This window comes from Neolamprologus multifasciatus, chromosome 13 (genome assembly GCF_963576455.1).
Source record: "Neolamprologus multifasciatus chromosome 13, fNeoMul1.2, whole genome shotgun sequence".
Lineage (NCBI taxonomy): Eukaryota > Metazoa > Chordata > Actinopteri > Cichliformes > Cichlidae > Neolamprologus > Neolamprologus multifasciatus.
The window spans coordinates 23,064,784-23,168,600 of record NC_140451.1 but is presented as its reverse complement, the minus strand read 5'-3'; the positions used below and the strand labels follow the sequence as shown (position 1 = coordinate 23,168,600).

The 103,817-nt window shown below is 39.3% G+C and overlaps 1 protein-coding gene across 4 annotated transcripts; it reads left to right on the top strand.

The window, feature by feature from the left end:
* The first annotated feature begins 11,227 nt into the window (after positions 1–11,227).
* On the top strand, positions 11,228–85,506 carry ryr2b (ryanodine receptor 2b (cardiac)). Of its 4 annotated transcripts, XM_085182604.1 has the most exons (89): positions 11,228–11,346; positions 11,709–11,844; positions 19,801–20,042; positions 20,843–21,035; positions 21,180–21,399; positions 21,536–21,640; positions 24,943–25,046; positions 25,680–25,763; positions 26,589–26,748; positions 26,937–27,084; positions 28,182–28,390; positions 29,027–29,201; positions 29,326–29,534; positions 29,647–29,839; positions 30,127–30,259; positions 30,377–30,491; positions 30,660–30,820; positions 31,018–31,177; positions 32,031–32,117; positions 32,317–32,543; positions 32,679–32,892; positions 32,996–33,610; positions 33,760–33,960; positions 34,109–34,220; positions 34,334–34,474; positions 36,069–36,345; positions 36,447–36,561; positions 36,763–36,895; positions 37,106–37,209; positions 37,474–37,609; positions 38,354–38,540; positions 38,768–38,876; positions 39,698–39,818; positions 39,991–40,160; positions 40,278–40,498; positions 41,160–41,250; positions 41,357–41,497; positions 42,484–42,647; positions 42,842–42,920; positions 43,070–43,159; positions 44,362–44,499; positions 44,596–44,673; positions 44,771–44,846; positions 44,979–45,102; positions 45,458–45,573; positions 49,482–49,558; positions 50,448–50,563; positions 50,766–50,815; positions 50,918–50,978; positions 51,380–51,627; positions 52,059–52,140; positions 52,451–52,581; positions 52,665–52,979; positions 53,086–53,323; positions 53,690–53,777; positions 53,891–53,977; positions 54,128–54,289; positions 54,410–54,472; positions 57,137–57,262; positions 58,337–58,449; positions 59,324–59,420; positions 60,494–60,624; positions 61,402–61,453; positions 61,824–61,874; positions 62,050–62,149; positions 62,510–62,589; positions 63,365–63,441; positions 63,608–63,681; positions 63,912–63,992; positions 64,201–64,289; positions 64,545–64,673; positions 65,022–65,126; positions 65,371–65,452; positions 65,539–66,815; positions 66,985–67,046; positions 67,540–67,681; positions 67,839–67,925; positions 68,169–68,381; positions 68,536–68,666; positions 70,001–70,043; positions 72,825–72,961; positions 73,788–73,848; positions 74,179–74,325; positions 74,520–74,654; positions 75,591–75,747; positions 75,873–75,937; positions 79,997–80,097; positions 82,655–82,706; positions 84,973–85,506. In XM_085182604.1, exons 1-89 carry the CDS (start codon positions 11,334–11,336, stop codon positions 85,066–85,068), a joined length of 13,038 nt encoding a protein of 4,345 aa, XP_085038730.1. In that variant the 5' UTR covers positions 11,228–11,333; the 3' UTR covers positions 85,069–85,506. The 4 variants fall into 4 exon arrangements, with proteins under 4 accessions (XP_085038730.1, XP_085038727.1, XP_085038729.1 ...); XM_085182601.1 differs by lacking the exons at positions 11,228–11,346; positions 11,709–11,844 and having other exon boundaries at positions 66,988–67,046; XM_085182603.1 differs by lacking the exons at positions 11,228–11,346; positions 11,709–11,844; positions 25,680–25,763.
* Positions 85,507–103,817: the final 18,311 nt, after the last annotated feature.

Sequence of the window (103,817 nt, the reverse complement as noted above, 5' to 3'; positions counted from 1 at the left end):
AAAGAAGGGTAAATCAGGGGTCAGACTGTGCAGTATTTTCCCAATATGGATGTTTGCAGCCTGGGTACAGAGAGGTGTTGGTTTTATTGGCTGGACTTGGAAGCCTGTCGCCTGCTGTCGTTCCTTACAGTTCCTCAAATAAACAGAGAAACCTACTTTGGCCGACGTGGTATTTAAATGCAGATAAGGTAATGTTGACAGCGACTGAGATTTCCTTATGTGTTTACAATGGGACTGCACAATGGGGCAGTTTTGATGATATACCTAAAAATTCACACATTTCATAGATTAAAGTTGTTTTAACATTTAAAAAACAAAATAGGACTGAATTTCTATGTTTGGTCATTGTGGCCAAACACGTTTCCTCCTCTGAGAGAATTGAATTACATGATATGAGAGGATGAAGATTTTTTTCTCTGAAGCCAAAACTGCTTCACTGACTTTCTTTTTAATTAATCCACAAGATAAAATTTCAGAGGCGTTTTGGTGTGATGGAGGTCTTTAGCTGATCCTATCCAACAGAAGCTTTCATGGTGAAATCCGGTGAATCTCAATATGTGCTCTGTGGGCTTCTCTAACTTGAAACCTGTCATCTGTGTGTGTGTGTTCGGCACAGGGAGATGAGGTGGTTTTGCAGAGTACCTTCACCTCCCAGGAGGAACATGTGAAGCTATGTCTTGCTGCCGAAGGATTTGGCAGCAGACTTTGCCGGCTTGAGCCCACCTCTAACTGTAAGGTAAGGAGCTCTACTTGTATGACTGCACAGTCCTCCCTTACTGTCAGACAACTCAGTTTGCCAGTCATACAAAGAGAGAGATGACTGAAATTTCCAAATATTTCACTGCACATGGACAGTACATTGTGTTTATTTTTAAGTATCTAAAATTTTAGTTCCTTATTGGTTTTTGTAACTCGAGCATTTTTACATGCCTTCCTTCCCAGTTTGGACTGCCCATTTGCCAATTTGCCATGGTCTTTGGCACTAATTGCACTGTTGGCCTGTGAAGGGAACAGCCAGGCATGAAATTACCTCAAAAACTCAAATGTCTTTTCTTTCTTTACCAGAATGTTCCACCAGACTTGTCTGTGTGTGGCTTTGTCCTGGCCCAGTGTCTTTCTGTGCGAGCCCTGCAGGAGATGTTGGCCCACAGTGAACACCTGGCTGCAGAGGTCTTCTCTATTATTTCTCCCATAACCTTTATATAAAGTCAATGTTCTCACTCAGCGCTCCTTATTGTTCCGTAAACATATGATTTTCTGTCATTGTCATTTTGCAATACATATGTCTATTTTTGAGGTATAAATGGAAATATTATGATAAAGTCAGTATATGTTTTTATATATTTTTGTGATATTATTAACCACAGTGTGAGTGTGTAAGGATTTTGTCTGTGACATTATTTCAGGGACATTTGTTTTGTATTTATTTATTTATTTATTTATATGGATAGCACAGTCTTGAAACACTGATCTAAGAAACACAGTTAAGCTAGAACAGCTGGTGTTTACATTAGAGTTATCGTGAATTAAATAACTTGTAAACAAACTGTTTACACATCGGAAGGATGCTTTGTTTATCTCTTTTCCTGTTTAACTGTTTTCTGCAGTTTAAATTGATGTTTGTGTATTTTAATCACATACAGGTGGGTGCTGGAGGTAGCCATCGCACCCTTCTATATGGGCAGGCGGTATTGTTTCTACACTCATACAGTGGCATGGTGAGTCAGCTTATATATATATATATATATATATATATATATATATATATATATATATATATATATATATATATATATATATATAGTTACGTTCTTTGTCTAGGCGTGTATTGAACGCAACAAGAAATTGGCCCACTCCCGCTCCACCAAAGCAAGAACACAAACAGTAGTATCTTTTAAAGTGCTAAGCAGCCATTTATTTGCTTCAGCAGTTAGCAGTGCCAAAAATAACAAACTAAACTTCCTAATGGTCCCTATGCTTTCCTACACAAATGAAAACCAAACAAAAGACAATTCTATGGGCTCAAATTGTGGTCATAAATATTTTGTACTTGTAAATCAGTTTTGTACTTGTAAATCAGGATTTGTATGTGTAAAAAGAATTTGTGTGTGCGTAAAAAAGATTTGTGTGTGGACTTAGCCAAAAAACTACGTGAGAAAGTCTGCACTCAAGTTTCAAGTTACAAGTACGAATTTTGACCCTATTTTTCTTCCTTTCATCTGATTGGCCAATGTCATGTCAATCACAAATTTAACTATCCAATCAGAGAACAGATGGGTTTGGCTGTCGGAGGGGTGCTTTTTTGAACTGCAGGTCCTTGAAGGGTAATACAGTTTGAAGCTGGAGGATCTCTATATAAATATCTGGTAGAAGCTAGGTCCCCTAACTTTCAGCAGATGTTGAAAGGATAAAGTTGTGGTATATCAGTGGTTAGAAATACCATTATTACTTTAGGATTAGTTTAACACAACGTCAGGGCTGACCCGGGACCATTGCTGTGAGTCACAGTGCGCAGCATAAAGGTCCTTTCACATCAGACGCAGCATGTGCTGCTAATGCTAACTACTAACTAAAAGCCAAGGATCCAGAATTTGTTGCGCTGGCTGCTGAGCTCTGTGGGTTTTTGCAGCAGCTCTACCTGTACTAGATGCACCTGCTCCTTGTCGTTTCTATCTCTGACTTTATGTCCTCTACAAGAGTTTCTGTTTTTTTTGCTGGTTCTTCAAATGTTCAATAAAAACATGTATGCTAATTCATAACGAAGGAAAGCTTTGTAAGTATCCCCACTAGTGAAGATTGTCATTTCCACAACACATATGTATATACACACATACATATGTATATGTATATGTGTATATATATGTGTGTGTGTGTGTGTGTGTGTGTGTGTATTTTTTTTTTTCTTTCAACAAACTGAATAAATTACACAATAATACATCCGACACAAAATGCTAGATATAGCAAAAATTATAAAACGTATTTTTTTGTTTTAATTTCAAGGTTCATTAAACCCTGTAGTTTAAAAAAAAATATCTTCTGACAATTATTTCACGGTTCAAGCTTTACAGGGTTAATTCTTCATGGCATGGATAGATGGCATGTTTACATGATAGCATCACACAGCTGCTGCACAGCCATGATGGGAATTTCCTGTTCCACCACATCCTAAGGTGTTCTTTTGGATTGCGTTCTTGTGGCGTTGGAGGCCTTTTGAGTACACTGGACTCATTCTCATGTTCAAGAAAGCAGAGATGATCTGAGCTTTGTGACATGGAGCATTATCCTGCTGGAAGCAGCCGTCAGAAGATGGGTACACTGTCGTCCTAATGGGATGGACATGGTCAGTAAGAACAGTCAGGCAGGCTGTGGTTTGTAAATGATGCTCAGATGTCACTAAGGGGCCCAAAATGTTCCAAGAAAGTACATGTCACACCATTACACCCCCACAGCAGCCTCAACTATTGATACAGGCGGGACTGATTCATGCTTTCATGTTTTTTATGCCAAATTCTTATGCTACTATTTGAATGTTGCACTTATGAGACCAGGCAAAAATCTCCAATTTCCAGTCTTCTCTTGTCTGACTTTGGTGAGCCTGTGCAAACTGTGTCTTCAGTTTCCTGTTTTAAGCTGACAGAAGTAGCACTTGGATTTGTTCTTCTGCTGCTGTTCATCTGCTTCAAGGTTAAAAATATTGTGCGTTCTGAGACGCTCTTCTGCATTCATTGGTCGTAAGGAGTGGTTATTTGAGGCGCTGTTGCCTTCCTATCAGCTCGAAGCAGTCTGGCTTCTGATCTCCTCTGATCTTTGGTATTTTTGTCCAGAGAAATGCTGCTCACTCGTTTTCAGACCATTCTCCATAAACCCTAAAGATAACTGTTCAGGAAAATCTCAGAATAATAACAATTTCTGAAATACTGAGATTTCTGTATGGCATCATGAGCCATGTCACTTTTAAAGTCACTTGAATCAGCTTTTCTCCCCATTCTGATGCTCAGTTTGAACTTCAGCAGGTCATCCTGACCATGTCTCCATTCCTAAATGCTTTGAGTTGATAAGTTGTGATTGATTAATTAGATCTTTTTATTTGTAAGCAGTTGAATAGGGGTACTTAGTGAAGCATATTTGTGGATCTGGATGGTTAAATAGAATTTGTGTATATAAATGGTATGTTTTTTGTTTTTGTTTTACTTTTAATAAAAAGAAAAGAAAATCTTCATGTTCCCACACTGATGTTATTTTTGTGAAGAATATTTTGGCATGTTCACTGAATTATTTACCTGTTGTTTATTTCACGTCCAGTACCTCAGCTGCTTGTCTTCCTCTCAGTCTTCAACTGACAAGCTGGCTTTTGATGTTGGCCTGCAAGAGGACAAAGCAGGTATTTATTTGAACGATCAGTTAAAATAAACTGATCATAATAGTTTCTTTGTTAAGGTATTTGCGATGCTCCCACCCTATATTGTGATTTACAATTATAATATTTTTTTAAATCAGCTGTCTGTGAACTGCTTGTTTCCCTTTGTGTTTATGTTCTGTGTGTGGTTCAGGGGAGGCGTGTTGGTGGACTGTCCACCCAGCATCCAGACAGAGGTCAGAGGGTGAGAAGGTGCGCGTAGGTGATGACCTCATACTTGTGAATGTGTCTTCAGAGAGATACTTGGTGAGTCAGAACAAAACTGAAGTTTTTCTTAATGGCAAAAAATATACTCTGAGTGAGCCTCCACTACGTTAAATATCAAGCACACTAACCTGGTTAAAAGTTCATTTTGTAGACAGTGAGGTAGCAGAAAAGGGTTGCACTTTAATATATTTTATGGTTAACAGCCATTTTATGGCTATGCACAGATATTTTTGGAATGACACCATGCTGTGGTCTCATCTGCTGGGATCAGGTTTGGTCTATCGGTGGTGGGCCAGAGGACATTGTAAGTAGTGTATGGGAAAGCATAATTGTGACAAGAGCGGTGACAAGGGAGCAGCGATCCATGCTAAAAACAATTCTAGTTGGCCGGCTAGTCTCCATTGGTCTCTTGCCAAGAGCTCCAGCCATAACTGCATTTAGTGTTTGTTAACTACTTGCCCCTCAACAAGACTGACAAGAGGTTGGAATCATAATCAGAAGGGTAGGCTGGTTAGCATGTGAACCTCAGAGTTATTTCACACAGTACCTGGCAAAAGTTGCATTTTCTCCTGTCTCTAATATTTTGCGTAGCTTAATGGCTTCAGATATAAAATAAAGACAAGTTGTATTTATTGTTGATGAGAATATATTTAATGCCATTTTGTTTTTTCCCAGCACCTTTCCTTTGGCACTGCATCTGACAACAAAAGCTTGAGTGACAGTCTGATTGTTAATGCAGCCTTCCAGCAGACCCTCTGGAGTGTTGCTCCCATCTGCTCTGGACGTGCCGTTGCTCAAGGCAAGTTTTGTTTCCTTTTGCTTTCTAAACATGTTGCAAAGTAGCTCCTTTCTCAATTTAGATAATCCACCTGATTCTTTTGCTCCCAAGAAATACAGCTCTTTCAGTTTCTGCACTGCAGATAATGTTAATATGTTGGTAATAAATAATACATCAAAGCTGTGTTTTAATAAATTGAGGGGACCAAATGCTAGTTCATAAAGATGCTATGGGCTTTTGAACTATTATTAATTGTGTGCAAAATATAAAGTTAGCTCAATGCTGATGCAGTTTAGATGGATTCCAGAGGTTTTCCACAAGTATTCAATTTAAAGCAGTTACACTGAAATAACATAAAATGAATATGTACAGACTTTCAGCTTTAATTTTAACAAAAATATTGCCTTAGATAAGTGTGTAAAATATTACCATTTTCATACACAGGCTCAGAATTTCAGAGAGCAGATGTAATTCATCAAATTAAAACCATAATAAATCAAGTGTGTAATTTTAATACTTTCTCAAGTCTGAAACCATGGGGATGACAGAAGAATCGGATTTCTGTGTTGTTGTTGTTTTCAGGTTTTTTGCTAATTAAAAAAGAAAAAAAAAAGAAAAAACAGTCTATATTTTAGACACTTTTTGTTTGTTAGTTGGTCTTGGTGCCTTTTTTTTGCCCATGCATCACACTGGTTTCACAGAATTTTAATGAGGATATTGTATGTTTCTAATTATGAGCTTCTCCAGCTTTTTCATTCCCATTCTGTTTTTGCCCTTTTGAAGTCTTCTCTTTTGTGGCAATCTTGGGTTATAAGATTCCTCTTTCCTGGAGAGAATTCTTCACATGTCTGGAGGGGGTTTTATCTATAGCATGGAAATGACTCTATCACCACTGATGTCTTCCCTGGATGTAGGGTCACTTATGTGGTGTGTGCGTGTATCTGTGTGTGTGTGTTTTTGCTCTGTGCTAATGTTCCTGCTGTCTCCCTAATGGTTATATATTGTTTTGCAGCCCAAGGCCTGTTTTACTCACCACTTCACCTCTTTGACCACATGTTAGTGTGAAGGGGTTTAAATAACATGTGATGTCTCGGTTTCTTTATAAAGTTCTGTTTAAGATCAGTCAAAAAAAAGCTGCAAATATTCAAACTTAAGGTTAGCAGTCGCTAGAGCTTTTACTACAGTTATATAGATTACCTTTTGTGCTACTTCTGTGAAATGTTGCATGTTTTACTAACCACTTCAAAGCAATAAATGTTTTTTGTCTTGCTGACTCTAGGATACCTGAAGGGGGGTGAAACACTTCGGCTACTCCACAGCCATAGTGACGCATGTCTGACTGTTCCCTCTACAGAGCATGGAGAGGAGCTTCAAAGGTTAGTCGAAAAGACCAGTCTCCTCCCAAGTCAGCTCGCGGAAACGTCCTTTACTCCTCTGACTATGTCTGTTTTCTTAATCTAGGATAATGCATTATGAGATTGGATCAGTCTCCGGACATGCCCGGTCTCTCTGGAGGCTGGAGATTCTGCGAGTTGTGTAAGTGTACAGGGAATGTGGCGTCCGCTCACTTTGAGTATCAATAAATATGTTGCTTTTAAGCGCTATTCTATTCGAGCTCTGTAGTTCTAATGTTGTTACTAGAAAATACCAGTATATAGAGAGGTAATGTTGTACGTGTTGCACCAGGTCACCACCAGCCACAGAATTTCTGTTTTTGCCTGAAAGAGTGTGCACAATTGCCAGAGTCATACTTGATGTCATTGGCCCAGAATTTAGTTCCCCATGTCCCCTGCATGCTAATAGGGATTTTGACAGTTATGAGGAATAACTAAATGTTGTGGAGTGCTTGGTTTCCTCTCTTGATGTTTTCCAGTTGGAGTGGTAGGCATACATGCTGGGGCCAGCCATTTAGACTGTGCCACGTTACTACTGGAAGATACCTGGGTCTCACAGAGGAGAAAGGTCTGCAGCTGGTTGATCGGGACAAAGCTGACATCAATACAACCTCCTTCTGCTTTCGATCATCAAAGGTTAGGGGTGATATGAGAAATACACTGGACATTTCAGTGGTGTTCTGAGTCTTTAGAGATATAGACTGTAATGTCATTTGTTTGAGTTTTTTGTGTTTATTAAAAGAGAAAAGTTAGAAAAATAAGAATATTTAATGCATTTTTTGTGTTTAGGAGAAGCTTGACACCAACACAAAGACTGATGTTGATGGGATGGGAATCCCAGAGATCAAATATGGAGATTCCATTTGTTTTCTTCAACATGTAGCCTCTGGGCTCTGGCTAACATACCAAGCTGCTGATGCCAAGTCCCATATGGGTGGAACTCAGCGAAAGGTGAACTTGTATGCTCAGTATTACTATAATAAGACAATCACTGGCAGTTAACCAACAGTGTTGGACTAAAGAATCTGGCAAAAGAATCTGTTGGATATAATTGCAAATGATGTGTTTTCAGGCAATTTTGCACAGTGAAGGGCATATGGACGACGGGCTGACACTGTCTCGTTCTCAGAGGGAAGAATCTCATAGTGCCAGACTAATACGGAGTGCTGTTCTCCTCTTCACTCGCTTTGTAAGGTACAGGATGCTGGATTAAGACCTTCAGTCATTTGTGAATAACTTAGCGACAGTTTTTTACAGCTGCAGTGCTGGCTTAATGCTAAATGTCACACTACATGTCCGACTGAGCGTTGGTTTACAGCATTAGCTTTGTAGATATGTTTATGATATATACATGCAATCAGAAGACTAGTGATGTTATCGTCTTGGCAGCGTGGCTCTGATAGGACCTCTCCGCCCTCGTGTATGCGCACATGAAAAGCTGGAGGTGGGAAGAGCAGCAGCAAGACCCTCCAGAACTAAACAAAGCAGTCAACTTAGATACAGTGTCAAGGAAGGAGTTGGGCAGATTCAAGAAGCTTAAATAGCATGCCCTCTATGACACAACAAGTTAGCTGTGTAGATTGGTATCAGCTGATGTGGGCTGACACTGAGATCAGATGATCTGCAATGATTGCAGCTGAGCTTGACTTTGTGGGCTGCTGGAACTAATGCTTTGCTCAGTTTTTTACCTTATCTGATAATTTTGAATTGCCATGTCATAATTACAAGAAATCTGGAGGATGAGGATACTTGGGGCTCAGATATTGTCTGTCTGTCTGTCTGTCTGTCTCACAATGGCTTTCAAATTTTGAGTCTTTTATTTGTAAAAAAAATAAATAAATTCATAGGCCAGTATAACACCTTCTGTCTTTACTCCATTGATCGAGAATAAAACAAGTTTGGCTGGTGATAGTAGCAGTAATTATAATACAAGACAATTTTGAAGACTTGTAGGTAGAGCCTAAAAACAACCTTTTTTTTCCTTTAGGAAACTTGATGGTTTTAACCAAGAGGTAAATATCCCATCTGTCAGCCTGCCAGTAGAGACAGTGACACGCAGTCTGCAGGATCTGATCATCTATTTCCAGCCTCCACTGGAGGGGTTAGGCCATGAAGCTAAACAGAACAGCATGGTGGCGCTAAAGAATCGACAGAACATGTTTCAAAAAGAGGTAAATCGATAAGTGTGAATGAGTCCTACATGTGCTATGCCTCACGCTTCGCTAACTGTGCCTCCCTTTCTTCTCAGGGTGTGATAGATTTGGTCTTAGATTGTATTGACCGTCTACACCAGTATAGTAGTGCTTCTCATTTTGCTGAGGCTGTTCAGAGTGACACAGGAGAGGAGTGGGAGACCATCGTCAACCATTTCTATGAGCTGTTGGGTGAGAGTAGTATAGATGGCACCATACTTATTTTTTGAAGATACCACAAATATCTCCTAATCTGTTATGGTTCCTCTTATTATCTTATTGTCTGTTAATATTTTTTGTTAATATACAGTGGGGCAAAAAAAGTATTTAGTCAGCCACCGATTGTGCAAGTTCCCCCACTTAAAAATGATGACAGAGGTCAGTAATTTGCACCAGAGGTACACTTCAACTGTGAGAGACAGAATGTGAAAAAAAAAATCCATGAATTCACATGGTAGGATTTGTAAAGAATTTATTCGTAAATCAGGGTGGAAAATAAGTATTTGGTCAATAACAACAATACAACTCAATACTTTGTAACATAACCTTTGTTGGCAATAACAGAGGTCAAACGTTTACTATAGGTCTTTACCAGGTTGCACACACAGTAGCTGGTATTTTGGCCCCATTCCTCATGCAGATCTTCTCAAGAGCAGTGATGTTTTGGGGGCTGTCGCCGAGCAACACGGACTTTCAACTCCCGCCACAGATTTTCTATGGGGTTGAGGTCTGGAGACTGGCTAGGCCACTCCAGGACTTTTCAAATGCTTCTTACGGAGCCACTCCTTTGTTGCCCGGGCGGTGTTGTTTTTGGATCATTGTCATGTTGGAAGACCCAGCCTCGGTTTCATCTTCAAAGTTCTCACTGATGGAAGGAGGTTTTTGGCTCAAAATCTCACGATACTTGGCCCCATTCATTCTGTCCTTAACACGGATCAGTCGTCCTGTCCCCTTGGCAGAAAAACAGCCCCATAGCATGATGTTTCCACCCCCATGCTTCACAGTAGGTATGGTGTTCTTGGGATGCAACTCAGTATTCTTCTTCCTCCAAACACGCCGAGTTGAGTTTATACCAAAAAGTTCTACTTTGGTTCATCGACCACATGACATTCTCCCAATCCTCTGCTGTATCATCCATGTGCTCTCTGGCAAACTTCAGACGGGCCTGGACAATGCACTGGCTTCAGCAGCGGAACACGTCTCCGGCACTGCGGGATTTGATTCCCTGCCGTTGTAGTGTGTTACTGATGGTGACCTTTGTTACTTTGGTCCCAGCTCTCTGCAGGTCATTCACCAGGTCCCCCCGTGTGGTTCTGGGATCTTTGCTCACCGTTCTCATGATCATTTTGACCCCACGGGATGAGGTCTTGCGTGGAGCCCCAGATCGAGGGAGATTATCAGTGGTCTTGTATGTCTTCCATTTTCTGATGATTGCTCCCACAGTTTGATTTTTTCACACCAAGCTGCTTGCCTATTGTAGATTCACTCTTCCCAGTCTGGTGCAGGTCTACAATTCTTTTCCTGGTGTCCTTCGAAAGCTCTTTGGTCTTGGCCATAGGCGGAGTTTTGGAGTCTGACTGGTTGAGGCTGTGGACAGGTGTCTTTTATAGCAGATGATGAGGTCAAACAGGTGCCATTCATACAGGTAACGAGTGGGGACAGATAAACGCTTCTTACAGAAGACGTTACAGGTCTGTTGAGAGCCAGGGATTTTCCTTGTTTGAGGTGACTCAAATACTTATTTTCCACCCTGATTTACGAATAAATTCTTACAAATCCTACCATGTGAATTCATGGATTTTTTTTTCACATTCTGTCTCTCACAGTTGAAGTGTACCTCTGGTGCAAATTACTGACCTCTGTCATCATTTTAAGTGGGGGAACTTGCACAATCGCGTGGCTGACTAAATACTTTTTGCCCCACTGTATATATATATTATATTTTGTTTTTCCTCTTAAGCTGCTCTGCTCCGGGGAAACCGTGCAAATTGTGCTAATTTCTCGGGTTCGCTGGACTGGCTAATTAGCAGGCTAGAACGGCAGGAGGCCTCTTCTGGTTGGTTGGATTTGCTTTATGTTTTCTTCATCAGCCATTGTGGATTGAAATTTTACAGTATATATTTATATTATATTTGACATTGGTTATCGTGTGTTGTCTGGGATTTATACCTAATAATATAGAAGTATAGAGGTAAATGCAGGTTATCATCCACACAATAACGGGCAGTTATATTTACAGGAGTCCTGGAGGTTCTTCACTGCGTCCTTGTGGAAAGCCCTGAAGCTCTCAATGCCATCAAGGACCAACACATTCAGTCTGTCATCTCATTTCTGGACAAGCTTGGATGCAACGACAGGGTAGTGTTTAGAAGGCTTTTGTGTGTATTCAATATAAAAATAAGATTGAAGTAAAGTGCATGGATAATAAGTGATGCCGAATGGCCAGTAATTTCATTATTAAGCTTTTTGGCTACAGTGGCATGTCTGCATTAATTAAAATAAATACAAAAAGTCCTTTGTTATTATCCTAGTTTTCCCTCAGAATTTGTCCTTATGAGGCTTAAGCAAATTCCACATTTCTCACCAGTCTAGTAACATAGACATAGTGTTTCACTTTTAACAGCTATAATAACAGTTTCCAATCTGTTTCCTGATGTCGGATCATTTCCATTTGCTTATTGAGCTATTGCCACATGAAGAGCTGACAGGTTGTGTTCCAGGTGCTGGAGGTGCTTTGTTCTCTGTGTGTGTGCCATGGTGTGGCGGTGCGGTCCAATCAGAACCTCATCTGTGGACAGTCTGCTGCCAGTACAGAGATTTGCTACTCCAAACACGTCTCGTTAATCAGGTCACCAGGTAATTTATAATCTGGTTTTCCAAACAGGACCGCTTTTTGTTTTTGTGTTTTTGCCGTTCTACTCATGCTTTGAAGTTTTTCTGAATTTCTCTACATTCAGACAGAACTCTGATTTTGGATTATTGTTTTTCACTACCATAAAAATCAGATGCAAAGAACAAAGAACAATATATTAAGTAGGTAAATTTTACAGTTCTGTGGCAAAAGTCTAAAGCCACCCCTCATTTCTTTATATTTTGCCTCCAGGAAACAGCAATTTCTCCCCGGGGTTTCTGGAGGTCTTTCCAAGTATATCTTTGGAAATTGGCTGCTTTTTTCATTCATTTCATTTTCAGTCCAGTTGTTTAACCAGACTCTGCAAAAGCACCTGGATAGAAAAACCCACTGTGAAACACTTTCAATCATAGATTGGGGTCCCCAGAACCCAGACCTTAACATTATTGAAGCAGTGAGGGATCACCTCAACAGAGAACAGAACAAAAAGCATCCAGCATCCAAAGAAGGGCTTTCAATGTCCTTTAAGAAGCCTGGAGAGCTGTTCCTGAAGACTGCCTAAAGAAATTATAAGAAAGTTGCATTAAAATGTTTAGGCTACAATGAAGAATGCTGACATTCAAGCTCGTTAGAAGTATACAAACGTTTTGCCTTTATACCCATGTATGTTTGCAGATGTTTTAATAAATCAGTGCACTTATTTTTCCATTATTTTAAAGTGAAATAAATATGAAATAATGGGAGGGTGGCCTAGAACCTTTGCACAATGCTGTATTTATGTTTGGCAAATAACTCAATAGGGGTTTCTTTCCCTGACTCTTCTCATGCTCGCACATGCATTTGTTTAGCTGAGTGTTATTTGTCAACTGTGGCGCTCTGACTCCCACGGGCCTTGATATTCTTGTTTTTCATCTGTAAAGATGTCAGATCCTTGATACTAGAAATATTTCAGATTTTTCTACAGCGTGACATTCGTTTTTGTTTTTTTCCACTTTTGGATTTAATTAAATACTTTCTTTTTTCCTCCAGTGTCATCTCTTCGATTGCTACATCATATTTTTTTTTTTTTACATCTGAATAGATCGGAACAATAATGTTGATGTCAGAGCTTAGATGTCTTTGTCTCACCCTCGTCTCGTGAGAGTTTGGAAAGATTACCTTAAGCCTGAGGTGGTACGACTCAACGGAGGCATTTTTTTAGCCCGTTTCATCATAGTCCATGCTCTTCTGTCTCTCAATATTTTGACCTGCTGTGCCAATCTGATCTTGTAGGCAGTTTCCATTTCCCTTTTCCTTTGAGCAAGTTTTTTCTGCCCAATCTGCCCTTTCTCTGTAAGCAGCTGCCTTCTTTTATCATGCTTTTTTTCCATCAGCAGCCCATTTTATTCCTCAGGCTTTATAGCTTATTTTGTTTCATATTCTTCACACCTGCTCAGTCCATGCCCCAGCTCTCCTTTCCTCCTAAAGCAATTTCTCATTCTATCACTTCTTGTTCCAATAAATGCTTCATTAGTACATCTGCTTTCATTCTGATTTCCTTTATCTCATCAATTTTCTTTCATCTTCTCTCCTAGCACAGTGTGACAGTTCTCCCAGATGCTCTCTTCTTTTTACATTTTTGCCTTTAATCTATTCTTTCCATGCATTTTATCTAGCCTCAATCCAGCCTTTTATGAGTAAAACTAAAAACATGTATACTAGCTGGTATTTCAAATGCTGATGAAGTTTTTATTTACACAATAAAAGTGGCTTACTGACTTCAGTGCACTGCTTTTTTTAATGGCTGGGTGCTTGAGAGTCCCATTCATAATTAAAGTTCATTTGCTGGATTTACTGATTTGACATGAATCTAAAGTTTAATCAGCTGAACTTTGGAGTTGTTGGAACTGCAAACCTAATTTTAAAAAAAACTTGGGACACTGTGTAAATTGTTAATGAAAACATAATGCAGTGATTTGAATCTCAGATCAATAGAGCATGTTTTCTAGGTTCTATTTACAGTAAAACACAGAAAACATTTCAGCTGTTTAAACTGGAAACGTTTACCAGTTTTAGAAAAGTTCATTTTGAATTTGATGGCAACACATCAACTTATCAAAAAAGGATATGTTTACTACTAAGTACCGCCTTCTCTTCTTTTAACAATAGTCAATAAACATCTGAGGGGGGCCTGAGGAGACCAGATGCTGGATATTTTGGATGAGGAATGTTGTCCCTTGCTTGTTTCATATACAATTCCAGCTGGTCAGCAGTCCTGGATAGACTTATTTTTGTTTCAACAATGACCAAATCTCTCCAGTGATGGTGCCGTGTTGCTGCAGCATATGTAGTATGTGGCTTAGCATTGTCTTGCTGAAATATCCACGTCACAATTATGCCTGTTATGATGCAATGCAGCTGAAGAGCACAGCCATCCAATATTGAGTTTTCGCTTTGTTATTTGTGCTTAGACAGTCTTTTGATAATACTATGTACTGTAGATGATGGGCTATTCTAAATCTTCACAATTTTATTTTGAAGAACATTATTCTGAAATTGTTCCAGAATTTGTAGATACAAGTTTTGGCAGATTGGTGAACATCTGTTCAATTCAATTCAATTCAATTCAATTCAATTCAATTCAATTCAATTTTATTTATATAGCGCCAAATCACAACAAATGTCGCCTCAAGGCGCTTCATAGATACAGAGAAAAGCCCAACAATCATATGACCCCCTATGAGCAAGCACTTGGCGACAGTGGGAAGGAAAAACTCCCTTTTAACAGGAAGAAACCTCCGGCAGAACCAGGCTCAGGGAGGGGCGGCCATCTGCTGCGACCGGTTGGGGTGAGAGAAGGAAGACAGGATAAAAGACATGCTGTGGAAGAGAGACAGAGATTAATAACAGATATGATTCAATACAGAGAGGTCTATTAACACATAGTGAGTGAGAAAGGTGACTGGAAAGGAAAAACTCAATGCATCATGGGAATCCCCCGGCAGCCTACATCTATTGCAGCATAACTAAGGGAGGATTCAGGGTCACCTGGTCCAGCCCCTAACTATATGCTTTAGCAAAAAGGAAAGTTTTAAGCCTAATCTTAAAAGTAGAGATAGTGTCTGTCTCCCGAATCCAAACTGGAAGCTGGTTCCACAGAAGAGGGGCCTGAAAACTGAAGGCTCTCCCTCCCATTCTACTTTTAAATACTCTAGGAACAACAAGTAGGCCTGCAGAGTGGGAGCGAAGTGCTCTAATAGGGTAATATGGTACTACAAGGTCATTAAGATAAGATGGGGCCTGATTATTTAAGACCTTGTATGTGAGGAGCAGGATTTTGAATTCAATTCTGGATTTAACAGGAAGCCAATGAAGGGAAGCCAAAACAGGAGAAATATGCTCTCTCTTTCTAGTCCCTGTCAGTACTCTTGCTGCAGCATTTTGGATTAACTGAAGGCTTTTCAGTGAGTTTTTTGGACATCCTGATAATAATGAATTGCAGTAGTCCAGCCTGGAAGTAATAAATGCATGAACTAGTTTTTCAGCGTCACTCTGAGACAGGATATTTCTAATTTTAGAGATGTTGCGCAAATGGAAGAACGCACAGTCTTACATATTTGTTTAATATGTGCGTTGAAGGACATATCCTGGTCAAAAATGACTCCAAGGTTCCTCACAGTGTTACTGGAGGCCAAGGTAATGCCATCCATGAGTAAGAATCTGGTTAGATACCATATTTCTAAGCTTTTCAGCGCCGAGTACAATGACCTCAGTTTTATCTGAGTTAAGAAGCAGAAAGTTAGTGGCCATCCAAGTCTTTATGTCTTTAAGACATTCCTGCAGTTTAACTAGTTGGTGTGTGTTATCTGGCTTTATGGACAGATAGAGCTGGGTGTCATCTGCATAGCAGTGAAAATGTATGCTATGTCTTCTAATGATGCTGCCTAGGGGAAGCATGTATAATGTAAACAGAATTGGTCCTAGCACTGAACCCTGTGGAACTCCATAATTAACCTCAGTGTGTGAAGAGGACTCTCCATTTACATGCACAAATTGGAGTCTATTAGATAGATATGATACAAACCACTGCAGTGCAATACCTGTAATACCTACAGCATGTTCTAATCGCTCTAACAGGATATTATGGTCAACAGTATCGAATGCTGCACTAAGGTCAGAAGGACAAGCACAGAGATGAGTCCACTGTCAGAGGCCATAAGAAGATCATTTGTAACCTTCACTAAAGCTGTTTCTGTGCTGTGATGAACTCTGAAACCTGACTGAAACTCTTCAAATAAACAATTCCTCTGCAGATGATCTGTTAGCTGTTTGACAACTACTCTTTCAAGGATTTTTGATATGAAAGGAAGGTTGGAGATTGGCCTATAATTAGCTAAGACTGCTGGGTCTAGAGATGGCTTTTTGAGTAAAGGTTTAACTGCAGCCACCTTGAAGGCCTGTGGTACATAGCCGATTATTAGAGATAGGTTGATCATATATAAGATCGAAGAATTAATCAATGGCAGGACTTCTTTGAGCAGTTTTGTAGGAATGGGGTCTAAAAGACACGTTGATGGTTTGGAGGAAGTAATTATTGAAGTTAACTCAGAAAGATCGATTGGAGAAAAAGAGTCTAACTTAACATCAATGGAACTAAGAGTAGCTGTAGATAATATTAGATCTGTGGGATGATTATTGGTAATTTTTTCTCTAATGATAAAAATTTTATTTGTGAAGAAGTTCATGAAGTCATCACTAGTTAACGTTAAAGGGATGGTTGGCTCAAAAGAGCTCTGACTTTTTGTCAGCCTGGCTACAGTGCTGAAGAGAAACCTGGGGTTGTTCTTATTTTCTTCAATCAGTGATGAGTAGTAAGCTGTTCTGGCTTTGCGGAGGGCTTTCTTATAAAGCAACAAACTATTTCTCCAGGCTAAATGATGATCCTCTAAGTTTGTGACACGCCATTTCCTCTCCAGATTACGAGTCATCTGCTTTAGGGTACGTGTTTGAGAATTATACCACGGGGTCAGGTACTTCTGATTAGAGACCTTAGTTTTCACTGGAGCTACAGTATCCAGAGTCGTACGTAGTGAGGAGGTGAAATTATTAACAAGATAATCGACCTCTGTTGGGGTAGCGTTCAGATAGCTGCTCTGCTCTATGTTGGTACAGGGCATTGACGATGATAACAGTGGCTGGATTATATTCTTAAAATTAGTTACAGCGCTTTCAGAAAGACATCTACTTTGATAAAGTCCACTCTCCACTGCTGCGTAATCAATTATTGTAAATGTAAATGTTATCAAGAAATGATCAGACAGGAGAGGGTTTTCAGGAAACACTGTTAAATGTTCAGTTTCTATGCCATATGTTAAAACAAGATCTAGAGTGTGATTAAAGTGGTGGGTGGGTTCTTTTACATTTTGAGAGAAACCAATTGAGTCTAACAACGATTAAATGCCATGTCGAGGCTGTCATTTTTAGCATCAACATGGATGTTAAAATCACCCACAATAATTATTTTATCTGAGCTCAGAACTAAATTAGATATAAAGTCTGAGAAATCAGACAGAAACTCTGTGTAAGGCCCAGGTGGACGATAGATGATAACAAGTAAGACTGGTTTCTGAGTTTCACAGCTGGGGTGGACAATGTTAAGCATCAGGCTTTCAAATGAATTAAAAGTCTGTCTTGGTTTTTCATTAATTAATAGACTGGTGTGAAAAATTGCTGCCACACCGCCCCCTCGACCTGTGCTTCGAGATTTCTGGTAGTTAGAATGACTCGGGGGTGTTGATTCATTTAAACTAACATAATCATCCTGCTGCAACCAGGTTTCTGTAAGGCAGAGTAAATCAATTTGTTGATCAATTATTAAGTCATGTACTAACAGAGACTTGGAGGAGAGAGACCTAATATTTAATAATCCACATTTCACTGTTTTACTCTTTGGTTCAGATGTGGATACTGTATTGTTCTTTCTTTGTAAATGTTTAAGTTGTTTGTTGCTGGTTTTTAGTTTGTTTTTTGTCTTTTTTGGAAGCAGACACAGTCTCTATGGAGATGGGTTTTTGGGGGGGTAGCAGGAGGAGAGAAGCTGCAGAGAGGCGTGTAAGACTGCAACTCTGCTTCCTGGTCCCAACTCTGGATAGTCATGTTTTGAGGGGTTTAATAAATTTGTCGATATTTCTAGAAATGAGAGCTGCTCCATCCAAAGTGGGATGGATGCCATCTCTCCTAACAAGACCAGGTTTCCTCCAGAAGGTTTGCCAATTATCTATGAAGCCCACATCATTTCTGGGACACCACTCAGACAGCCAGCAATTTAAAGAGAACATGCGGCTAAACATGTCACTCCTGGTCTGATTGGGGAGGGGACCAGAGAAAACTACAGAGTCCGACATTGTTTTGGCAAAGTTACACACCGATTCAATATTGATTTTAGTGACCTCCGATTGGCGTAACCGGGTGTCATTACTGCCGACGTGAATTATGATTTTACTGAATTTACGTTTACCCTTAGCCAGCAGTTTTAAATTTCCTTCAATGTCGCCTGCTCTGGCCCCTGGAAGACAATTGACTATGGTTGCCGGTGTCTCTAGCTTCACATGTCTGAGAACAGAATCACCAATTACCAGAGTTTGACCCCCAGCGGGTGTGTCACCGAGTGGGGAAAAACGGTTAGACACATGAACGGGTTGGTGGTGTACCTGGGGCTTCTGTTTAGGACTATGCTTCCTCCTCACCGTTACCCAGCCGCCTTCTTTCCGCAGCTGCTTGGGATTTGCCGGGGAACAGCTAGCGGGGCCTACGCTATCTTCGGCTGCACCAGCTACGGGGGCCTGGCTAGCTAAGGGTGAGAGAAGGGTGCAGAGCCGAGTCTCCAGATCAGTAATCCTGGCCTCCAGAGCTGCAAATATGCTACATTTGTTACAGATATCATTACTGCTAAAGGAGGCCGAGGAGTAACTAAACATCTGACACAATGAGCAAGAAAGTGCAGAAGGGACAGGTGAAGTAGCCATGGTGCTAACGGGTCGGCTACGAGCTAAGCTAGCGAAACAGTACAGAGACAGTGAGTGAATACTTTGGCTATAAATTAGGTAGTGAGTACACAGAAAGTGTGCTTCGGATGAAGCACGTGAAGATTATACACAGAGCGGGCGAACACCAAGTGACAGCGCCACCGACAGGACAGGATGTTCATCTTTACTACTTAGAAACTGATGCTCTGATGCTCTTTTTATGCCCACTCGTTTTACTTACCTGTTTCCAACTAACTTAATTAGTTGCAAAATATTTCTTCAGCTGTTTCTTTTTAGTCTTGTTTACTTTTCCAGCCTTTTGTTGTCCCGTACCAACCATTCTGACCTGTTTTGCTGCCATCAAATTCAAAATGAGTTAATATTTTTCATGAAATAGTAAAATGTCTCAGTTTAAACATTTGTTTCTCATGCTCTATAGTGAATAAAATCTGGGTTTATGACACATGCATATCGTTGCATCCTATTTTTACTTACATTTCACACAGTGTTTTATGTCATAAACAATTTCTGGCTGAGAGCACACAGCAATGTTATGCTGAAGTCTGTTTTCCTAGTGGCTTAGAGTGTGGACACAAACTTAACGTTCACAAAGTTTGACTGTCTCCAAGTTAACTTGTAATTACAGACTATCAGCAGCACTTAAAAGTAAAAGCCCACTACCTGAATGTTTCAAACACTGAGCTTTGCTAATTAAGAGTGTCACAGCTTAAAGATTAGTTGTATGGGTGCACCATGTATCTAATTAAGTTGTCATATCGACACAGAATGAATTTCACTTTTATTTGTGAGCAGACTACTCATATGCTTTGTAAATTATTTCAAAATTAATTTATGATCACACCAAATACACTAAAATCTTAAAAGATGAGTTGACTGAAATTTCTCTGTCCTTTTTGCCTTTTTTGCCACATTTCTCTGCATATTATGTGACAACAGCATGAGGCCAAACATCTTCCTAGCTATGGGAGAAGATTCATCCCAGTATCGCAGGTGGTACTACGAGCTGGTTGTGGATCACGTCAAACCCTTTGTCACATCTGAGCCCACACACCTGCGTGTCGGCTGGGCTTGCATGAAAGGCTACCAGCCCAGGCCGACAGGCGGCGAGGGCTGGGGGGGGAATGGAGTGGGAGATGACCTCTGCTCGTATGGCTTTGATGGACTTCACCTCTGGTCAGGTGAGGATGAGCTCAAACGGCTGATAAACAGCTTGGTCTGTTTAACATTATTGTATAACACTGATCACAAGAGTTTACAGGACGAGTAAACTCCACATACTCCAAAGACAAATATCAGAGTCTGTAGCTGTTATAAACATGATAACAAGTCAGTTTGAAAGTCTTAGCACATTACTTTAGTGCCACAAAAGCTACACATGGGAAGATTGCCATGGCAATTAAAGCACAAAATACATTATAATAGATAATTTTTAATTTCCTTGTTCAGAATAATTAAAATGTCTGTAGTTAGTGCAATAAAAGTTGTGACTGCAATTGCTTAATTATCCACAGAGAACAATTAACATATTACTTTTTTCTTTCATGTTTAACATGGACAGAAAAGAGAGAGCAGTGGAGGCAATTACAATCTCAATTCGCAGTAGTGATGATTGCATTTCATCAAAAAAATAAAAACAAAAAACAAACCTTTGTATTTTGATAAAGATTTGTAAAACAGGAAACATGTCAACATTTTCTGGCTCGTTGCACTTTATTCTTATTTAGTGTGGACAGCAGTAGATTATCATTGATGTTTCTAATTATCAGGAATGGCTCTGCTGTGAGGCGTGTTCCTAAAGTGCCTTAATCTTTACAATATGTTTTACATTTATGAATGCTATAAAACATTCATTTGATTTGACTTTAGGTGTAGTGTTTCCATTTAATAAAGCACAAAGCACTTGAATTCCCATTTAAGTTGTACAGAAACATTAAAAATGTAAATATGAAGACTAATGAGTGTGTCTCCTGAATCTTAGGCTGTGTGAGCCGGAAAGTCAGCTCCCCGTTCCCTCACCTACTAAAAGATGATGATGTCGTTAGCTGCTGCCTCGACCTCAGCATTCCCTGCATCTCATTCCGGGTCAATGGTCTACCTGTGCAGGGCATGTTTGAGAACTTCAACGCTAATGGACTTCTTTATCCTGTGGTCAGCTTCTCTGCTGGAGTAAAGTTAGTATCAACACTATTATTGTTTTGTTTTTGGTTTTTTTTTGGGGGGGGGGGGGGGGGGGATGTTGCTTTTTTTTTTTTTTTCTCAAGAAATCCACAAAACAATAAATTTTCTCTTCCTCTTTTCTTGGAAAACAAAACAAGAGTTCGTTTTCTGTTTGGGGGAAGGCATGGAGAGTTTCGCTTCCTGCCACCTCCAGGTTATGCTTCTTGCTCTGACGCCCTTCTCCCAAAAGTCAGACTGAAGGTACAGCTGTGTCAGGAATACATTTTGGATCATGGTGAAGGGAAACAAGAGCTTATTGGCCCCTTAGTGCCTGTCACTCCAGTTACCTTCACTCCGACAACAATAGACATCAGTAAGGTAAATCTTGTTTTACAAAGATGAACTGTTTGTATACTTAAAGTCTTTATAACTAATTTGTAGAGAATCATTTGCTCAGAGAAATGACACCATCTCAGAGTAGTTTAGCTACTTATGCAGTACTTTTACCCTACAGGTGGTATTGCCTCCACAACTTGAGGACATTCGAGAAAAAATGGCTGAGAATATCCATGAGCTCTGGGTAATGGACAAGATTGATCTCGGATGGACACATGGACCAGTAAGAAAAGTCACAAAATGTATAATTTTATAAAATTGCATAACTGATATGCAGTATTGTATAAAAGTCTTGAGCCACCCCTCATTTCTTCATATATTTAAAGAGGAAACGGAAAAATAAATGCACTGATTTATTGAAACATACAGATATCCCTGGAGTGAAGTATGTAAGGCAAACAGAGTATATAAAGTTTTAATAAGCTTGAAAATCAGTATTTGGTGTGACGACCTTTATTCTTCCACACAGCCTAAATTCTGTTTGGCAAGCTTTCTTGTAATTACTTTAAGTAGTCTTTAGGAAAAGTTATCCTAGCTTCTTGAAGGACATTCAACTCTACTTTGGATGTTAGCTGCCTTTTGTTCTTTTCTCTGGTATGATTATTGATGCCTGATGCCCAGGCTCTTGGGAGGCCAGTCCATGACTGCACTGGGAGTGTGTTTGGCATCACTGTCATGCTGAAAGATGGTATTGTATGGTGGATCAAAACCTGATGGCACTCTTCTGCATTCATAATTCCATCAGTTTTCACAAGATCCCTAACACCACTAGCTGAAATGCAGACCCAAAATGTAACAGTTTCACACTTACTGTTGTGCCTTCTCCATATATACACTGATGATTATTTGAACCAAATAGCTTAAATTTGTTATGACAGGGCTGTGTGCAGGCAGGAGTGGTGGACCCAAAGTGCAGACACTCGGAGATAAAAGGTGAACTTAAATACAGCTGAACTCCAAAAAGTAGCAAAACTGAGACTCCAAGGTAAACTTATGCAGACAGAACACACAGCTAGATAAGAGTAGATCGCAACATGGACACAAAGAAACACAGGGCTTAAATACACAGAGGGAGCAATCAGGGAATGGGTAGCAGGAGGGAATCACAGCTGAAACAAACGAAACACAAGGAGCCAGAAACCAAAACACAGGGAACAAAAGTCTAAAACAGAACAAAACAACAGCACTGAGGCCCAGGAACAGTCCAGAAGAAAACAAACAAAAAAATCCATGAAAGGTGCAGAGGCCCAGGTAACAGTCTTGAAAAGGTGCAGGGGGCCGGCCCGGGGGACAACAACACAAAAGTCCCAAAAAAAAAAAAGTTCTGGGGGCCGACCGCAAAGCCAGCGACCGTGACGGAGCAGGTCTGGAGGCCGGCCGTGCGGAAGGCAGCACAGAACGACACCGTTCAGGAGGGCGTCCACGATGGCGATGCCATCGGCCTGGAAAGTGACCGGACAGGACGAGGACGAGCAGGCCGGGCAGGACGAGGACGAGCAGGCCGGGCAGGACGAGGACGAGCAGGCCGGGCAGGACGAGGACGAGCAGGCCGGGCAGGACGAGGACGTGCATGCCGGACAAGACGAGGACGTGCATGCCGGACAGGACGAGGTGAGGAACAGGTGGCGGCACTGCAGGCAGCAGTGTGGAAACTGCAGGAAGTGGCGCTGTAGGCGACGGTGTGGGAGCCGCAGAGGGTGGCGCTGCGGTCACCCTCTGAGGTCAGAAACAGGTGCAGGTACCTGCCGGACAACAGCCACTCCCACCCGAGGAGAAGGTATGGGTGCCGGAGCTAACTGGTTCACGGTCATCCTCACCCTGGGAGCCGGGACAGGCACCGTCAACGGCTGGGCAGCTGCTGTGCCCACCTGAGGAGCCGGTACGGGTGCAGCGACAGGCAGAGCCTCAGCCGGCCTGGACACCGGAGCAGGGACCAGCTAGACCTCAGCCTCCCTCACCTGAACCACTGAAACAGGTGCAGGGGAATGCTGGGCCTGAGCTGCCCTGGGAGCAGGAACACTACGGGGCGAAGGAGCAGGCTCAGCAAACACAGACTCCTCTACAATGTTTTTTAGCTTCCTACCACCACGTCTAGCAGGCTTAACAGTCTCAGAATTTACGGTGTTCACATGATTGTCTCTATCCAGCTCAGAGGGAGCAGAATGAAAACAGTTATTATAACTCACCACGGGAAGTGGCTGCGCAGAGACAGAGTGGCGACCGCGTGAGCGTTGCTTTCTCTGGGAAGTGGGAGTTGGCAAACTGGGCTGCGAATCCTCCAAAAGACCGGGCTGCAATGAGGAAGCAGAGAGTTTGTGAAGCTCCGAACGTGGCAGACCCAAAAACAGAGCGAAGGACTGCAGCGGAGTGAGTCTAACGTCCAGCGTCACGTACTCCTTCTTCCTCCGCCACTTAACCCTCTTGTCGGACTGGAAAAGCGGGGGTGGAGACGAAGGTGTAGTGATTGGAGATAAAGACCATGTTCTCAATCTGATAGACCGAGGCATAGGTGCCGGCTCAGCCGTAGCCATGGCAGTTTGGAGGCTGCGGGGCCCTCCCCAAGCCAAACGTGACCCATAGAAGGGTGACTCGAGCTCCCAGGCATGCTTAGTCTCCTGCCTCAACCTCTCCTTGAGGAAGGCAGAAACTACGGGTCGCCGATACCACATGGAGTCTGCTGGGTCCATGTTCTGGTCGCGATCTTCTGTTATGACAGGGCTGTGTGCATGCAGGAGTGGTGGCATCCTAACAGAATTTGGATTCATTACTCCATAAAACCTGCTATCAGTGATTTTCTGTCCATTTCTTGTGCAATTTGGCATACCTCGGGCTTTTCCCCACATTTTCCTTCCTTAACAATAGCTTCTTGACAGCTGCTGAGAGCATTTCCGATGAGGCTTCAGCAAACAGCAGATGGATCACCTGAAGGACATGACATCCTCTGTAGATTTTTTTTAAGCTTGCCAATCTTTCTTTACCCTTCACTTGTCCAGTTTCCTCAATTTATGGGCACATTGCACATCATGCCTAGATATGCCAAATTTTCAACTAATAGCTCTTTAGGAATTATCTTGTTGGTGCAGAAAATACTATTTTATGCCTGTCAGCCTGTGTTATCTTTGGCATTTGTCAGCTAAAGAAATCTGAGCAAATGATGTGTTTTTGTGACCAGCTGCTAGTAAAAAAGTATCTAAAATTACAATTTAAAATTGCTCAGTTTTCTGTTATGTGTTGCCACAACACTGGTTTATCTTTTGAGTTGGGTGCTTTCTTATGGTTGAATAAATCATCGGTTAGTTTGAAGTGTCTTAAACAGGCAAGCAAAAAAAGAACATTTCTGTTAAGATGGTCATGTACAAAGACATTAATGCTGTTAGCTAATTTGTTTCCAAGGAAAGACTCTTTTGAAGCAAAACGTAAGGACATGAGTCTCAATGACACTCTAATGAATCATCATTACGATTACTTTTTAAGAAATCCACATGGTTTTTGCTTGCCTTGCAAAATAACGTCTCTCTCAAACAGGTGAGGGATGAAGGTAAGAGACATGATCCTTGTCTGGTGGAGTTCTCCAAGTTGCCAGAGCATGAGAGAAACCAGAACCTTCAGATGGCACAGGACACACTCAGGTGAGCTCTGTTCTGTTTCATACACTAATAATAATAATGATGCAGCACGGTGGTTAGCACTGTTGCCGCACAGCAAGAAGTCCTGAGTTCAATTCCACCGTCAGGCCGGGGTCTTTCTGTGTGGAGTTTGCATGTTCTTCCTGTGTTTGCGTGGGTTCCCTCCGGGTACTCTGGCTTCCTCCCACCGTCCAAAGACGTCCAGTGTGCGGGGATAGGTTAATCGATTAATCCAAATTGCCACTAGGTGTAAATGCAGGAGTGAATGTGAGCGCGAATGGTTGTCTGTCTCTGTGTGTTGGCCCTGTGACAGACTGGCGACCTGTCCAGGGTATACCCCGCCTCTCGCCCTATAACAGCTGGGATAGGCTCCAGCGCCCCCCGCGACCCTGAAACGGATAAGTGGAAGCGAATGGATGGATAATAATAATAATAATAATAATGATAATAATAATAATAATAAAAACCCAGTGTGCTTGATTATTATTTTCATTTATTTTTTATTTATTTATTGAACAATTTTTATAAAAAAAAAAGATTGTGACAGACCTTGTGCTTTTCAAATCTAATATTTAGTAATTAGTAAGTAGTGTCTGCTGCAGTAGTGAATTTTCAAAGTTTTATTCTTCATTGGAGGACCCTGCTGGTACTTGGTTTCCACATCGGATTGATGGATGATCATGCTGAGAAACACATGAAATACATGAGACTTCCTGTCAAGTAAGTGAAAATCCACAAAAAAACCCCCAAAAAACAAAAATCCACTATGCAAGATTTATGCATATATCCTTTTTCTTATCTGCTTATCCAGTTTAGGGTCATGGGGTTGCTGGAGCCCATCCAAGCCTAATGTAATATCATGTTTTATTTAATTTAGTCTTGTTCAGCTGTGAGTTGCATCATGTCTAAATTAAAGTAGCAGAAAAAGATAAGGACCATCTTATGGTGGTAATGGTAACTCATTTTATGAGGCTACAATAAAGAGAGGATACACAACTGCAGTTCATATTCATTTTATCTTGTATGCTTTCACTAGGAGAACATCTCACTTCAATTTCAACACTCTTCTTTGAGCCATCCTTGCAAACAAATTCTTTTTAAAACTTACAGCTTATGTCAAAGAGTAGTTTAACTGCGATAAAACAGCACAACAGCACAATGAACATCATAAACCACCGCCAACTGAACACACTCTTTTCAAACGCTCAAGATGTTTGAAGTGTGTATTTTTCCTTTGCAGCCTTTAGTGATATGTTGGCTCTTTTAAATTCTCTGAGAATTTTTCTTCCCCCACTTTTTAAATGCAATTTTGTTTATTTATTTATTATTTATATTTCTTTAAAGTTTATTGATGTTCTGCTTTATTTGTTTCGTGCGGTTCAAGCAGGGTGTAGGCTAGGAGGGAAAAAGTGAGTGAGTATTTTGTTTACTCAAGGCAGTTAAAAGTATTTTATGCAGGAATGGTACAAAAATACTGTTTAGCGTTCAGGAACTGTAACTGTGATCCTGTCACATCTGTCTTTTTTGCTTTGTTTTCTGTCTTAGGTATGAGCAGATTACTGGCTACAGGCCTGCTCCAGTAGACCTGAGCCAGGTGTCTTTGAGCTCAGACCACAAGGAAGCAGTTAACTTGCTGGCGGAGAATGAACACAACGTATGGGCCAGAGAGCGAATCAAACAGGGATGGACTTATGGAGCGCAACAGGTTTATGTTCTGTGCTGGATTACTTCAGTTTGTTTCAGCCTTACACAAAAGTACTTTTTCCAGAGTGTTAAAATAGTTATAATATACTTTATATAGATATTCACATAGTAGCAAAAGATTATACCATGAGATAAGTTTATAGCGTCAAACATAGTTGCCCTTCTTGCTCCTTGCGTCTGTACTTTTAGGATATAAAAGCAAAGCAGAGCCCTTACCTTCTGCCCTACAGCCTTCTTGATGAAAGAACTCGGAGAGTGGGAAGAGAGAGTGTCAGAGAGGCTGTCTGTACTCTGCTGGCATACGGCTACAGCCTGGAGCCCCTAAACCAGGATCACAGTATGTTTCAAAGATCTGTTATAAAACTGTAGCTTAGTGCACATCATATGTAAGGTAATCAGTGTAAGTTCAACTGCGATATATTAACAGATTAGTAAACAAAGGTTTATTTGTATATTAATCACACTGCAGTATTTGTCACCATTGTTTTCCCAGAGGGATTTTGTTCTACAACGCTTTTCCCAAAAACGAAACTTGGGGCGTTGTAGAAAATCTAAATAAACCTAGATTGCTAGGATTTGCAAATAATCTTTAGCATACATTTATGTAGAAAATAACCTAATGAATGTTAAACATGACAAACATATTTTTATTACATGTTTATTAGAGGTGGGAATCACCATACATCCCACGATACGATATTATCACAATACTTAAAACACGATACGATATTATTGCAATTTTTTAAAATATTTTGCGATATTCAGATTCTGTACATAAAGGTAAACTTTATCAATATTCATTTTATCTAATATCAAAGTCTCACACTCAGTCTTTCTCTCATTTCAGTTTTATTGTTGACAAACTGAACGGTTTGTATTACAGTCTAGTCCAACTTAACTGAACGCAACCATCTGGTACAATTATAGCTATTCTGAACTATGCAGTTTATGAAAACTATGCAGCCCCTTCAGCAACTGAAGAATTTGAAAGTAAATTAAAACAAAATATAATTTTACATTAAATAAAAGTTTTAAACTTAATTAAAATAAAACATGTCTTAAATTAAAATAAGTAAACTGTCATGTTTATTGCTGCCAAAAACAAGTTAAACACATTTGGACAGTGAAGGAATGTCAGGATTCTCTGAAGTCAGAGCATGTTCCAGTCCACAAAAACTTTTTTTGTAACAAAATATCGATTTCTGCTGTCCCTGTATCGATACATTATTAGCCAACAAAATATCACGATACTATACAGTATCGATTTTTTCCCCCACCCCTAATGTTTATTCATTTAGACATATGTGTAGATGTAGGGTTTTGATGATTAGTGGGGATTTTCTGCTGTCTCTTACATTGTATCCAGCATTCCAACTTTTTTTGAAATAGGTTTATGGCAAATAACAATATGTTTCCTGTTTCTTGGCTTTACAGCTACATTATCAAAGCCATGTTTCTTCTCTGCTGAGAAATGCAGAGTGTTCAGACCAGATAAATCATATGCTGTGACCCAGGGGAAGTGGTATTTTGAATATGAAATACTGACAGCAGGGAATATGAGAGTGGGCTGGGCCCGACCAGGCTGTACCCCAGATAAAGAGCTTGGCTCAGATGACCAAGCATATGTCTTTGATGGATTTGAGGTGAGATATAATTAAATTTGACATTTCTTACTTTGGCTACTGACCATTACAGTAGCTGAATGGGAATCGGCCCAAATTATAATGGCTTTGTTAATGCATATTTATTTATTTTCATCTTTTTTTAAATTTACTTAACTAATGAACTTTAATTAACTGTTTTTTCTTGCTATATAACTATAACTGAGACTAGGTGACGTTTTAGAGAGCAGACAGAAGGAGATATGTAGGCACAGACAAGTATCTGTTGTAGAAACTGAAACATTAGTTACTTTTTTTGGACCTTCTAATGTCTGCATATTGTGTCACGTTAGTTGCATATCCTTGCAGTGACTCCTGACCTCATATTGTTGGTTGGTCTCAGTTACTCCAAAGCTGTGTTGATATGATTAATTGAGATCAAACAGTTCCAGTTTTTAGTGATTTGTTTTCCATAAGTATCATATTTTGGTACTAACATGTGGTATATGGATTATTAAAAAAATGTAGAGTTTTTAGATAACTCTTCAAATAGATAGCAGTAACCTCATGCAAAATATACTTTATGACTTTTCTTGTATTGGCTCTTCTGGGTTGTTTTTTTTTTGCCTTTGGCTTTTTGCACTTGTCTCTTTCCTTCTAACTCAATGTTGCTTTCAGGCTCAGTGGTACCATCAGGGCGGCGAGCCCCTGGGACGTCCATGGCTGAGAGGTGAGGTGGTGGGTTGCTTGGTGGACATGGATGAATGCACCATGATGGTTACGCTCAATGGAGAGCTGCTGTTTAATGACAGAGGATCGGAGCTGACTGCCAAGGACTTTGATATTAGAGATGGTCTGTAAAAGTTTTTGGCTTTATACTTTCTGCTGCATTTTGATGTTTCTAATATAGCTTTACTATACCTTTATTTAAAAGTCTAATATCGGAAAACTATATTGCCACTTCCTGTGTCTTCCAGGCCTATTACCTGTGGTTAGTGTTGGGGTGAACCAGGTGGGGAGGCTGAATCTGGGACGCCAAGTAGGCTCTTTGCAATACTTTACTGTGTGTGGCCTGCAGGAGGGGTATAGACCTTTTGCCATCAACATGGCCAGAAACCCAGCTCTGTGGATGAGTTGGAAACAGCCTCAGTTTACCTCCATACTACCTGATGATCACTATTTACAGGTAAACTTACAAGGTTCCCTTCACCCATCTACAGACCTTGATGACCTAAGGTTGCTAATAACGGTGATCAGTTAACACAGATCCTGAAAACCTTGTTCAAATCTTTTTCAAGGTTACAAGAGTCAGTGGCTCAGCGGATTCCTTATCCAGCCTGAGGGTCTCCCAGTGTATGCAACCGCACCATGGTGGAGAAAGTGAGATGGGCTATTATCGCCTCAGCATGTCTGTCGGATGTGCTGCTGTCCTCAGAAGCCCACCAGGGGGGGTGCTTCCTGTGGCCTCCAGTGCTCTCTCTCCAAGCTCAGGTTTATTGATGTTATATACAGTATGTTCAAGTTTGAAATCTTTTGAGAAAATGTTACATCGGACCACATTAAAGCTCTGTTCAACAAGCAAATATCTCTAGACCTGATGCAAGATCTGTTATTATTATTAGGCTACTGGGAGAAACTATTAGTGTGGGTGACTTGCATAGCTGCAGCTATCCAGATTATCCACTGTCTATGCTATTGATATTCTGCCATTATGACCTTGATGAGCCTGCTTAAGCTCCCAGGGGCCCTGCTGTAATTAATGCCTGTTGTCCTTTTAGAAAGGAAAGAGCAGGAGGAGGTGGACTCTGACTTTGAGGTGCTGATGAAGTCAGCCCACAGCTATGCTGGTTCAAGAGATGAGCTCAACCATAAAGATCATAGTCACGACAAAACATCAAGACTGAAACAGCGGTAGGTGGCAGAGAAAGGAAAATGAAGAAAGTATGGCCCATGTCCTTTAAAATTGAATGGAAAATAACACAATAACTGTGCTTTGCTGAAATTAATGTGCGTTTCTTTGTCTGTAAGGTTTATGCTGAAGAAGACCAAACCAGGCTTAGTCAGCAGTAACTCATCTGCACGGCTCCTCGAAGACGTTGTAGTCGACAAGGATAACTATGATCACCTTATCCAGAGCTCCAGAGTAAGGCTTCATCTTCTCATCATCATGTGAAAATGCACAATACAAAACTAATTGTAATGCAGTGTGCTTCACTTCTTTGCCAGCACATATAATTACCTGCCGCAATAAAACTGTTGAATGCAAGATGCAAATACCAAACAGTGACACCGACTAACCTTTCCGTTTCAGTATTACTACTCAGTGCGGGTTCTTCCAGGCCAGGAGCCATTCAATGTGTGGGTAGGCTGGGTGACCTCTGACTTTCATCAGCATGACATGACATTTAACACTGACAATGTCCACACTGTGACTGTCACCCTTGGAGATGACAGTGGCAAAGTCCAGGAAAGGTTGGTGAACAACAAAACAGTTTTATTTAGTATTTTAGGTGACTGTATCAAGAATTTTGAATTTTTACTGAATAGAGTTGTTTTTTTTTCCATAATTATCCTTCATCTGCTGTAATTACTATATTTACTGCAGAGGTGTTATATTCCAGTGTGCTGTAAATTTCCATTAAACAGACAGTACTCCTCTGTCTACACAGCGTAAAGCGGTCTAACTGCTATATGGTTTGTGCTGGAGAGGCAACAGGCCTGTCTCAGAGTCGGAGAAGCACAGGATTGGAAATTGGCTGTTTGATTGACACAACCACTGGTCTGCTTACATTTACCTCCAGTGGAGTGGAGATGGCCACTTTCTATCAAGTAGGTCACACAACAAACTGTGTTTTTTTTTTTTTTTTTTAATGTATTTTTTACTTTAATAAATGTAAGTTTTATACATTATGTCGCATACTGTTCGATATAACGATATACATCGGATGACGATATCAAAACGTCTATCATTTCATATTACGCTATAGTTTGTTTCGTGATTTCGCAAAATAACCTGTTTACGGCAATATTTTTTTCATCATTTTGATGGTCACTGTAATTTCTTAAAGTTCTCTCTTTCTCTTATGATTAAAATAAGCACACTACGGACGGACAAGCGACTGTTTTTATGCGTTGTCGTTAGCAACAATGACGGTAAAACCATTGCATGGCTCCGCCGTCTGCTTGTTTATTTTCCACATAAACCTTTCACAATAAAGCTGAAGATCCTGTTGAGATTTTACAAAATAAACTGAATCACGTGAAAGAGTACGCAGAATGTTTACAGATGAGAAGCAAAAAAGAGCTGTCAGGTGCTAAAAAATAAACCTTAGACTCAAACGTTAGAACAGGCTTTCCCCCGCAGCACGCCGTGTAAATACTCACAAAGAAAATGTCTAAAAATGTATAGTTTCATGCATTGGTCAAAACACTTGACTCCAGGTACACGACTAGCTAAAAAAAGACTTCACGCATATCGAGTTGCCCGAGATTTACAGAATTTACAGAAAATGTAAAATTTTTGTGATATATATATCGTTGTCGGGACATGAGATTTTGGTCATATCGCACAGCCCTACTATGTATGTAACACTTGGGACTGAACTTGGGACTGCTAATGTTATAATGTCAGTAACAGGCAAGCATTATTAAACTGACCATAAACTGTTTCCCTGCAAATCAGGTGGAGGCAAATACAAAGCTCTTTCCTGCTGTTTTTGTCAAACCCACCACCAAAAACATGTTTCAGTTTGAACTGGGACGCATCAAGGTAATTCAACTTTCATTATTAAACCTGGCTAAGATACTTTTTATTTTTTTAAGCAGGTTTTGCTTATTTTGTGGACAGATTTGAAGAGTAATAAATTATAATGCAAGATGTTAGCCTGAATTTTAGTTTGTTTTTCATACCATCCTAAAAGTGTCATGTATGACATAATTTCCTGTATTTGTCTTCTTCTCGAATCCAGAATGTGATGCCACTGTCCTCAGGTTTGCTTCGGAGCCAGTCAAGGAATGTCACTCCTCAGTGTCCTCCTAGGGTTCAGGTCCAGTGGCTGAGGCCTGCTTCATGGACCAGAGTACCAGACAGAGCACTGAAAGTGTTGGTTGATCGACCAGATGAATGTCACGGTTGGAGAATTCAATGCCGTGAGCCCTTACAAGCCATGATCCTTCACATTCCTGATGAAAACAGGTTAAGGAGACAGGATTTGATCTTTTAAAGAAAATAAAGAAATTTTGTTCCAAATGTTGTTGGTGCAAAAGCTTTAATTAGATTTAGGGTTAATAACAGTGAAGTTGCATTTGCTTTTTGATGCTATTCATGTAGGTGTGTTGACATTTTGGAACTGTCGGAGCTTGATGACCTCTTGACCTTTCACAACAATACCCTCCTGCTCTACTGCTCTTTATGTGCTCTTGGCAACACCAGAGTTTGCCATTCCCTCTGCAGTCACGTGGACCAGTCGCAGATTCTTTATGCTATTCAGGATCCCTACCTCCCTGGCCTGCTCCGGTCTGCATTTTATCAGCTGCTTTTTCAGGTGACTGCTTGCTGGAGGTTAGATAACATTAACTGACAAAAGAATAAGTACGTCCTGGTCTTTGGAGAATATCTGAATACATTTTATTGTTTTTGTCCTCAAGGTTTTCCTCAGCAGCTACACCACAGCCTGTCTTATGATGAACCATGAATACATAGTTCCTATGACTGACCAAACCAGAGAAATCACCCTTTATCCCAGTCCTATTAATGGTGGGGATAGACAACCTCCAGAGAGAATACCAAGTGCTAATTGTAGCACATCCCTTAAACCTCAGATGCATTTTTCAACTCCTTGCTTTATCAGAAGCGATTGCATAGAAGGAGCTAGTGCACTGGAAATAGCCTGCAAAGACAGCCCAGAAATCTCTCTGGACGTTTTAAAGAATCTTACCGTGGAGATGCTGACTGCTGCAGTTTGGGCTGTGGGTCAGGATGTAAGGGATCCTGCAGGAGGCAATATCGAACTTTTGCTTGTTCCTTTATTAAGACTTTTCTACAGCCTCTTGGTTATGGGGGTGTGTAGGGATGAAGACTTAGGGAAGATTCTTAGACTCATGGAGCAATGTGCATTTGCAAGGCCTGGAACACCCATAGAGAAGTTGGAAGAAGAAACTAGTGATGATGAAGAAGAGCAGAAAGGAGTGATCACTGAAGAAAGTTACACTGTTAAACAAGGACTTCTTCAAATGAAGCTTCCAGAAGCTGTCAAACTTGAGGTGAACCAATCTGCAAAAAAAATGTTTTTTTTGATAATGCTCTTTCTTCTCTGTGGGTCACTGGGGATTAGCTTCATGTGCTGTGTTGTTTGAATCCTTTAAGTATGTAAAAAATTAGCCATGAAGGACTGCTTTATTTCTTTTTCTAGCTCTGCCACTTGCTATCCTACCTGTGTGACTGCCAGGTTCGCCACAGGGTAGAAGCTGTGATTACATTCTCCGACAGCTTTGTTGGCCAGCTGCAGGAGAACCAGCGGTTTCGCTACAACCAGGTTATGCAGGCACTCAACATGTCTGCTGCCCTCACTGCTCGCAAGACAAAGGAGTTCCGGTTACCGCCACAGGAGCAGGTTGCATGATATGAATACTAACTAAAAGGATAAAGTTATAGCATTTGTTTTGCAGTGGTTTATGTAATGTAGCTGTAACTCTGAAGAAAGCATGTAACACACACTTGCTGATTGTCTATACATATTGTAATCTCTCACCTGACTACAGATCAATATGCTGCTGACCTTCAGAGAAGATGGGCAGCAGGAGAACTCTCCGTGTCCAGTGGAAATCCAGGAGCTTCTTCAAGACTTCCATCACCTCCTCGAGACACACTGTGGTTGGAGCACAGCTTATCTTTGACTGATTGAATTTTTATTGAGCTAGGGAATTATAAAAAAGCTTCAAGAAAGCACTGAGGAAATCCCATTTTATGCTGTTGTCATTCTACAGGCATTGATTTGGTCAGCACCTCAGAGGATGAAGAGGATGCAGAGATGTCTATAAAAGAACGACTTCTCTGTCTTGTGGCGAGAGTCTTTGGCCGTAATAAGTCATCAATGGATATAGACGGGTGTTCTTCACATAGCCCTAGTGAATACAAGTTTTCTGTTTTTTCTTACTTTGCACATTTTGCTCTCCTGTTGCATTTTATCACCTTTATAAGTCATTTTATTTAGCTGCACCTGTGATCACGCAGCATGTTTTTGGTTACTAACAAATCATGCAAACATAATGTTGGTGAAGGAGATGTTATATTAGGCCATGCCTAGTGTTGATGTCATTACGCATAGAATTAATGTGTTGCATATAACCTAAGTGATAAGTAACTTATTACTCAGTTGCTCCCTGGAGAAAGTAATTTGACACATAACTTAAATTACACCTGTTTTACCCTGTAATGTGGTGTGTTTGTGGCCTTGTCACATAATTACCATTTAACTATATAAACCTCAAGTGTTTATGATGTTTAAGTATGAATACATAGCTGATAGCAAAGTTGAAAACCAGCTTCATAAGACCTCTTCATAATCATCATCACAGCAATCTGGATATATCTATCGTGTTTTCTACCACAATGTTGTCAGTTCTAGTTGAATTAAATAGAAAGGGTAGCTTGCCATCAAGAAAGGCACTTTCTAGGTCTATAGCCCACCCAGTTTAAACACAATAGAGAAAAAAAAACTAACCTGAAGAAAGTCACGAAAAACAATTATAAGCTGTTGATTGAGTCATTGATTGATGTTAGACTACGTTAAGTCTCAAAGCAAAGTTTACGTCAAATAGGGTTTGTCTCTACAAAAATGTCAAACATCAAAGAAAAGGAAGGTTCATAAGTTTGACCATTTGGCTTGTAATTTAACATAAGCTGCATCAGCAAGGCCTTTAACCATTACCACAACCACACAATCTTAGAGATTAAACTGCTTCATTCATAATGCTGCCCAGTAACAGAATAGCCATTGGTAGCAGGAGGTAAACAGGCTCAAAGGAATTAAGTCAGGGAGACAGGAAGAGACCCTACGATGTGAAAACTTGAACCCTGGGATCAGTCTGGTTTTAGCAGATTTTAAATTGGTTACAAACATTCCCAGGTAGAAATAAAGCCTACAGTTCTACAACGCTGACCGTTCATCGCTGCTTTTGTTTAGATCAAGCTCTGGATGTTTGGCTGAGGCTGGTTTACACTCTGCCTAAACATGAGTCTGGGTTCTGCTCTAGCTTTGTGTTATCTTTGCAGATGCTTGCAAAGAATTGTGTTATCAGCAGGTGTTTATAACCGAGATACAGTTTGCACTGTACCCACAGGTTTTTGTCCTTTAGTGCACAACAAATGAAAAAAGTTGTAGACTGCGCCACTGCTTTTCTCTCCTGCACGTGAACTGAAGTCCCCTGATTGCAGTGCAAGCGTGTCTGTCCACTATGCATATAACTGATGAATCTTTAGAACTCAAGTAAAAACATGACAAAACATGACAAAGTAAAAATATCACAGTACCCCAACACTGGCAATGCAATATTTACTGTAAGTGACATAATAACAAAATTGTTATTACCTAATAAATTAAATTTCCAATGTTTTGCTCTCTCACACACATCCATTAATCAATTTGTCATTTAAACACAGATAATAGGATTTTGAGCCTGTCCTTTTATCTCTGCTTCTCACCTGGTGTTACTCTTTCAGAGTCCCTCAAAAAGATGATCTCTGAAACAATGGTGCGCTGGGCTCAAGAAAGTGAGATTGAGGACCCTGAACTAGTCAGTGCTATCTTCTCATTGCTGCACCGCCAGTATCAGGGCCTCAGGGGCCTAATGGAAAGACCCTTATTCAAAGCTTATACCATCAAGCAGTCGTCACTGGTGGACACCATGGCACTCTTGTCCTCCTTGGGCCAAATCCGCTCCCTCCTCAGTGTTCGCATGGGGAAAGAGGAAGAGAGGTTGATGATCACACGACTAGGGTAGGAATAATTAGTTGCTCTTGTATAATTTTGATTAGTGTCCAAGTTTCCATTACCATGTGGTGCCACAAGTTTTCTTACATTTTTGGTAACATCTACAGAGATATCATGAATAATAAAGTTTTCTACCAACATCCAAACCTAATGAGGGCATTGTCGATGCATGAGACTGTGATGGAGGTGATGGTCAATGTTCTTGGAGAAGGGCAAATAAAGGTGAGAAAATAGCTCAAATGTATAGAAATAATGTGGAGGAAATGCATGAAATCAAAGTTTAGAAGTTTATTTTTAGTTTAAAGGTTAGAGTTCAAATTAATTTCTCTTGTGGCTAATTTGCATGATTCAGTCTAATCACTCAGCGTCTGCCCCTTTACAGTTTGCTTTCTCTGTGTGCTTGTTTTAATTTACTATTGCTAGGAGATTACCTTCCCTAAGATGGTTGCCAGCTGCTGTCGATTCCTGTGCTATTTTTGCCGTATCAGCCGACACAATCAGGGAGCCTTGTTTGACCACCTCAGCTACTTATTGGAAAACAGCAGTGTCGGGCTAGGTAAATGTCAGTTTTCTCTGCTATATAATCTCACTGGTCTTTTGTAAAGACCAAACTTGAAACATTTTTGATGGTAGTTTACTGAAAATATATAGAAGTAAACTACACCGATATACATTATAGTGTTTTGCCCTTATACTAATAGCCTGGCATAATGGAGAATTTGAGCCCATGTTTCAGTTGTTTTATGTTTTTTTTGTATTTGCAAAGCTTCAGCGTCCATGCGTGGATCCACTCCTCTGGATGTGGCTGCAGCTTCAGTTATGGATAATAATGAATTGGCCTTAGCACTGAGGGAATCAGACCTGGAGAAGGTAACTCTGTATTGACCAGAAATCTTACAGTCCATTAGTCATTCTGTAGACAGTATACTGGCTTCCTTCATGTCAATAATAATGTATAATTAATAAATATGATTCAAGGTGCAGGGGAAATGCAGCAGTATATATAGACAGTGGAGCTTAAATATAATATATATATTTATAATATTAAAGTTTAGTTTCTAAGAAAGCTATAATGTTAAGAAAGATTCAGCTTGAGCAAATAAGTACTTTTTGCTGATGAATCTTTTTTTCCAGGTGGTTCAGTGCCTTGCTGGCTGTGGTCTCCAGAGCTGTCCAATGCTAGTGGCAAAAGGTTATTGCGATATAGGGTGGAACCCTGTGGAGGGCGAGCGTTATCTGGATTTTCTACGTTTTGTTGTCTTCTGCAATGGTAAATTAAAGATTTAAGTTTTAATTTTTAGTATATTTGTTCATACAAATAAATATGAAAAAATAGAATCAAGAACATGGACTAAAATGTCACCCTGATATTTGCAACAAAGTTACACGTGAGTCGTTACATACATTTGGTTGGCTCGATTATGGTATTTGATCTGTCACACGATAAGTTTTAGCTTGCCAATTTCATTAAAAAAGTGCAAGCTTAATTAATACTAATAGAGTATACTGTATAATATACATTTAATTCTTAATATATACATTTCATTTGCAGAGCATGCAGGTCATTTATTGCTTCTGAAACTTAAAACACAGTGTTGATAGGAGCAAAATGCAAATTTAAAAAGGAACAAGAGGCTGAATCATGTCACGCTCCTAATTAAGCTGCAGTATTTGCACTAGAGGTAATTCACTCTGCTATTGATTTTCCTTAGTCTGAAGCGGTGCCCAAAAGTCATCTGTTCAAATTGCCCTTGAGGCTGTTGACAGTTCAGCCAAATGGCAATGGCCCTCTGTACCACGTGCTCCTCAGTATTTACAGCTTCACCTCGTCTCTGTGCAGCACTTGAGTTGTGCAGTATATTGTTTTATATCACTCTACAGAAGATATATAACATTTTTATCCTCTAGCTGTTTAAATTGATCAGTTTTCTTTGTGAGAGTCTTTGTTAATATATTTATTGTTGTGGCAGATATTGAAGAATAAAAATCAAAGCTGTGTGTTGATTGGTCACAGGCGAGAGTGTCGAGGAGAATGCTTATGTGGTGTTGAGGCTGTTGATTCGTCGACCTGAGTGTTTTGGCCCTGCGCTGCGAGGTGATGGGGGAAATGGTCTCTTAGCAGCCATGGAAGAAGCCATCAAGATCTCTGAAGACCCTTCTATGGATGGTCCTTGTACCAATTATCATTCCAACAGAGCACTGTCAGTATCAGATATATGCAGTCACTTAATCGAAAAAAAATATTTATACTGGATTTAGAAATATTGTAAATCCAGAATCAGTGGAAGTAAATGTGATAAGCAACAAAAGAATCTGTACACATTAGCTTCTATCTGTAGAGGCCACCAGTAATATATGTTGATAATCCGTGATAGATAATATCAGGTCATTGCAGGCTTTTGATTGTTATGATTGTGTCCTGTAATAGAGATGTTGTCCAAGACGGCGATGATGATGTCATTCACATGGGGCACGCCATTATGACCTTCTACTCAGCTCTTATTGACTTGCTCGGTCGCTGTGCTCCGGAGATGCATGTAAGTGTTCCCTTAGCTATCATCAGCTTTTCCACATCAATATCTACTCGTGTCTCAACCAATAAAGCCTAATGAAGAGAGTCTGCAAACTTCTGTTAAAAGAATAAGCCTCAGACAAAAGTATGCATTTTAGATGCTGCATTGCATTTTGCCTAATATTTATTATGTAACCCACACTTGGTTACAGGTTTTTTTAATGTTTTAAAGATATTCTCAGACCTAGTTTGGACTTACTCTAATAGAGATTGTTGTCCCTTGTTGGCCAACATTCAGTATACTGCAATAAGCCATTAAAGGCAGATTTACTGGTCAGGTCCTATTATTCATATTGATGATAGAGTAGGTGAGTAACAGGGTGAATAAATGAAATGGTGAACATTGCATCAGATCCTCGAGCCATCGGGTTTTTGAGCATGTCTACCTGACTGAAAGTGTCTGAAAACATTTATCATTTAAAATGATGCTTTTCTTCCCTCTTTGATGCTATAGCGCTAAAGAGCACAGGTGAATTAAAAGAAGGGGACTTTTTGTGCATCAAAGGCACATTGATGTTCTTTAGATAAAGTACATTAAGATATTTAAATGCAATAATGTCAGTTTAACTGTATTTTTATATATTGACAGTGAATAACACCAGTAATTATTTTTTTTATATTAAATACATGTTAATTTTGACTGAAAGTTGAATTTAAAAATAAAATCCAAAGTAACTCACTGAATGACACTGAAATTTGTAACACTTATGACCAGTTATTTTATTAATTTGTATTATGAAAGTCGTTGATATTATGCCTTGAATGACTATTTTATTTTTTGTCCAGTTAATTCAAGGAGGCAAAGGAGAGGCAATCCGTATCAGGGCCATTCTGAGGTCTCTCATCCCTATTCAGGATCTTCAGGGAGTCATCAGCATCTCCTTTCAAATCCCTTCAGTCTCTAAAGGTTGAATATCAATCAATCAATCAATCTTTATTTATAAAGCACTTTTCATACAAAAAAAAATGTAGCACAAAGTGCTTTACATGGTTAAAAGCAGTTTTCACAGTAGATGTAAAGTACATAATATGTTAATATGACCTTGGTCATCAGATCTAATCTTGTCTTGCTTTTCCAGATGGTGCATTGGTTGAGCCTGACCTATCTACAGTGTTCTGCCCAGACCACAAAGCAGCCATGGTGCTGTTCCTGGATCGGGTTTATGGCGTTGAGAGTCAGAGTTTTCTTCTCCACCTTCTAGAAGTTGGCTTTCTGCCTGACCTTCAGGCAGCTGTCTCTCTTGACACTGTAAGCTGAGAAATATTCATTTTTGTTTTCCATTAAACTGTATAACATCCACCACTCCTTATGTAATCTGGGGAAACTTCACACCCATAAGTTAAACCTCTTTTTTTCCCTTTGCAGGCTGACCTAGGATCCACTGATATGGCTCTGGCCCTCAATAGATACTTGTGTACTGCTGTTCTTCCCCTTCTCACCAAATATTCAGTTCTTTTCCACGATTTAGAGGACCACATCTTGCTGGTTGATTCTCTCATTCAGGCAGTCTACCGTCTCTCGAGGGCTCTTAGCTTGACCAAGGCTCAGAGAGACACTACAGAAGACTGTCTGTTGGCTTTGTGCAGGTAGGGTGTCCAGCTGGTATGAATGAAAAACAGAGGACAAGGTGAAAGAAAGTGGCAGTCTATATAATATGGCATTAAATGGATTGGGTTCTCTGAATGAAAGAGATATATTTAGAGGAAGTGTTGTTCCTTCCTTGAGTGACATAATTCAATATTGCATTTTTCAGTTTTTGGATCATTGAGGTTTATTTGCAACAGATCCAAACTAGATTCACCTACATATCCGAAATAAATGGTTTGACAGCTGGTTTCACTATGTTTGGCTCGTAATTTCTGAATTATTCCAACATTTCCTTCCTATATCCGCTGACATCAGTGTCAGGCTGCTGTTTGAAAAAACATAGCAACAGCAAAATATTAACCAATCCAGATACAGCTTATTCCCACTCATTATATATAGTGAATCACTGAGAATTCTCATTTTCCAAATACAGATAATTGCCATATTAAATGAACAAGAGTGTGATGTTAATTATTGGATTTATTAACATTTTGCCAATGGCATTTTCTGAGTTATGTCATCCTTCTGAGATGTACTAATCAGTCAAAATATCGTTGTGCGTGAGTGTGTGGATGTGTGTGTGTAGGGGAAGGGTTGTTGTGTTGGCTGATGTGGAATTAATCTGTTTATGTGACTAATTCTGCAACCCTTGGTCCTCAGTAAACTCCAGCCACCTATGATGCAGCCTCTCCTTCGTCGGCTTGTCTTTGATGTACTTCATCTGACAGACCACAGCAAAATGCCTCTAAAGGTGGATAATTAAATTTGGGCTTGCCACACACTGAATATGAAAATATATTAGTACACTGAGCTAAAATGATTAATTTTGTTAACTAATCACGACTTTCATCTATCAGCTCTTGACCAGTCACTATGAGCAAAGGTGGAAGTACTACTCCCAGTCTGGCAGGCAGGGTGAGCAGGGTTGTGCATCTGAAGAAGAACTCTACCTGTCTACAAAGTTGTTCTGGGGGGTGTTCAAGGCCTTAGCCAAGAAGGTAAACTAAACTGATTATGTGTGTTAGTCTTGACTTGAGCTTATAATTACTTTAAATTTGTACTTAAGCACATAAATAATTGCATAAAATGGGGAAAAAAGGTTTTCTTCAAACTAATTCATCTCATGATGCATCCTTCATCTTTTCTTGTCCTCCTTACGAAGAAAAATGGCAAAATACATTTCTCATGTGCTTCTATAGTGTACTATGAGAGCCTGCATCGGGGAAGATGTAACACACTTGAGATAAGGTGTTAATTTTTCATTTCCTGGTATGAAACCTCCCACCCTTAAAGTGACTGTTTGGAAATGTGAACAGCATAATGTACGTAAAATATGTCTGCTAGATACTTACCTGAACGATGCAGAACGGGAAAACATCAAAAGAAATAAGTTGATGAGGTCAAACCACCCACACATGGAGCAGACATCAAACAGACTCAGAAGCAGAGCACAGTATTAGCACTGCACAGAACTATGAAGATGTTTTTCGCTGAAATTATTACACAACAAAAGGCTTTTATATGTACAAATGTACATGCTTGGGTGTACAATATGTCCCTTGCCCTGCTTATTGCACTTCTTGGTTGGGATTTTGATTGCTTGCGTTATGTGACACTGACAAATCTTTGCATATGAAAATGCTTTTTCAGGAGGAGTATGCAGTCATATGTTTACTTCCCAAGTAACTAAATCCATAACTTATTAAATTTTAATTGAATGAACTAAATACAGGCTCTGAAATATATAGGTGGGTTTTTGGTTGATACGATTATTGCAGTTCATATAAAATTAGTTCTTCGCTGTCCTCCCATAACCTGATCTCCTGATGTAGTGTTCCCCTAAATGGCAATGAAAATAATAAGGAAGACGCTAGTATAAGATGACATGCTGAGTGAGGAGCATGTCACGCAGCATCATTGTTTTTACTCTTTTTGATAGCTTGTCTTCTTGTCTAATTTGTTTTGTTTTTTATCTACTTTAAAGCCCCAGATACTTCAGTTATCGAGTCTGTGTGTGCAGTGCCTCTCTGCAGTGGCCATGGCCCTGCCTCCTGATCATATGGAACAAAACTGCTCGTCGCACATTGAGAAAATAACCTCCATCGATACAGACGGACACTTTGACCCCCAGCCTGTAGATACATCCAAGTAAGATACCCCAAGGATATTTTTGGATGATTGAAAAGAGAATCGTGTGAAAATGACCTGCTTAATCAGAGGTGTAACCTGTAATTTAACATACCAAGTGTTGTATTCTGTGAATATTAATATTATGATTCGCAGAGATTAATGTGCAGTTTTAATCAAGGCTTAATAATGTATTATTTCTGTCTCTGCATTAGTGTGTCAGTGCCAGAGAGGCTGGAGTTTGTTGTGAACAAGTATGCCGAGCATACTCATGAAAAGTGGTCACTGGAAAAGGTATCATATCCTGGTCTGGAGTGACTGTCATCATAAGAATGCCTTTGTACATATTTTTCTCTGTGGCCTTGTCAAAACATCTCTCTGTACTGAGTCCCTGATTTATTCTTTGTTTTTTGTTTAGTAAATCTGTGTGTTTTCTCTGCCAGTTTGTCAGTGGCTGGGTTCATGGAGAGCACCTATGTGAGAACACCAAAGTTCACCCTCGCCTCAAGCCATACAGGGCTCTTGCTGAAAAGGTACAGATGAAGTAGTCAGTTTTTATGGCATGTGTGGATGTTCTTCATGTGCTCTTCAGTAATGAAAGTGGTGATATCCTAGATGTACAGAGACAATTGCATATATACCAAATGTCAAGTAGTGATGGGTGATTTGCTTCACAGTCCAAACATACTGTGACCCCCTCCCCCCTTACCTGATGTAGAGGAGACTACAATTTATTCCTCACTTCCAGCATGAAAACATGTTTGAACATTGACTGATTTAGCCAGCTGTAATTATTGAACATAAGTGGCAGGATATCAGCTGAACACCTTTAGAATTATTAAGGCGTAACATTTACTGTCTCTTTAATTTTTTTAACTTTACATACCTCACCTCGTGCTCCTATGCTCTTCACCTCTGCCCCTCCGTGCACAGTGGGGCTGAGGTGAAATATCCTCTGATCAAATATGGTAGCTCGGCTGCACTCCTGCGTGGAGCGCAGCACACAGAAGTCCAGCCATGTGTGAAAACGCCCATGCATGCCCAGACATGTTTGTGCTGCACATGTCAATCATATGTGGAGGTGCAAAATTAAGTCTTTAAATAATGCAATTTATTAAAAATCTCATATTAATGAAAATATTATTTTAATAAATCAGTGTGGACAATAAATAAAACTCTGCTTGACTGATGTGCTGTTGCCGTTACATTTAAACCATCCTCAATCCATGACATCATCGTCTGCTGGCACAACCTAGTACATACTGTAAAATGCTAAAATTGTGCAACACACAGTGAGTCATAATCTTGTGAGAAATCTCATTTACATATACAGTACTGTATATAAATCACATTAAAAGTGTTAATATTTTTGCAGAACAGTGTGATCTTCAAGTCTACTAAACATTTACTTTTCAAACATATTTGATCTGATTTTTAACCTTGACAGCTATGTGCAGTACAATTTGGACATCTTTTAGGACCACTGCTCAATAGAAAATTGAGTGGAAATGCAGAATAGATCCACATTGTTTACTTTATGGGACACATTTCTAAAGGCAGACAAGATTTAGCCCAGAAAATAACATCCATGTGATGCCTGGTACTTGGAGGCTGGCTATATGCACTCATTGACAGGCTGTTACAAGTTCTTGAGCTATTTAAATAGTCTGCTGTCCCTTGATACCTGCTTATTTTAGTTTTGCATTAAACCTTTTGTATATTTCTGATTTTCCAGGAGAAGGAGGCGTACCGCTGGGCCATCAAAGAGACAATAAAGACTATGCTTGCATTTGGCTGGAACATAGAAAGGACCAAAGAAGGAGATGTGTTTAGCATGCATCCATGTACACAAAGGGTCTCTCAGTCTGGACAGGTATATGTGCTCATGTTCTGCTTGGTCTTGTTAAAGCAGCGTTGCTTACAAATAACTTTTTATTCCATTAATAAGACGGGTTTTTTTTTGTCCTAGCTGTCATTTGAAGGCGCATCAACCTTCAGCCCCAAACCTGTGGACATGAGCTGCATCACCTTATCATGGGACCAATGTGTAAGTTAAAGATTAGATATTAGAACTGGCAGTTGACATATTATTCAGTTATGTTAATTTTCTTCTTTCTTATCTCTTCTTTTTGTATCATCCTCAGGCCATGGCTGAACAGCTGGCTGAAAACTATCACAATGCCTGTGCTAAGATGAAGAAATTAGAACTTGAGAGTAAAGGTGGCATTAAGTGTTGATAATATCTAGTTAATCTCCTCTCTTTTCTCTTACTCTTATCTCATCCCCCTTCATTTTAGGAAGAGCTGAACAGCTAATAAAAGTGCTATGCATTTCACTCATATCTATTCTCAGGAGGAGGTAGCCATTCGCTGCTTGTACCTTATGATACCTTGAGTGCCAAAGAGAAGGCTAAATTCAGAGAAAGAGCTCAGGATGTCCTCAGGTTCCTTCAACTCAATGGCTACACTGTGTGGAGGTGAGTACAGAATACGCTTATGATTACACTAGGGCGATGCAATTCAGTGTGAATGAGGTGCTCCATTTTCATGTCACAGTGGCATTTCTCCCTCACCGTTGATTAGAGGCACTGTAGCAGTCAGTCCACAGCCTTTTTTCTTTGTAATAATTTCCAGTACAGGTCACAACCAGAAATAATTCAATGTGTAAGATAAATGTATTACCTCTTTGTCATCCTGCTGCAACACTTGCATCTTTGCAATCAAAATCTTGAAATAAAAAAAATACTGTATTATTAAGTGTTTATGATTAAAGTTCAGTCTTGCTTTTAGTAGTGGTGTTTCATAAATCATATCTGATTTCTTGTTCTAAAGAGATCGGAAGTCAGTGGAAATGGACTTTCCAGCCATAGCCAACTGCTTTGCATACACGCTGCTTCAGCGGCTCCTGTCTCACACTGAGGAGGCCCAAGAGAACCTTTTAAAGCTTGGTAAGATAATGTTGTATATTAAAAAGAAGATAAAAAAGAATATAAAAGATTTTTGCAATACAGCGACACGTTAAAGAGACGTTTTCACAGCACTATATGCTGTCCTGTGAAAAATAACTACACCTCATAACTTAATAGCTTGTCAAACCACTTTTGGCAACAATAACGGGAAGCCATCATTTCTGGTATGACTTTATCAGTCTCTCGTGTCATTGTGGAGCAATTTTGGTCCACTCTTTTTAATTCAATTCAATTCAATTCAATTTTATTTATATAGCGCCAAATCACAACAAATGTCGCCTCAAGGCGCTTCATAGATACAGAGAAAAGCCCAACAATCATATGACCCCCTATGAGCAAGCACTTTGGCGACAGTGGGAAGGAAAAACTCCCTTTTAACAGGAAGAAACCTCCGGCAGAACCAGGCTCAGGGAGGGGCGGCCATCTGCTGCGACCGGTTGGGGTGAGAGAAGGAAGACAGGATAAAGACATGCTGTGGAAGAGAGACAGAGATTAATAACAGATACGATTCAATACAGAGAGGTCTGTTAATACATAGTGAGTGAGAAAGGTGACTGGAAAGGAAAAACTCAATGCATCATGGGAATCCCCCGGCAGCCTACATCTATTGCAGCATAACTAAGGGAGGATTCAGGGTCACCTGGTCCAGCCCTAACTATATGCTTTAGCAAAAAGGAAGGTTTTAAGCCTAATCTTAAAAGTAGAGATAGTGTCTGTCTCCTGAATCCAAACTGGAAGCTGGTTCCACAGAAGAGGGGCCTGAAAACTGAAGGCTCTCCCTCCCATTCTACTTTTAAATACTCTAGGAACAACAAGTAGGCCTGCAGAGCAGGAGCGAAGTGCTCTAATAGGGTGATATGGTACTACAAGGTCATTAAGATAAGATGGGGCCTGATTATTTAAGACCTTGTATGTGAGGAGCAGGATTTTGAATTCAATTCTGGATTTAACAGGAAGCCAATGAAGGGAAGCCAAAACAGGAGAAATATGCTCTCTCCTTCTAGTCCCTGTCAGTACTCTTGCTGCAGCATTTTGGATTAACTGAAGGCTTTTCAGTGAGTTTTTTGGACATCCTGATAATAATGAATTGCAGTAGTCCAGCCTGGAAGTAATAAATGCATGAACTAGTTTTTCAGCGTCACTCTGAGACAGGATATTTCTAATTTTAGAGATGTTGCGCAAATGGAAGAACGCAGTCTTACATATTTGTTTAATATGTGCGTTGAAGGACATATCCTGGTCAAAAATGACTCCAAGGTTCCTCACAGTGTTACTGGAGGCCAAGGTAATGCCATCCAGAGTAAGAATCTGGTTAGATACCATATTTCTAAGCTTTTCAGCGCCGAGTACAATGACCTCAGTTTTATCTGAGTTAAGAAGCAGAAAGTTAGTGGCCATCCAAGTCTTTATGTCTTTAAGACATTCCTGCAGTTTAACTAATTGGTGTGTGTTATCTGGCTTCATGGACAGATAGAGCTGGGTGTCATCTGCATAGCAGTGAAAATGTATGCTATGTCTTCTAATGATGCTGCCTAGGGGAAGCATGTATAATGTAAACAGAATTGGTCCTAGCACCGAACCCTGTGGAACTCCATAATTAACCTCAGTGTGTGAAGAGGACTCTCCATTTACATGCACAAATTGGAGTCTATTAGATAGATATGATACAAACCACTGCAGTGCAATACCTGTAATACCTACAGCATGTTCTAATCGCTCTAATAGAATATTATGGTCAACAGTATCGAATGCTGCACTAAGGTCAAGAAGGACAAGCACAGAGATGAGTCCACTGTCAGAGGCCATAAGAAGATCATTTGTAACCTTCAATAAAGCTGTTTCTGTGCTGTGATGAACTCTGAAACCTGACTGAAACTCTTCAAATAAACCATTCCTCTGCAGATGATCTGTTAGCTGTTTGACAACTACTCTTTCAAGGATTTTTGATATGAAAGGAAGGTTGGAGATTGGCCTATAATTAGCTAAGACTGCTGGGTCTAGAGATGGCTTTTTGAGTAAAGGTTTAACTGCAGCCACCTTGAAGGCCTGTGGTACATAGCCGATTATTAGAGATAGGTTGATCATATATAAGATCGAAGAATTAATCAATGGCAGGACTTCTTTGAGCAGTTTTGTAGGAATGGGGTCTAAAAGACACGTTGATGGTTTGGAGGAAGTAATTATTGAAGTTAACTCAGAAAGATCGATTGGAAAAAAAGAGTCTAACTTAACATCAATGGAACTAAGAGTAGCTGTAGATAATATTACATCTGTGGGATGATTATTGGTAATTTTTTCTCTAATGATAAAAATTTTATTTGTGAAGAAGTTCATGAAGTCATCACTAGTTAACGTTAAAGGGATGGTTGGCTCAACAGAGCTCTGACTTTTTGTCAGCCTGGCTACAGTGCTGAAGAGAAACCTGGGGTTGTTCTTATTTTCTTCAATCAGTGATGAGTAGTAAGCTGTTCTGGCTTCGCGGAGGGCTTTCTTATAAAGCAACAAACTATTTCTCCAGGCTAAATGATGATCCTCTAAATTTGTGACACGCCATTTCCTCTCCAGATTACGAGTCATCTGCTTTAGGGTACGTGTTTGAGAATTATACCACGGGGTCAGGTACTTCTGATTAGAGACCTTAGTTTTCACTGGAGCTACAGTATCCAGAGTCGTACGTAGTGAGGAGGTGAAATTATTAACAAGATAATCGACCTCTGTTGGGGTAGCGTTCAGATAGCTGCTCTGCTCTGTGTTGGTACAGGGCATTGACGATGATAACAGTGGCTGGATTATATTCTTAAACTTAGTTACAGCGCTTTCAGAAAGACATCTACTTTGATAAAGTCCACTCTCCACTGCTGCGTAATCAATTATTGTAAATGTAAATGTTATCAAGAAATGATCAGACAGGAGAGGGTTTTCAGGAAACACTGTTAAATGTTCAGTTTCTATGCCATATGTTAAAACAAGATCTAGAGTGTGATTAAAGTGGTGGGTGGGTTCTTTTACATTTTGAGAGAAACCAATTGAGTCTAACAACAGATTAAATGCCATGTTGAGGCTGTCATTTTTAGCATCTACATGGATGTTAAAGTCACCCACAATAATTATTTTATCTGAGCTCAGAACTAAATTAGATATAAAGTCTGAGAAATCAGACAGAAACTCTGTGTAAGGCCCAGGTGGACGATAGATGATAACAAGTAAGACTGGTTTCTGAGTTTCACAGCTGGGGTGGACAATGCTAAGCATCAGGCTTTCAAATGAATTAAAAGTCTGTCTTGGTCTATCATTAATTAATAGACTGGTGTGAAAAATTGCTGCCACACCGCCCCCTCGACCTGTGCTTCGAGATTTCTGGTAGTTAGAATGACTCGGGGGTGTTGATTCATTTAAACTAACATAATCATCCTGCTGCAACCAGGTTTCTGTAAGGCAGAGTAAATCAATTTGTTGATCAATTATTAAGTCATGTACTAACAGAGACTTGGAGGAGAGAGACCTAATATTTAATAATCCACATTTCACTGTTTTTTATGCCCTCACATACAGAGTTGCCTCCGGGATTTTTTCATAGGGGTGGCACACCAAAAACAGGATTTCCGGTTTAATTATGCTGTTTTCAAATATAGGTTACTTGAAAAATCTGGCAAAAAAATTGAGAAAGAAAAGAATTATATGCCTAGTTAATTTCCTACTATTAAAGTTGAAAAAAGGTACTTATGAAAACCAAGCCACCACAGAATAGTTCAGCCTAGTTTGGGTATGTGAACCTGTCTTTCTTACATGAAGGTGACATAGAAACACTTCTGTTTTTTTTTTTTAACTTATCTGTATTATCTTGACAGTTTTACCTTTCATTTTTCACTTTGTCTTTTTTTCATCAGAGGTGATGCAAGCCAGAGGACAGATGTCTAAGGGAGAGAGAGCTCCACACGAGCAACCAGTCATTTTTCTTCACAAGGTTTGCATCAACCAATCTGCATATTTAAACACAGTCAAAGTCTAGCATCTGATAAAATCTCTGACATTGATTTAACCCCCTTCCAATCTAATTCTGCCAGTGCTATTTTATTTCGTCTCATTAACTTTTTTTTCCTTATTTCATTTATGCCATCTAATTAGTTTTATTTGATGGTTGCCATAGGCAAACCCTTTAAGTAAAACCCTTTGGGCTGTGTAATTTATTTAACCATTTTGGAAATCTACGTGGGCGTGTCAATTGCCATCAGGACATTGATTAAGGCTTCCTACACTGCTCTGGCTCTAAGGAGGCAGCAAATGAAAAGAGTTTGTCTTTCATCGATGGGACCTCCAGAGTCAGACCTTGTCAGCCAAGACTGTGAGCAGCCATGCCTCACATCTCTGCTTCTTTCACCTCCCACTCAGCCCACTCTCACACAGCCATGCAAGTCTGTGTCTGTTTGGCTGTTCATCTGTCAGTGAATTGCCAGTTCATCATACTTTCTCTGCCTGTCGTTAAAGTCATGTTAAAAAGGCACAAGGCTTTGCTCAGTCCCTGGAAGCTTTCTTTCCTTCTTTTTAAAGAAACTTCTAGTAATGATTACAGGGTGTTCAGACTTTTAGGCCGATCACATGGATGTTTACTTATCTAGTGTTGAACAAGAGTAGAGACACATATTTGATGTAACTGTGCAGCCACATAAAGTTTCTATTTCAATTTTCTATTAAGTTTTGTCACTGTGTGGTTTCATGAGGAGAGGAGAGGTCCAAACAGGCAAACCGTGCATGTGATCTCATCAAGCACAAACTGCTTAGAGGATATTTAAGGGGTTTGTTGGTTATAGATGTTGGTTTATGAAATGATTATTGACCTTTTCTCTGTTTAACAGGTTATCCTTCCTCTTTTGGAACAGTATGTTAAAAGCCACCATCTATATTTTCTGTCTGCTTCCTTGAGTGATAATAGAAGCCATGCCTCGAGAAAGGAAAAGGAGATGATTGCATGGTACAAAGCAAAGTTTGCGTTCTTGTTTTTTATACTCTTATCTGATCATTTCTCAGCTATTTTGTGCATTTTTATTTATTTAAAAAATATTTGCATGTTTTCAGAAAAAAGCTTTATAATATTCTCTCTTTTTATTTTGTGTCCTGCAATTTTCAATTCATCTTCTCTCATTACTTTCCTTGTGTTTTCTGTTTACACGTAGCCTCTTTTGTAAGCTTGCAGCTCTTGTAAGACACAGGATCTCAGTTTTTGGTAAGGATAGTGTGGACATTATAACATTTATTTATTTATTAAGTGTTAATCTGTGCTTTAATCCTCATAATTCACATGTAATGTGTGCATGTGTTTTTTCAGGAAGAGAAGCCTCATCAGTTGCAAGCTCCCTCCACGTTTTGGCTCAGGCTCTTGATGCCAGGTAACTGGATGGCACTTTCACACTCTGCCAAAATCGATCTTCTCGCTCTGCCTGCAGTGGCATCAGCGTTGCACCACCATGTCTAAGGATGAGATGACTGATGTAATTGAGCCACTGGTGCATTGATGCTATCTAATTGTGGTTGATATCACTTTTGCTCCCTGAGGACAATGCCTGTGAAGCAAGCACAGTAGTACTGTGGCTCAGCAGAGGTTGATGCCATTCAGACTTGTCTGAGGGATAGATTGGCTGATAGATAACTGATTTAGTGATTTAACTCCCAGCCAGAAGTGTCACAGTAGGAAACCTTCAGTGGATATTTCTCCTTTGCAATACTATAACAAAATAATGTAGAATATTTTTCAACTCAAATAATTGATTTTCCCACTTTTTCATTATAGGACTTTAATGAAGTCAGCACCAGAGTCTATTCAGACATCTCTGCATTCCTTTTTTAAGGCGGCGGCATCTGATTTAGAGATCACTGTGGAAACTCTTTCTGAGAGCTTAGTTTCGCTGCCTCAGAGTAGGAGTCAGCTGGCAAGAGGAGTAGCCAAGGTTCTCAACTACACAACCTCCATCCTTCTCCCTACACTCACTTCTCTCTTTCTTCATCTTGGAAACCAGAACCATGGAGTAGATCTCCTGGGTAAGAACTACCATTATAGTGGTTAAGTAGGAATGCCATGTTATTGTATTATTTCATTTACATCCTAAAATGCATGCAGAAACATGCAGATGTCACTTGTTAAGATACATTTAGTTATCATCTCAGCATGACGAGAAACACACATACGTTTTCAGGTGTTGGATGCACAACTGGTTTCCACACCCCTGAAATCACTTGGGTACACCCTCCCTTCAGCTTGAAACCAGCTCTCATCCAGTGCCTCGGTCATGGCCACAAAGCAGCAGGAGCATACTGTTTCTCCCAATAATATCCCGACCTTCCACGAATCATTCATCACCTGAATCAGCAAGCATGCAGCTAATCCACCTCTCAGTGACTGAATGCTTTCGAAACTGTGGGTTCAGTGGTTGTTTGTGAAAGAAAACTTATGCATCACCTTGTTTTTTCAGCTGGTGGTATACAGGTATCCTGCTACAGGATCTTAAACAGCCTCTACGCTCTTGGAATCAGTAGCAGCATCTACATGGAGGGGTAATGCTTGATTTTAGATGTCTCCAAGATGATATCTTAAATAATTTTTGTGTAATGTACCTATAATTCATGATCGAAGTTATTTATTATATTAACCACACAGTGTTTTTACAACATCAGGGTATTCAGGGTGTTATAAATGTTAAAGGCTACCAGATAGAAGATGATGTTTAAACCTGAGATGCATAGAAAGTAGCTTTCAAGCAAACTTGTGTTAGCAATCCCGATTTGTAATATTATATCGTACTTTAAAATTAGTCGATTATTCACCCATGCCTATATCCTGATATGCACAACTCTTTCTATCCAGTCATAGGTCAGCAGCAGGTGCTTGTCTGGCAGCCTTGACAGGAGCTTTACCCGTGTGTTTCCTGGAGCCAGATCTAAACCAAAACAACCCTTACTCCATCTACAATATGATGACTGCTACTCAGATAAAAGGTATTATGCAGGCACATTTCATACCCTGTTATATTGATATTCGCTGTCTCTTGGGAACCTTAAAAACCTTCCATCTTTGTTAGAACAGGGATTGCCAGATCAGGTGGAGGACATGTGTCCCCTCCTACCTTCTCTGGGACAGGCGCTGAGGGAAGTGGAGGAGCTGGCAGGTGCTGGAGCTCACCAGGCCCACTACATCCATGTTGCAGAGGTTACTTTGCCCATGCTGTGCAGTTACATTTCCCACTGGTGGAACTTGGGTCCTGAGGGCCAGCCAGAAAGGGCAGTGTGTACCTCTGTCGTTCCTAAGCATGCTAGTGACCTACTTGGCAACATCCTGCGTATCATCCACAATCATGTGGGTGCTAGCCAGGGTGACTGGATGAAACAGCTGGCAGGTACTTGTGTGGTGGACAACAGTGGCTTGTTGTTTAGATATACTTATTTCATATTAGTCAATAATGCATATTTTCCAACATCTGTCATTTATACTGTATCTCTTAGTTTTTTCTCAGCCAGTCATATGTAAAGCCCATCCTGAGCTGTTAAAGAGCCACTTCCTGCCACTGATGGAGAAACTGAGAAAGAGGACAGAATGTGTGTTGGTAGAGGAGGAGCAGATGAAAGCAGAAGGCGGGGATACCTCTGATGCGGAGTTGCAGATACAAGAAAAGTTTGCTATGCTGGTCCGAGACCTCTACGCCTTCTTTCCCCTCCTCATCCCATTTGTGGATTCTCATCGGTAAGACACTCAAAGGTGCTTGTATGTGGAGGAGCAGATACTTCTTTTTCTAAAGTTAGAAGTAACAGAAGTAATGTAAAGTATTCATAGACTCAATGAAACGTGAAACTTATTTTGATATTTTTTGTATTGACTTGAGCTCCACTTTAATTATTTCATGGCCCCTGAAGTTCCCTTTTGAACCACATTGTTATTTTGTAAAGACGGTAAAGAACAAATGTTGTTAAGAATTCAGTCGTTCAGTCAATTTTTAACTGCAAAAAACTGAGAGATGATACTGGAAGGTTATGTTAGTTATTATTTCAGGCATATGCTTTTGCTTTACAAATTCTGTGTTGTGAATGTGTTTTTTCAAATTTATCTCAGAGCCAGGTGGCTGAAAGACCTGAACCCTGAGGCTGAGCAGCTGTTCAGCATGGTGGCAGAGGTCTTTATATTCTGGGCCAAATCCCATGTGAGAATGATACACAGTGTTTTTATTTATTTGTTTTTCTCATGCCAATGCCGTCTCAGTGAATATTTTGTCCATTAACTGTCACGTGTCTTCGCTTATGTTCTCTGCAACAGAATTTCAAATGGGAGGAACAGAATTATGTTGTTCAAAATGAAATCAACAACTTGTCTTTCTTGACCAATAATGACAAAACATTCAAGGTTGGTCATATTTACAATTTGACCTCATCCATTACATGTGTGCTGATGTACATCTCTTTACAAAATATATGTAGAAATCACAGAAGAATTGCAGCTGCCACTAAGTGTAAAGAAAAAAAAATCCTGTTTTCATATGATCCCGATACTCAGCTTGACAATGAGAAGAGGAAGATGAGGAGGAAGAGGGGTTGTTATTCCATCAACACCTCTCTCATTGTGGCTTTAATGAAGAGGCTGACCCCTGTGGGACTCAGGGTTTGTTTTCCAAGCGATCACAGTCTCATCATCGTGGCTAAGAATGCCTTCTCTCAGGTAAGTTGGAAATGTGGACCATACTAAAATCCTCCACATTTCACATCCTTCATTACATGCTTGTGCACATTACAGGACTGTTTAGTATACTTAATGTGGGCAATTACATGCTTTCCACAGAAGACCACTGAGAATGAGATCCGAGATCATATTTTCAATTGTGTTGTGCATCTTCAGAATCAGGTGGGTGGTTGCTTTAATTTATCTGATTAGCACCATAATCTTAGATAACTATCTTTGGGTACAAAATTTGAAAAGGCTCAAATGTATGCAGCGTTGGAGAGTAACAGAATACATGTACTCCCGTTACGTATTTAAAATACAAAATATGAGTAACTGCTCCGTTAAAGTTACGGTTTAAATAGGTGATAATCAGAATACAGTTACTTTGTTGAAATAAATAGAATACAAGGCGTTCATTTCATTTCATATGTTAGGCTATCCCCTCTCTATGCGCAGGTTTAGTTCAGTTGGATGAGCATGTAGTCCGGATGAGCCGGCCCAGGTTCGAGTATGACCCGTACTTTAATTAATTTTTTTTTTTTTAACTCAATTTCCATCTGGGATTAAAACAGTTTTTCTGATTCTGATTGCTGGAAACCCAAAAAAACACGTGATAAGAGGCTGTAATGTAACTGTCGTGTTAATGTTGGTAGCGTCACTTACACAATGGACCCAGAGCCAGCAGTGCCAGCAGCAGCCTTCAGGATCTCCACGCATTAACATGCTGTTTTTAGACTTGATGGCGTTAACAACCTGATAGCTGCAAATAATCGTGTGCAGTTCCACATGATTATTAACAGACAAAAAGAAAACATATTACTGATACACTGTCCCCAGTGGGGATAGGTTAATTGGAAACACTACATTGCCCATAGGTGTGAATGCGGGAGTGAATGTGAGCGCGAATGGTTGTCTCTGTCTATGTGTTAGCCCTGCAACAGACTGGCGACCTGTTAAGGGTGTACCCTGCCTCTCACAGCTGGGATAGGCTCCAGCGCCCCCCGCGCCCCTGAAAAGGATTAACGGAAGTGAATGGATAGATGGACGGATGGACTACTGATACAGAAATAGTTTTCTATAAGAGATCGCTGTAAAAAGTGCAGTCTTACCTAATGTCTGCCCTACTGTTACTCATTTTATATTTAGATTTAAAAATCTAGTTGGTATTGGTATGGCAAGTAGCCTTCAGTAATAGTAATAAAGTACACAGCAATAGTACATTCATGTAGTTATAAAAACCATGACAATATATTAAGTATTCCAAAGTATTCAGAATACATTACTCTCATTGAGTAACTTAACAGAATATGTTACAAAATACATTTTGGTCCATGTATTCTGTAATCTATAGTGGAATACATTTTAAAAGTAACCTTCCCAACACTGAATGAGCAGGCCAACAGAAGTAAGCTTTAGACAGATGCCAAGACAAAACAATAAGCAGATATACACCAATCAGGCATAACACTGTCACCACTGACAGGTGAAGTGAATAACACTGATTATCTCTTCATCATGGCATCTGTTTGTGGGTGGGCTATATTATTTTGTTTTCAAATTTGTGTTAAAAGCAGGAAAAATGGGAAGGTGTAAGGCTTTGAGCAGGTTTGACAAGGAGTGAATTGTGATGGTTAGATCACTAGGTATGAGCATCTCCAAAACTGCAGCTTTTGTGGGGTGTTTCCGGTCTGCAGTGGTCAGTATCTATCAAGAATGGTCCAAGGAAGGTAAAGTGGTGAACCAGCCATGGGCGGACGAGGCTTATTGATGCACATGTGGAATCAAGACACTCCAATCGAACAGACAAGCGCAAGTGCTGTAAAATTAATAATACTGGTTCTGGTGGAAAGATGTCAGAATACACAGTGAATTGTAACTTGTATATGGGGCTGCATAGCAGCTGACCAGTCAGCGTGTCCAAGGTCACCCCTGTCCACCGCTGAAAGGTAATGGCAGGGTGCATCTGCGTCACTTACCTGGGGAACACCTGGCACCAGGATCCACTGTTGTAGAAAGAGCAAGTTGGCTGAGGCGTTGCTTGGGCAAGGTTCTGCTGAGGAACTTTGGGTTCTGCAATCCATGTGGCTGTTACTTTGACGTGTTGCAGACTATACACACTCGTTCACAGAAACAGTATTAGCTGATGGCTGTGGCCTCCTTCAGCATGATAATGCACCCTCCCAAAAAACAAAAACTGGTTCAGAAATGCGTTTAAGGTGTTGACTTGGCCTCCAAGTTCCCCAGATCTCAGTCCAATCGACCGTCTGTGTGATGTGTTGGACCAACAGTTAGTTGTATGAATTTGTGTTTTGGACTGCCCTTAGACTGAACATTACAAGCGTATCTTTTCTACTTTCTGAAGAAATTAATCATATTCACCGATATGCTTGAGAACAGAGTAACTTTTAATTTGTGCAACAAGTGTCTGGGAAATTAAATCAGAGAATGCTTTCATAGCCTGTAAAATCCAAAGCTGTCTTTTTATTAATCTCAGGCAGTGGCTCATTGTTCACCAGAGACATGAATGTGACATACTCGCCACACTGTACTAAATATGCATGCAGCATTTCTGTATTCATAAATCACTGATAAATGTGTTTACTCATAAGTTAGTGATGGGAAAATTCTGCTTTGTCATTATAAACAACTTTTAGAGCAGAAATTCGAGTAAATGTTTTTCCCAGTGGTCTTTGAAATCCTCTTTCTTCTTTTATAATGATTTGTGAATACAGAGTCTTTATTATTAGTCAGTATATACAAATTCAACAACTGATATAACTACCAGCACCTAGGAACAAAACAAATGAATGAGCTAATCTTTTCTTCTTTTTTTTTTTTTTATAGGGATCAGACAGTTTAAGACAGAAGATTCTTACAGAGCTCCCACACCAACCCGGGACCATCAGTGGTGCAGAAAAGACTGTTGACAGGATTATGGAAATAGCTCGAGTCCTTTATTATCTTGACCAGGTGAGCTTTTCCATGCTATAGAAAAAGTTGCTGATTAAGACACTGAGTAAAGGCTCCGTCCTTTCCTTGAGGTAAATTTGACAAGCTGAACGCAATCTGTACTGTACAGGAGACACGGCACAAGATTGATTGACAATGGTCTACAGCCAATCAGGACGCAGAACACAATGCACTGTCAAAACAAAATATAACAGCATGCAAAATTGCACAAAAAGAAATCCGCGAAAACTGAACCGCGTTATAGCGAGGGACCACTGTACACAGACTAATATTACCTTATCCTGTTTTTTTAAAAAACAAACAAACGCACAAAAACCAACACTTTTAAGCTGTCTGTGGTGTTGTATATCTAACGTCTATTTCATTTGTGGAAGGGGGAACTTACCATAATTACGTTCTCCCTGTACACCATATTAAGATGACAGACTCAGGAATCCTCATCTTTATATGTGAATAGTTAATTCAGTAAAAGTGGAGAACTTAAAAGCTTTTTTTGTTTTATAGAAAGGGAATAGAAAAAACTAATTCATGAACAAAACCTCTCTTTTAGTAGAAAATCTCACAGTGATGTCTGGGCAGTGTTGAAGATGCAACTCTACCCGACATTGTGTTAATGTCCATGATGAGGTTATTGAAACATTTGCTGAGATGTTTTCATTCTTAACTGCGTGATTGCTGCGTGACAGAGATTCAATTATGTTTGGTGTCTTGGAACTATTTTATTTTATTTATACCTCTCTGTATGTATTTGTGTATCATGACAATAAGTGGTCTTGGAGACATCTGTTTATATATCCTGCTCAGCAGTTTTTGTTTCAATCCCATGATGTCACAACTCTGAGATGCAGTCACAAAATTATACAGGTGTGGTCTCTCTGCAAGACAAACTTTAATTTTAGTATTTTGTGACCTGTTGATTGTTTTGTTGATTTCATTTATTTATGTCTTTTAATGTTTGAATTAAACCATTTAAGCCTATACAATAGTTGCTATTGCATAGTCCTTTGTACCTAGTACTGGTCACCAGGTTCATGTGCACCAAGCTGCTTTAAATATCTTTGGTTTTGTGTTCAGGTGGAACACCCACTGAGAAACAAAAAACCTGCCAGACACACAGTTTTATCAAAACAGAGGAAACGTGCAGTGGTGGCCTGCCTGAGAATGACTCCACTCTATAACCTACCCAGGTAAAAAATAATAATAATAATAAAAAAAGATTATCTAAATACTTGGCTTTGCTTTAGTAAGTATATCAGTTGCAATATTGGTTAGGCGAATGACAAAAGGCTAAGCACCCGTCCTAGTAATATTTTCATAGGTTTATAGTCCTCTTTTAGGTTTTCAGTCTCTCTCTACAGGGTATCCTCCTTTGTATAGAAGCTCATATTCCATTACACAAGCCACAATTGACTGAAAGCTGTCCAAATCTTCTCAAATACCTGTAGGACAGACACTGTCATTTTAAACCTATTCTCACTTTTCCCCAAGAGCCTCCTCACTGCAGAAAATGCTTACTTGTTGTTGCTTAGCTTAACAGTCCACAGATGATACTGACAACTTGACCACTGAGCACTATCACCTGCTCATGTTCTGGTTTTATATAATTTATAAAGTGTGAGACTGCAATGTAGTAGCACACCCACTCATTTGATAGTTGGCTACCAGGTTATCACAATCCACTTCTAGCCCTTTGACAATAAGAGTGCCACAACAGTAACAAAGTTACCAGCTTCCTGGATTGTTGCTCTGGATTTCTGTGGTTTGAGTCTCGCTATCTGACAACTGTGGGAACAGCTTGTGCTCCATTGGGAGATGAAAAAATATATTGAAATATGTTTATGGTTATGGAACTTCTCTCTTTTCCTCTCTACTGACAGTCCCATTTTGAAAAACATTACTAAAGCAGTGTATGATTTAAGGCAGGCCGATCTTGTGATTGTGAGTTTGTCACTTATGTTACCAGAGAAGAAATATCTTTATATTTTTTTCCTGTGTTTGCTTCCTTCTACTTCAGAAAGATAAGTCTTCTCTTTTTGTCATCCTTTTAATTTTCGTCTCTAGGCATCGAGCTGTTAACCTGTTTCTTCAAGCCTACAATAAATCCTGGATATCTGCTGAGGAGTACAGCTTTGAAGAGACACTTGTGGAGAATTTAGCTGTGAGTGGAGAAGGTGGCCCTGCTGGCATTAGTAAAAGTTTAAAATAATGTAGAGGAGGATTGTGTAACAGGCCTATGTTCTTAAAGGGTACCAGATGAGAGACATGAATTGATTTATTGTTTTTAATTAAGTGAAATGTGGCTCTAAATTGATTTTGATGAGCTATTCTTACATGAAGTTTTACTGCAGATTGCCTAAGGCACCAGTCAGATAGGCCAACAGACTGGTCGATGACACCTTGTCAGCCAGCATTTGCTAAGGAAAAATATGGGTTCTCCGGCTGGTTGACATGTGATTTCTTCAGGTTGCAAGCAGTGGCTAGTTTGAACTGTTATTAAACAGGTATATGGTGCTGCACAGCTGCTAGCAGGTTTTGGTTGCAGTGGCAGCATTTTGTACTTTGAAGTTTCACTACCACTTTGTTATTAGTTGGCGAGCGTTTGCAGACGGGTCGGAATCTTACATGCAAACTGTGAGTAGCTCTGACAATCTGCTAGCAATGGGTCTGGGGGATGCTCAAACAGAGATTGTCATGGGGTTCAGTGCCTCTAAAAACTGAAGCCATAATCAAATCAGCTTTTTTTCCCGTGTGCATATAATTAGATATATTCTTCTTGGCATATGATGTTAGTACAGTACATTCTGTTTTGCCAACAAAATACTTATCGTGTAAAACAAACCCTTTTTGCTCAAAATCAGCCTAAGACTGTGAGGAATTTCAGGCTGCACAAAAATCCCACCTACACTGTTGTACTGAATCGAAATTAAACACTAATACTATTGTACAATATTTTTGCACTCACTAAACTGCCCACTTTCTGGCATAAAAAGTAGGTGGGATGTGACATTGTGCACTCATTATTGTGTTGCCATCTTATTATCACTTTAAACATTTGTTTTATTAAAAAAAACATTAATCCATTAAGACATTTTGCTTGCATATGTCTTTTTAGTAGAATTTCCAAATAAATAACAAAGCAGCCAGGTGTAAACCTCAGTCTGCTGTGCACAGCCAGGCTGTGAAATTAAGACTCCATGTTAGTTCCTTTATTCTTTTATTTCTGGCTTGCAGAAGAGGGGAGTAATGGAACTGTATGTAGGTGGAAGAGGGGAAGAAAAGGATGTGAAGGAAGGTGCCAAACCAATCGATCCTCTCCTACAACTCATTACACTCTTCAGTCGAAGCGCCCTGACAGAAAGCAGGTGTGTGTGCTTATCATAAAATAATCACTTGCAATAGCATTTCCAGTCAGCACAACTATTATAAGTCAAACTCATCAGCCAGAAAGCCAACATTGAATTGACCAGAAGCATGATATTTTTGTCCAACATCTGTGGCCACTGACCTCTGAAAGCTTGGAATGTGGAATATGTTCCTGCTTTTTCCAGGGCTTTAATTTTTGCATAAATGCATTCTGCTTGATGTTGCAAATAATGTGTATCTTTCACATCAATACATTTTAAGCTGCAGTTTCAGTGGAATATTCAAAGCATATATTTTTCGCCACAGATGTTGTGAATGGGGAAAAAAAAACCTTTCTTGTAAGCAGTGGTTAAAATTCTTGTTGAAAAGTAACTGAAATAAGTATTCCTATAATGTCATAAATGCTCTTTTTCTTAATGTGTGATCTTATCCACCATTACAATTAAGATATATTTCTGATATTCCTGCAGAAACTCATAACATGAACATAAATGAACACTTTGGCATCATGTCTTTGCAAAAACCTTGGTGGAGGAGCATTCCCATTTGTAAAGTCACTGCAGAGATTTAATCAGATTAGTTAGTATCCAGGTGTTGTCTGTTAAGGTCAATAAACATGTTCAATGCCACTGGGTAGAGTTGGGCATTAACTGTGTCCACATAAGGTGTTTAAAGGTAGTAATGCCTTCAACAGTGTAAGGGGTTTTGAATGAACTTGAACTTGTGCATACTTTGATACACACTAATCACATCTCGTTTCCTTTCTTTGTTCACAGTAAGGATGGAATTGACAGTCTCTATAAGTCATACGCTGCTATTATGGCCAAGGTAATAGAACACTCATTAGTAGTGTCTAAATCTCTGTTCATGTCTTGAAGTCCTTTACAAAAGCATGCAGGGTGACTGCCTGTAATGTTACATATATGACATTGTACTATCATAGTATTTTGAATTTTCTTCTTGAACAACATTCGCCAGCTCCTAAAATTATAGCAATAAACTAGAGAGAAACAAAATGCACAATGTGGCTTTTAATATTACTTTCATTCTTGTTTGTTTTTTGGTGAATAGCGCATGCAACACATATCAAAGCAAGGTGCTGTGAATTTATGAACTAGGTGTTTCTTTTGTATGCACTTACTTGTATTTTCTACATCTTTTCATATAACCACCCTGCTTCATGTGTTTGCTTTTCAAGAGTTGTAGCAGAGAGGGTGAAGAGAAAGAGCAGGAGGTGGAAAGCTTTGAAGTAAGAGACTTGTGTTTAATATTCCTTGCTTAGAGTTTTTGTTAGAGGCTTAACTTGTTAGTTTTTACTATTTCTATTGTGAACAGTGTTATAGATTATTAATATTCAACATTATGTTAAATTCAATTTGATAAAATGGTGTATAAAAACATGAATTATCTTTTCATCGCCTCAGGAGAAGGAGATGGAGAAACAGAAGTTGCTGTACCAGCAAGCCAGGTTACATTGTCGTGGCGCTTCTGAGATGGTCCTGCAAACTATCAGCGCCAGCAAAGGTAGGAAAGACATTCAAATATTAGAAAATATTTTAATGTAATAGAAAAATACATTAAAATCATAGAAATTTAAATATTAAGATTAATCTTTTGCTTTCTAATTTATTATGTTGTTGCTTTAGATGTGCCAGCAGTAAGCCAGAGTATTTATGTTAGCTGAATACTCGACAAAGATTCCCACATGCAGGGAACTGAGAAAGTAATCTTTTCTTTCTGATTGATTTAGTGCTCATTTTCTTGAGACTGACGTGAAGAGAGTAGATGCTTAGTGTGTTTCACTCCTTTCTTCAAATGTGCATCATGCAGTGTTATTCTTTGGAGTCAGTACCATGCTTTTTCTTTTCTTTTGATTAATTTCAGGTGCCATAGGCTCCATGATTGCCCCTACGCTGAAGTTAGGCATTGCTATTCTCAATGGAGGAAATGCCACTGTTCAGCAGGTACAATAATTTCATTGCTTTCCCCCTGAAACTATTTACGTGGGTTTTTTTCTTGGCATTCACAAAATAGATCTGATATATACCTTCTGTGACATTCGCTATTTCTTCATTTTAAATAGGAGTTTAGGTTTTTATATCATAAAACAAATGATTACCATGGATCGAATAACTTGGGGAAGAAACTGTTTTATCAAAGATCTCAGTTTAAAGTAAACGAGTATCTAATGATACACCAGTCAGCTAAAACACTGTGGCCTGTTGGTCCTCTGTGTCTGCACTGCTGGATGTGTGATCTCTGAAGGTGCCTTTTAATATGTGACCAGAAGGCAGCAGATCCTGCAAGTTGTATGCATTCCCAGTGCTGACCATGGGCACCTTGAAAGCCTTTCCATTTCAGAGATCTAATTATGGTGATTTGGCCCCTGACAAGCTGGGACAGGCCTTTACATCTACATACTTCTCCTGCATCCACCAATATGAACTATGAGTGTTTACCCGAGCTTACATTATACATATATATCTGTGAGTGGTCCTAATTTTTTTGCCTGTTTGTGCAAATTAAAATGATTTTTTCTTTGGTCTCACTGCAGGACATTAAATAGGTCTACAATAATGTTTAAACTAAGTGCCCTCGTGTCATTATTTGTCCTTATTAGAACATAGCCCTTTCAAATGTTGTCATCTTACTGCAGCAATGCTAATAAATCTAATTACCTCTGTTTCAAATCAGATCATCCATTTATCAGACCTTGTCTTTGATGCTTTTGTCTGATAGAAAATGCTGGATTATCTAAAAGAGAAGCGAGATGTGGGCTTCTTTCAGAGCATGGCTGGGCTTATGCAGTCATGCAGGTGAGTGAATGTAGAAAAATTAGATATCATGTCAAATGTTATAAAGGCTGGCAGGTTTCAAATACTGATTGATTTAATTTACAATAAAAAAAAAAAAAAGCCAACAGTACAAGTGCTTTACTTGTGCTTTTTTCTGTGTGGTTGTGCCTGCTTTTCTTCTGTTCAGTGTTTTGGATCTGAATGCCTTTGAGAGGCAGAACAAAGCAGAGGGATTAGGCATGGCCACGGATGAGAGCTCAGGTACTATATTCAAATAGGCAAAAAAAATCTATTACTATTAATCCATGTCACAGCAGAAGAGCCAGCTGTGAGATCGATGGCCTTGAACATACTCTGAATTTACAATCAAAAGTGGCCTAATTTTCTGTTTTATTCATTCTTTGAACATTCTCTTACTCTGTTTATGAACCTTACACCTCTACTCTTTTTTTTCTTCTCCCCTCACCTTTTTCTGTCCGTCTTTTTCCCAGGAGAAAAGGTGATGCCTGACAAAGACCTAACCTGTGACCTGTTCCGTTTCCTTCAGCTGCTGTGTGAAGGACACAACTCAGGTTAATTGCTTTCTGCTGTATCCAGTTACATTCTGTCAAAGAGTTCACAAAAATATATTGATATATTGAAGAAATATAGATGGAAATTACTGTAGTTTAACAGCGACTTATAACAGCTGTGTACTACATATATATTGTCCAATCCTAATGTATGCAAAGCTCACTTTAACAATTTGTCCACTTTAATGATATTTTGCTTATGTGTTAGATTTCCAGAATTACTTGAGAACACAAACAGGCAACAACACCACTGTCAACATCATTATATCCACTGTAGACTATTTACTAAGGATACAGGTAGGCACGCTGTGATGAGTTTTCATTTGTAATGCTGTGTTTTGGTGTTTCATTTAAGGCACATTTGTGGAGCATAATGTTTTAGTGATTGATTGATTTAATTTCAAGTAGATGTGTCCAAAATAAGGTAAAATTAAATTAGCTGGAGTGCAATAATAGAATTGGATTTGTTCTTTGTCTTTTTCAATAGTTTTGTCTCTAAAACATTTTAGTTGTGCTCATGAAATACAAACATTTTCCTCTGCTACACTATAGGAGTCCATCAGTGACTTCTACTGGTACTACTCAGGTAAGGATGCGATTGATGCACAAGGTCAACACAACTTCTCCAAGGCCATCGAAGTGGCCAAACAGGTCTTCAACACTCTCACTGAGTACATACAGGTAAGTCTGTTTCCATCACATTCCATAGTGATTTTATTGCCCAGCTCTGTAGTCTTCATTAAACTTGAACTTTTTCACAATGTAGTCTTTAAAATGTTTAATTAAGGATCCCAGCAGTCTGTTAATTTGGGGTTGTATATTTCAAATTCTTGCCATGCTGCAGAATTAATTTAGGACCAGTCAAACTGCTTCATAATAGCACTCTGTGATGGGTAAGATGTAAAGTGTCTAAATCTAGACACTCTACATAAATCCACAAGCCGTGGGGCTTCTGCAAAGAGCTGTCTATTTCTCTATAAGTTCACTTTGCTTTTACTAGCAGCTCACATTATAAGAGTGTGCATACAGGGTCCGTGTACTGGGAACCAGCAGAGTCTAGCTCATAGTCGTCTTTGGGACGCTGTTGTGGGATTCCTCCATGTCTTTGCGCACCTGCAGATGAAGCTCTCTCAGGTACAGCGTATTAATCCACTCACAGTGACCATGCATGTTTCCATTTAAAATTCAGAAGACATAAAATTGACAATACTCTAGGTGATCATGTACTGCAGGGTTTCTACCCCCGCAGTCATCATTTTTAGTTCAGATTTATTTTTAACATAAAACTGTCCTCTGATAATGTGCACAGTGTAATATGTGAAATCAGTGGTACAACTTTATGAAAATTTAACTATGAATATATTTTCTGCACATACAGGATTCAAGGCAAATAGAGCTTCTAAAAGAGCTCATGGATTTACAGAAAGATATGGTTGTGTTTTTGCTTTCCATGTTAGAAGGTAAATATCTGCTGTTGTTTTGCAGTTTGTGATAGTAATAAGTTACCATTTATCATTAAGTAAGGACATTCCTGTGCCTCCTGCAGGTAATGTTGTCAATGGAACTACTGGAAAGCAAATGGTGGATATGTTGGTGGAATCGTCAGGCAATGTGGAAATGATTCTCAAGTTTTTTGACATGTTCCTCAAACTTAAAGACCTCACCTCCTCAGAAGCCTTCAGAGAACATGATCCTGATCGTCAGGGAAGCATATCCAGGAAGGACTTCCAGAAAGCCATGGAAAACTGCAAGCATCTCTCGCAGGCTGAGATCCAGTTCTTGCTTTCGTGCATGGAGACTAATGATGGTGAAATTGTGAACTATGAGGCCTTTGTGGATCGCTTCCATGAGCCAGCGAAAGACATTGGCTTCAGCATCACCGTTCTCCTCACCAATTTGTCAGAACACATGCCCAACGATTCAAGACTAAAGACATTCTTGGAACTGGCAGAAAGTGTCTTGACTTACTTTCAGCCCTGTCTAGGACGCATAGAGATCCTTGGCAGTGGGAAGCGCTTCGAACGCGTCTACTTTGAGATCAGTGAATATAGCCGCACACAGTGGGAGAAGCCACAGGTTAAAGAGTCGAAGAGGCAGTTCATTTTTGATGTTGTCAACGAGGGTGCAGAGAGAGAGAAAATGGAAATGTTTGTCAATTTCTGTGAGGACACCATTTTTGAGATGCAGCTTGCAGCTCAGATATCTGGCTCTAACACCGGAGAAAGAAATACTGGGAAACAAGTCGAGGATAAACGACGCCTGGGCGATCAGGGAATGTTTTTCATAATTCATTGGTGGCTATTTCTCTCAACTCTACTTTCTCTGACAAACCTAAAGACACTGATGAAGATGACCCTGAAGGATATCCTCATGTCGGCTGCTCTATTCGTCCGATTTATTTGTATGGCTCAGGTACGGTGCATTTATGTTTTATTCCGCAGCATCTTATACGTGCTGTACATTGCTTTTGTGAGTGGTGGGCTCATAGAGGGAGCCAAAAGGATTAGGATATCTGACTTGCTTGGCGGTATCCTTGAACCAACTCTTGATGAGGTCACGGAGGTGCCAAGTGGTGTGGATCAGCCGAGGAGGTACTCTGCCAGTTTTTCGTCCCACAGAGAATTGAGGGAGATTGGGCAGATGGGAGCTGTGACCTCCCCCAGAGAGGTGGATGCACTGTCAGGCATTTTTGGCCTCAAACTAAAGAAAGAGGAAGGTCGATACAAACTTGTAGCACAAGACCTCACTGCCAGTCTGGATGACCTGTTCAGCACAAGTTCCAGGACCAGTGCTTCCTCTGATATTGAGAAGCATCAGATAACGGTATGAAAATTACATTCAGAATGTTTTATTTAATGTTCATGGTTCAGTACATTTTATTTTTCCCAAGGTTTTTCATCTGTGTGGACTTGTCTTAAGCTTCATTGATTTGTAATACTTTGATACTGTTTGAGCTTCATATTAAACTTTGATTCTTAATGAATTTTACAAGCAGCAAATTAAGGATCACACAACCACAGAGGATAAAAATGAAGACAAAAAAATGAACACAGAGTGAGTCTCTTGCATGCTTTCTTATTTGGTTCTCAAAGAGGGATTTTCTTTAACTTCTCAATAACACTTTTAAGTGTTACAGTCGCTAAAATGTGTGTTTAAAACCAATAAAAAATATTTTGCTAAATGACAGCTATAAAATTTGCCTACAGTAAGGTCCTTCTGGCTGCTCCCTTAACTCTCAAGGGGTTACAACAACAGATGGACCTGCATGTTTTATGTGATTTGATTCCCTGAGGCTGAATTTGTGACTCCCTCTGGTCTAAAATCTTGGGTCTTATGCAAACATGCTGACCACTATACTGTTGAGCCACTGCCATTCAGCATATAAAAACCACTGACCTTTCATGTGGGCTTAAAGCAAAGGTTAAGATCACATTTAACATCAAAAGTTTGAAATCTTCACAGGCAAAATTCTGCTTTCATCATCCCAGATATTGGTCAAAGTAAGGCTGTTTGACTTTCCCTCTGTTTGCGTATGGATTATTTGCAGAGAGAAGTCTGAGAAGAAAATTGGAAATGAGAAAGCAAAGGCAAGAGGGAGAGCCAAGAGATTCTCAAATAAGTTAAAAGAACCACAGAGCCAACAATCTGCCCTTTGGGAGACAATTGGCACTCATAACAAGAGCCTGCTGGTAATATGCAAGTGCACACACAGAGACACACATGGCTGTGAATGTATGAGTACAATGTAGATAAGGATGCATCCTTACACCCACGTCAGTTTTCCTCCACAGTCACATAAATATAAGGGCCAGACACCTCAGATTTTTTTCTGTTTCTTTTTTCCAGAACTATTTTGCAAGGAACTTTTATAATCTGCGCTTGCTGGCTCTTTTTGTCACCTTTGCAATCAATTTCGTCCTTCTGTTCTACAAGGTGGGAATGTGCTAATGAGACAAGTATTTTGTGCTGTTGTGTGTTTTGTCCATATTTTTTTGCCCATTATTTGCTACTTCATGCTGTGAAGCCCAAGGAGTCAATCAAACCGGGTAGTCTCGGTCAATGCTTTACTTTAACAACCTTGAATTTCTTATATTAAAAAAGATGTTTTTTAATATTTTGTCAAAAAAAGTCAACTTTGTCCTAAGTATTATGTATTTGGTCTACTGTCTACCCAAGGTAACACCGTTTCCTACCCTGAAAGAAGAGGAAGGAATGACCACATCTGTTTACGGTGAAGAACTGAACTCTGATGCTGACGACAACAGCGAGGGCAGAGTGTATTTTGTACTTGAAGAAAACAGTGGATACATGGAGCCCTCTCTCAATTTCCTGACTGTAGCACACACAATCATCTCCTTCTGTTGTATTATTGGTTATTACTGCCTCAAGGTATACCAGTTTAAGAACTTCTTTCATTTTATATAATCACTTTTTACCTGTCAAGAGCCATGAAGTAAATTATTAACTTGAATGTTTTGTTAGTGTATTACTGATGTACTTATTCAAAGAATATAGTGATTATTGTAGTGCGTTTGATTGAAAGGTACCATTAGTAATCTTCAAACGTGAGAAGGAAGTGGCACGAAGGCTGGAGTTTGATGGACTCTATGTGACAAAACAGCCTCCCGAGGAAGACATCAAAGGCCAATGGGACCGACTGGCAATTAACACCCCGTATGTTCATGACTTGTGTTGTAATATCATTTTTATTCATAAAGTAATGGTAAAATCAAATAACAGCCTGTTTTGTACTTCAAATCTAAGAAACCTGCTACTGGCACCTAGTACTTGCTGGACTCTTCATTAGGTAGGCTTGCCTGACTTGGCTTTAAGCCAAATATCAAATCAGCCAATCACATGGCAACAGCCATGCAGACATGATCAATACGACTTGGTGAATTTCAAACTGAGCACCAGAATGAGGGACAAAGGTGATTTAAGTGGCATTGTTTTGGTGGACTAGTCTGAGTATTTCAGAAAACTGCTAATCTACTGGGATTTTCCAACTGGGGTTTACAGAGAAAAGGGCAAATATCCAGTGAGCGACAGATCTTTGGGTGAAAATGCCATGTTGATGTCTAAGGTCAGGGGAATATGCCCACACTGCTTTGAGCTGATAGGAAGGCAACAATAACTCAAATAACACTCAGTATCATGTCTGAAAGCACAATATGTCAAACCTTGAAGCACATGGGCTAGAGTAGCAGACCCCACACTGGGTGACACTTTTATCAGCTAAAAACAGGAAACTGAGGATACAATAAACACGGGCTCACCAAATTAGAAGATAGGAGATTGGAAATATGTCGGCCGCTGCGATGAGTCTTGATTTCTGCTGCTAGATCTGAATGGTGGGGAATTTGGTGTAAACAACATAAAAGCATGGCTGCATCCGACCTTGTATCAAGGGTTCTGGTTGCTGATGGTGTAATGCTGTGACTGTAATTTTGCTGGCACTCTTTGGGGCCCTTATTATTAACATTATAATTTCCACACCACAGCCTGCCTTAGTGTTGTTGTTGACCATATCTATCCCTTTATGACCACAGTGTGCCCATCTTCTGATGGCTGCTTCCAGCTCGATAATGTACAATGTCACAAAGTTAACATCTCCAACTGGTGTCTTGAACATGCCAGTAAGTTCACTGTACTCAAATGGCTTCCATGGTCACCAAATGCCAATCCAATAGGATACCTCTGGGATATGGTGGAATGAGAGATTTGCATCATGCATGTGCAGCTGACAAATCTGTAGGAACTGCATGACCCTGTGCTGTCAATATAGTCCACAATCTCTAGGGAATGTTTCCAGCACCTGTAAATTAAAGCAGTTCTGAAGGCAGAATAGGGCCTAACGTGTTTCTAGCAAGGTGTAGCTAACGAGGTGGCTGGTGAGTTTATACATATTGAAGTGGCAGGCTGAAATGCTTCACTCAATGTTGCTTCAGTAAATGTTACAGTTTCTGTTTCTCCCATATGAATGAGTCTCTTACGCTTTATGTTTTCAGATCATTTCCAAGCAATTACTGGGATAAATTTGTGAAGAGAAAGGTAAGGTCTGGTCTAAAAGTGCTTATGCATTTATATAATTATGTGCATATTCCATGTAGTTACATTGCTTTAAGAACCATAATGACATTTACCGTTTCATCACAGGTGTCATTATTTCCCTGTAAAATACCAAAATGATTTTCTTGCCTCAATAGACAGTGCAACACCTTCAGTATCTCATTGATTATGTCTCTGTAGTTTAAAAAAGGAGATCATTGTCTGCTTTAAGAAAGGCCTAATTGGTCTTTTCCCCCCAATTTAGGAACACTTAATGTGACTCATAGAAATTCAACTTGTAATGCACTGGTAGGAAAGCTACTGGGGGCTATACTAAGGGTTTGGGATTACCTCCTTTGGGATTAAAATAACTACTTTTGAGATTTACTAAAGAGACACATACACATTACTAGACACATTACTTTCTTGGCTGGCCTTAGGATTTTCCCTTTCTGAGTGCAGAATTTAAGGAGGACAGTATCTAAATCAATTATACAAATGTAATTTACTAAGGTTTGCAGGTACTTACCCTGAATGACCAGTGTCTCATATTTTTCTGGTGCTTCTGCTTTTTCTTTTTTTGGTAGCGGAGCAGAACTGAATGTAGAGTGTGAGGATGAGAAGGATTAGTTGCCTAGTTCAAGAGGCCTGCAAGCCATAGATGTATTATCAGCAGCAAAGTCGAGTTTTATAGCGAGTATTTCATTTTGCTGTGTTTTGCTTTTTAGTCACATTTGTACATAGAAATATTATTGAAAACCTATCTTTGCTTAAAAGTATCCACACAGATCTCTGCAGCACTACAATCAGATCTCACACATGTTAGACTTGTGTCTAAGTGTTGTTAAGGTGTCAATGAATGCAGATCAGCATTTTGAATACAGTATTTGTTTTTTGTACAGGCAGATTAGAGTCAATGCCTTTATTTGACTTGAGTGAATGCCTGTAGCACGCAGGAAAAAAGACCCCACACATTCATGCATGTGCGGCAGTAACAGTAATTGCAATAGAAACAGATGTGTACACTTTATTAATGTACTGTGTTATTTTGGCGCTGCTAATTTGCTCCACTCTTATTGGCACATTCTTGCGATTGCAGCCTCACTTTATGTGGATGACTTATTAAATCTGGCCTTTGGTGTGTTGCATCAAACTACATTCACTGATCATTTTATCAGGGGAAGCAGTTATTTAAAGTCTTCAGTGTTTGGAACATGCTCCCCTCTCATTTGTAGTGATTTGTTAGGAACAGTGTTAGTAACAACTTTATTTCACTGTATCACTTGTGCTTTACACTTGAATGAATATAGGTTTGCCGTTTTGTTTGGGTGATATGGTTTCATAGACACATCCAGCTAGTATTTATGGTAGTACTCATCAGCTTCTGAAGGGATATTTGGAAGTATTGATTTTATTTCACAGCAGTACTGTATATTGCATTTTCCTGGCAGTGTATATTTGAACAAAAAAATAGATATGACGGGTTCTCACAGCGACTGTTGTGGCTCTAGGGTTTTGTTAAGTTGTAGTTTAATGTTTCGATTTCTGTTAGGCATTACTGATATTCTAATACTTATTTGCTTGGGTCTTGGTTTCATATCATGGTTTCAATATCATCCTATTAGGTTAAACTTAGTGGCTTAGTTCTTCTGATTCTTGTTTGACATTCCTGAGTTCTGGTTCTTGTCATGATTTCTGTGCTGTTCTAGTGTTACTGCTGTTTTTGATTTGTGTTTTATTTGGTTTTGAGTTTATCCTTTGAGGGTTGTGTGCGCTAGTTTTGCTTCCTGTCTGTCTTCCCCTGACTCCCTGATTGTTTTCACTCTTCTTTCGGGAGTAGTCAGTCTTCTGTGTATATACAGCATAGAAATGTGTTTCATTTTGTCCTTGTTGAGTCGTTCTCTGTCTGCTACTCTCAGTGAGCTCCTTGTAATTTTTGTTTACCTATTGAAGTATGCATTTTTGGACTATGTAGTCTGCTACTAAAGCTTGCTTTTTGTTAAATTGTTCTGCACTCCAATGTGGCCCTTGCCTATACACTGCAAGTTTTATGATAGGCACCCGGTTGTAAGGTGCAATTAATCATTTATTAAGTAATTTTTGCACAAACACCTTCATTTAAAGAAGGAAAAAGTCAGGGCTGGAAAGTAATGTTTTGACTTTGAATTTCATTAAAGCACTTTGACTTTGGTTTTGGCTTTTTGCCACTTCATGGACAGTTGGTCTACATAAAATACACCTGGCACTCCCACATTACATTTAATACCCTTGATTGCATCATTTTAAGAAATTGCAGTAAAATAGATGGTTAGAAGGTTTGTGATATTGCTTACCAGACTTCAGAGTGCCTGGGTTTGTAATGGCAAATGGGCTTTATAATAAAGCTTGGCTCTTATTTTAATAGATTCAGTCACATAAAGTTGAAACTCCTGTATTTGTCATGAGCCCAAGTTAATATTTTTAAACCGAGATGCAACGCCTGTGCATTCTATCAGGAAGGTAAATGGTAAAGTCTGCATCAACACAAATGTGTTGATTATTTTAAAACCAGTGTTTGTGCCAGTCATTAACACAACTGTCCAAACAAGCAAAACTAAACAAAAAACTCCCAAAAACATTTGCAACACAAGTGTCTGACAATCTTTGTTTTGTTACACTTAGACTATGCAGAATTCAGTATTAATCCAAATACCATTTATCCTTGTCTTGTGTAATTCATGTGATGATACACTGAAGAACACATTGCTTGCATCACGATGCAAACATGTCTTCTTCCCTGTTCAGGTGATGGATAAGTACGGTGACTTTTATGGCTGCGAGAAGATAAGTGAACTCCTAGGTCTGGACAAGGCTGCTTTAGACCTTAATTCTGAAACGAAAACAAAGAAGAGGCTCAAGAGAGACACTGCCTGGCGTGCTATGTGAGTAGAGTTTGCAATTGTGCATTCTTAAAAAGATTCATGGGAAACATCTGAGGTCTAATGTGTCATTTATTTAGCTCTGCGTGCAATTTCAGACAAAATTATGGTGTAGTTTTTTATGGCATTGCTATAGAAAGGTTTAATGCATGCAAGAACACAATCTCATTTTCTATATTGTATATGCATTTTAATAAATACAAATAATTCTTCCCTGACAGGCCTCCATGATATGGATTAGGTAGGCAGCTGTATACAAAGAAGCTTGCAGTGATCGCAGTAATGTAGCTACTTATCTGGAGGATAGCTAGTATACAGGCTGTCTGGGAATGACATAAAAAAAATTAAATATGAAATCAATACAGCCCATTTTCTAATGCATTTTACTGTGGAAGTGAATTGGACTACAAAATGGGTCCCTGGTGAAATACATTAGCAGTCTTGGTTTATTTACTGTTATGTTTGACTCTTGTGTGGGCCTTGTTAGTAAAATAACATTTCAGGCAAATGATTATTAATATCCCGTGGCATTTTTAATAATGGTTCTGCGAACATTGTGTGTGTGTGTGTGTGTGTGTGTGTGTGTGTGTATGTTATGTAACAGGTAAAAAAAAAAAAAAGGTCCTAGAACATTATGCTGTACTTGAGGAAGAACATAATATTCTAAGAAAAATCCCCATAACTGAGACTGTGTTAAAAACACAGTAGGTCAAGGCTCTGATGTAAATCACTAACATTTTGACCTTGTTTAATTGTTCTTGTTATTGTTTTATTATTGTCTATCGATTATTTTTTTTTAATTAATTAATCATATCATATTTCTTTTCAGATGCAACTCCATTGACATGAAGTATCAGGTCTGGAAACTAGGTGTAGTTTTCACTGACAATGTAAGTTGGATTGCATCTCATAGTTTATGACTTTTGCTCAGTTTGGTTATAAAGCCAAAGCAAAGGTGTTATGTTAACCATTTGGTTAATGTTACCAGGCAGTGGTTGTAAAACATATCCAATATTTTATGGCCTATTCCTCTTTTGTTAATCTGTCATTCTACCACGCTACGATTTGTTTTGATAAAATTGGGCGTACAGCAGAGGAGGAGATGTTAATATCCTTTTTATTCGACTTATCTAAAATACACATTTGTCTCTTTATCTGTCCTTGTAATCTATATTGGCTGTGTTTCTTATGTTTGGTTGTGCTCGTGTGTGTGCTTACAGTCCTTCTTGTACTTGGCATGGTACATGACCATGTCGTTTCTGGGACATTATAACAACTTCTTCTTTGCTGCCCACCTTTTGGATATCGCTATGGGTTTCAAGACACTTCGTACCATCCTCTCCTCTGTCACACATAATGGCAAACAGGTGTGTGTTTGTGCATTTGCATATCTGCGTGGATCTGTCCTTAATTCTCCCTCCATCAGTTTCCATGTGTGTTCATGGGTGCAGCTACAATGCAGCCGATGTTCGCTTTCACCTTGTGAGGTTATATTGAGTAGTGTATTAAAGCCCGTCTGCCTCTGTCTGTCATTTTCTAATTATGTATGTGTGCTTGTCAGTTGATCCTTACCGTGGGCCTCTTGGCTGTTGTGGTGTACCTCTACACCGTTGTAGCCTTCAACTTCTTCAGAAAGTTCTACAACAAAAGTGATGACAAGGACATCCAAGACATGAAGTGCAATGACATGCTTACTGTGAGTTTAATGTGCATATTCACACACACTCTCCCTCCACATATATCTGCCTCTTATCACCGTCGCTATCTTTTTGTGCTTATCTTTATAATGCAAACACAGCCACCCACCTCCTTTTCTACCTGCACAGTGAGAGAAGTAGAGGAAGGTTCTGACAGGGATCCCCATTGTTCAAATGAAAACAGCCTCATGTCTTATTCCATCAAGTTTTTTTTCTATAAAATGATGGACACTTTGAGAGAAAACAGCCCCCGAAGCCTCAGCACAGCCCTTTGTTTGGCCACTCAAAATATTAACACCCCACTGCCTGCTTTATTCTAATATGTCACTCACATATGCAGGCGGATGGGAAGTAAAAGCATTTGAATGAAACCCTGTTAATATAGGAGGTGAGGGATATTACGGTAAACCCTCAGTCTCACTCACTCAATCTCTCTACAGTCATTGCATACTATTTTAAAGACGAGTACAATGAAAGCATATGAATCCAAAGCAGAAGACTTGTATGGAAAAATCTTTGATATTTTGATTTTGTTCAAATTCCTTGTGGAAAATATTGTCCTTGGCAGTTAAAGCACAGTGTAGCCCTTGGTAGACAACTTGAATGTTAATTTGTCTTGCCTTATACTCCCCGAAGGGCAATACATGTCTGAGAAGATTGATAAGAAACAAAACTTACACTATTGTTTAAAAATGTAGAAGTAATGGCAGTTTAATATTTTTTCTCCCCAATAGCAACAAACATGAATAGAGGGATGAAAGTGCAGAGAATAAATTCTTTATTGAGCTTCAATATTAACAAGTATTCTTCAATACTTCACACCACTAGCAAAGACAGCCCGTTAAAGGGAGGAATAAATTGAGGGAGAAGTGCTCTGATCCTCATATAGAATTCTACCAAGACAGAATATTTATTTCTTTATTTCTTTATTTTAGTGTTACATGTTCCACATGTATGTGGGAGTGCGTGCAGGCGGTGGAATTGGCGATGAGATCGAGGATCCTGCTGGAGATGAGTTTGAGGTGGAACGGATTGTCTTTGATATTACGTTTTTCTTCTTTGTCATTGTCATCCTCCTGGCCATTATCCAGGGTAAGACACACACACGCACACAAACACACACACGGTGAATTTGTTTTGCAACTTAAAATTAACTGGAAATAAAGAATTGATCATGCATCAACATGTACTGAAAAAGCTCGTGCTGTTGCTCTTAGGCTTGATAATTGATGCCTTTGGAGAGCTTCGTGACCAACAGGAGCAGGTGAAGGAGGATATGGAGGTGAGATTTGACACTTTGTCTCACACATTTACAGTATATTTCTATTGATGACAGCCCTGTTATAAAAAAAAAACCCACTTGTTATTAATATATGCATTATATTGCAGTAAGCAACCACAATTTCTTTGTTTGTTTCCATATTTTGAGCAAATTCAATTTCCAACAATACATAATCCAGCATTGTGAGATATAAATGTCCTATAAAAGCTTGATATTATCCTTTGCACCATGTTTATGTAGCAGCAGCTTCTGTGGCTAAGTTTGATACCAGGGTTTGGTACTATGAAGCGAGGTCAACATGCCTAGAGTGTCTTTCTTTTACCTGGATTCACTTACCTTAACACCAGCAATCAGAATAAGTGGTCACACAAAGCTGGTTATTAACTCAGGTTTCCTCTCTTTGTGGCACTGGCAGCATCTCAACAACATGGATGGATAAGTATTCTGGCAGCAGAGTTACTGGTTTATGGAAATGAGGATAAAGCAATAATATGGAAAAAATATCAAGAGGTTAAGGAAATAATACTGACGAAACATGATAGCTTCTGCAGACAAAGCGTGTATGCTTTTGGTGCTTTGGACAGAAAGACTATAAAAGATCTAGTATATTAACAAAGTCTAGCCTATTTGAAGCCAGAAAGGAAAGTGGGAAAAATGCCAACTGTGTAAGTTGACAGACTCATCAGTTTAATAGCTCTACAATTAGGACAAGTAATCTAGTATTTAACCCTTTAAGACCTACCATAGAACTAAGTCCGCCAGAGCTTATATTATATTTTTACATGCTGTAGTGCCATTTTTGGGAGCATTTCAAGTTGCTATACATCAAAACAACCATTATAGCCCAGATTTTAATAATATGTATGCATTAAGTGCATAGTAATTACATAAATTGCAAAAAAGTGAAATAAACTACAAAAAAATTGAAAATCGTTTTTGCTTTTTTAACATATATTTCTAGTTAGAGAAATTTAAGAGGCTTATCCCTCAAAACTGCAAATACAAAAAAGTTGCACAAAATAGTTTCCCACCACAGGAAATTTATTTTGAGTGTCTTCATAGTTTTATTTTTGAAATACACCAATTTTTATATACTGCAGGAAAAATGAAAATAAATATTATAATGCAAATTTGCAAAAAAAGCAGCACATGAATCAAAATAAACTATTATATGAGTCCTAAGCATCCCAGAAACGACACAGAAAGTCATAAAGTCAAAGATAACTTTTAAAAACACCAGTATAGGCTCACGAGGCCCTGATGGTAAAAAACCTACATTTCTGCGAAAATGACGTCACTTCCGGTTTCGGGCAGGTAATGGCGGACATGCAAAAGTTCGCGCTGACGTCTATTCCAACGTAGGAAGTGTTATGAACAGCTGATCGGATCGGCAAAGCGTGTTTCTGGAATATTATGTTTTTGTTGCTGCAAGCGCTTTTTATGCAGTTTTTGCAAAGCTATATGTGGAAGGAAACTGTGACCTAGGACAAGCTGATGGCATAAAAAGTAAGTACAACTCCTCCGGTTTCATATGCAAAAAAAATTATTGCGCTAGCTTACGTGGTTGCAGAGCTACCGGGATTTAAAAATTGTTACGCAAAACAGAGCGTGCTGCTCTGACTGGCTTTAAAGGGTTAATAACGTTTTTGTTTTACTTTTTCTTCTTTCAGCTGCATCCTTTAATGGTCTGAGAATAATAAATATATACATATAAAAACAGAATTCAAATGTAGACTTTGGTATAAGGTTAAAAAATACAAATCATGTTTTAAGCATATAAAACAATATAGTTCTTTCAAAATGATTTACAGTCGAGAGGAAAAAATCAAGGAAAAAGTTGTAGAAGGAATAATCTGTATTTATCACTGAAACACAAAGGCTTCAGATGTTGTTGAAAACCTTAGACCATCCTACTATCTGTGCATAGAAGTCTGAGAGATCAAGGATCCCTCAGGCCTCAAATCAGTTGTTTTCTGAAGACTTGATTGGTCAGTAGGTGGTGAATCAGCATTTCATAGTACAGAAAACTCAGGTTAATCCTGAAGTTACCTGGATAAGATGAAATCCTGTTTCATAGTACAGACTTCAGCTGTAACTTAAGTATGTGGGAGCAAACAAACTGCACACATACACACATACAATTACATAAATGAAGTACATTCACTTGTGGGGCCTGTTTCACAGGAAACAAATGTACCATTAGCACTAATGAGAGGGTACCATTATCTCTTTCTCTTGAATGATTAGTGACTTGTCAGCACAGAAACTCTAGTCTGACAAAAACAAATTGTTGATTTAAAAAATAATAATAATAAAGTATTCATAAAATATGCATTTGTTGGATTTTTCAGTCTTTCAGTCTTGTTTCTCTCATGTTTGAATGCTCATGTGCCCATACATAGAAGCTAGAAGGAGTAGAAAAATAAATGGAAATGCACTGTTTGTTATTTAAAGAATAGTTATCTGTTAGGGTTGTTTTGCTGAACCCAGTGAACCAGGGAGCCAGGCTAAAACCCTCACTGGTATCTGTAAAATATATAAGGCTATAAGGCTTTAACAAACCATGAGAATCAGAACCTAAAAAAGACACAAAGTTATAAAGACAGTCTGACACTAGAAGGAAGCAAAAAATCCCAAAGGTGCAGGAGAGGCAGCCAAGTAATCGAAAACTAGACCTTTGATTACCAGACTGAGGAAACAGGGTAGTACACTTAGTCAGACAAAACTGGTGAGCTACTGTCTGAAAAGAGTGTACTCATATAGTTGTTGTTGTCATTAACATTTAAGTCAGCATCTGCCATTCCACATTCACAGAGAAAACAATAACAACATAAAATATAGTAAAGAGCTGTGGTTCAGCTGACTGCAAAACATATTCAGAAGAAATTCAAGCAAAAATAAAATATTTTACAGATTGCTGAAGGCTGAATAGAGCAGATGCAAGCTGGGGCTGTGAAACTGTTAAAAATATCGTTACATTGTGTTAATTCGGTATAGGCTTGTGACAGTTTTTCCAACATCATCATCTAATGTGTTTTTTCTTTCTACTGTATATGTTATATTTGTCATTGTGTCACAAAATATAAAACAGTGTCACAGATTTTATACCTGCTTTTCCAGATGTTGTATTATAGGGGAATTAAGCTCTACTGCTCTCAGCAATGATAAATCAGGTTGAGCTCCATTCCACCATTATTTGCCATAAATAGAAATGACCTAAAATGCATTAAACTCAAAACACATATTTCATTATTGCTTCTTTTCAATCATTGTCACAGCACAAACAGGTTGTTTGGTTTTCCCAAAACATCTTTTTTCCAAAACTCTTTGTCTCTGTGACATTCAAACCCCCAAACAAGCCAAAAATTGGTATGTGTCGAAGATTGGGTCCCCTGACACAAATGAAACAATATAGTGTATGCATTTAAGTAACAAGAGGACTGCTATTATATATCAAGGAAGCCACTGGCTTAGCAGATGGCAGAGCACAGAAGACCTTACTCATCAGGCCAGGACTCTGCTGTCTGTTTACACCTAAAGACTGGTGACTGCTTTTTCAGTTACAAGGATGTACACATCCTGGACAGGGAGGAACGCTGGTTTGAGTGGGAAGTCAAGGAGGGCATTTATGTGAAAACCCTAAGACTACATCTTCTAATGCTGTGATTGCAACCATTCCCCAACTCTTTGTGTGTTCAGCTGCTCATGGCTCATTTGAGTTTTAATCATTATACAGCTGTCCTCTTTACAAGGCTGGGAAAGCTACGGTCAGATGATCAGAATCAACTTTCAGTATCCCCGAAGTGTTGCACAGTGGCTTACAAAAGGAATATTAGGTTTCTGTCCTTACCAGTATTTTCCTTATGTGGGTGTCCTCTCAGTGCATTTGTTTAAGAAAAAAAAAGGTGTCAGATTGTTGTGCTAGCAGGCTAAATACCACATTTGAATCACAGAGCACTAAAACAACGGGCTTCTGGTCTTTCTAATTTAGTCTGGGGAACATCATGTTTGTCCAAATCTGTTTCATGAACCATTACATTTTACTTTCTCTTCCTGCAGACCAAATGTTTTATATGTGGAATGGGAAGTGAATACTTTGATACGGTTCCTCATGGCTTTGAGACTCACACGCTTCAGGAGCACAACCTGGCCAACTATCTGTGAGTTCATCAAAGCGCTGGTTTTATGCCTGGGTTTGATATCAACTCAACCTAATTTTAGAAATATTAAAACTAAGGTCTTACACATTGGTCATTTACATTTGTAAGTTTTATGCATGCTTTGTCACCACTGAACGGTTATAAAATACAAACATTATAAATCTAATTGACACACTTGGCTGTGTCTCTGTATGTCTCCATAAATCATTGCTATAAGTTCATCCCCTTTCTCAAGATTAGCTCTCAGTATAAAACTTTGTTTACCACAGCTTGCAATTCAGATTCAAACCATTGTTTTTAAGTTCTATTTTTCACGTATACTCAGTGGCCACTTTGTTAGGTATACCTGTTCAACTGCTTGTTAATGCAAATATCTAATCAGCCAATGACATGCAAGCAACTCAGTGAATTTGGGTATGCAGACATGGTCGCAATGACTTGCTGAAGGTAAAACTGAGCATCGCAATGGAGAAGAAAGATGATTTTCAGTAAATGACTTTCTGGTTCAGCCGTTAGAGCCAGACAGGCTGGCCTGGGTTTTCCACACAACCACACAGATGGAATGATCAGAATTTGGCATTAACAGCATTAGATATGTATACATCCTACCTCGTAACAATGTATCAGGCTGGTGATGGTGGTGTTGTAATGGTATGAGCAATATTTTCTTAGCACAATTTTGGCCCCTTAGTATCATCTGAACATAATTTAAACATCCCAGCCTATTTGAGTTTTGTTGACCACAGCCATCCCTTTACAACCACAGTGTAGGGCTGCTCGATTATGGCAAAAATGATAATCACGATTATTTTCACTGAAATTGAGATCTCAATTATTTGACGATATTTATTTAACAGTAACAATGTATTGAATAATGGCTTTAAAGATTGTCAAAAAATAATATAAAATAGTGTGCAAATACTGATAACAGTGCAAATGTTTGCAATATAAAAAATAAATGAAAAATGTAAACACAGTGTAGCTCTGTGGTGCAGCTACGACACCGTAGCAAAGTTTAAACACTATGTCTACTTGATCCACGTCTGACTCCACGAACCCATAATGTTTCCACACCACTGAAGGTTTTTTTTTTTTTACCTCTCTTTTCAACCAACAGCAGTCACTCTCCTCTCCAAATAACTTCTGCTTAGCTTTCCGAGCTTCCCTCGGGTCCTCTTAATTGTTGTGACGTTTGTTCGAAACGCAGAGAGGTGCGCTCGATTTGACACACGGAGCAGCGCCAGAGTAAAGCACAAGGGAGGTGCTAATAATCGGCTCAGTCATTTTTAATGATCGTTGAAAGCCCAGATCGTAATTTCGATTAAATTTCGATTAATTGAGCAGCCCTACCACAGTGTACATTTTCTGATGGCTGATTGGAGCAAGTTTATGCACCATGTCACACATTTCAAATAATCTATAGACAGGTTTCCTCACTGTAGCTCCACAGTCCCCATATCTCCATTAGAGTACCAATGAGATGTGGTGGAAGAGGAGATTTGGATTACTAATGTACAGCTGAAAAATCTGCAGCAACAGATTAGACCAACATTTCTGAGGATTGTTTCCAGCACCTTGTTAAACCCATGCTATCAACCTGGTGCTAGCAAAATATACCTAATAAAGTGGTCTGAGTGTCTCTGTGCTTTGTTAATCATTTCATTGTGATATGTGTAATGACAGTCCAGTAAGAATCAAAACACCTCCTGACCTAAAAATACATGCATTTGACCAAACTCTGTATCTACCAAGAACACAGTTTATCTGTATATTATAAGAAACCTACTATGTAAAGCTAATTGTATTACATTAAGAAAGCCATAGTCATTTACATACACAGACTGCTAATTGAAATGCTCAAGAGTGCCACAATAAGTACAATAGGATGAAACGCTAATAAAAATAAGCAAATGTGTGTAATAGAAGGTATTAAAGGCAGAAAAAAAATAACCCCACTCAAGCTTATTAAGTTGTCATGGTTAGAAAGTGATTATCATTTTGTCATTTTCACTGCTTTTCAGCGTAACAGGAATCTTTTCTGCTAGAAGTAAAAATGGTTACTTTGAAGGTGTCATTGCATTGTACATTGTTGCCATGTCAATAATTGCCTGTGGCAAGCGCTTTTGAGACTGATTAGTATGGATCTAGCAGGATGTGTTTGCATCCCCTGATTGATGGACTCTTCTTTGCTCATGAATATGTATGTACAGTCATGCCTCATTTGACATTTTTGGCTCACCTGATAAAGGTCTATAGGCTGTAGCATCATTACTCATAATTTAATAAACCAAAGGATCATTAGATTTCATTATTTCTTGCCTGTCAATCATCAAATAATTGTATTAAAGGTAATTTTAACCTGATTGTCAGGTTGATATTGCTGGTTATATTTTTGCATTTGAAATCCAATTTAAATTCGTAATCATCGTAATCCTACTACTTGACTACTACATGAACAGTTTATGTTTATTTAAGTTTTCACAGAACCAAATGAAATCATTGGTGGTTTGAAAGATTTGAAACTTGTTGCATAATTCCCCCTTCTGTGTCTTTGCAGATTTTTTCTGATGTACCTTATTAACAAGGATGAGACAGAACACACGGGCCAGGTATAATTGTCTTCTTTTTATAGCATGATCAAACCAAAGAACTAGATGTGCACTTTTAAATTTCCTAAACAATTACACTATTTTGACAAGATCAAATCCCAAAGTATAGCTTTCCAAAAATACTCCCTTCGTGTCTCAGTGACCTGTTATTTCACACATTTACCATGATAATGACAGAGCTGTGGTGTAACCTTTTCAACTAGGACAGAATATGCATTCACACTGTCTCTCAAAAGCCTTATCACTCCTGGCACGCATATTTTATAACAATATACATGTTAGATATTGCCATTATGAATACCTCTCCACTTAAACACAAAACATTGTGCAATTAGTGCTCCACATTTAACAAAATGCATGTTCGATTACAAATAGGCAAGTACTTGATTCATTTTCTGATCTTTTTGTTGTAACATTATACATTACCTGTTACACAAAGGAGTGGCATGTTTTAAAAAGGCAAATATTTACAGTTTCATGGCACAATTGCTCACAGTTAAAGAAAACTACATTGATTTAATCCACCTGAAACATTTTGAACTTGGGGCATTTCAAATCAAATGGGTTCTGGGACTTATTCCTAGATATAATGGGTATATTCTTTCAGCATATTGTTCTTCTCAGATATTGCTTGAAAGAGGAGGTGCTTGGTGGAAAAATATTTCTTTCTCGTAGGCTATGTCCTCTAAGAGCTGTCACTATTGATTAGAAATCCTGGCACATGCGCAGTCTTTAAGATTTTCTTTTACACCCTTGTTTTCCACACTGACCCCTTTAGCACTGTCTCTACCATGCACATGACTTTCAGCCTTGCGCTCCAAACTCTCCTTTTCCAAAGCTGCTGATGGGTCGCAGACACTGAGTTATGAGGAAGAGGCAGTGGTACACAAGACAAGTCCAGTGGAAAGAAAACAGTTGAAACTAAAGGGGCTGCACTCAACTTTCTTGAATCTGTTGAGGAGGATGAAGAATGCAGATTAACCACGGCTTTAAAAGACTTTAAACTTAAAGTAGATGATTTTCTTCATCTACTTGTCTGCTAAAGAAGGTCAGTGGAAACTTCTTGCTCCCAATGGCCATTACAGTCACCTAGTCCAAAAAAGTGAAAAATTTTAGACTTGTCTGCGCACATAACAAAATAAACACTCCAGGATGCCAGTAGTCTTGCATCCTCATGTGCGCTAGATTTTACCATAAAAGACTAAATATCTTCTTGTTACCTATTCAGCCATTTTCCTGAGTGTGCACATGAACTTAGCCACCATGAAATCAAAGCTTTCCCCAGCCAGGGTGAAAGTACTTAAAGTGGAGAAACTAGTAGTCATTCTGGTGGCCCCAGAATGTGAAAATCATGATGCAGCTGCTGGTAGAGGAGCTGTGGCAGCTTTGGCATAAAGATGAAGTGTTGCAGCTGGACCATACAATCCTCCATTCCCCAATGATAACCAAGGGTTATGCATGGCCCCTGATCGGGAATGCCTGGTCCCCCAATCCCCTTGTGGGATTTACGAGCAGAAGCTCCTACAGCCTGTTGTACAGTTGAACAGGCTACATTTCAGTCCCAGTACATGGAAAACTCCCTAATAACCTTACCTCATGCCCTCTCTCTCACTGAGTCACAAAGGCTTCAAAGAGAGGGTTTTTTTCCCCCACATCCTTTGTTTTAGGGCTTTTAGATATGAGTCATGTGACTCAAACCTGTCACGTTTCCATGGATTACTGACATGCACATGATTGAGGCAGTAAGTGAGGAAATGAATCTTTATTTGACAGCAATCTACAGACTTATCTGATAAGTTAATAAAGTGTTTATATTTTATTTTTTAGTTTAATCAATTCAATTACATAATATGTCTTCAGGACCATCTATATCCATCTAGTCATTAAAAACCCAGGTTTTTAGTAAAACTCCCATTGGAGCTGATAGCTGAAATGTCTCTTAAGGTAATTTGTCTTAAGATAGCACTCCTCCTCCCCTGACTTCTGCACACAAAAAAACATCCATGGGCACAAAGGCAGAAGAAAATGTCGAGGAATTCCCCCAAAGTAAGGTGATAAACCCAACAGTGACAGCTCTTACTGTACATGGCTGTCTGTACTCATAGATGGAGCATGTACCTATTTCTCTGGCATGGTACAAGCAAACATAAAAGAAATGGAGCCTGCTAACTTCATTTTATTTTTCTAATTAGCTCACTGTCAAAGAATGTGTTCATGATGAAATTAATGACTTTTTGATAAATTGCTACTCTGTTGACCTTGCCAGGAATCTTATGTGTGGAAAATGTACCAGGAGCGTTGCTGGGAATTCTTTCCTGTGGGAGACTGTTTCCGTAAGCAATATGAGGATCAACTGGTATGAAATAACCTGAGAGGTCTAAAGCCTCCCTAGTGTCACAAGACAAAATCTGTCTCGGTTTATGCCTTTGGAGTTGTTAATTTGCTTTCAGTTCTGTGTGTGTTTCTATAGTATTAATTTTAGATTTTGGCTTTTTTTTTTCTCTCACAATCAAGTATTTCAAAATTACTAAATTAATTGGAACCAAAAGATTGAGAACCACTTGTTTATGTTCTCATACAACATTAGTGTGTGATGCATGTATTGGCAGTCCTGTGGGAGGAAGCTATTCATTTGAGTGGTTTGTTAAGACTGCAGCAGCATCTGTAGTAATGTGGCTTTTCTGTTTCATAAATCATTATCTGTCACAGTCAAAGCTGGCAGTCGAAATTCAGTTTGAGGCGTTTTTTTTCTTGCTGGATGTGTGTCATGTTTTCTAAATAAATTGATTTGTTTTTCTAATCAGAGCCTCCCATTCCTTCCTCCTGTGACATCCATATAAACACTCTCCCTCTGGCATTTGCTCTTTTTACTCTCCTCTGTTTCTTGTGGCTCTCTTGTCTTGTCTGTTGTGCTCATCTCTCCAGGATCCTTACCCTTCGGTCTTTGCTGTTCCCCCCTCCCGCGTTCCTTCTGCTCCCCTGCAATTCCTCGTATCGAGCTCTTTCCCACCATCATTGTCAGCTGCGGTGTAGCACGCTAGCAGATCTCTCGCCATTCAGGTCAAAACAATGTTTCTGACACCCGTCTCTGATGGCCGAAAAGTCCTGAGGGAGTTCGTGGGTATAACTCAATGACTAAAAGAGTGTGCTGAGTTTTGTTAAACTGTTAAATCATGCTGAGGTTAACAACAGGATGACAGGAGTTGGAGTGCCACCTACAGATATTGTCCTCATTATGCAAAGGTCACACTGAGTCGAGCAGATGTACTGCTGATATGGATTCAAGTTGTTTTTGAGTCATGACCATGGCACAGTATTGTTAAAGTATTGTGAAAAACTTGGGGAAACTTGTGCTGTTTGTGTCAAAAAATAGTAGCAAGTACTCAATATTTATTTATTTATAATTTAATTCACTAATTAGTTTTAATTTGTTCAAAAAAAACAGTTGCAAATGGTTTCTTTTCTAAACACATATACATTTTTCTGTCTCGAAGCACTTTTAACCTAACATTTACACACTCAGGCCCCAATGCGTTGAGGACAACTTAAGGTTCAGTAGCTTGCTCAATGATTCTTCAACATGTAACTTGGAAGAGCTAGGGATTAAAGCAAAGGGATAAATGTGAGAGGAAAAAGGAAAGTTCAACATGCAACTGTGACAGAATTTCCATGTAACTGTAGATGTATATAAATGACTCAAGTGTGAGTTGTAGTCTGGCCATTCTTAGTTTTATGGATCCTTTTCACAGCACAACATTTACGTGCACAACGCAAATATCCCAGTGCTTTTTTTTATAGCCATGATTACTGCTGACCATGCAGTTGTAATATTCTGGATATGATTAACTTCTCAACAAACTGCAAATGTCATTGGTTTGTACAGAGCACCCAACCGATGGTACCAGAACTTGTCACTTTCTTTCTGTACCTCACAAATTACAGTAATCAGTGAATTGTGATGGCTTGGGAGCTGCTATGTCTGTTATTGTTCTGATGATCACTTTGTAACAGATTCTATGGACCGCCATTCAACATCAAACCACGACTGGCTGTGACTGGCGATATAACATTGATGTATTAAACAATGCTTACCGCTTACAAGAGTCTGTTTAAACCTGTAATTTGGTGCTTCTCGACGGCGTGTTGTAATGTTTGACAAATATATGATAGAAACAGAAGAGTGAACTGTATAGGGTAAGAATTCTAATCTTGAATTTTTCCAGCAGCTGATAACGTGTTGGTATTTTAAACATAAAGAAAACATTCTCGATTGCCAGCCCTGGAAAAAGGAAGCCCTAACACATCTGAATGTGACATGTTCATTAGCCAGGATTTCCAAAAGAACAAACCTGTTTGAATCCATGTTTGATTCAGACACATCCATGGTGTAAATGCTCATGGCATTGGCTAAGTCCCCCCGTCAAGATATGTCTTCTAGCAGCACATGCAAACACCATACTGACATTTCAACAAGGTGAGGGGGGTCTTTAAGATCGTGTCACTTCTTCTACACCAGCGGTCTCAAACCTTTTTTGCGCCACGGACCGGTTTATGCCCGACAATATTTTCACGGACCAGCCTTTAATGTGTCGCGGATAAATACAACAAAATAAAACTAGTACTGGTACCAAAAAAAAGATTTATTGATAACACACGTGAAAAGACCTAGGAAAACAGAGTTAACGATCAAAACGATAACAAAATAATGCTGAAAACCATACATTTCACACCTGAGCCTCAACTCTCGCACCCCGGTACCAAACGACTCACGGACCGGTACCGGTCCGAGGCCTGGGGGTTGGGGACCGCAGTTCTACACTACAGGAAGACTGAACTTATTTAATCTGTTGCCACATTAGCCAAAGACCAGAGGTTGAGGAATGTGGAAAAAAAAACCTCTAATCAAAAGCTTATTTAATTTGGAAAGATACCGTCTTCTAGGGAGTATAAAAATCAATCATGCCGTCTAAACACCAAACCCACAAACATCCAACTCCTCTTTCACGCCACAGATTTGCAGGAGACATGAGGTCCAATTTCATAAAAAACCTTCCAACAGTTGATTTACTAGTACACCGTGTACTTGAAGGAGGGAGTCTGATTCCATCAAAACAACGCAGATTAAACATACTGTTTATTGTATAATTGCCACATATGCCTGATTAAAAGATATTGTGGATAAGATTGATGTTTTTTTGGAGCTGCCAAGCTTGCCCTTCTAGTCTTTAATCTTTCCATCCTGTGGTTGAGTAATGCCAGGTCTTTCAGGTCTGGATGCAGTTTAGGTTATGGAGCATAATTTAGAGTCTACATTGAATGAAAAGTAGTATACTAATCCTGTGGCATGACATAACAAAACTCAGGTACTTAACTGAGAATGAACTTGAAACTAACTTGATAAAGTTGGGTTACCCATGCAGATACAAAACTGAATTGCCATTTTTGTATGAAAATGGTAATACATGGTAATAACCAGATGAACACTAGCTGAATGTCATGTCAGACTGAAAATTAGATGCAATAGGTTTTATGCGGTGGTGAATCTAAATTTGAAATTTCTAGTTCAGATTGATGTCAGAATTTTTGGATGAGGCAACCAATATCCAAAGACTAGCTGTGGATTTCCTTCAATTATTCCTGTAGACTACTTAAATAAATTACAGGAAAGCTTGCCTAAGTATGCTCAGGCTGTGTTAAATGGTGGATACCAAATATTGTCTTTTGAGCTGTTTTTGCCTTATGGAGCCAATTAAAATGCAAAAACATATAAGTATTTGGACAGGGACAGCTTTTCCCCCCCAGTCATATTGGTTCTGTACATTACCACAACAAATTTTAAATGAAAAAAAACAAACAAACCAAAAAACCTAAAAGGGGGCAATTTGGCATATGGGATTTTTTGATTTTAGCAGCTGAAAGACAGCTTGATTCACCTGCATGGAGAGCTCCTTTGACCACATGTGTCTGTTCACAGCAAAAACCTCCAAATGCAAGCAATATACCTCGAATGAACTCCAGGCCTATTATCTGTTTAATTGATAAGGGACAAGGGCATTGCCCACACCTGCCCATGAAACCGTCTTTGAGTCAGCCTTTTGGTCCTTGTAAAAAGAAGGTGGCAGGAGCTGAAACTCTTAGACCCTTCATCCAATTTAAATATTGATACCCCCAAATGAAAGGTGATGGTCTACACATTACTTTCATATCCATTCTATAACTATAATTGGAATATATTTCAGTAAACGGTAAAGAAAAAACCTTTGTCAGTGTCCAAATATATATGGACCTAACTGTATGTTTGCACATGCCGCTGCACCTATTTCCCATTTTACTAGCAAGATATAAAGGAAATGAGGGGCAGCTTGAGACTTTTGCAAAGCATTGAATACCAGACAGTTACACACACTTTTTGAGATGCATGTCATGCACCAGGGAAAGGCATTTACTTCCACAATATTTTTTTTTTTTAAATTTGAAAGTGCAAACCGAAACCTTTTGGTAACTTCATGAATTTCTGTCAGACCAAAATGTGCGAGCAGTAAAAGAGTTGTTACTTTTTTTTTATTCACAACATAACAGAGTTGAATCAGCTTCTACCTGCAGAGGGGACAACTTGCTCAGTTATGTCTTTTCCTGCTAATATTGCGTTTGCATTTTTTTTTTAACATGTTGCTTGTAACTGTTTACATATGCTTGAGTATATACCGTAAGCTGAGTCTTAAGTGCATGAATTGTCTTCCTATGTTCAGTCAACCTTTTGTCTGCTTAAAGAGCACATCTACATTTTTGCTGCATAATAAAAATTGAAAGCAGCTGTCGCTGGTGTCATACAGCACATAACAAAGCCAATGGGTCTGTCAGTGACATAGAAATAATATTAATATTAATCTGACCTCATGACATTTTTAGGAAAAATTTAGGGCATGAAATCAATGGTATGGATCTATTATTCATAGCCTTCAGGTTTGCATAATTCAAACACATTCTGGTTCAGTATGTACAGCCAACAGTAAGGAGTCTCCTGACCAGATGGTTTAAGGTTGGCATGCAACAAAAATGTATTGATAAAACATTGTAAAATGATATGATATGAATCCGAAGTACAAGGCTGGATTATTCTGAATGTTGCCTCAGATACTGGTTTGGGATGTGGTGCCTCTGCACCCAGATATATCATGGAGATGTAATCTGAGAGTTATAAATCAATAAAAGATGACAAGAGAAAAGAAAGTGGGGGAGAGAATGGAGCTGTGAATTTACTCATACCTGAGGCCAAGAACCCTGAATTAAATATGAGATGTGACTCTTTTTGTGTGTGTGTGTGTGTGTGTTACTGCCTCTGATTTCATTTTTGGAGCTTTTATCTGCAACTGTTTCACACACAGCAATGTGTGTTGCAATCCTCTTTTTTATTGTAATACACGACAGTCCTCTTATTTTTTATTTTTTTACATGTTTATTTAGAGTCCTAAAACTCTAAATATGTTTATGTAGAGTTTTAGGACCAAATCTGTTGTATGTGTTTAAATTGCATATTTTTTAGATACAAACAACCAGTTTCATCCTCTCAAATAAATCTTATGCGACGACTGTTCGATGTTTATCTGAGAGCTTTTTAGATAAACATAAGCTATTATCTATTTTTTTATGCTGACATCCCTTTTTACAGCTAAGTTTGGAAATCACTTGATGCCTGGCTGCTGCTGTGCTGTGGATGAGGCAAGGGTTGAGTTTGGACCATGCATAAACAATAAGGGTTGTTCTTTTCATTTTTCTTTTAGGGATAGAGACTTTAGATAAGCACAGCTCTTATAGACTAACCCGGTATTATCGGATATTTTCTTCTTTACATTTTTTTCCCCATGCCAGTGCTGTCACACCAATTTGTGTCTCGTTATCACTAATATCTGCTATTCACAGAATCTTGACTCTATGAAATAACTTCAAATAAATATTTACAGCTATTTGAAGTCATCAAGACAACCTCTGAACTGAAAAGTGCTGCACCAAAACTCAGCCTAATGGCACATGTTGACTCACTCAGGTTTTTGTTAATTAAACCACCAGGTTGTGTAACTGTAGCCAAACAAATTTGTGCATATCCAAAAACGATCCAATGATGTGTTTCAGATAAAATGGGGATTTTGAAACAACTTGTCTTTGTTAAAAAAACACACACGGATGTTGCATTTGGATAGCTCCGTAAACTTGATTGTTATGAGGGAAGCCAACAATAGTGAGGATCTTACAAAACCTAACTTTGTCTGGAGTGTCGTTTCTGACACATGTAATTGAATGCAGCCTCATAAATGCCTTAAGTAAAACCACTAAGCTACAGTACCAATAGCTGCATTAAATTAAATTCTGATGGTGGCAGATTAAGTACCTGCTACAACAATTTTGTGCATCAGGAAAATTATTTGCCCTTCTGGTCATATGCAACTCCATTAGTGCGTTTTCAGGCTTTGGAGCATTATTAAAGTGCCATTTACTCACCGAATTAGTTCTTAAATTGACCAGAAAAATAACCTACAGCAGCATAATACACTACAAAGCATGCTCCTCCCTATTTGGGCTTTTTTCTTTCTTTCCAGATTTCCATCCTTCAATATACTTCTTAAAGCTAAAGATTAAAAAAATGTAGACCTTGCAAGGTTGTGAAACCAGAAATAACGAAGGAAATGAGATGATTGAAGATTATGTTCTCAGATGTCTGTGCCTTTGAAAAATGAAAGGATGATCTGCTATGCATTTTCTCAACAGAGACATTTGACACGCTGTATATGCTGGTATATATTCAAGTTGCCCTAATTGGCAGTTTATTAAAATCACTGTAATGAATGCATTAAAGCTACATAAGGTGTAAATTAAACACTAGGATGTTGCGTGAAAATAACACGATTTGAAAGGAAATCTTTTTGTCTTTGCTCATTTTTAGTCCAGCCCATAGATTTATTGCCACGCTTCACTCCATTAGTTTTGATTTAAATTTAAGGTGGACTCATTTTTTTCCCGGCATCTGTTTGGAGCGAGGCAGGGAACCGTCTCGGACAGGTCGCATCCATCAGAGCTAATACAAAGAGAATGGAAATTTATACTCCTGGACACTTTGGAGACTTCAGTACAACTGCTTTGCACATGTTTGGAGTGTGGACTAACACCAAAAGCGCTTAAGGAAAATTCAGGTAAACGTGTAGACGGCACTGACTGCACTTCACTGATAAAATGAAAAATGAGTAGATATTTTAATTTAGTTGGGATATCTGTCTTGGATTACAGCTGCGGTGCCTTAGGCTGTGTGTGGTTTATCACATGAAGTGCTCCAGACCAGATTGTCAGTTTTGAAATGCATTGTCTCCTGACAGTAAGACGGATCCCTGCCTTCTCATTACCACTCTAATTTTCGTATTAGCTGTCTTCCAGTAAACAAGCATTGCCACTGACAAGAGGCGGGCCTTCCAAATTACCATTTAGATTGGACAACTTCATGCCAAGAGAAAGCCAATTACTGAAAACAGTTTAGTAAGGCAAAGGGACAGAGAAGGGCTGGTGATGAGTGTATTTCATGGCGCATGAGGTTTGCGTCACTCCCCTCTGAATCCCGTATCACACCAACATCTCATTTCATTCCAGCGGCTTTACTTTAAAATGTGCACGCAGCGTAGATTTTTTGTCTCTGCAGTGCCGTTCGCACAGTGATCTGAGCCACTGAAATTTGAAAAGAGACAGGTGCTGCCTTTAATAATTGAAACTGGCAAATTGGCTCACTCAAAGGTAAGCTCAGGCGGTTGGGGAAATGGCCCATTTTCCAGCCAAGTGGAATGATGTGCATTTTGAAAACTGAACTTTGAGGAGCACTTGTTTATTGGCAGGACTTACAAAGAAATTTGGATCACTTATAAATAGGAAGACTAACCTGAAGCCAATTATTAACGATTCACTTTCTAAAGACTTTAATGGAGAGTCTCAAGGCTGGCTTGGTTTGAAAGAAAGAGTTGTTAAAACTGTTTTTGTGTTCACAGCTGTCTGGACATCTGCCTGCTCAGCTGTTTTGGTAGCTTATATGCAAGTGTGTAGTGTGGGAGTGTGTCTTCCCTAATGAAAACACACTCATATGGACTTGCATCTCAATTTTTGCACAAAAAAAGCCCAGGGAACCGTTCGTTTTAATTAGTTATTTGTAATAATGACTATAATTGCTCTGACAATATTACAAAGGACTCGTATAAGTTTCTCCCATGTATCCACTATGAATACTTTAATTGAGAAAAATCTTTCATGCATGTTACAGATTGCCCGTTTGTGTTAAAGCACTGGAACACTGGGTATCTTATGTTAGCTGACCTACATCGTAACTTATTTCAAGCTGTATTTTGGGCAGTTGAAAAATAAAATATGCACGCTCATAAAATACCAGCCACACAACACATAATATGCACAGTGTCTTATAGTTTTTCCTCTTTGGTCAGCTATTATTCATTCAGTACTATATATCTGCTTGTTCTTCTTCACTGGCTTTAATTTCCTTTTACCTTCTTGCCAAAACTAATCTCATAATATTGGCTTTCCTTTTTGCAAAGCTAACACTATATTGGATTCTGGTTGAAATAGTCTTTCGGGGTTCCTTGTGGTTTGGTGATATTGTGATTTTTCTGTGATGTATTATAAAAAAGATACAACATGACTCCTGAATGTGATTTTTTGCTAATTAATTTTCTATCAAATGACTAATAACTTCATTTTAACTCACGGGATTAAAACCACGGGATGAGCACATTCTGTACTGCCTATGATCAGTTTTTATATCTTATTTTCTATTTTCTCTAGTGTTTTATCCAAAATCCTGCATCCCAGTTCATATTCTCATACCAGATACAGTAATAAACCTGACAACAAAATGAGCCATCTGAAAAAATCCTCTTTTTTCACACTGGAAACCTCATTCATTGATTAGAGTCAGAGGTGCAGAAAATGATACCAATGAAATACCAAGGTCCATTCAGCCGGCTGAAAGCAGTGTATAATTTACCTTGTATAATGTGAGATCATCAGTGTCGTGGAATAACATATCATAAAGAGAAGGTTGGTTTAAGAAGTCTTTTAAATGTAATACATGGGCTCCTGCCTGATGACAGCTCCTGGACAACCCTATTCAGAACATATGATTTCTCACAGCCTGGAAATAAATGATAACTCTGCACCAATTCTGCCCTACCTGGGCATGGCATGGTACTTGGTGGCAGATGGCTTTGGCTGCCTTTTATGGCAGCTGAATGAAGGGAATATGGTGAGTGTGAGAGGACTGACTGCTGGCAACTGGACATGTTTCTTGTCTCCTTAAATGAACTAAATGTTGCCAAGGGAAGTCCGCATGTGCACACAGTCATCATTAGTTTAGCAGCAAACTATACCCACATGCACAGACTTCATCCTTAAGTTTGCATGCACCAGGTACATGTCCAGTAAATGACTGATATTGATTCATGTGACATATTGTCGATGGCAATAACAAACCTTTCATAAGCCAGAATAATTAATACTAAACGTGCAAAATTCTTCTGTGAAAGTGCCGAGCAGTGTCGATATCTGCATGCCAGCATAGTTCCTCAGTTTTCTTTCATCATGTTGCTTGGCTGCACATACCTGCCATGGTTGTTTGCAGTAAGAGAAATCAGAAAGAAAACAATCTTATAGTCTCTCGCATGCAGTCACAAAGACAAGTGTGCTTCTGTTTCAATATCACAGAGAAATCCTTTTGCATGCCTGGAGAAGTGGCTGGTGGGGGATTTTCTTGGAGATGTTATCAGTGATCCCAAACAGACGTGACTTGGTTACTGCGTGACACTAATCTTCAATGATTTCCTCAGGGGTTAGAGTTCAGACTCATTTCAATGAGATGTTGCATTTGATTTGTGGTTGTCACCTCCAGAAAATCCAGCAGGTATATAAGATTTATATTTCTCTGGTTGTTTACTTTTACTTTGTTTCCTTCTAATCTAATTGAGCAGTATCTGTCTGAATACTGTGTAAGTTTATATTATATGATGGGTCACTAATTGCACTAATATTAGCCTAATTACGCGGTGATCATTTGCTGCATTACAGCTGGACGTTTTTACGCTGATCTTATATGAAAAGAAATCAGTGCTTCATCAGCCCCTCCAAACATGTGTGACCACTTGTGTAACTCAACAACTAAAGTCACATTTCATAAGTTGAAATCATTGTCATGGTTGATCTCATCTGAACACTTTTGCCCCTTGATTAGGCCGTGTGTGTGTGTGTGTGTCTGCGTGTGTGTGGCCTGTAGAGATTCCTGGCTTTAAACTCATTGTTTGGCCTTGTGATTTGGATGGATGGATGCTACTGCTGTGTGCCCTTCCTGCTGTTATTTGCTGTTGTTATCATCTAGCTGTATTGTTTTTATACAGGGCCAAAATAATGGACATCACTGATCCTGGACAGCTTTATGTTTCACTTTTGCATTAATTTAATGACATTTTGTTTGGTCTTCCCCTTAAATCTCAGCCACACAGCCCTAGAGTAGGTCAGCAACCTACAGGCAACTTCTGGTCACTAGTGAAAAATGTGTGTTTCACAGCAGTTGGTAAGTGGTTGCTCGGGGTTGCTCACCAAAAGCTGCGGCACAAAAGCCTTGCTCTAGTAGATTGCCATGGTTACCCATAGTTTTCTGAATCGGTGTGCAACTTTGCCAAAACAATGTCGGACTCTGTAGTTTTCTCTGGTCCCCTCCCCAATCAGACCAGGAGTGACATGTTTAGCCGCATGTTCTCCTTAAATTGCTGGCTGTCTGAGTGGTGTCCCAGAAACGATGTGGGCTTCATAGATAATTGGCAAACCTTCTGGAGGAAACCTGGTCTTGTTAGGAGAGATGGCATCCATCCCACTTTGGATGGAGCAGCTCTCATTTCTAGAAATATCGACAAATTTATTAAACCCCTCAAAACATGACTATCCAGAGTTGGGACCAGGAAGCAGAGTTGCAGTCTTACACGCCTCTCTGCAGCTTCTCTCCTCCTGCTACCCCCCCAAAAACCCATCTCCATAGAGACTGTGTCTGCTTCCAAAAAGACAAAAAACAAACTAAAAACCAGCAACAAACAACTTAAACAATCACAAAGAAAGAACAATACAGTATCCACATCTGAACCAAAGAGTAAAACAGTGAAATGTGGATTATTAAATATTAGGTCTCTCTCCTCCAAGTCTCTGTTAGTACATGACTTAATAATTGATCAACAAATTGATTTACTCTGCCTTACAGAAACCTGGTTGCAGCAGGATGATTATGTTAGTTTAAATGAATCAACACCCCCGAGTCATTCTAACTACCAGAAATCTCGAAGCACAGGTCGAGGGGGCGGTGTGGCAGCAATTTTTCACACCAGTCTATTAATTAATGAAAGACCAAGACAGACTTTTAATTCATTTGAAAGCCTGATGCTTAACATTGTCCACCCCAGCTGTGAAACTCAGAAACCAGTCTTACTTGTTATCATCTATCGTCCACCTGGGCCTTACACAGAGTTTCTGTCTGATTTCTCAGACTTTATATCTAATTTAGTTCTGAGCTCAGATAAAATAATTATTGTGGGTGATTTTAACATCCATGTAGATGCTAAAAATGACAGCCTCAACATGGCATTTAATCTGTTGTTAGACTCAATTGGTTTCTCTCAAAATGTAAAAGAACCCACCCACCACTTTAATCACACTCTAGATCTTGTTTTAACATATGGCATAGAAACTGAACATTTAACAGTGTTTCCTGAAAACCCTCTCCTGTCTGATCATTTCTTGATAACATTTACATTTACAATAATTGATTACGCAGCAGTGGAGAGTGGACTTTATCAAAGTAGATGTCTTTCTGAAAGCGCTGTAACTAAGTTTAAGAATATAATCCAGCCACTGTTATCATCGTCAATGCCCTGTACCAACACAGAGCAGAGCAGCTATCTGAACGCTACCCCAACAGAGGTCGATTATCTTGTTAATAATTTCACCTCCTCACTACGTACGACTCTGGATACTGTAGCTCCAGTGAAAACTAAGGTCTCTAATCAGAAGTACCTGACCCCGTGGTATAATTCTCAAACACGTACCCTAAAGCAGATGACTCGTAATCTGGAGAGGAAATGGCGTGTCACAAATTTAGAGGATCATCATTTAGCCTGGAGAAATAGTTTGTTGCTTTATAAGAAAGCCCTCCGCAAAGCCAGAACAGCTTACTACTCATCACTGATTGAAGAAAATAAGAACAACCCCAGGTTTCTCTTCAGCACTGTAGCCAGGCTGACAAAAAGTCAGAGCTCTGTTGAGCCAACCATCCCTTTAACGTTAACTAGTGATGACTTCATGAACTTCTTCACAAATAAAATTTTTATCATTAGAGAAAAAATTACCAATAATCATCCCACAGATGTAATATTATCTACAGCTACTCTTAGTTCCATTGATGTTAAGTTAGACTCTTTTTTTCCAATCGATCTTTCTGAGTTAACTTCAATAATTACTTCCTCCAAACCATCAACGTGTCTTTTAGACCCCATTCCTACAAAACTGCTCAAAGAAGTCCTGCCATTGATTAATTCTTCGATCTTATATATGATCAACCTATCTCTAATAATCGGCTATGTACCACAGGCCTTCAAGGTGGCTGCAGTTAAACCTTTACTCAAAAAGCCATCTCTAGACCCAGCAGTCTTAGCTAATTATAGGCCAATCTCCAACCTTCCTTTCATATCAAAAATCCTTGAAAGAGTAGTTGTCAAACAGCTAACAGATCATCTGCAGAGGAATGGTTTATTTGAAGAGTTTCAGTCAGGTTTCAGAGTTCATCACAGCACAGAAACAGCTTTATTGAAGGTTACAAATGATCTTCTTATGGCCTCTGACAGTGGACTCATCTCTGTGCAGCATTCGATACTGTTGACCATAATATTCTATTAGAGCGATTAGAACATGCTGTAGGTATTACAGGTATTGCACTGCAGTGGTTTGTATCATATCTATCTAATAGACTCCAATCTGTGCATGTAAATGGAGAGTCCTCTTCACACACTGAGGTTAATTATGGAGTTCCACAGGGTTCGGTGCTAGGACCAATTCTGTTTACATTATACATGCTTCCCCTAGGCAGCATCATTAGAAGACATAGCATACATTTTCACTGCTATGCAGATGACACCCAGCTCTATCTGTCCATGAAGCCAGATAACACACACCAATTAGTTAAACTGCAGGAATGTCTTAAAGACATAAAGACTTGGATGGCCACTAACTTTCTGCTTCTTAACTCAGATAAAACTGAGGTCATTGTACTCGGCGCTGAAAAGCTTAGAAATATGGTATCTAACCAGATTCTTACTCTGGATGGCATTACCTTGGCCTCCAGTAACACTGTGAGGAACCTTGGAGTCATTTTTGACCAGGATATGTCCTTCAACGCACATATTAAACAAATATGTAAGACTGCGTTCTTCCATTTGCGCAACATCTCTAAAATTAGAAATATCCTGTCTCAGAGTGACGCTGAAAAACTAGTTCATGCATTTATTACTTCCAGGCTAGACTACTGCAATTCATTATTATCAGGATGTCCAAAAAACTCCCTGAAAAGCCTTCAGCTAATCCAAAATGCTGCAGCAAGAGTACTGACAGGGACTAGAAAGAGAGAGCATATTTCTCCTGTTTTGGCTTCCCTTCATTGGCTTCCTGTTAAATCCAGAATTGAATTCAAAATCCTGCTCCTCACATACAAGGTCTTAAATAATCAGGCCCCATCTTATCTTAATGACCTTGTAGTACCATATCACCCTATTAGAGCACTTCGCTCTCGCTCTGCAGGCCTACTTGTTGTTCCTAGAGTATTTAAAAGTAGAATGGGAGGGAGAGCCTTCAGTTTTCAGGCCCCTCTTCTGTGGAACCAGCTTCCAGTTTGGATTCAGGAGACAGACACTATCTCTACTTTTAAGATTAGGCTTAAAACCTTCCTTTTTGCTAAAGCATATCGTTAGGGCTGGACCAGGTGACCCTGAATCCTCCCTTAGTTATGCTGCAATAGATGTAGGCTGCCGGGGGATTCCCATGATGCATTGAATTTTTCCTTTCCAGTCACCTTTCTCACTCACTATGTATTAACAGACCTCTCTGTATTGAATCGTATCTGTTATTAATCTCTGTCTCTCTTCCACAGCATGTCTTTATCCTGTCTTCCTTCTCTCACCCCAACCGGTCGCAGCAGATGGCCGCCCCTCCCTGAGCCTGGTTCTGCCGGAGGTTTCTTCCTGTTAAAAGGGAGTTTTTCCTTCCCACTGTCGCCAAAGTGCTTGCTCATAGGGGGTCATATGATTGTTGGGCTTTTCTCTGTATCTATGAAGCGCCTTGAGGCGACATTTGTTGTGATTTGGCGCTATATAAATAAAATTGAATTGAATTGAATTGAATTTTCTTCTTTCATGCAGCATAGTGTATCTCTTTATGATCGATTTCACCTAGCAGGTGTCACTCGATAGCTGACAAATACACAGTTGAGGGGTGGCCGACCATATGGGCCAGTGTGACTGGTAATGCTCAGTTAATATAAGAATTGCCAGTTGGCATTTTTTCATTGTGGCTATGTCATACCGTTATGTTATGTTACCAAGGATTCATAAAAATTCTTTAAAAGTAAAATGCTAAATTATAATCGTTTAAGACAGCGGTCTCCAAACTTTTTTGCGCCACAGACCCTTTATGTTCGACAATATTTTCACGGACCGGCCTTTAAGGTGTCGTGGATAAATACAACAAAACAAACAAAACCAGTACCGGTACCAAAAAAAGAAGATTTATTCATAACACACGGGAAAAGACCAAGGGAAACCGAGTTAACAATATAAATGATATAAAAAATAACAATTAAAAAACGATAAAAACCATAAATTTCACACCCGAGCCTCAACTCTTGCTCCCTGGTACCAAACGACTCACAGACCGGCACCGGTCCAGGCCCCGGGGGTTGGGGACCGCTGATCTAAGTCAGCAAGATTCATAATGACATAAAGAAGTAAATGATCAATGTCAGGTAGGAGCGATTGAAATTGGAAACTTTTATAAAGATAGTGCTCAATGTGCAGCAGCTTTGTTTTCAATACCACCACATTTAGGCCAAGATTAATATCATAAATGAGCAAATAAAATGTTAGGGTTGACCTTTGATATCAGTTTGTCTGACAGGAACAGTGACTTAGACATCTTTGTATATAATATATAGTTTTTAGTGTACCAAGCATCCCTGGTAGAATAGATATCAGCACAATGAAAAATATATCCAAAACTAGTTGCAATAGAATAATTTAGTCATTTAATTACACGACTAAAATGTATAATTTATAATTTAGCAAGAGAGGCAGTTTATGCGAAAACATAATGGTTGCAGTAGAAATGATACAACACCTAAGAGAATGAAAAGACTAAATGTTTTATCAAAGCAGCATTTAAAATTGACTGTAATGAGCAACTTGTATGCTTGTTTATGTTCCTTTTCAGTATGCTAAGATCACAGATTGTGAGTGTAATTTTCTGACACTGGCATTTCTGTGGAACAAATTGAAAGAAAATGTTCACTCTTCCTTATTACAGCCTTGCTTTAATATAATATAATCTAAGTGTGCAAATCACCGTCTACTTCGAAGGCAGAGCGTTTCCCAAATGAAACTGACCCTTGCAAATTGCATGAACCTCGATAAATCCAGCAGAATCACCCACAATTATAGATGGTAATATTTTGCATTTAAGTCTCACTTAAATGCATGTAGATTAAAGGGAAGAATGCACTTGTTGTTAGCATGCAAAGCACAAGTCAGAGTGTCTGTCCTTGTTTGATAATAACCAAAACATTTCTGAGCATGGGCTCTGTGTGATACAAAATACTAAAGCGTTTGCAAATTTGCTTCAGTAAAATATATTTGAGCGCTTGAGACGCTACCTTCCTGTGATCCAAACTACCACATGTACTTGTAACATTGTGGACTCTCATGAGGTACAGTGACAGAAACTGTATTTCAGTGTTTCAGACCAGCAACCTCAGTGTTTAAGCAATTGCCTAAAGCTATTCCTTTTTCAATATTTGTCCTTCTAGGGGGATTTATGGTTATGAAGAGTAAGACTGAAGGTCCACAATATTAATAGAGTTTGGAAAGAGGAAGGTAGCAATTTCTGTTTTTTGCCCCGAGGTCCTTTTCAGGAATATTATGTGTAAAACTCCAAGAACATTGTGTGACTATGATAAAAATGTGTTGTCATCATTGGACTCACTGTATTCAGAGAGTTGTAGCTGCTAGCTTAGTCTGTCTCTTTCTGCCAGTTAGGTAGTCTGTCTGTCTCTATCCACTCCGCATGAGAAATGAGGAGTGAGGTGTCGCCTACAGTCAGAGAAGGAGAGAAAGAGTGTGTCAGACAGATAGACTGAGTGGAGCAGTCTGTGAATATGTCAGGTTAAAATGCTGGGACATTGCTCCCCTGTAATCCCTTTGGCTCCGTAGATTAGGAGAGACATGCTGTAGTGCCAGCTGCCAAATTTGTATTCTGGTCATCTCCCTTTCTTTCTGCAAGAGTCGACTTTTTGCCATATTTAGTCCAGGAAAATAAAATGCTAATTTTCCCTTTTGGTTTCAACTAGAAATCAAGCCAAAGAGGGACTTAGCTTGCTTTTTTTTTGCACATGCAGAGCTTAGTCCTAAATTGACCTCTGGAAGTCCAGCCACAGGCAGAGATGTATTCAGATTTAGTCTGCTTGTTTTCTTTACAAACATCCTGTGTGGTATAACCTATTCATTCATCAAAGTCAGAAAAAGAAAACAATTCATATCGCTGGGAGGGAAGGGAGAGAGCCACAATCATTATTGTTTGGACGATAACAATGATTAAAGTCGAAGATCTTGTTTTTTACTTTTTCTTTTTTTTTTTTAACATTCGCTAAAACACACACAAACACACGCAAACAGCAAACAACAAACAACAAACAACACTGCAATAAAAGAACATAAGGAAACTGTGCCGTGACATTAAACAAAACTTCGGGGGCTTATGGAGGAAAATCTCACCTCATTATGTAATATCAGCAAACGCAGAAGCAGAGAGTAAATAGAGTACTGAAGGTACAGTATTCGAATACACACACTCAATTTCACTGTAAGGTGCTTAAGTTAAATCCTCCTAAATGTCTGGAGTCTAAAGCCATCAGTCTGGTTCAGTAGGACTGTGTTTTGTGCTTTGAGCTAAACAGGCAGCATGCTGACAATGACAATGGGTCACATCTTTCATATACCAGCTGAAAGCTGTATCGCTGAAGTAGACTGTATAGAAAAGGACGTAGCATCAACTATTAGATTGTGGACTCCTGGGTTAAAGCTCAGAGCTGAGCTTTTTGTCTGTCACGACTACAGTCACGACTAAAGCAAGCACTGCTTTATTAGCTTATCTTGAAATTTTTTCCAATTGGAGAGAATGCTATTTGACACTGGCTTCACTCTTCAAACCCAGGCGGTGTGTATGTCTTTTATACATAGTCCATAGTCATTATATTGTTATTTATTTAATTCCATCCAATTTTATTTATGTAGCTCCAAATCACAACAACAGTCACCTCAAGGCATTTAATATTGTCAGGTAAAACCCTTCCAATAATACAGAGAAACTCCCAACAAGCAAGCACTTTGGTGACAGTGGGAAGGAAAAAGTCCCTTTTCAAGGGAAGAAACCTCTGGTAGCACCAGGTTTAGGGAGGGGCAGGCATCTGTCGTGACTGGCTGGGTCAGATGGCTACAAAGCACTACACAGACTGCAGTTTTTTCCTGTTGGTGGTGAAAGAACCAGAGAACCACCAAGTAATAAGAGGAGGGCAAACATGCTTGTGTCTAATTTCTTTGTCAATCCATCAATCAAAGAGTAGTTCAAATCCACCACAACAAAACGAACCCCAAGTAAGTAGGTACATAGCCTTGGCCACAATATCAGACCCTAGGTCTTTCTTCTAGCAAAGCATGGAAAATGTAAGCCAAAGTTTCAAAATTTTAAACATTTATTTTGCCATACAGACAAAGAGGAGCTGCATTTTTAAGAAGTGCCTGAAGAGTGGTAGTCACACAGTGGTAGGTCCAGTTAGCGGTGTTGTCTTTTCTGACTGTGGCTCTTCCACAACAGCAATCAGACGTTTATTGATTCCTGTTATTATCTGTTCTAAACACTTGCTTTTCATTGTCAGCTTTCCTTTCTAATAGGATCTATTCCCTTCTGGCTCCATACCTTTATCACTTCTACAAACTCTCTTTCTTTCACCTGCACACTCCCTCATGGACATGCACAAACACACTTCACTCTGTCTCTTATCTAGGTCCTTTGTACGGCGTAAATAAGCTTCAGAGTAGGTAGACAGACACTTACTTTGTCATTGGGATTGTTCAGTTACCTTGACCTGCGGCTGCTCATCTCCAATTCAACTTTTCTGGACTCAATTGTAGTTCCCTCAACTGTGTCCCCCCCCTCTGCTTTTGCTCCTTTTGCTCCTCTGTCTGTGTAAGTGGATGGTGCAAGGATTCATATCACAGGTGACTGAGATAAAGTTTTATTCATTTGATTTCTCGCTTTCTGAAAAAACAAAACAAAAAACAGGGCAAAACAAAGACACATATCGTCACATCAACACTTGAAACTCTGAATAGAAACAAAGGGAGGAGGGGGAGGGGGGCAAAACTAGTTTTTGATTTTAGTTCTTTTAATTGTCTCCATAAATTTGGCTTAATCTGTCAACTGAAATTGCATTATGATGATTGGCACAGGAGGGTAGGGGAATTTAAACTGTTCTACGGAGCACTAATTAGTTCCTCACCTAGCCCAATTTAGAGCCAGCAGCCAACACGTCACAACCCTTCATTGTCTTTTCTAACAAGGAACACAAACATTTCATCCTGCCTGTTTATGCTGTTCTGTTTACTTAAGGCGCGCACACACACAGACTCACAGAAGGGTGCGCACACAACTATTTGAGAGTCGTTCAATTAGGTAGCTTTATAATTTGATGTTTTTGAAACTTGGCTCAGTGGTGTT

What these genes read in the sequence shown, in the direction of transcription:
- ryr2b (XM_085182604.1), top strand. An exon ending in AATGGCTACACTGTGTGGAG is followed by an intron (nt 45,103 to 45,457) that starts GTGAGTACAGAA and finishes CTTGTTCTAAAG; the next exon opens with AGATCGGAAGTCAGTGGAAA. An exon ending in GAAATGCCACTGTTCAGCAG is followed by an intron (nt 62,590 to 63,364) that starts GTACAATAATTT and finishes TTTGTCTGATAG; the next exon opens with AAAATGCTGGATTATCTAAA.